Below are 144179 nucleotides of genomic sequence, written 5' to 3'. Positions count from 1 at the left end.
TACATTTTCACATTATAGGGGTGGCTCAAGTAGAATTTTAGGTGATATATTTACTTCTTTTTTTTCTTTGGCAGCCCTCTATTGGTTTATTCACTCCCCTTTCCCTATGACAATAACCAATGCTACAATCTCCACCTTTCAACCTAAGACAACTCTCTTTGGATAAGTCACTCCTCTCTTTAATAATTGGAAGCACTAATGAACCTTCTATTTTCTTCCTCCGACTATCCCCTCCTGGATAATTCACTCCCCTCTTGCATCAAAGCTACATTTTTTGTACAGACTTGGCTTGTCTTATTTGGCAACTTTTGCCCGAATTGCACAAAATTCTACTAGGATCATAACCTACCCTAGGGTGAAATTTGGGACACTAATTCACTAATTTGAAATGATTTTTATTCAAAATAATGGTTTAGGGTTCGGTCAAAATTGGGTGTCTACAGGTAGCCGTAATTTCGAAGAACTTTTGTGAAGTTGCTTTTACGGAGAATCTTCGTGAGTATTACTTTTTATATCATAAGCTTTATGAAAAAAATTACCTTTACATGGGAAACTTTGTGGGTATTACTTTTTATATGATAGCCTTTATGAAAATTACTTTTTACAAGTAGATTTTGTGAAATTTACTTTATACTTAGTCACTTTGTGAGAATTATTTTTACACATTACCTTTGTTGAATAGTGTATTCCCTTCTAGACAGTGACACATCGCTATTATGTTTTACCTACACTCTAGCTCTATGAATATTAAGTCCTACACAGTAATTTTACATACCTACGAGCGTGAGCTTTAACGAAAATTACAGTCATGGCGATATTTTTTTAGTAAAGTGGTGTTATGTTGTAATGGGCTTGGATTTAGAATTTGGACCTAGAATCGCCTGGTCGATTGACCAATGGGGAGAGTTAGTCAACCGAGCAAGGGCTGCTATCCAAAGATATTTTAATCCAATTTAATACTGCGAACATTCTCTTGTACTCAGAATCGCGAACTCTATAAATATTTTTTTGAAATGGACGAACTCTATAAATATTAAGTCCTACATAGTAATTTTACATACCTAAGAGCGTGAACTTTAATGAAAATTACGGTCATGGCAATAATTTTTTTAGTAAAGTGGTGTTATGTTATAATGGGTTTGGATTTAGGATTTGGACCTAAAATCGCCCGGTCGATTGACCAATGGGGGGAGTTAGTCGACCGATCCAAGGCTGCTATCCAAAGATATTTTAATCCAATTTAATATTGCGAACATTCTCTTGTACCCAGAATTAACCCTTTTAAGTGTAATTCAATTATGATAACATTATTTGATAGGGTATTCGATTCCGATCATCGAGGGATATGAAAGAGTACTTTCTTAAAAGAACTATTTGGACTTTGTTTAGGCATCGAAGAAGGTAAGCGGTTATACCTCTTACTTAGTTGTTTTTCCTAAACTAATCGAAGAACTATTATTTAAATGAATTGTTTGACAATTGTAAATTGGTTTCAAAATGATTGTCTCTTTAAAAATCTATGTCTTTATGATAATTGAAAAATGTTTCCAAATAAAAAATCTATTGAGATTGCAGTATACCCATGTTTTAAATGATAAGAGACAAGCATGCAATATTGTAAAAATATGTGGATTGGGATTCCTCGTATTGTTATTTGATTTCTAAAAGTGTATAGTACATCAAATAACTTTTATTTCAATGTTTTGTTTTATGGATTCTCAGTTAGACTACATAAGACCCCGTCAGTGGGGGTTAATTACTGACACATGATCATGTTTTAGTGACCATATGTAGTGACTCTAAAGTGAAATTGAATTGTGATCGCCCAAAAGTGGGGACTTAGTGTAATCGTAGTTCCAATGATTGTAGATTTCAAGTTCTTTTCAAAATGTAGATAGAAGTGTTTAACCTATATATGATTGATATTTCAATGGTTAACTTGCTTTCTTAACTTGAGCACAATATTTTAACTGCTTATGTTGGTTATCAAATGTGCATAGTTTCCCAAGTGATTGAACTATTTGGTTTGTAGATTTCTAAGAGATTGCATATTTCTTCTAAAATTGTGAATTGATTTACTCAGAGATTTCCGTTTAATATTTTTACTGTGGCATACTTGTCTCGACCAAGTAAGGGATATAATCTCTTGCTAAGCATAATCTCACTCCTCACATTAATTTTTCAGATGATCAGGATGCTTAGGGCCGCTTGCGAGAGACTGGTGAACGTAGAAGACTAGTACGAAGATATAGATTGTAATAAATGATTTAGTTATTTTATGAGTTAGAAGAACCTTTATTTATTTCATTTCATACTGAACTATATGAAAGAATTAATTACGTCGTCGTTTTGGGATTATTCAATTATTAAGGAATGGAACTAGTGGAGTACCTGATGAAATTTAAATTTTTATTAACTGTGGGTTTTAATTAACTCCTTGTGTTAGTCACTGTAAATTGAAATCGACCTTGAGTGTTTCTGGGTCAACCATAGGCGCCTGGTCACTGTTTGCGCCTTTGCTTCCACGCTTCTGGGTTGGGGGCATGACAAGTACGGAGAACTGGTGGCATATTACCGGTGTCCCACCATAGGCGTGGTGCAAAGAAAATTTCAGAAGAGTTGGCGAGATATTAGGGAGTGTCGTGAACCTTGATGCTTTGTGTATGGCTGACAAAGGATACTCATCAGCCATGATTCTGATATCCAGAGCGGGGGGTACTGGTAAATAATCACAGACAAAAAGCCTAATCTGAAAGATTTAAGAAAACTGGACGTCTTGGTGGTAAAGCATGTATTAGTAGCTCAGATAGCGAACCTAAGGCTTCAACCTACCTTGATAGAGAGTATAAAGGTAGCCCATAGTGCAAATCAATAGTTGTAGAAAATTAGAGTAGGTGTTGACAGTGGAAGCAACAAGACTTTATAATTCACGAGGATAGAATTCTAAGGTTTGGGAGTCGATTGTGCGTACCCGACAATGCAGATCTAAAATGTGTAATTTTGGGAAAAACTCATAGCTCGGGCTATTCAATTCACCTGGGTAGTACAAAGATGTATAGAGATTTGAGGGAGAATTTCTGGAATGATAGATGCAACGGCCCTCTTTATGCAAGGGTTGGAGAAGGGCCCTTGAATAGATCCACGTCATTTTTAAAGTCGTTGAGAAACTGAATTTAGTTGCACTTAATGATGTAGATCTATTCAAGTGCCTTTTTTTAGCCCCTGCATAGAGAGGGCCCTTGCATCTATCATTCCTCAATTTTATTGTCATGGATAAGTTTTTGAAAGAAAAAGGTTAAAGCATAATTAGTAATTGGGGAGTGATATTCCCCCCCCCCCCCCTCACGGATAAAATCCCACCTTTAAAGTTTTTCGTGAGAATGGTTCACTGCTTGAAGATAAATTCACCCCCTTTAACGTTTTTGTCTTACCATTGAAGGTTAACGGATAATGTTAAAGGGGGATTTTATCACTCGGGGGTGGGAAAAATCATTTCCCTTCCTCTGTTTGGTTGCCGGGTTTTTTTTTTTCGTGGGACATGTGTGGAGTTTCCGCAAGAAACCCACGTTTGGTTGGTGGGTTTTTAGTGGGACCAAAATTTATCCCAAGGACCAAAATTTGCACGCATACAACTGTCGAGTTTATCCCACAAACAAAAAGCCCAATCGACAATAGGATCGAAATGAGAAAAAAAGGCCGAAAAACCCTACCCACTCGTCTCTCTTGAATAACCTGTCCCCTCCATGGTTTTAGCTTTTTCTCCACACGAAAATCAAACCCTACGCTCTCGTAAGGTGAAAATTGATTAACCTGTCCCTTCCACAACCTCCTCTCTTTCCCAGTCAAAACCCTAGCCTCAAAAAAGAAGAAAGCTGGAATGAAAGAGAACCAGAGCAGAGAACAAAATCCAGAAAAAATCCTGTAAAAAAAGGTCGGATCAAGAAATTCGTGGTGGTAGTTCGTCCTAGGGTTCTATAAGAAGAAAGAGTTGATGAAGGAAGGGTTATGGTGTATGGAAGGGAAAGGGAAGATATCTGCTCCTGCATCTGAGGAGGAGAGCACAGCTTCTAGCCCATTATATTTGACAAAATCGACCCACCGAAAAGGAAAGCGAGCTCGAGCAAATCTTCAACAGGTAGAACCCTTGCTTGAATCTATCATTTTCTACTTACAAATCCTACTGGAAAAATATTGTTGTTGGATAATAAGATGATTATCTCCTCAATTGGTAGAACCCGATGACAGATTCAAGCATTTTCTGCTTGAATCTGTCATTTTTTCTTCTCAATTGGTAGAACCCCATGTCATTTTCTCTTCTCATTATCTGCTTGAATCTGTCATTATCTGCTTGAATCTGTCAATTGGTAGAATCTGATGTCATTTTCTGCTTGAATATGTCATTATCTCTTCTCAATCTTATTAGATTCTAATTAAAGGCAACAGATGCATGGTTAACCAATGCTTAATGATTGTTTCTATATGTCCTGTTTTAAGAATGCATGAATTTCACGATAGAAGAGACAATTTCCTTCTATGGACAGGATGGTATGCATACAATTTTTTCTCCGGGAACAAAATAGGATTATTTGGGTGACCAGTGTTCAAAATGAATAAAAAATTTAGTCTCTAATTATTGGATATATACATGACACAGTCAGTAATCACTAACCCTCAATGGCTTCATTCAAGACTTAAATCAACTTTTCCCAATAGAGAAAAAATCAGTACTTAATATTGTTAAGTAACCCATGTTGGTAGTTAAAAATCACTTGATGGGGTTAGTGAGAGACATTTGAGTTTTGAATATTCTAGATTGTAATTATATCCTTGTGGAGTGAATCTTCCAGTCATAATACTTACCCATACTTACATCCTTCTTTCATGAATAGATACATTCATTTCTCATTTCTTGAGTATACTTATTCATTTACAATGAGCTTACTACCAACCGAAGATGATGGTAATGGAGATGATGGTGGAATGGATTTCGCGATACAGGGGTGCGCTTTGGTGGCAGCCGGTACCGCTGTAGCCTTGGCGGCAGTGATGGAAGAAGAACAAGCGTTCTTCGAATGTTCTCCTTATGAGAACACCTATCTCACCCAACGCACATTTCTCCCCTATGCTCTGCGAAGTGACGAGCGCTGCCATGATCTCCTTCAAATGAATGTGGAATGTTTCACAAGATTTGTCCATATATTAAAGGGTACCGAGTTGCTAACTGATACGCTCCACTGCTCAGTGGAAGAGCAGTTGGCGATTTTCTTACACATCATCTCACATGACCTGAGAAACCGCTGTATGAAAGCATATTTTAGAAGATCAGGGGAAACTGTAAGTCAATATTTCAGTAAGGTTCTTGACGCAATTATGAGTATGTCAGACTTACTCATAAAACCTCCATCACCGGATACACCGCCACAGATTAGAGCGAATCGAAGATTGTATCCTTACTTCAAGGTATTGACTTTGTAGTTTGTAGCCTTATAATTATTCCTTCCTTGTAGACTATGTCAGTAAAAGTTTTCCTTCCTATATGATAGAATTGCATTGGGGCGGTCGATGGGACACATATTCGGGCTAAAGTGCCATTTGATACGCGAGGCCGATTTTTAGGTCGTAAGGGGTGGACTAGCCAGAATGTACTAGCTGCATGTGATTTTGACTTAAAATTCACATTCGTCAAAGCTGGTTGGGAAGGATCTGAGTCTAACTCTAGAATATTGGGGGAAACGCTTGCTAACGAGAGGGGAATTATCTGCCACCCTGGGAAGTATTATCTTGTGGATGGCGGATTTCCCTTGCTAAGTCATTTCATCACCCCGTTCCGTAAGATGAGGTATCATCTGAATGAATTTCGAAGTAACATGCCATGGACCGCGGAGGAACTATTCAATCATAGGTATTCTTCAGCTCGAAATGTAATTGAACGTGCATTTGGTGTGCTTAAGAAGCGTTTCGCCGTCCTCTACGGCGAACCAATGTACCCCTTCCCCAAACAGGTTGATTTAGTCATAGCCTGTTGTTGTATTCACAACTTCATTAGAGGCGTAATGCCTCGGGATGGGCTTGTTGGTGCTGTCGATCGTGAATTAGCTGTTGTTGCCGATAGTGAATTAGCCTCCACAAGTAGGCAAAGTGGAAGAGCAGAAGATGAGGAGGAATTAGATGAGGAAGAACTGTGTAGGGAGCCATGGCTAAGTGGAGCTCAGGATGGGATTGAAGGAGATAGAATTAGGACTGAAATATGTTCAGCTATGTGGAGAGATTATAGACCCTCTGCTTGATATGGTTCTTATTTGCAAAATTTGTATGCTTCATGTATGGTGCTTTAGCTTGGATTGTATGGCACATATTTCGTATGCCACTTATAAGGTATACTAATTTTGGATTGTATGTCACTAATGCTTCATTTTAAGACCCTTCTATGTAACTTCTGTCACTTTTTGGATGGGAAAGCAAGGTCCTTGTTATCATTGTGGAGTTATAAGTGAGTGAGACTTTTGCAAAACCTATGTTCCGAGACTGCCTTTTTTGCCTTAACGGGCTTGGACCAATTCTCCTAAAAGAAAGGAAAATAATAGCGAAAACCCATCTTCTCAAACTGCCTTTTTTGCCTAAGGCCTTGAACCAATCTCCTAAAAAAACGGAGAAACTTGCCATTATAGCAAAAACCCATCTTCATAGACACGTTTTTGCTTTACACCCTAATCTCTTCATTCCTCAATTCTTGGTGTCTCTTCTTACTTTCCTATTGTATTCTAGCAAAAAAAATTATGTGTCTTGTATGGAAGAAAGAGTGTGTTGAGGGATATAGATGAGATTGTAAGTTTTTTGAGTTTTGGGCGGGTTGTGAAGAGGGTGTTGAGAGACAGATGAGATTGTATGTTTTTTAGCTTTGGGTTGGTTGGGAAGAGGCTGTTGATGAGATTGTAATTTTTTTTTTTTTTTTTTGAGTTTTGGGTTGGTTGGGAAAAGGGTGTTGAGGGATACATGAGGTTGGATGCTTTTTGAATTTTGGGTTGGTTGGGTAGATACATGTCTAGTGGTGGGTTGAGCATAGTTTGGTTTAGGAGAGATTTGAGGGTTGAGGACAACCCTGCACTTTCAGGTGCTGTAAGATCAGGAGCGATTCTTGCAGTTGTTATATGGCACCAGAGGAAGAGGAGTATTATCACCTAGGGAGAGTGTTAAGATGGTGGCTTAATCAAAGCCTAACATACCTTCATAGTTCCTTCAGGAGCCTTGGGACATGCCTTATCACCAAGAGGTCTACTGATAGTGTATCTTCTCTACTAATTTGCACACTATGTGAGGACTTGGTGGTAATGATGGGGACTTTTCTTTTTGGGCATACTGATTATTTTCTTTGGTGGTAATGATGGGGACTATCTTCTCAAACTGCCTTTTAAATGTCTAGTCATTTTTGCAACCTGGGACTTTTCTTTTTGGGCATACTGATTATTTTCTTTGGTGGTAATGATGGGGACTATCTTCTCAAACTGCCTTTTAAATGTCCAGTCATTTTTGCAACCTGAAACGCTAAGCCCCATTCTTCTTCATTATTGAAAACCAGTTCCCATTCCTGTCCTCACCTCATTTCATTTTTTTTAGGCTTGGAGATCTGTAACCCTCTAAATTTTCCATTTTTCATATAGTTGTGGCTGTTTTCATTTCATCTCTTAGTTGGTTAATGTTATCTTTAAGTCTTAGCCTTACCGCAACTTGTAGTATCAATAGAGTTAAGCATTTTTTTATGATTCTAGTAATGCTTTGCATTATGTGTGGGATAGTATCTAAATGACAATGGTGGCTAAGATGATTAGTGTAGAGTAAACTGAGGTTTCTCATTCACAAAGAAAAATAATGCCTTTGCCATTATCTCTTTTTGTGTTTTGACATGGTTTGTGTTCTGATAATAGCCTATACTATTTTTGCAGTGTATGATAGAAGAGTTGCATTGCTTCAGTCCTTTTGTCACCTAAATTTAAGATATTCAGCACCTGTTTCATGGTTATGTGATGACTATTGGTTCAAGTTCGGTTGTCATAAGACGCTCATACATTATTGCTTTGCTTAGTTATGTCCAGGAGATTGTTTGAATTCAATTGTTTTTCTTTTGTTGAATGACATGATTAGTTATGGCCATAGTCTGCTATAAGGGTTTATGTGGTCATGATTTCAAAAAATAGAGTTGCACTAAACTGGTTTACTTGTTTGTGCGGGATGATATTAGGTAGTTGATGTTTTGAGAATTGCACAAACTCATGCCTGCATGCCTAATTTGTATTCCTGTTGGATTGCATGGGTTGGTCAATCAATTGTTGTAATATAGAAGGACAAGATGAGCCACTGCAATTCTGAAAGCATGGTTATGAGAACATTCTGAAAGCATTGATAATATATTATTTCTTGCATTTTTTCCAACTGATATCTTTTCAGGTTATGGATGACGAAGCTGAGACCGAGAAAGGTAAGAATGCGAAATGGTCTACAGAGATGGATAGGGTATTACTTGCAGCATTTCGCCATCAATGTGCAGAGGGGCAGACATGCCTCAAAAGATTCAAAGAGAGTGCTTATGTAAACTGTACGACGGTTGTGAATGAGACTTTCGGCCTCCAACTGAGGCGCACACAAATCGAGAATCATGTGAAACAAATGAAGAAATTATTTAAGATCCTGCATGGATTAGTTAACAGGAGTGGGTTCGGCTGGGACTGTGAGTTGAAGAGGCTCACGGTTACAAATGACGTTGGTGAAAATTATGTTAGGGTAAGAAGTGGCTAACTATAGTACTTAAAGAATTATTGTCCCACCAGTCAATATTTTTTTCATTTATATAGTCTCCGTTATTGTGTAGGATAACCCCGATACAGCTAAATTCTTCAAGAAACCTTATGAGTTGTATGATGATTGGGTTGAAATATTTGGGAAGGACATCGCAGATGGGGGATTTCGGAGAAATAACAGGGATCTGCCACGGCCAGTTGTAGAGGAATTCTACACTCCCCAGATTCCACCTACCGAAGTTGATAGCTTCACAGAGTTCTCTCCCATGATGACTGTTTGGGTCAACATTCTCAGGATTTCAGTGCTCCTCAGATGCTGACCCCTATGACACACACTTCATCGAGTAGGCCAAATATTGGTAGGTCGACCTCTCGTGAGGCACCAAGTCCAATGGAAACGAGTATGGGCGGTGAGGGAAGTAGGGAAGGTGGTCCTAGTAGACGCAAGAGGCGAGGTTCTAGTGATTTGAATTCAACTATAAACACTTTCGCCGCCAGTGTGTCGGAGGTTGCGGTTGCTATTAAAGAGAATACCGCTGTTGTTAAAGAGAATAATGAGAAGGAGAACATTCTGTGTGACCAGATCATGGAGGCACTGGAAGAAATTGATGGTCTTGATTGTACAGTGCTCGCTGACATATATGACTATCTGAGCACACACCTGGCAGAGGGGCGATCGTTTGTTCGCCGTGTGAAGGACCTCCAAGAAATGTATGTCGCAAAGTTCTTTGGGAGCCGGTCAGTTGGGAGGGAGTGAGTAGAGTGACTTCTCTACTTCGGACATCAGCTGTGTTTTTATTGTCATGTTGTTGTGGTTGCTTCTATGTTTTTATTTGGATACTCTGCTTGAAGTTGGAGAATATGGTTGGATTTTATCATAAGTACTGTGATTTGTTGGCTTAGGTTCTTATAGGCGCATGTTTAGGTTCCTGTGGTTTGCTCAAGGTTTGTAATGTTAATTTGCAAAACAGTAGTTATTAAATGTCCTTGTACTGATCTAAGTTTTATCTACGCCTCCTGGTTTAATGAACATGCTTTATAAAACATTGTTGTGGATGTCAGCATGTATTTTAGAGAACAATCACATGGGGACACTTTTTTAGCAAACTAGTGACATTCATTTAATTCATATGATGTGGCTGTTCTGTCATGGAGAGTGAGCCGTGAAATGGCTTTCTGAGAAATTGCAGCAAAGGCGCACAAGCCATAATATTCTGTAGTAATATTTTCAGTGCCTTTTTTGGATGCCATTGTGTGAAGAGCTAAGTACCCTTGTTGGTAAGTATGATGTGAAGGAAAACAACGGGAGATCTTCTTCACAAAGATTATGTGAGTCTTCTCTATGCCTTTTAACTACTTATATAGTATATGTATTCATTTTTATTGATTGTTTCCTATAATAAAATTCCTCTTTAGGTGTGGATTTTTGTATAATATCTGCAAAGGGTGTGGATTTTGAATTACCTCGTACTTTGCTGAGAGTAAAGGAAAAACTGTACATTACCTCTATTCATTTATATTTTGTGCAATAACATGTTGAAGTGTGTAAGCTTGTGTACATGAGATGAGTATTTGATCAAGTCCCTAGAAATTCATATAGTAAGTGTAATTTTATTTTTTTTACTTCATAGCTTTTACTTCTCTTCTTTACTGTTTACTTGTAAGTTGAAATCTTCAAATAGCACAATTGGGAAGGTGGGAGTGTTGGGAGAACCAGCTACTGTTTCAGCTATATATATAGCACGTGAAGCCCCTTTTCATGCTCAATAACTATAAGGTCGATAACTTACTGGCGATCATCTAGGTGGTGCCTACTTAGATGACCAAAATGCCTATGAAGATTAATTGTGGTTCAAGTCTTTGAATATTCTTTTGATTTAGTTCTGTTTATGAAGCCTTTTTCTTTGGCATGTCTATGTGCTTTATTGTTTATTTCTAACCCTATTGTGCGTTCCTGTAGGTGAATGGCAAAACAGAAGTTCTACGTGGTTTTCAAGGGAAGGCAGATTGGCGTGTTTGACAATTGGCAGGACTGCCATCTTCAGGTGAACAAGTTTAGTGGAGCTTGTTACCAATCATATGGGACCAGGCAGGAGGCAGATGTTGCCCTTCATGGCTATTTACTTGGTAGTAGTGGGTGCACACAACATGGGAAAGAGGAGACCGGCGTTCAAGGGTGTCCACTAGCGTCAACAAGTTCTGCCGGCTCAACTTCCTCTTCTACTTAGATATGGTTCTTATGCGGGGTGGTGTACTTTCCTTTTTTGAGGACATGTGTAGTGGCAGTAAATATGCTTGGGATTGTACCTAATGATGAAAACCGTTTTTTTTTTTTTTTTTCTTTCCCTTCACTTCACTCTAGATATAAATAAACAACGTTCTTATGTTGTCATAAAATGTCTACCCTTCACATGTTGCAAAAAAAAAAAATTCTATAAGTTCGTAATTATTTTCCAAATGCAGTGGCCTCCACCTTGTTCTGAAATCCAAAAGATTCATATGTTGGGGCCCAATGTAAAGAGGCCATGGCCCGAAAATCCCGTGTTCTTATTTTATCCCAACCATCCAATATATCAAGATTCTTCCAGTTAAGATTAGTTAAGATGATTACGTGGCAATCTATTTATGTCGGGCCCATTGAACGTCCGGATTGGATCTTCAAATGCAGTGAACCCCACGAAAAAATAAATTAAACCGGACCGTTCGATTCAACCATGTAACGTGGGACCCATCTAAAAAGAGAATAGACTATACGGTGGCATTTTAGTAATAAGATACAGAGAGGGTTTTTTTCCCACCATAGTCCGGCCAACCAAACATGGGTATTTTAATTTACCGGGATACTTCTAGGACTTTTTTTTTTCCCACCATAGTCAGGTCAACCAAACATGGGTTTTTTATTTTGCCGGATACTTTTAGGACTTTTTTTTCCCACCTATCTCCCAGGATTATTTTTTTCTCCCACATAAATCCCGGGAAAAAAAAAACCCGGCAACTTAGTAGTTTTGCAACTGTAGTTTTTGTTTTTTGGACTCCAATTCTTGTATCGCGCTTCCAACGGTTCAACCCGAGGAAAGCCTTCGACCTACTTCCCTTTTTTTTTTCCATACCTGATTTTGGGTGTTCGAAATGCTAGGATTAGGGTTTGTGAGGCATTTGAAATCACCTCCTGCATTCCTCTTCCCCTCTCTCGTCTCTTTTATTTCCGTCTCCCTCTCCCAATTCTCCCTTGCCATGGTTCCCTTCTTCTTCGCTTCCTCTTCTCTTCTTTCTATGCTTGCAATTTCAGGTTCCTCTCTCTCTCTCTCTCTCTCTCTCAAAGCTCCACCTTCAAAGAACGCATATTCTATTCTGATTTTGAAATTTCCGTGCTGGTTTTTGCAGCTCTACTTTTCCTTTCTGCTGCGGTTTTTGGAAGATGTTTCCGGCAACTTCTCGGAATTTCAGCATCGGCGCCAGCTTTCGTTTTCTTCAATGTCTTGTTTATTTGGGGAGTTTATCTTTCTGTGATTCGACAAGCTCGTTTAGTGAAATTGGGATTTTATGGCGCTAGTCAAAGTTCATCAGACACGTTATTCCTCCATAAATATAAATCTAGTTAGTCTTGGGATCTAATGCTGATTTTCTGCTAATATAGTGGATTGTGCACTAATCTCAGTTCACCAGGCACATTATTTGCTCCATAAATATCAATTTAGTTAGTGTTGTGATCTATTGTGGTTTTGTTTTGAATGGTAATGGAATATATTAAGCAAGGAAAAGCGAGGGGGAAACCCCGCGACCGAGATGGTCAATACAAAGAGAAAGGGAGAACAAGATATACAAGAGTACAAACAAGACCCTCAACGGGGGAAGAAAGTCAACAATCTCCAAGCTAGCCCCATCAACACCATCTTTGACAAGCCTATCTACCTCACTATTCGTTGATCTTCTAACATGGTGAAATGAAATCGATGATCCAGTAATATGGTTCTTAATCTCATCCTTCCAATGCGCAAACCGCCAAGGTTGCGTAGTAGTACCGTTGAGCCGACAAATAGCATCAAGGGAGTTGTCTTCCACTAGGATCTGGTCTAGAATGGTAGGCCCCAATATCGTGTCTGCTGCCACCCGATGTTTTTTGATCAAGATGCACATGAAAATTAAATAATTGCATGTGGATTCAATGAATATGCCAAGGTTCCAGTGGAATTCCAGGCCCATTTATATTTTTGTAAATACTATTTTCTAATCATGTATTTATGTATCGATATACAAGAGAGTGAGACATGCTATGCACAAAAAATGATTCATGCAAAGAATATATGCTTTTACTGTTGAGAAAATCCGAAAATCAGCGGGGCAAATTCAATCCAATCGTGCACAAATAAACGAAAAAGTAAAATACGAAAAAAAGCAACAAGATGAACATCGAGATTTTACGTGGTTCCGCCAAGATTCCTACATCCACGGGCGAGAACATGATCTTCCACTATGAGAAAACAATATATGGATTACATGGATTTAACCTGAAACCCATAAACCCGCAACCCTTCCCTTTATTCTCAAGTAAGACCGCACCCAAACCTAGGAAAAACCCCAAGAAAAAAACCCAAGAAGAAGCACTCTCTCTCTCTCTCTCGTCTTCTCTTTGCAGCCGCCACACAAAGAGCCTCCTACCCCCAGTCCTCATCAAGGGAAAACATATCTTTTATACCTAGTTTTTTCTAAAACCAAAAAAATTCTTTCCATTTTCCCCTTCCCACTGTACCATGGGAAACAAGGCAACTTTCCCAACATTTACAACTAATATTTTTGCGGGATCCAATACTCCAACCTTGGGTCCCAGATAGCACATGTCTCCCTACGAGTTGACGTACACGATCTTGGTCGCAAGACACCTCATATCTAACATTAATACCTTCAAAAATCAATGGTTTTTATTTTCTTAGCAAGCCCTCAAAGACACCTTATTGATCAAGATTCTAGGATTTTCCAATCTAGGTGCAACCAACTGCAACATGCCAGGCTTGTGTTTGCCCACCATATCAATGAATCCGATTATGTACACATGGCATGCATGGGGCCTAGAGCCGCTTTGTTTTTTAGTATTTAAATCACATTGCAGTATAGTTTATAATAATCTATAGATTCCCTTAATTTAATTTTAATGTAAGGTATTTACCAGCTATAGAGAAATTTACAGTTATATGAATAATCCATAGATTCCCTTAATTTAAGTTTTGTATAAGGTATTTACTATCGATGGAGAAATTTATATTTATATGGTTTAAAATTAACTAATTTTATAATGAAAATGTTTATAAGCAGGTTTTAAATAGCCTAGGGGCATGCTATGACACCCCATGTTTTCCCATTTATTTGATTTTGTTTTAAATAGCCTAGGGGCATGCTATGACACTCCATTTTTTCCCGTTTATTTGATTTGCATTCGAATTAAATGTTCCGGGTTGCTCATGGTTTCCCATTTATTTGAATTGCATTCGAATCAAATGTTCCAGGGTTGCTCATGGCATCCCCAATTTTATTTATTTATATGTAGTCTATATAATGAAATGTACATTTATAAGGTACTCAATAGCTTTAGAGAAGTTTACATTTATAAGATATTTAATAGCTATAAAGTAATTTAGGTCATGGGTTATTTAATAGCTAAAGGGAAGTTTACGTTTATAAGGCTTTAATAACCTCAGAGGCCACCCAAGTTTCCCCATTATCTATCGTATGTATGTTTATATGCGTTATGCATCTTTATATTATATACATTTATATCTCAATCATGATAGCATATGCATTCCCTATGTAAATTTTATTGAGAGCGCTCAATTGTTGATGACAGGGTGAGGCAATTCTAGTGTATACTTGTATGTGACATCTGAATCTTGTCAGATATTTCGAGGATATTGTTTATTCTGTCTTTCCAGATATTTAAAGGATATTGAAGTGCATACTAACTTTTGCAGCCTTCTATTCAAAATTTATTGTCTTGCAGGCATTCCATCTTTAGAGGATATTGTGTTCAATGGAGAGTGTGCCCTGCTTGTGATTGGCCTCTACAGGTTAGCTTCTTCTTGTTTAGGATTTATCAATTTTTGGCCACTAATTGTCTTTCTTATAGTTCTAGATTTGAAGTTGATGAAAATGGTCAACTTTCATTTTTTTTTTATTATTTAGCTGTCTTGGGGGGTTTGTCTACTTTGTATTCCCAGTGTTACAAGGTAGTGGGAAGTTTCACTTAGGATTCTTGTCATTCATGTCCAAAAATTTCTGGTATGAGGTTTGGGTTTACATTATTCATGCACTTGTGAGATCATTGTTCTGAAATGTTTATGATATGTCAAAATTACAAAATTCACTCTTGCTATGGGTTATGAGCATTTTGGATTTTCATAGCATTTTGGATTTACCAACCCCACTAATCATAGTTTTATATTAGTATGTTCATCTATTACAATGAGCATTATACTTCCTAAATTTATTTTAATGGAATCTACTTGTTTCTTTGTATGCTTGCAAGATTAATGTGACTCTTATACGGCTTTGTTATCTCGATTGGCTAAATGGTCTTATCTTCAAGTCTTGATCTAATTATTTTAGCAAACAATTTATACAGCCTTAATGTAACCAGTTACTTATGAGGGTGACTACTTTTGGATTCTAAAAGTAAAATTATAAAAATTGTTAATGAAGTTTCTGATGGTTCATCATTTACATTTATTTGTTGTTTTTCGCTTCCCGCATGAGGTGAGTGTACATGCACATCATATAGTTTCAGCAGTCGCACGTGTTCGGCAGATAATGCATTTTGGCCAAATTTAGTTTTACCTGAAAAACATGGTCTTTTTTTTTGCAGTATTCTTTCTAGTGATCCTGGCTTGGTTGCAGATGGCTATTATTGTTTGGATAGATATGACCGATGTTCATTTTCAGAAGACAATCCTCATTTCGAGGTTGTAAATTTTGTATATTGATCTGTATGCATTTTTCCATTTATTTATTTTTCATCTGTTATGATATTTAAATACTTCTCTCCACTTACTCACTTGCACAGGATGAAGAGCTTTCAACGAATTCTGCATTTTGTGAACAGCTCAATGTAATGATTGAAGAAGTACCATAAAATATTGGGAATATAACGGCAAAATCTGACATGGATGCAGACTTGGCATGGGTATTGTATCAAGAATGGTACAATATTCCTTTTGTTGAAATATATGAGAAGGATATCAATACACATATATCATTCTACATGCCTATATACCATGAGAACTTTTTAGGTTTAGAAAATAATGAACCTTGTACAATAATAATTTTTTTGATCAGTAACCTGCTACAATAAGCTGTATCTAAATTATAGCCTATTATACAGTGGTCAATACCAACATTGATAACATATCTTGTTAATAGCTTAATATCGGTACCGTAAGCATGTACTAGTGTCTAGGCGTCCTAGGAGAGTAATCTTAGCTTCCTGGTTCTTCAGAATTTTGACTGCTTTGTTGGTACTTACATCTACCATCAGCCTACCATTCTTTGTGTGCTCTTAGTGGAATGTCTTTTTGTCAACCAAGAAGACATTGCTTATTATTGGTCTTTCACCCCTTTTTTGCATATCTTTATTGTTTTTTTATTAATTTTGATTAAAGGGCACATCAACAAATGGATTAATTTCGGATCTAGAATCTCTTCAGTTACAAGAGGTCTTTGACAACTCCCTTGACTAATAAAAACATGTTTTACACTCGAAAGTAATTTGCTGGGCCACACTGGAGTACATATCTTCGCCATCTAGGTGGATTGCTGTGACACAGCCAAGTTAGAATAGAATGGTCACAATTGATGAAAATGTTTATTGACGTCAGAGGAAGTTGGATAAATAAATGGCAAAGAATAAATCAAGAAAACGATCTATCATGAGAGATGGGATGTGGAGAATCTGATCGTGATGCTGTGGCTTTTTCATTTATTGTAGTAACAAAGAAGTCGAGGGTTATTGTTTTAAGTGTTGACGAATTTGGGCTGTTGCACAGATTTTTACCAATGTGAAGATATTGTGTATATGAATTGCAACTCGAGATTAGTTGATGCCTAAAAAGGGACTGTCCTACACGGCATGTGGGAGGACCTTAGTTAATAGGAATCAATTGTTCTATGTGGTATGAAAAATGCTGAAGCTTTGACAAAACAAGTTGAGAAGAAAGAGAATATTATAATTTTTTTCTGGAACTTAATCTTGATTACGAGCCACAATGGTCGTTGTCCTTGGTTGATATGTTCTACCACTGCTTAACGAGGTTTGTTATGGTTTATAAATTATAACTATGTTCGATGTGAGAAGGGCCGAATAAATGCTAAACAACAGCTTCATAATGTTATTGTTGGAGATTGGTCAAGACTTCTGTGAGATACTAGATCAGGAAGTAGAGGGGGTAGAAGTGGAGTTGGAGGATCATGAGGTACAAGTAAAGGAAAGGTCATATGACTTCTACAAAAAAAGATGAATTAAGGTGCTTCGGTTGTGTCAAGAGAAGACATACAGTAATATATGTTGAGACCTTTATCCTTATTTGAATGCTGAGACTGTTATCCTTATTCGATGCTCAAATTCACATCTGCTAATGCACATATCGCTACCAATGAAGAACATGTGACTAGGTGACAAACTCAAATTCTTCGCCTACCGTATTGACTGGGTTTTAGGCATGGTCTGTTTTTTCTACTCTGTAGGCTCAGCTTCTCCTGTACATATCTACTATGTAAGTTCATTTGTTAGTTTTTATGTTAGATTTAAATATCATGTTCAAATTGTAATCCCGATTCTCAGGATAGCATGGTCATTCAAGGAATAAACTTGTCCATAATAACTTGGTTCTTATGCTCGCAAAATACCTGTTGTACTTTGTTCCCCTAGATCTATTTCTTTTAGTGATGGTTTAATGTTTTCTGTTTTCCTTTTTTAGCTTATACTTTCATCTCTTCTTTTTTAGTAGAATGCACCTTTGTCCAAGCGTGTGAGATATTGTAATATCTGTAAAGCATACATAAGGGGATTCGACCACCATTGCCCTGCCTTTGGTAATTGTATAGGTACTGCATACTTTGTATAAGGCGTCCTTGTTGCAACTTGTAATGAAACTTGTAAAAATAGTGAAAATGAAACCTTGTACTTTTTATTCGATCTTCTGCATTACATGGTATACCTCGTAACTGATCATGAGGTTGATTTTATTGTGTGTAGGTCAAAATAATTATCTTCTCTTTATGGCTCTTCTAGTTGGATTTGTTATTACTGAGGTTTCCTATGTAGTGTACTCAGCTCAATGTAAGTGATGAGTTCGGTGGCATATTGTGGTCACCTTTTAATATTTGTTCTTCTATTCAATTTTTCAAGTTGATATATGCGTATGTTTGTATCAGATAAAAAAATTATAAAATAAACAAAAATGAATTTTCATTGATAAGAAAGTGTAGATAGTCTTTATTTTTTTGAACAATAAATGGTAGAAAGAAGGCATCTAATATATAACTGAATAATATTTTCCTTTATATGGTTTCTAGTTAGATTTGTTGTTACCTATGAAGCACGGATACGGGTACGGGGTGCGAGTATGACACGATATGCGTACGTGATTTAAAAAAAAAGAAGGATACGGGTAGGGTACGCTGAATATAATATATTTTTATATTTTATTATATATTTATAAAAATTAAAAAATTAAATATTTTGTTAAAGAATTCAAACAATTTAATTGGATAACAATCAAATAACAATAACATCACCAATATGGGTGCATGGGCCTCCGGAGAGTACTCGCTACGCACTCAGTGCAGATGATGAGTGCCTCCAGAGAGTCCGGGGGCACCCGGGTATGACCTCATCGTCCCGATGATGTTTGGGTGCGTACTCGGTATGCACCCAGGGTGTACCTGGGCGCACCCGCACCCAATACACACACGATACGGTTGTTTGGGCCTCCAGAGAGTACCCGTGCTTCATAGGTTGTTACTAAGGCTTTCTATGTAGTGTGTTTAGTTAGATGCAAGTGATGATTTTTGTTGCATGCTTTGATTATCTCTTCCTTTCAAATTTTCATGTTGATAAAGCATATGTTCTTATCAGACAAATAATTTTTTTGAAACAAACCAAATTGATTTTATCATTAAAAATAACCAAATTGATTTTTTATGGATGAGAAATATTCGATACAAGATATTTCAAGGTATATGAATAACCCTGAAATAAAATTTGCTCTCACGAATAAAAATGTTTCTAAATATTATGTTTCTAGTACTACGACACCCCACCCCCCCCTACAGTTATTCTTTTTTCTTTTTTTTTTTTGAATGGCAAAGAGATTTTATTAAGAGAAAATGGGCCGAGGAGGTCTAAATAGAAATACAAGATGATGGCGCAACAAACGCCTAGCCCCGATTAAGGAGGAAGAAAGTCAAACATTTCAATAGACTCTCTGGAAACCCCATCTCTAGGGAACCTATCCGCCTCACCATTAGCGGAACATATTACATTGTGAATAGATAAGGTAGCATCGCCCACCCAATTGTGGATTTCATCAAAGAGAGTAGCAAATCTCCAAGGTATTGGATGAGTTCCTCTAAGCCACCTGATAACATTCAATGAATCCCCCTCTATCTCGACCTTTTCTATTTATGTATTTTGTAGAAGTTTTATTCCATGGTGCACAGCTCACTTCTGCCTCATTTGTACCTGTGACCCCTATGGGGCTCGAGTAGGCCATATCACCATCCCTTGGTCGTCTCTTAAGACTCCCCCAATCCCAGATGGACCCAGATTTCCCATACTTGATCTGTCAAAATTTAGTTTGAGCAACCCTAGGGCAGGTGCCTTCCAATCTTGGATGGCTCTCTGTTCTTCACTTGCCTCATTGCATATTACTTTCCATCCATACCATAGGTCATACGCCGAAACAAAGGTGAAGCTTGGTAGCGTTTTTACCCATGAAATTGTGAGTGCTATGATTTTGTTGAATAGAGAGAGCAACCTTTGCGAATTTCCCTTAAACACCTGTGCATTTCGCTCCTTCCATAATACCGATATAGTTGCAAGAAAGGAGACATGCCACATGATTTTTCCTTTTTGCTTCCAATGATCCATGGCCCAATTTTCCAAGAGCTCCAATAGCTTGGCCGGGAATAGCCAAGCTATTCCAAATCTTGATAATAATCTACCGCACACCTCTCTTGCCACCTTACAATGCATCAACATATGATCTACCATTTCACCCACCTCTATGCATAGAGCGTAGTGATCTATAATCAAAATGTTCCGTTCCCTCAGGAAATTAACTGTCTGTATCGTTCCTAATGTCGCCGTCCATCCAAAGGCACAAACTCGCCGTGGTGCATGAATGCTCCAAACCTTAGCGACTTTAGAAGATACAGGGCATGTCACTAAGTGAAGATAGAAAGTTTTGACTGTGAAATTGCCTTCCAAGTTCGAGATCCAAATTCATTTGTCTGGGCCAGAACATTTGATATAGCATCTTTCCAATGTTGCCATTGGTCTGCCCACTGACTCAAATTCTCTATCAAAAAAGTCCCCTCTAAATTTGGGAGTCCACACCACCCTATTCTCCCTACGGTTGAAATAGTCCTTCACCAACACCTCTTTTGATTCTTCAACCGCAAACAAATCCGGGAAGACATCCTTCAATAGGCGTGTCTCACACCACGCATCACACCAAATTCTTATTTGATCCCCTGCATAAACTCAACCTTCTTCCTTCTGCAAACTTGGCCTTAAATTTCATCACATCACGCCACATAGTAGTTCCCATTTTCCTGAATTTATCCTCTGATTCCCATAGCCCTGGTGCTGTTTTCTTCCTATGACTTTGACCCATAGTTGTGATTTCTAGGGAAATGGTTATGGAAATTTGGGACAATTACTTTTACTGCTTGCTAGTAAAAAGATTGTCTCTTTGCTCACTCATTTTGTCATGTTGCTGGCAACTTGATATTGCCATGTTGTTTGTTTGTTTGTTCGCATGTAATAGTTTGATTTCTTTGACAAACTTATTTTGTCAGATGGAATGATAGAAAACTTAGATGTGGTCTGCCCTTGCAGAAAACTAGATTTGGGGACATGTAAAACATAATGTTATTGTTTGAGTACATTGTGTTAAAGTATAACAGATTAAATACTGCCCTTCTCCAACAGCTTAAGCTTTTGAAGAAGTCTGTAAGTTTCTAACATGGTATCAGAGCCAAAGGTCTTGAGTTCAAACCTCCCCGATGTCAAAAAAAATAAAATCCACATGCAATGGTCGGCCGAAGGTGGGACCACATGTGCCACGTGTTTGCCATGTGGGCCACACGAGAGGGGGAGTGTTAAAGTATAAAAGATAAAATACTGCCCTTCTCCAACAGCTTAAGCTTTTGGAGAAGTCGGTAAGTTTCTAACATTGTATCAGAGTCAAAGGTCTCGAGTTCAAACCTCCCCGATGTCATAAAAATCCACATGCAATGGTCGGCCCAAGGTGGGACCGCATGTGCCACGTGCTTGCCAAGTGGGCCACACATGAGGGGGAGTGTTAAAGTATAAAAGATTAAATACTGCCCTTCTCCAACAGCTTATCTTCACATTTGAATCATAAATGCCTTTTATCATAGAGTACTTTTGTCATAGACAACTTGATTCAGTTTCCAATGCTGTTGGTGCCTAGTACTCTACTCCAACCTCAACATTTTTGCATCTTCCTATTAATGCCTAATCAACTCAGGGCTTGAGGCAAGGAGATCCGCTATCCCCTTTCCTGTTCATGATAGTCATTGAAGCCCCGAGTAAAATGGTTGAGAAAGATCGTAGATGTGGTCTTATAGAAGGCTTTCATATTGGTAATCCGAGTTTGGAAGTTGCTTATCTTCAGTTAGCTGATGATACCCTTATTTTTAGACTGACAGATGAAGACAGAGTGTCTAAGATAAAAGTCGTCCTTCACTATTATGAAGTTGTTACAGGGCAAAGGTCTAATTTTCAAAAGTCCAAGATGCTTGGTATCAACCTTTCAAATGCTGTGAGAGATAGGTATGCGGATTTCCTTGGGCATTCTGTGGATCATTTTCCGACTAGCTATCTTGGTCTTCGTATGTGAGGGGAGTCCCAAGAAGAGGATGCAGAATTCGATAGTCGAAAGGGTGGAGAAACGGTAATTGTCTTGAAAGCGGGGCCTTATCTCTCTTGGAGACCGGATCACCCTCATTAAGGTGGTGCTAGCGAATTTACCTATCTATTTTTTTCTCTATTCAGATGCCTGATTGGAGTGAGAAATCACTTTGAGCAGATCTAGAAGAATTTTCAATGTGGTGATTCAGAGGAGAAGAGGAAGTTTCACCATGTTGCTTGGGAGGTGGTTTGTAAACCTCTGAAAGTTGGCCGATTAGGCAATCGAAATCTTTGGGGAATGAATAAAGATCTTCTTGGGAAATGGCTGTGGAGGCTTAGGGAGCATAGGCTAACCTTTTTGACTCAGATCATAGAGAGCGAGTATGTGGTGTGTCAACGGAATTGGGCCTTTTATGATAATTGAAGGAGCAAACGATTGACATTGTTGAGGGTTATTCTTAGACAATAACATAATTCTCAGAAGGGATTAGATACATATTATATAAAGGGGATAGGATTAAGTTCTTGCAGGATAGATGGTGTAAAGAAAGATATCTAAGGGAGATATTTCATGAACTTGATGCTGTGACCACTGATAAAGATGCTAATGTGCAAGATTCTTTCAAGTGGGTTGACGAATGGAGTTCTTGTATCAACTTTTGGCGAAATTTTTTTGACAGAGATTGAGAGAATCGACGGATTCTGTAGTCTCTAGAAGTAGTGGCCCTCTATTAATAACAATGATATGACCGTGAGGTTCTTAGATTCCCATTTTTCATAGTTGGGGTCTTCCTCATTTGATTCTTTAATTCGTACATTAAAATATCCTTGCATGAATATGCCACCAAAGAACATTTTATTGACTGGGGCCGTTCAAGATAGTTCGTTCCATCTAGCTTGATGATCACGATATGAACTTGTTAGAATAAGCTTATGTAGCCTAATATTATAGTCTTTTCATAATAAATATATATGTGTGTGTTAGGGCAAGGAGGCTAACACACAATATTTCATTCTCAAATCTCTCTGTTAACATGGTATCAGAGCCCTAGGGTTTCTCGATGCCCTAGGGACCTCCATTGAAGACCTCTTGTCTTCCTCCATTGAAGCTCATGCCCATGCCCATGTCCATGCCCTAACTTCTTCTTCTTCTTTTTTTTTTTTCTCTTTCTTCCTCCATCTTCACTGGTTGCCCCCCTGCGCGCCCTCCCTGGGAAACCCAACTTTTCCTATTTGACCCCCCTGGAAAACCCAACTCTTTACTGGTTGCCCCCCTGCGCGCCCCCCTGGAAACCCAACTTTCCCCGTTTGCCCCCTCTGGAAAACCCAACACTTCACTGGTTGTCCCCCTTGGAAACCCAACTTTCCCTGTTTGCCCCTGCGCGCCCCCCCTGGAAAACCCTACTGTTCCCTGTTTGCCCCCCTGCGCGTTCTCCCTTCTTCTTTTGTAACATCTTTCCCCATCTTTTTTGACCTATAAGGATAGTGTTCTTCTCTTCTAGCCGTCGGGTGTTTATGCCCTAAATCTTCCCGTTACATTTCTCACCTTTTTGGTTGCGACTCTGCTTTGTTACATTTTTCTTTGCTTCCTATTTGATGACTTAAGCTTTGTCTCTATGTTTCATTGTAGTTCCACAAGTATGAGGCTTCGTGCTTGTTTTTTTCGGGGTCCTTCCGGCGGATGTTTGTGGATTTTTCTTCTGATTGTTTATTTTTCGTGGTGATAAGCTTGCCTATATTTGGCTGCTCTTTTCTGTGGGTGTCTGTGATTGTTGTGGTGTGTCTTGTCAGGTCTACTTCACCCACATCCCATTTGAGTTTTGGTGTTTATTATGGCCTTGCCATCAGCTTCTTCCTCCGGTTCATTTCCGGTGTCGGTGACCTCTATGACATCCATTAAATTGGATGGTGCTAATTACCCTGCCTGGAGTCGCTCTGTTCATCTTTATTTGCGAGGTCAGGGCAAGTTACGTTTCATCACGATAGATCCTCCGGATCCGAAAGATGCTGGGTATGATAAGTGGAGTCAGGAGGATGCCCAGCTTCAGTCTCTTCTCTGTCAGAGTATGGAACCAAAGATTGCGAGCCACATGCTATTTCTGGATACATCACGGGCAGTCTGGTTGCGTACTGAGACACTCTATTCCGGCAGCAACAATCTCACGCTGATTACTGATGTTTACATTGACTTCTTTCGTATCTCGCGTGGAGATAAGACTGTCGCTGAGTACTATTCGGATTTTGTTGGTCTTTGTGAGCAGATTGATATTTATCATCCCCCATCCACCGACCTTAAGGTCTTGGCTCAACAGAAGAATGAGCTCCGTATTATTCGGTTTTTGGATGGCTTAGGACCTGAGTTTGTCCCTCTTCGGCAGCAGATCCTTGGGTTAGGCACGCTCCCATCTTTGGATGAGATCTTTTCTCTCGTTCAACGCGCTCTACGTCTCGATCCGGCTATCTCTGTTGCTGGTGACCAGTCTGCCTTTGCTGCCCAATCTGGTTCCTTTCGGGGCACTCGTGCTAGGGGTCGTGGTCGCAGTCGTCGCGGACAAGGCCGTGGCTTTGGCCGAGATTCAGGGGGAGGCCGTACTTATGGGGGTCGTGGCTCACGTTATTGCAGTCATTGTGACATGGAGGGTCACACCATTGATTTCTGTTACGATCTCCATCCCGAGCTGCGTCCCGCTCGAGCCGCCCACTTCGCTTCTGAGACACCTGCTGCACCTACTCCTGCTCCCTCAGACACCATGCTCGTCTCTCGGACTGAATATGAGTCACTTTTGCGCCTACAAGAGAAAGGGAAATAACCGGCTGCTCAACTTGCCACAGAAGGTAGCAACCCATCTTGCTCCCTTAGCCACTCCGCTTCCTAGCTTATTGATTCTAGTGCCTCTCATCGTATGACCGGTAACAGTACACTTCTTAGTTCCTTTACTTCTTGTGCTCCTACTAAGATGGTCACCTTGGCCAATGGGACTCGATGTCCTATTTCAGGCACTGGGACTGTTATAGCCACATCGCACTTATCCTTATCATCTGTACTCTGTGTTCCTACTTTTCCCTGCAATCTTCTTTCTGCTAGTCAGCTTACTAATTGCCTTAATTGTTTAGTAACATTCTTTCCGTCTTATTGTGTTTTTCAGGACCTTGCAACTGGGAAGGCGATTGGCTCAGAGCATGAGACAGATGGCCTATACTACCTGGATGATGCTATCACTCCCACGGCGTTTAGTACCTCAGCAGATTCCTTTATGTGGCACTGCCGGCTCGGTCATCCTTCTCCTGCTCGTCTGCAACATTCTTCAGTTGTTTCTGGTGTTATTAGTCTTTTTCATTGTGAGTCCTTTCAGTATGGAAAACACCATCGTGTTTCCTACCCGTCTCGTTCTGTTAGTCGTGTCAGTAGTCCTTTTGAGTTAGTGAATTCTGATGTTTGGGGTCCATGTCGTACTCCAATGTTTGGTGGGAAGTACTTTGTTATTTTTGTTGATGATTTTCCAGGATGACCTTGCTTTATATAATAAAGGATCGTTCTTAGGTGTTTTCTACATTTTGTTTATTTTATGCTGAAATTACAAATCAATACTCATGTTCCCTTAAATGTTTACTTACTGATAATGCCCGTGAGTATTTTTCTGATCGGCACGGTTTTAAGGAGTTCCTTTCTAGTCGTGAAATTATTCATCAGTCGTCTTGTGCCCACACTTCACAACAGAATGGTCTTGCCGAGCGGAAAATACGGTATCTTGTAGATATAGCTCGCACCATTCTGTATCAGATGCATGTTCCCAAATCTTTTTGGGCTGACGCTATGCTTACAGCTTGCTTTCTGGCTAATCGTCTACCATCTTCAGTTCTTAGCAATCGGTCCCCTTTTTCGGTGTTATACCCTTCTGGGGATCCGTTTCCGTTACCTCCCAAGGTGTTTGGGTGTGTTTGCTTTGTTCAGGATCTCACCCTAGGACTTGATAAATTGGCCCCAAGGGCAATCAAGTGTGTTTTCCTGAGTTATTCACGAACCCAGAAGGGTTATCGATGCTACAATCCTCAACTTCGCCTTAAATTTATTAGTGCTGATGTCTCATTTTGTGAGGATACTCCCTACTTTCCTGCTTCTTCTTCTTTACCGGTATCTCCTCCTCCGTTGCCATTGCCGGTTCCGGTTCCCAGTTTGCCACCGGATCCGGTTCAACGTCCCTTCCAGGTATATACTCGCAAGCGTTTTACTACTTCAGTTGAGCCTTCATGCCCTGCCATCTCTTCTCAGCAAGCGGGTCCTTTACCCTCATCCTCTGATGATGCTACTCAGGTTGATGAATCTCTTGATACCCCCATTGCGAGACGTACTCGTTCTCGTACCACTCATCCCCCTATTTCTGATGCGGTAAGTTATGCTCGGTTATCTCCTTCGTATACCGCATTTATATCATCTTTGTCATCGATGTCTATTCCCTGCTCTGCTCAAGAGGCTATGCTTGATTCGGAATGGCGAGCAGCTATGGAGGCTGAGATGGATGCTTTGGCCAAAAACCAGACATGGCAGTTGGCTTCCCTTCCTCCTGGTGCTCAGGTAGTTGGCTGTAAGTGGGTGTTCACCGTCAAATACCTACCTGATGGCTCTGTTGAGAGGTTAAAAGCCCGTCTTGTTGCCAAGGGCTTTACTCAGACTTATGAGATTGATTATGTTGAGACATTCTCTCCAGTGGCAAAGATTCCATCCATCCGTATATTGATTTCTTTGGCCGTGAATCGGTCTTGGCCACTATATCAGTTGGATATCAAGAATGCGTTCCTCCATGGTGATTTGCAGGAGGAGGTGTATATGGAGCAACCACCAGGGTTTGTTGCTCAGGGGGAGTTGCAGCATACCGTCTGTAAGCTTATAAAGGCGATTTATGGTCTTAAACAGTCTCCCCGTCCTTGGTTTGGGAGATTCAGTGAGGCCATCCTATGATTTGGTATGAAACAATGTGCTGTAGACCATTCTGTGTTCAGCTCTCGAAGCAAGGATGGTTTGATTCTCCTGGTTGTATATGTTGATGATATTGTTATTACAGGGAATGACAAAGCAGGAATACAATGCCTTAAAGATTTCCTTCAGAATGAATTCAGCACAAAAGACCTTGGTGTTCTGAGATACTTCTTAGGCAGTGAAGTGGCACATTCACAAAGGGGGCTATCTTTGTCCCAAAGGAAGTGTGCTCTTGATATTTTGGAAGAAACAGGTCTTCTGGGGGCAAAACCTGCACAGACTCCTATGAATCCGAATGGCAAGCTTTCACCTGATCAGGGGGAGCCACTAGAAGATCCTGGTCGATACAGACGGTTAGTAGGACTGTTGATCTATCTCACAGACGGTTAGTAGGACTGTTGATCTGTTGGTGTGGTTAGCCAGTATATGAGTGCGCCTCGGACATCACATTGGTCAGCTGTGATTCAGATAGTGAAGTATCTGAAGAAAGCTCCCGGGAAAGGTCTTCTCTTTAGGAAGCATAACCATTTGAGGATTGAGGGAAGCATAACCATTTGAGGATTGAGGGATACTTTGATGCAGATTGGGTCGGATCTCCTGCTGATCGGCAATCTACTAATGGCTATTGTACCTTCATAGTGGAAATCTAGTATCTTGGAAGAGTAAGAAGCAGGACGTTGTGTCACGATCCAGTGCAGAAGCAGAATACAGGGCCATGGCTTACACAAGCTGTGAATTAATTTGGCCACGGTTGTTTATGTCAGAGATTGGATTCTCATACTCCTCACCTGCATCCCTCTACTGTGACAACAAGTCAACCATTCACACAGCTATGAATCCGGTATTTCACGAACGAACTAAGCATATAGAAGTGGATTGTCACTTTATTCGTCACAGGATTCAGACAGGCCAAATTCAAACCGAGTTCACTCGAACGAATGATCAGATTGCAGACATGTTTACCAAGCCGTTGAATGGAGTTCGATTGAGTGATTTATGTAACAAGCTGGGCATGTATGACATTCATACTCCAGCTTGAGGGGGAGTGTTAGAATAAGCTTATGTAGCCTAAGGGCATTATAGTCTTTTCATAATAAATTTATATGTGTGTGTTAGGGCAAGGAGGCTAACACACAATATTTCATTCTCAATTCTCTCTGTTAACGGTGGTCCATGTGATGACTGGCCTGATCTTATTATTGATTTGAATTTGTCACAAAACTGTCAAAAGACTGACATGGGTTTAATCTTCACTTGAATTCCCATTTTAATGTTCACTTGAATTCCTATTTTTCATAATTGGGATTCCTTTTTGGTTCTTTGATTCATCCTTTAAAATAAATGGTGTTGGTCCGTGAGTCAAAACTGGTATTCAAATAAAGGCCTATTCCAGAAGTCTTAACCAAGAGAAGAGGTCCGTCCCTATTCTTTGGAGAGTTGCTCCACTCTAGACCCAGATCTATTGAAGAGCTCCATCAGCTCCTGCAGATGATACCTTTCAAAGGTCGCTTCTGCAGATGATACCTTTCAAAGGCCCACTCCGAGAGATTTAATGTCCCGTGTTTCCAAAAAGACGAGCTCCAAGCCTTCGTAAGGTGTTTTCTGGATGGACTGCGTAAGAATTTCGTACCTACAAAAGGTCAAAGGACATCTATCAAGTTCGTCTGGGAGAACGAGTGCAGTGGACAATTCACAATAGTTCGTTCGATCTGGCTTGATGACCGTGATATGAACTCTAGTGTGGTCCATGTGACGACTTACCCGAGCTTAACATTGACTTGAATTGGTCACAAAACGGCTAGATGACATGTTTGTGGACATGATCCAAACATAAATCATAAAATAATATCATTGTATTAAACAGATTTCATAAAAAACGGGAATAAAGAGGGCACTTACGTGGTCAAAATAGCCTCAAAGATTTGTCTACATCACATCCAAATCACATCCAAACGATACAAGATTAGTTCCATCTCTTTTCCTATTAGAAAAATGATGCCATGCACTCTAATCAGAGAGAGGACAAATTGGAACACCAGATCTGGACCCTTGAATATCAGATTCCTTAAATCTCTAAATCTTCATAAAGTCCTCCCAAAATCAATAAAAACTAAAAAATGATTAAAATTCATCTGAAATACCTGAAAGATATGAGCTATTCAAACTAATCATTTGCATATGATCAATTAGAGATTATGCGTACAACTGATGAAGAGTTCAGACTGAGATAGGTTTTTCTAAGATCTCTTGATGTTGTTTGGTTGTAGGATCAAGAGATCTTGACTCATTTGGATCTAGGTTCGCTCTGATACCATTTAGATAGTGAAAAAGTAAGAATGCAAGCAGGAAGAAGAAAGTGAAGAACAAAAAGGAGAGGAATTTCGTAGGAATGGAAGTCAGCCTAGTTGAGCAGGCTCCTTTCTTTCGTTAACTTAAGAAGTTATATAAACTTCCAAAATACCATCGTCCATACGTTTAATCTCTAATAAACTATTTCTCTTTGAAAGTTGATTTCAATAAAACTCTAATAAACTATTAGCATCACTAAAATGAGTACCTATATTTCAATAAGAAAAATTCTTAGATAGCCATATTATTTTCTACGGTGTTAAATAGATAGATTTAGTAAATCTATTATCTATTAGTCTCTTATGACAAAAGGCTTTTGCAGGCAATTGGTGAAGACATCATTTGAAGGACCATTTCTTTGAGTCTCTCCAGATTAGGCTTCATTGTGGCTAGCTGAATCCCACAAGCCATTTAGGCTCTCATTGCCCAGAGCTGGCAGTGTGTTTAGGAATGCTATGGGGGGAATTGTCTGATTGCGATCGATTGTCATTTAGACTCGAACACGGTTTCGGCACAAACCGAAACGAAATTCACATGAAGTCGTTTCTTTACAAGATTTCGAGAAAATTTTACCGAAATTCCTAAATTTCAGTTGAAGTTTCTTTTTTGGACGTTTTTTTACAAAATATCTACCGAAATTTAAAAAATGTACACCAAAATGTTATAATTTCTACCCAAATTTATGAAATTTCACCGAAATAACCGAAATTTCAACCTAAATCGTTGAAATTGACACCTAAATTTTAGACATTTCGGTCGAAATTTAAAAAAATAAATGAAATTATAATCATATTTTTACATGATTTCGGTCGAAATTTCGGCCCGAAACCAAAACATTTCGGTTTCAGTGGTGGCCGAAACTGACACCGAAACCGAAATTTAAAACCTTGGACTCGAACTAAGCTACATTTTCAAGGAGTTGTTGGTTCCTTAATTGGTGGAGGAAGATTCTACCATGAGGATTGCTTGACCATGTAGTTTGAGTCCATCAATAGGTTTTTCTAAGATCGCTTGATGTTGTTTGATTGTTGGATCAATAGATCTAGACTCATTTGGATCTAGATTCGCTCTGATACTATGTAGATACGGAAAGTAAGCAAGCAAAAAGGAAGAAAGAGAAGAAAAACAAGGAGGAATTTCGTGGGGATGTAATCAGCGGAGTTGAGCAGGCTCCTTTCTTTTATTAACTTAAGAAGTTATATAAGCTTCCAAAATACCATTGTCTATGTGTATAATCTCTAATAAACTAAAAACACCACTAAAACGAGTAGCCATATTTCAACAAAAAAAAATCTGTGATAGCCATATTATTTTCTATGTTGGTAAGTAGAGAGATTTAGCAATCTACTATCCATTAGGCTTTTATCAGAATAGGATTTTGCTTTTGCAGCCTATAGGTGAAGACATCCTTAGGGGGACCATTTCTTTGAGTCACTCCAGATTAGGCTTCTTTGTGGCTAGCTGAATACCACTAGCCATTTAGGTTATCATCGCTCAGAACTGGTAGTGTTTTTAGGAATGCTTTGGGGGAAATTGTCTGATTGTGATCGATTGTTATCAAGACTCGAATGAAGCTACATTTCAAGGAGTTGTTGGGTCCTTAATTGGTGGAGGAAGATTCTACCAACAGGATTGCTTGAGCATCTAGTTTGAGCCCATCCTATGGCGGTCAAATGTTATTTTGGAAGTATTTGAGCTGAGTAGAGTTATCATCTACTCTCAATTTTCATTGAGGATCATTATTGGAGTGGTAGGCACCTTAGCTGTGGTCTTTGTGGATTGAAGTTTAGAGCTTCTTTTTTTGTAGTTATTCCTTGTGCCTCCTTGCTATTTCTTTATGGCTATGTTCACTTGCGTTCTCAGGAAATGAAAAGAAAGGAAAAGGCCCCAAATTTTCTCGGGAAACATGAAATTCCACCGTTCTCTTTGTTTCCCTAGAAAGTATTGTTAATGACTTGGAAAAGAAAAAATATACTTCGAAATTGTCTTTTCTCGCAGATGCTTTCCACTCCTTTCCTCCCAAATCGATAGGAAAATCGTTTTCTAGCGTCGCGAGAAAACAGGTTTCCGTCACAGTTTCTTTTCCCTCGGTTTGTGGGCAAGTGAACAGCGAGAAGACAAGTTTCCCATCACAGTTTCTTTTCCTTTCTTTTCCATTATTCCACGGCAGATTCCTTTCCTTTCCTTTCTTTTCTTTTCCAGTAGCAAGAAAACAAGTGAACGGTGGAATTTCATTATGTGATTTTGCAGGCTCATCTCATTCCACATATTTTGAAGTTTGTGGCATATTTGTTTTGTTCTTTTTAAGAGAATTTTTCACTGCTATCCGATTTTGCAGGCTCATCTCGTTCCACATATTTTGAAGTTTGGGGCATATTTGTTGTGTTCTTTTTAAGAGAATTTTTCACGGAGTCTAACCACTATGGAGAATAACAAACATCATGGAGGAGAGTATTGGTAGATGAGATGATGAATAGGTTTCTCTCTATTATGTTCAGATAAAAGCAATGCTTGAGGTTCCTCTTTAACTAAGAGGAGATTTTGAGAGAGGAGCTTCCTATTGTTCTCAGTTTTCCTTTACATAAGTGCATACTTTTTTCTTGCTTGGGCGTCAAGCTTTTGCCCGTCAATTGTTGCCTTCGTTCTTTCTTGTTAAACTTTAGTATCATTCAAAGATGGGGAGACTTAAGATTGCCCCAAATCGGTTTGATCTACATTTTTCTCCATTGAAAGAGGTCTATCATTGTTTCCATTTTCTTTTTGAGTGGCATTGTTTGAATTTCAAGATCTGTTTGGAATACTCAGTAAGCAACAAGCTCCTTTTTTTCTAAACTCGAAAAGAGCAGAAGAAAATTGGAAAAAATGAACTGCACATGAAGTCCGTCTGGCCTAATTCATGCCTTAGTTACTGTAGACACCCCATTTTGACCTGACCCAATTTTCGAAATCGAATAAATCCCGAAATCGATCCCTGAAATCAAATTCAAAATTCCCAAACTCAATTTTCAAGTCCCTGAAACCGATTCCCGAAATCTCTAAAAAAAAAACCCCTTTCAATCAAAAGGGATAAAAATACATAAAAATCAAATAACAAAAATCCAAAAAACATCAAAAAAGCACTCAAAAGCGTTTTTCGAAAAGCTGTTTCGAACTACGTTGGCTTGATCCCTTTTCACAGGGTACGTAGGCAGCTTGGGATCGTCATCCCAAGTTCAGTTAAACTTTTCAATAAAACCATTTAAATCCTTCAAAAAATCATTCAAGTATCCAAAAATATCTTTCAAGCTTTTCTCAAAAATACAAAAACCAAAATGGGCAAGGATGGTGATTGCCAGGTCACTCGGAGCCTTCTTTTCATTTCATTTCCGATTTTGATTGTGGTTTGCCGGTCTTATCGGTTTTCCGACATTTTATCGGGTTTTGGGACGGGCGACGACGTAGCGTGGCCCCTTCACAGGGATTGTCCTCGCTGAGCCCAACGATAGGCTATGACGATCGTGAGACTTATCCGATCTTCAGCGGATCAGGATCGCTGAGCTCGATTCCTTTAGAATCGCTCCCTGAGTCTATCGTATGTCCCATTTTCTTTTCCCTGGCATTTTGGGTTTGCGCATACCGTCTATTTTCTGATTCGTTTCTTCCCTCGCATCTTTTAGCTTATCGTGTGTTTGTCTTTGGTTTCTTGTGTGTTTACTTTCAGCTTGCTTATTCCTTGTGCGTTTAGTTTCACATGCTTAGCCGTAGATATTTACCGCTTTCCTGCTTATCATATCTGCTAGTACTTGCTTAGCTATAGCTGTGCATGCGGATGTTATTGCTTTCCTAGATGTGATGGGTTAGGAGTAGATGCGGTGAGTTAGGGTTTGGATGTTTATTTCCTTTTGCCCATCCCCGGGTCATGCATGCTTAGATAGACGTTTTCTCGGGGATACTCGTTCCCATTTCACATGATTTTAGCCCAAAATTCTTCAAAATTAATTAAAAATGGCATAAGAGACCAGGTGCTTGCACTTGGGCGAATTGGGGGCGCTTAACACCTTCCCCATTCGTCATCAGGCACGGACTTTTGTATCTCTGGTTATCCGTTGCAACAGAGTATTTCATGGGATCCAGGGCCTACTTCCTTGGATGGCGACTCTTATTTGTTGTAGGTACATCTTGGTTCCGGGCTAGTCCTTGAATCGAGAGGTATCTCATTTATATCGCCACCCATGCTTTGAGTGGCACCATTTCGAGAGTTCCTTGGTAGAGCTCTCATTCACATTGTGGAGATCTTAGAGGATCGGCGTGGGATCTCGTGTCCCTCGCCAACCGTCCTCGGGATCGGGGTCCACAGGCTGGCGACTCTGCTGGGGAGTTCTTGGAACATTGCCTAACTCTGTAAAAATGCCATTTTTACTAATTTTGAAGAAATTTAGACTAAAATCATTTTAAATGGGAACCTTTTCCGTTAGAATGCCAGGGGCACCAAATAGATACAAAGTAAAACAAGGGCTCACACACTCACTTTCATCCATTGCATATATTATCTGTTTTGTGGTTACTTTTCTGCTGTGGATATGCTATCAGGCTACTCTCGGAGAGATACTATAAGTAGGAGCCGTGAGGGCTATACCCGCCTTCTAGTGCCACCGCACCAGTAGTATCTCAACACCTGGACACCTTGTGTGTAAAACGGACATAGTTCGTATGCTGGGCGATAAGTCACTGCATACAAGTAACTATGCACCCGGCCAGGTGGACCTCGCGACATTATTCTCTCTATATATTGCATGGTCCTTTTGTTTGCATTTATGGATGAACATATGTGTTGCTTACACATGTGGAGCCTAGAGTTAGCGACCTTATCCTATTTTTTAGACTAGGGTAGCTCACTTTATGTGGCTACAGGCGCCGTCCTAGTACACTCAAATGTCTGTCTTGAGTCAAGACTTCCTTGACTCCTCTAGATTAGACTAGGGTTGGTGCCCCTGGTTAGGATGTATATATATATATATATATATATATATATATATATTTATTACTAGAGTAGGGCTTGCTTCATAGTTAGGTTTTCTTTCCTAATCTAATCCTTTTTCCCATCCATCCATCTTTTGGATAATGATCAGATCATTCGTTTCACATCACTATCTTTATAGCCATGATCTATCTTGCCTGACCTTGATCCTTTGATCGATCCTAATCAGATCGCTCTGCATGTCGATTATGAGTCTACTTTGCCATTATCACTACCAGAGTGTGTGTTCTTGCTGAGAGCCCTGTTTCATCTTGACCTTGTCGGCGTATTCTTTATGCTTGGTGGCCGAGATCCTCCTTTTACAGTCGTTATGCTGCCGGATTTTCTCCAAAAACCTTAAGCGTAACCATTATCCTTTAGGGTTATTGATAAACCATGTGCTTACCGTACCACATCTCCTTGTACAGCCGTTTCGCTGCCAGATTTTATCTAAGGGAAGGATGTGTTTGTGCTACCTTTTGTTTCAACTTGCGCATTACATTGTCATGTAAATTACTTCTCATTGAGCCTAGTGTTTATTGTGTCGATGACAGGAGTCTCACCCAATTGCTCATCATACCTCCTAAAAAGAGCCTTCATCTCTGGACTCGCTCACTCTCGTCAGTCCAACCCCACCCAGATGGCTGAGTCTCTTGAAAGTTTTGTTATGGCCGAAATGAGGGACATGACGATGAAATCCAGGACTTGATAGACGGGGATCCCCTCATTCTTCTCAAACTCAAAAGCTTCCGAGATCCCTACACCAAATCATATTGCACCCTTTTCATCCACTGTGGGAACCATTCAGCCCTTCACCGGTCCCATCACCTTTACCTGTACCACCCCAGGGCCGGAAAATGAATAGGAAGGAAAATGAAAGATGTTAGAGCTTGAGCTCCTTGAAAACATCATGCCAGAGAAAGCCTTGCCATTATCAGGTGTTGAAAATCAGTTGCAGCCAGGTCTACAGAAACCAAAGAGGCCGCCCCTTCCGAGATTCCTATTCCAGAGTCAAACTCCATAGTCATCACCATCGTGGAGGAAGGCACGATATCATGAACTTTCAGCGCTAGTCCATTGCTCCCAAAAAGTGTAATTTCTTGAAAATTCGTCCTTGTCGTGTGTGTAACCACTCTCTTGTCCAAGTTGGTAGGTCAAATAATCATGTTAGTGTCAAGTCCAAGTATTTTGTATTTGCTCGCCTTTCTTATGGTGAGTCAGCATTCAACCCATTATTATGTCTGATGTAAAGCCCAATGTTGCGTGTCGAGTATCATCAATGTACATAAACTTCTCAATGAAAGGAACATGTGTTTTCAATGTCGATTTTCCTCAGTGTTTCCTCTTGGATCTAATGTTGAACAAACTAAGACACCCTCCTCGGACGAGGATGGCGACGAAATTCCCCTCGAGATCTGAAAGATGGTCAAATGAGAGGAAGAGCGTCGAGCAAAGCCACTTGAAGACAAAATCGAAACTGTCGATGGTGGTATCAAAATCTGAAACTCGGGAAATACGGATTGGCAAAACTTTATCTCCCGAAGAGCGCGAAGAATCGATAAGCCTACTAAGAGGGTTCAAAGTAGTTCTGCTTGGCCATATGAGGATAAACCGGGAGCATGCTCTAGTGCTATTCAATGAAAGAGTCCCTCAGCTTTAGACACCAGGTCGAAAAGGCGAAAACTTCAGAAAGGGAAGAACATTAGACATCAAGCGAAGATAATGAAAAGATTGAGAGAAAACTCTCGGACAACAAAGTCACAATCATAGAACATGAGCCTCAAAAGAACACTTGGGCTATACATTGCGATGGAATTTCAAGTTAAAGCATTCAAAGTGTAGGGGCATTCCCCACATCCAAAAAAAATCAGAAGAAAACGAACATCCAAAAGAAAAAAAGATAGAATCCAGAACAAAAAAGGAGAAGGGAACATACCCCTACATCAACTCCTTGGAAATATCTGAATCCCAAGAAGTGAAGTCAGTCCCAAATCATCTTTAGCATTCAAAGAAGACCCCGAGTCTTAGAATACTGAGCATCAATTCAAGATCCCAGAGACAAGTGAGAACTCTTTCAGACAAGCTTGTGCAGTACAGATGAAGTCTTGACAGGAAATGCCGCCAGACTCCTCAAAAAAAAAGAAGGAAAGATTCAAAGCCGTTGAACCTCAATCACTTCAGAAGCATGTACACCAGAAGGCCATCCTTGGCCATTTGAACCTTCAAAATCAAAAATCCCAAATTTGAAAAAACCTTTTGCAAACTCCTTTGGGCCTTAACAAATCAACATTCTTTTCAAGCGCCCACAAACCAGGGGCATTTTAACTCTGAACTACGCAGACCTGATCCCCAGTTCTTCAAGGGTACGTAGGCAACCTGGTCTTCCAGGTTCGGTCAACCTTTGAGTTAAAAGCTAAATCATTCTTTTTCAAACCCCAAGCGAACTATGCGGACCTGATCCTCCATTTTTGGGTATGTAAGCAATCTGGTTAGACCAAATTCGGTCGAAATCGTTTGAACCAAAGAAATATCCAACCCTTTTGAACCCGCGCCCACCTAGAAAGTCCTTCTGGTGAACAAGGAAAGGTTCGAGGCAAAAGCAGAAAGAAAAGAAAAAAAAAACGATGGAGTCTGAAGACCCGCTAGGTTGAAAACCCGAAAGGGCGGCCTAGGCAAAATTTAGGGTCATTCACCCGCTAAGTTGACAACCAAAAAGTCGGCTTAGGCAAAAGTCAGGGTACTCAAGCCCGCTAGACCGAAAACCCGAAAGGGCGATCCAGGCAAAAGATAGGGCAAGCGGTCCGTCGGATTGAAAACCTGGAAAGGCAATCTGGTCAATGGCAGTGACTTCTCACAAGGAGCGCATCAATGAGGTGCAGAAATAACCTTTAACCGGAGCAAAATCTCGAAGTCCAAGTAATGCCGACAAGCTTACTTTGAAACTCCTCTAAACTAGGGGCATTGAAACTGAGTAATCTGAAAGGAGATAATAATCATGACAGAAATACCGAAAGAGGAGATTAATGCCTCTTGACGCGGAATTCGAAATACTCTGAAAGTGGCTAGGCCATACCCTTAAGAAATAACGCATAAGATCCAAGGGTGAGTCAAAAGTGAGTCGAGTCCCTAGAGCAATAGGAGTTTTCTTTGGTTGAGTCATTTGAAATCTATTCTCCCTTTTGTTCGTTTTCCCTTCCTTCGAAGTCAAAGTCATTGGCGTTGAAAGAGTGGCAGCATGCCCTCCAAAAAAAATTTTCAGAGTAAATCTTGGTTTAGGTATCAGAAGGGGCAAGAGTCATTTTATTCAAACCTACCAGAGACCTTAAGCCTCCAGAGGTGAGCAATGCAAGAAAGAGATTCTTAGACTCAGCCGTCACGGTGATAGTCCTACTCTCTCCATCCAAAAAAAAAAATAACCATGCGACTTAAAGCCTTCACAGAAAGAAGCATCTTTTCTTCAACCGCCATTGTTTTACCTCCCTAAGACTCTTGTCATGGAAGCACAAGTACACTAGGGGCATCTTTTATGACTTGCGTCATAAAAGATGTCAAGCACACAAAGGCAATCAGTGCCAATGTCTCCAACAAGTTGAGATGAGAGAAACTCTAGCACATCTCGAGTCAAACCTCCAAATTCCTCGTCTAAGCCTACTCCATAGTCAACTCATCAGCAAAGCTAGTCCCCAATGAAGTCTAACATCTATCTCCCAGAGAGTCCGCTGGCAATTGCTCAAAGCGTTTAATTTCCAGCAAAAATCTAATTCTTTCAAAAATGGGTCAGTACCCAAAATCCCGCCAGATCATGTGAGTCTGGTCCTCAGCAAAGAACTCGCACTCCCATTTTCTCGGCAAGAGACAAAGCAATTTTCAAAGGAATCTATCTGAATCAATAAATCAATCAATCAAAATCAAAAGATTATCAATCTCTTCAAAAAAAAATTCACTCAATCAAGTTTCCTGTTAGTTAGCGTGTGAAGGTTCCACCTAGCTAATTTTCCCCTTTAATTAGCGCGTGAAGGTTTCGCCTAATTGAAATCCAAGCCCGTTTCTACTCAGAACCAAAGGCAGTTTCTGCACGGTATCAAAGCCCGTTCCTACATGGCATCAAAGCCCGTTTCTACACGGCATCCACGTCAGTTTCTACACAGCTTCCGCCTTCCACAGCACCTCGCCTTCTGCGGCATTCTGCCATTCTCAGTATCCCTTCTTTCTAAAGACCCCTGAGGCATCCAATCCGAGTGAGACCCCTGAGGCATCCCATCTGTGTAAGACCCCTGAGGCATCCCTTCTGTGTAAGACCCCTGAGGCATCCCTTCTGTGTAAGACCCCTGAGGCATCCCATCCGTGTAAGACTCCTGAGGCATCCCTTCTGTGTAAGACCCCTGAGGCATCTCTTTTGTGTAAGACCCCTGAGGCATTCCATCTGTGTAAGACCCCTGAGGAATCACTTCTGTGTAAGACCCCTGAGGCATCCCTTCTGTGTAAGACCCCTGAGGCATCCCTTCTGTGTAAGACCCCTGAGGCATCCCATCTGGGTAAGACCCCTGAGGCATCCAATCCGAGTGAGACCCCTGAGGCATCCCATCTGTGTAAGACCCCTGAGGCATCCCTTCTGTGTAAGACCCCTGAGGCATCCCTTCTGTGTAAGACCCCTGAGGCATCCCATCCGTGTAAGACCCCTGAGGCATCCCATCTGTGTAAGACCCCTGAGGCATCCCTTCTGTGTAAGACCCCTGAGGCATCCCTTCTGTATAAGACCCCTGAGGCATCCCTTCCGTGTAAGACCCCTGAGGCATCCCTTCTGTGTAAGACCCCTGAGGCATCCCTTCCGTGTAAGACCCCTGAGGCATCCCTTCTGTGTAAGACCCCTGAGGCATCCCATCCGTGTAAGACCCCTGAGGCATCCCATCTGTGTAAGACCCCTGAGGCATCCCTTCTGTGTAAGATCCCTGAGGCATCCCATCCGTGTAAGACCCCTGAGGCATCCCATCCATGTAAGACCCCTGAGGTATCCCATCCGTGTAAGTCCCCTGTGGCATCCTTTCCAAAGTCCCCTGCGGCATTCTTTCCAAAGTCCCCTGAGGAATCCTTTCTAAAGACCCCCGAGGCATCCCTTCTTTCTAAAGACCCCCGAGGCATCCATCCTTTCCAAAGTCCCCCGAGGCATCCCATTTGTGTAAGACCCCATAGGCATCTGATCCTTCCCAGAGTTCAATCTTCACAAAATCATTTTCTTTACGTTTTCCTCCTTTAACCAAGTTTTCGGGCCAGGTCAAAATGCGTCGTCCTTTTGGCTTTAGCATTCGTGCGACAAGCACCCTCTGCCAAAGAGGGGCATCTGTAGACACCCCATTTTGACCTGACCCAATTTTCGAAATCGAATAAATCCCGAAATCGATCCCTGAAATCAAATTCAAAATTCCCAAACTCAATTTTCAAGACCCTGAAACCGATTCCCGAAATCTCTAAAAAAAAACCCCTTTCAATCAAAAGGGATAAAAATACATAAAAATCAAATAACAAAAATCCAAAAAACATCAAAAAAGCACTCAAAAGCGTTTTTCGAAAAGCTATTTCGAACTACGTTGGCTTGATCCCTTTTCACAGGGTACGTAGGCAGCTTGGGATCGTCATCCCAAGTTCAGTCAAACTTTTCAATAAAACCATTTAAATCCTTCAAAAAATCATTCAAGTATCCAAAAATATCTTTCAAGCTTTTCTCAAAAATACAAAAACCAAAATGGGCAAGGATGGTGATTGCCAGGTCACTCGGAGCCTTCTTTTCATTTCATTTCCGATTTTGATTGTGGTTTGCCGGTTTTATCGGTTTTCCGACATTTTATCGGGTTTTGGGACGGGCGACGACGTAGCGTGGCCCCTTCACAGGGATTGTCCTCGCTGAGCCCAACGATAGGCTATGACGATCGTGAGACTTATCCGATCTTCAGCGGATCAGGATCGCTGAGCTCGATTCCTTTAGAATCGCTCCCTGAGTCTATCGTATGTCCCATTTTCTTTTCCCTGGCATTTTGGGTTTGCGCATACCGTCTATTTTCTGATTCGTTTCTTCCCTCGCATCTTTTAGCTTATCGTGTGTTTGTCTTTGGTTTCTTGTGTGTTTACTTTCAGCTTGCTTATTCCTTGTGCGTTTAGTTTCACATGCTTAGCCGTAGATATTTACCGCTTTCCTGCTTATCATATCTGCTAGTACTTGCTTAGCTATAGCTGTGCATGCGGATGTTATTGCTTTCCTAGATGTGATGGGTTAGGAGTAGATGCGGTGAGTTAGGGTTTGGATGTTTATTTCCTTTTGCCCATCCCCGGGTCATGCATGCTTAGATAGACGTTTTCTCGGGGATACTCGTTCCCATTTCACATGATTTTAGCCCAAAATTCTTCAAAATTAATTAAAAATGGCATAAGAGACCAGGTGCTTGCACTTGGGCGAATTGGGGGCGCTTAACACCTTCCCCATTCGTCATCAGGCACGGACTTTTGTATCTCTGGTTATCCGTTGCAACAGAGTATTTCATGGGATCCAGGGCCTACTTCCTTGGATGGCGACTCTTATTTGTTGTAGGTACATCTTGGTTCCGGGCTAGTCCTTGAATCGAGAGGTATCTCATTTATATCGCCACCCACCATTTCGAGAGTTCCTTGGTAGAGCTCTCATTCACATTGTGGAGATCTTAGAGGATCGGCGTGGGATCTCGTGTCCCTCGCCAACCGTCCTCGGGATCGGGGTCCACAGTTACATACATAAGGGACATGGTATGTCTTGACCAAGTCGATGTCATTTTGGTAGAGTCCTACAGACCTTTTGCTCGCCGAGGCTGCTACAGGAGATAGCCTAAAATAGGGGGAGTACTCCGGATATCATGGAAGATATTTTGAGTACTCCGCCCAGTAGGAGCGAGAATCGAAGAATTCAAATTGGACCTAATCCAACAGATTTAGGATGCAGTCAAAGAGACCTCAAAACCAGCCAGCCCTTGATTCTCAAAGTTGGAGTCTTTCCATTGGTTTGACTAGATACCTGTTTTTTCTACTCTATTTCTTGGAAAACCACGTCGCAACCAGCAATGAAATTAGATCTATTTCCCTGCCCCCTCCTGAATGCTTTCAGCTCAATCTCAAGCCAAGATAAGGAAAAAAATGCCTCGACTCTAGTGTCTAGTACTACCTCCTAGATTAGGTGCCTAGGAGTGTAGCAGTAGGAGTTTCAGACTTCAGTAAACAGTCATTTTAGAATTACTTGATCCAGTGTGATGACATTGTGAGATGACTAATCAATCTTTTAATTTACATCATTTGGTTTCATGGAGCAACCACATTGTATACTATAGGGGTTGTTTTTCATGTTATAGATGCTAACTTTTTTTCTGTGAGCATCTGGAAATATTTGATCTGTGGTAAAGCATTTTATTGGTTAATTTTAGGCAATCGATTTGTCCATTTTCTTTTCAATTACATCTTTAAAGTCATCTACAAGTTGTTTCATATTGGGTTGTTACTATAGAAAATGAATGACTTAGTTTTACACCTTACATAATTTGTAAATATTTCTTCTTGTTTCCTATTTTTCATTTGAATACCGTAAGGCTTATGCCCCGATAACGTTTCCATAGTACAGTTGGTGGTAGACTTGAACAAGCCAGTTTCATGTTGCTTTCCATTTTGTAATTTATGATTATTATCTTTTTCTGGATTACAGTTATCATGAAATCCCAGAACATGCAATATATCAGCTTGGAGGTACATCCTGCATTATGCTTGTGTCAATTCATGGATGAAGGAGCTAAATGTTTCTACTATTAGAGGTTTTCTGCGATTTGTAGCATCTGATACTTTTACTCTGTCTGCAAGTATTGTCATGTGAAAAACTTTTGTTTATAATATGTGTGATAGTATTTATATTCGCTATTATTTGGAAAATAGTTCTGTTATTGCACTCTTTCAAAATTACCTGGTGTTAGCGGATGCATGATCAGTGTGCTGCCTTCCGTTGCTTCTGTTCTTGTTGACGTTACATCTTGAATATCTGCTTTTGATCTACCTTATATATTAATGTCTGTGCCTCTCTCCTCTCTAGATTTGACTATTGGTTAGATCTTTCATAGTACCAACTACCTGACAGTGTCAATGTTGCTTAATATTGATTACTTTTGATTTAGCTGTTATGCCCAGTGCTAATGTACTGTCTTGAATTACTCTCAATGCTAATTGAATCTCATTCCCTAAATGCATTCATGTAAATAACATATAGGTGTCTTCGCCATGTATGGTATGAGACTAATTATTTGCTTCTTTCAGTGTCTTTAAAATCATATAATCTTCCTTAGTTCGTATGTATCCATGTGAATAATGTGTTGTCCACATACATTTTAAATAAGATTGTCACATTCCACTTGCGGAAGAATGTTCTAGTTTTTTGTCATAAATATATTAGATATTGGTTTTATAGATGCAACTTTGAACCTGTTTTATTCTCAATTTCTTCTGTACTTTGTTTTATATAATATGGCTAATCTAGCCATGTGTTAAATATTTCGCATTGTTATTTTGGAAACATGACCAGTCAAGCTTGGAAATGTACAAGACAGTTTGATTCGGCAAACTGGACAATCAATGATTCAAGAGGTTCTCGAGATCCACAATAGCAAGTTAAACCCCTACCAAGAAGGGCATTGTTCTGTGAACATAATTTTCCAACTCGAGCTCTCTATTCTTTTTGGATTTACATACCACTTCCTACTTGACAAGTTGTTTGATTTTTAGCTTCTTCTCTACCTTCCTACGAAATTTTATGCTGGAACTTCTTAGTCTTCATTCCCCCCTATATCAGAATTCGGGTCTTTGCTATTTTCTTCTTTTGATGGCCTTTCTTTTCAGAAATGTTATTGCTATGCTGAGTTCAGTTTACTTGCTATAACTCTTGTTAATTTTTTTTTTCTTTTTTTAGTTTGGACTGTCATCCAACTGATCGCTTGAAGTATCATGCTTAAGTTAATTCGAAAATTACGACCACTTATCCATGCAACGATTTTCGTTTTCTTTTTCCCATAAACCATAATTTTGCCTTTCTTTTTCTATAAACAATAATTTCGCTCTGCTAAACTCTACAACCTATTTCTTGTTCTCATATCTGGCTTCTAGATATGCATTTTATTTAGATTTGCTTTATTCCTTTCTGTTGATTCAAGTGCCTTATGATTGGATATTGGTACATATTTCTGTAGTTTGAACTTTTCAGTTTCATGACTTGCGAATTCTTTTATTGTTCAGAATAGCCTCTCAGGAAACTTGGCTATCAGCACGATGCTTTTCTCTCTTCTCCAAGTTCTGTGGCAGGTATTCTTGATTATGTGACTTCCAAAGAGATTTTTTACATTGAATTTCTGCATTTTTGTGGGACATTAGTATATATGTCGCTGCAAGGATGAGATGTGAAAGGCACACTGAATCCGTGGAATATGCAACCACATTAAAAGTTGGAATATCTAGACTGTTGCCAAAAAATTGAACCACTTTTTAGAGTTAGAGACCTTAGTGTTATATTCATAAGCACCTAAAAAGTTTTACTAGACTGTCGTATTGTTACCTCCGAACATTTATAGTAAAAATTTAGTTTTTCTGGTATTGTATTTTGGGCTTTTTAGCTTATAGGATCATATGCAGTAGGAAAGGAACAAATACAGTGCATTGTTGAATTTAAATAAAATTGTAAGAGAGTATCAATATCCAGATCTGCGTTTTTATCAGAAATTGGATTAGGCAAATCAAACCGAATATCAAAGTCAGGAACCAAGTATATAACCAACCTGGTACCCTAAAATTATTTTCCTTCACATTGTAAAGTAGAAAATTAGAGAATTGTGTGGTCCAGTTCTGTCTAACCAAATCTTTGAAGTACCTTTCTGTTTTCTCAAAAAAGATTTAAGTATCTTTTCTGCGTCTCCTTCGAGTTGGGGTTTGAAGCAGCGAGCGGTTCGTTCGCCCGGTACGCAGCAAGTTACTTGCAATGAGAGAGAGAGAGACCTTTCTGTTCTGTCAAAATGATTAAAGTGCCTTTTTTTTTCTGGTTCTCTTTTGATTTTGGGTTTCGAGCAGCAAGAGGTACTACCAGTAAGCGGCAAGTTACTTGCAATGAGAGAGACCTTTATGTTCTGTCAAAATGATTAAAGTGTTTTTTTATGGTTCTCCTTTGAGTTTGGGCTTCGAGCAGCAATAGGTACTAACAGTAAGCGGCTAGTGGTCAGCATTTAGAGAGAGAGAGAGAGAGGGGCTACCAATTGCGTTGTGCGACCAAGAGTTGTAATGGTGTGTCATGGTGGGAGCAAGTGAGTGGGAGGAAGGTAGGGGAGAGAGGTGGATGGGCGGTGAGAAATTATGTTGTGGGACTGAGAGTTGCAATGCCACGTGGTGATGGGAACAAGCGACGGTGGTGTCTGGTAGTGGCTGTTTCTGTATGCGATATGGGAAGTGGTGATGTTGAAAGTCTCTTGAGAAGTTGAGTGTTTGAAAAGATTTGTAAGCCTGTACGAAACCTGCCTGTTTGATCTGTTTCTAGTTCAATTGGAACTGGAAAAACCAGTTTTGGTCTATTCAGACTATATCTCAAGCTTGGTGGGGAGCTCGATTCCCACCCGGTCCATGCTTGGTTCTGGTACGTAATTTTGAATTCTGCTAGTTTCAATTGAACAATAAGGACAATTTTCGAAAATGAGGAGTTCCAACCCTGCAGTGCTTCTGGAGCTTCTCAGAGAGAGAGAGAGAGAGAGAGAGAGAGAGAGTTGGGGGGGGGGGGGGGGGGAGGGTGTTTAAATTTCTGTTTCGGATGCCACCGAAATGGATATGTCAGTTCCTGTTGGAAATTTCAGTGGAAATCCTGTAAAATCACGGAAATTTATTGAAACATATGCAAATGATAGTATTTTAAGATGAAACTTCAGAAATTGCTAGAATAAGCACAAATGCACACTTAAAAACCATCACATAAGTAAGACAACCATCCATAATAGTATAACAACAACGGACAACGATACATGCACAATGGCACGTGTCTGATTATTCAACACACACCCATTTTTCCCATTTAGTATTCATATAAATATTTATGCATAATGCATGCACCACTATCATTAAAAAATATAATGCATATAATGCATTTCACACGCAATTAATATAGATATATTTACTCATACTGATGTTATATAGTATATACTACCAATACACTTGCAGTTTTGATTTCGGTGGGGATGGAAATGGAAACATGTAAGTCATTTCATGTCGGTTTTTGTGAAAATTTAAAACCATGGGACCGATAGCCAATGGTGTTGTGTGACTAAGAGTTGTGTTAGTGTGTGGTGGTGGCCGCAACGGTAGTGGCGGGAGAGAGGTCGTGGCGGCGGCGACAACGTTTGTTGTGCGGCTGAGATTTCTAGTGACGAAACAAGTGACGTTGGCACGCGGTGGTGGCAGCTTATATGGTGTGCATTGTTTTTGTGGCTTGGGGTGGTCATTGCACGTAACAATGCAAAATGTTATGGGAAGTGGTGATGATGCTACTCTCTTGAGAAGTTGAGTTCTGGAGGAGATGTATGAACCTGTACAAAACCGACCTGTTTGGTTATGATAGCATTAAAATAATATCCAAGCTGATGCACATAATTTTAAATTCTGCTAGCATCAATTGAATGATAAAGGTAATTTCTGAAAATAAGTTGTTCCAACCCTGCAGTTCTTCTGGAGCATCTCAATTAGTGCTCGTGTACTTACTATGAGCAGCTTATATCTCGTTAAGAAGTGAACAATAGCTGTAACTTAACAAAGACATCTCTCAAAACTGGGTCATTATTTTCTTACCAAGAGGCCAAAGGCTAAATGTTTTACAAGGCCATCCCCATGTATGTCCATGGCCATGCATCATGCTTTCCGTGTGTTTTAATCATGTTGAGAAGTGAAGGAATATAAGAAGGATAAAAAAAACAAACCGTCTATTCTAAGGCTCAAACATCTTATTAAGACTAACAATGCTGTCTTTGCAGTTATCTCAAAGCCTTTGACCGGAAATCTGATATCAGTTCTATTCCCCGTAGTGTGGGGATGGACCAATTTTTAGTAGAAGATACCTGAGTTAAAACATGGATCGGGTAGAAAGGAAGCATCTCCTTTTCTATTGTAAGCTTTATGCAACATGCAGTTTCTGCTTTCTATAATGGAGATATGATGTTTGCTGTGTTTACTTTTGTTTATGCAAATTGGTTCATTATAGAACGTAGAGCTCTTTAGGAATATCTAATTGAATCCCGCAACACTATAAAATCTAAATGGTTAGTAGGGGATACTTTAATGCCTTCCTTAACATTGAAGAGAAGGCTGGTGGGAGAGCCCCAGTTCTTAAGATCTATGCATGACTTTCAAGCTGTAATCAATGCGGGAATAGATTCACCAGATGTAGCAATCAAGTGGGAGGGGGCAGAGTTAAAGCAAGACTTGACCGTCTTAATTAATGTCTTTTGGAATGATGAGATTATTCAATTAAAGGTTAGGCATTTAGCAAGAAAACGCTCTGACCATACTCCGCTATTCTATTTTTTCTAACTAAACCTTATTGTGAAAAGACCTTTATGGTTTTAGAATATATGGATAATCGATGATAGATTCATAGTTGTTGTGGGTGAGGACTAGCAAAAACTTATGTATGGAAGCAGCTTATATGCTCGAAGCTAAACCGAAGATGCTAAAAAAAGCTGAAAATTTGGAATAAGTCTTGGGAGATGTATTTCAGACTTAAGAGATGCTGAATATATGGTTACTTTGGCTGATAACTTGTACGATGAGAATCCCTCTTCTCAAATGCCGAATATTTGGCTCTTGCTATCAGAACCTTGCTTCAATCTTTGCTAAAAGAAGCGATATTTATGAGGCAAAACTCAAGGAAAAAGTGGCTGAAAGAAAGTGACAAAAACTTTTTTTATGCATCGGTAATGCATTGGAATTCTTATAATATCTTAAATAGATTGTGGCCTACTGATGAATGGGTGGAAGGTCAGACATCTATTCAGGAATTGGTGTGTGGATATTATAAAGATTTGTGAACTAATAAAGGACCATCCTCTAATGTTAATTTGTTAGATATCATTCCTTAATGTATCTTTGATGAGGGCAATGAAAAACTGATGAACTGTTGGAAACTGAAATTAAAAGTGCAGTTTTCGGGATGTGAGTTGATAGTGCGCTGTGACCTGATGATTACAACAGTAAATTCTTCACTCGTTGTTGGAAAATATTTAAAGGGGATGATCAAGACTATTAGAGAGTTCTTCCTGGGCCAACCATTTCCGAAATCATACAGTTCCAACTTTCATCACCATTACACCAAAGCACGAATCTCCAAGAGGCATGTCAGATCACTAATTACTCTATGCAACTTCAGTTACAAAATAATTTCTAAGGTGATTATTAATCGCATGATGGATATTATTCAAAATATTTTTTTTTTCTGGAACAAAATGCTTTCTTGAAAGGTAAGAACATCATTGAAATTATACCATATTACAAGAAATGATTCAGAACATCATCTTGAGGCTTGATATGACCAAAGCATACAATCGTGTTAAATTAGATATTTTTTGGTGGTTCTTGCTAAATTCGGATTTTGCAGCCTGTTTATAAATCTGATTAATGGAGATCCACTCTCTCAATAGCTCTTCGTCGTTACAGAAGAGATAATGAGCAGAGGGTTGAGGAAGTTATTTCAACTAGCTGAATATTATTTTTGTTGAAGAGGGAATATTCCTATCTACTATTGCCATTTTGTATACGATACTATAATATTCTCCAATGGTAGCAAGAGATCGATTAACAACATTACGAAATTTTTGGCTCTGTATGAAGCTGTGTCTGGTCAACTTATTAATAAAGGAAGAAGTTTCTTTTCCTGCTCTGAAAAATTTCCCTTGGCCAGAAGGAAGATAATAAGCGGGGCTACAATTTTTCAATTGAAAAGTCTTTCTATAGATTATCTGGGAGCTCTACTATACAATGGTACACTTGAGATTATATAATTTTGAGAAGTTGATTTAGAAAGTGCGATGGCGGGTGGTGGGATGAAAATAGAAGTGTCTAACGGAGGGAGTAAGCTCATCTTACTCAATCATGTGATGTCATCTATCCCCATTCATATTATTTCTGCTATTAAGCTCGCTATAGGCATTCAAAAACGGTTTGAAAGTATATTTGCAAACTTTTGATGGGACACCATAAAGTTTGGCAAGAGACTTTGGGCGGCTTAAGACAAGTTGAATAAGCCAAAGGATAAAGGAGTTCTGAATGCAGAGTCGTTAATGGACTTTTGCAGTGTTTCAAAATCAAAAGTATCCACAACTTGCACCAAAAATCAAACTCATGGAGTGCATTTCTGAAGTCGCGATACTTGAAAGGTGAGAGCTTGTATTTGACGGTTCCAAAATTGGGTGACTCAAAACAATGGAGAGACATGCTCTGGTTTGAAGAGGAATGGTTAGATAGTATCAGATGAATTGTTGAGAAAGGAAACATCTACTTGTGGACTGATACGACAATTGTCCTCTTACAGACCTTGGCTCCAACTTCTTTGGCGTAGATTTGAAACTCAGGGTGAAAGGCGTCTTGAAATAGGAATTATAGGATAGTGCTTAGAATCTTTCTGACGTGGAAAATAATCTCTCTCGAGAGGTTATTGATAGTATGAAAGCCACAATGTTGAAGATATCTTCCAAGAGTGACAAGCTGGTTTGAATTCCTAATACCTTTGGCCATATCTTAACTAGATCTGCTTGAAATGTAGAGAAGACAATCAAGTAGCAGATTCTCTTGCTAATTTCATCTGTGATATGAAATATAATCCAGTCTTTTAGGAATGGAAAGGTCTTCCTAGTCAAGGGGGGCTTTAAGGTTTGTTGTATTGGGAATTTCTAATATTCTGTCCAAGTGATTTCTTTCTTGCATTTTTGGGTTTTGAGGGAAGGCGACATGTTCTTGTCTTACCTTTCTTTAATATCAATAACATTTAAGGTATCGGCATGGGTTCCTACATTCCAGATCATAGTTGCCGGAAACTCGTTGGCGGTGGGAAACTTGTTTCCCTTGAAATGCGTTTCTCACGGGTGGGAAACTCATTTCTCCTAAAACATGGGAAACGCGTTTTGGAAACATTTCCGAAACGTGATAAAAAAATTGGAGAAATGTTTCCGAAACACATGGGAAACATACGAGAAACTTACGTAAATAACATGTGAAACGTGTGATAAACGTATGCAGCACTCGTAGAAAACGCATGTGAAGCGTGTAGGAAACATGTGTGGAACTTACAAAAATCATTTTGGAAAAAACACAACAAAAATTGTGGAACATATATTAAAAAAGAAAACAATAGCGTACATTGTAATTGTTGAATAAAGTTGTGTATGTGCGCACCCCTCTAGGGGCACTCATGTCATTCTCACACATACATATATATTAATATATAGGGTGCGTTGGAGAGAACTAATTAACTCTCTCTCCACTGTTTTCTATACTCTGTTCTTCTCTTCCTCTTCTCTAAATCTCTTCACTCATACGTACAACATGGTCTCAGAGCTGAAGGTTGACGATGAGTTCCCTCCGTGAAGACGAAGAGAAGATTGCGACGACTTCATCAACCCTATCTGAATCTATCGAAACAAGAAACCCTAACCCTAATCGATTCTTTTCAAACCCTAACCTTCATTCAACCCTAACCAAATCATTCATTCATTCAATCCTAACCCTAGTCGTACCCTAACCCTAATCGAAGTCAATCTTTTGCAACCCTAGCCTTAGCCACCACTTTGGGTTTCCTTCCCAATCCAACTGGACGCACCCTCCAATCCCTAAACCCTATTTTTTCCCATCCTTTTGTCATTCCCAAGCCAACCGCCCCAACATATTTCCTTTATTTTGTGGTGTTTCCATCACCACCAGTTCATTCCACCCATTATATTGAGGCATGTTATCGGCAGTCATGTTGTGGACTGCTCGTTGTGATTTGTGTTGATCATTTTTTATGATCGAAAGGCATCAGTTGGGATTGTTTGTTGATGCTAATCAGTTGTTGATGTTGTCGGTGTTGCTCTTGATTGTCGTTGGTGTTGTTCTTGATTGTAGGGCATTGGTTGTAGGTGTTGTTCTTGATTGTAATTGTGGCTGCGGACCTTCTTGTTATTCGGTGGCAATCGGAGCTGTAGTTGTTATTGGTATATGATTACTGGTGTTGGATTGTTAATGTTGTGGTAGTTGATTTTGTGTTGCTGATGTTGTGTTGTTAATTGTTGATGTGGTTTTGGACATTGTGATTTGGTTGGTGTGGTTGGTGTTGTCCGTGGTTGTTCGTTGTGTGTTGGTGGAGATTCTTAGTTTATTGCCTGTTGGTGGATCCTTCTTGTTGTCACTTGGAGTAGGTATTCGCAATGACTTCGTCTACCTCCTCTACCATTTCAGGCGCGTTTCCTGTTGTATCTATGACATCCGTCAAGCTTGACGGATCAAACTATCCTGCCTGGAGTCGATCAGTTCAGCTTTATCTTCGTGGGCAGGGGAAGTTGAGTTTTATCACAGCGGATCCACCGAAAACTAAGGATTCCTCCTACGACAAGTGGAGTCAAGAGGATGCCCTTCTTCAGTCACTCTTGTGTCAGAGTATGGAGTCTAAGATTGCAAGTCATATGTTATTTCTAGCTACGTCTCGTGCAGTTTGGTTACGAGCAGAGACTCTCTATTCGAGGACTAACAACCTCACTCGGATCTGTGATGTTTACACTGATTTCTTCAGTGTGAAGCGGGGCGAGAGATCTGTTTCTTAGTACTATTCTGACTTTGTTGGTCTATGTGAGCAGCTGGATGTCTATCATCGTCCATCTACCGATCTTGCCGTTTTAGCAAAGCAGAAAAATGAGCTACGTGTTACTCGGTTTTTAGATGGACTAGGCCGTGAGTTTTTGCCTATTCGTCAGCAGATCTTAGGTCTTGGTACTTTACCAGACATGGATGAGGTATTCTCTCGTATTCAGCGAGCGTTGCGGGTTGATGCTCACGCTGATTCTATGGGTGAGCAGTCTGCCCTGATTGTTCAGTCTGGGTACAGTAGAGGATCACGGAGTCGTGGTCGTGGTCGTAGAGGTACTAGTCGTGGTTTTGGCTGTGATTCAGAGGGAGGCCAGTGCGCGTAGCACTGGTGGTCGTGGAGTCCGTTATTGTTCCCATTATGATATGGAGGGTCATACCGTTGATTTCTGTTATGATTTACATCCAAAGTTGCTACCCTCTCGAGCTGCACATCATGTTTCAGGGACTACCTCAGCGACTCCTACTTCTGTTCCTACTGATTCTTCAGACACCTTAGTGGTCTCTCGCACTGAATACGAGGCTCTTCTACGACTACAAGACAAAGGGAAACAACCAACTACCACTCTTGCGAAGGAAGATAGCAACCCATCCTGCTCCCTCAGTCATTCCATTTCATGGCTATTGACTCTTGAGCCTCTCATCACATGACTGGTAACAGTAGCCTACTTAGCCTCTTTAAGCCTAATTCTTCTTCTACACTGGTTACTTTGGCTAATGGGGCAAAGTGCCCTATTTCTGGTACAGGGGACACATCTGTCAGTTCTCATTTATCTCTTTCGTTTGTTTTATGTGTTCCTAGTTTCCCCTGTAATCGACTTTCTGTTAGCCAACTAACTCGTCGTCTTAATTGTTCGATGACATTCTTTCCATCTTATTGTTCTTTTCAGGATCTAGCGACTGGGAGGAGGATTGGTTATGGTCATGAAGTGGATGGATTCTACTACCTTGACGGTGATACTGCACCTACTGCGCTGAGTACTTCGGTTGATTCATTCATGTGGCACTGCCGTCTTGGTCACCCTCCAGCTGATCGTATGCGGTATTCTTCAGTTGTGTCTGGTCCAATTAGTCAGTTTCAGTGTGAATCTTGTCAGTATGAAAAACACCATCGTGTTTCCTATTAGTCACGTTCAGTTAGTCGTGTCCTACGTCTGTTTGAGCTGGTTCATTCTGACGTGTGGGGTCCATGTAGGACTACTCTATTTGGAGGTCGATATTTCATTATTTTTGTCGACGATTATTCAAGGATGACTTGATTATATGTAATAAAAGATCGTTCTGAAGTTTTTAATATATTTCGCTCATTTTATGTTGAAATATCTAATCAGTATTCATGTAAATACCCGAATTATACCTCCCATCAAAATTCGTCCCCCTCATTGAGGGGCGTTTCTGTCTTTTCAAGATTAGAGTTAGATTTGGTTTAGGGCTTCTTTAGATAAGCCTATAAATACATCATTATGAGAGATTAAGAAATCCTAAACCATCTTTGCAGCCCTAAGAGGAGATCTTCAAGGAGAAAGAGAAGAAGATCGCAATTTGGGAAGTGAGATCACGAACTGAGGTAAGAGTAATGATCTTTAATGGTTAAACGAATAAAAAGAACCATAAACTAGGATTTTGATGTGAAAAGATAGATGATTGTGGCCTTGGTTTTAATCTATGGTAAATTCAGTATTAGATCTTAGTTTTCTTGGGATTCGTTTCATGATGAATCCCCAAAGAATTTAAGAGCAATCGTTTGTATCCATAGAAACCTTGGATGTTGCCTAGAGTTGGGTTTAAAACCTTAATAAGTAATCATGGTGATTCATAGTGTGACATTGAATCTGTTGGATTCCTCTGGCTTATACGATCTCAACGGTTTTGACCTCGTGTAATTTGAAGCTCGGATGGAAAAGTTATGAATCATTAAAGATATGAGAAAATCGGAGAAGGCAAGTTTCCCCAGGGGCAGTCGACTGGCATGGATCTCCTCGGGTTTGGCTTCTGTTTTGAAACAGTTGTCTCGGGGCAGTCGACTGGCTCCGACCGGTCTACCCCAAACTTTGGTACTGTTTTGGGACAGTAGTCTTGGCCAGCCGACTGGGGTATCCCAGTCAACTGGTCAAGGATCCGCCGAAAAATTTGTCGTTGCGGCCCAGTCGGCTGATGATACCAGTCGACTGAAGCGCCAATGAGAATTAATTCCAGAGAATCAGTAACCTTTGGCCAGCCGACTGGTGGGGTCCCAGTCGACTGCCAATGACTTGGAATTTGTGATTTTATTTGGGATTTCCCCAATCAGTTTGTGTGTGTTTTGCCTTAATTTTAGGCCCTTATGTGATGTGAATGAACCATTTGGAATAGGTATTTGATCACTAAGGAAAGGAATAAAGAAAGTGATTCGGTATTGAGGTACGTAATTTCGTACTACTTCAGAGTTGTGATTTACCTTTTGAATACTATACCATCATTGGATTGTGAACCCTAAACTTTCTGACTTGTGAAGCCATTAGTAAATTTTGATCTCTGTTTGGATCTTGCATGCTCAATTCCTTTTGTATTATCAAATATATGAACCCTTGGAATATTGACTTGTATTTATTGTGAAACTACACTTTCTTTGAACTTTGAACACCTTTTGAACTGTGTGAACTTTGAACACCTATTGAGAGGCTTAGATTATATGAACTCAGAAAAAGACCCCGTCAGAGGGGGCACAGGCTTTGGCCTATATATATGAACATAAGAACTATGATCCCGCCAATGGAGGATAAACGTTGGCCCTGTCGACAGGTATGTGAACCTAGGAACTAGTTCCGACACCGTGGGCAGTCGGTGTAAGCAATAACTCGCTTTTTGGACCCGTTAGCAGTCGGGGTTACAATAGCTTGCTTTTTGAACTAAGCCGATGATCTTAGGGTGGTTACGAACCCATATTGATCCCTTCAGTGACCTTTTGAACAATGTGACCTGTGATGTGACATTTGATATATGCTTCTATGAACATTTTTGTTCCCTATTGAACTTGTGAAAATTGCTTCATTTGTGACTGATACCTTTCATCCTATTGTGAACTTTTCTTTGTAGCATGCAATGATCCCGCTCTTGTAGTGCGTTATTATGTACTGAGCTTTTCAGCTGACAGTGGTTTATTATTTTTAGAGTTTAATCCTCGTGGAACCGACGAGGAGGTGCAGGAGTGATCCCAATTTTCGACCATCATTTTAGTGCTTTTACTTTTATTAGACAGTGAGTATTGTTTAGGACTTATTGAGACTATGTTATTTGATTAACTACTTGATTTATTATGGGATTATGGGTTAGATGAGCGGATATGAGATTTAATAATGATTTGATGTAAGACATTTGAATTTAGTTATTTAGATTGTGGCAGATGGTTTTCATTATTGCTATGCTAGCCTTGTATGCTTGTGTACGGCGCTGTCACACCCCTAAGCCTTGTGTTTTGAACATGTACATGAATGTGTGTGAGTGGCTTGGGGGCGTGACAATTCATGTTCTATTAAATGTCTACGCACAGATAATGCACGTGAATATTTCTCTGTTTCTAATGGTTTTCAGGAGTTTTTATCTAGTCGTGGTATTATTCATCAATCATCGTGTGCCCATACCTCTCAGCAAAATGGTGTTGCGGAGAGGAAAATTCGATATCTTGTGGACATAGCTAGGACACTTCTGTATCAGATGCAGGTTCCTAAATCATATTGGGCTGAAGCCACTCTCACAGCCTGTTTTCTGGCAAACCGTCTTCCATCCTCGGCTCTTGATAATCGGTCACCTTTCTTTGTCTTGCATCCCTCTGGGAATCCATTTCTCTTACTTCCCAGAGTGTTTGGTTGCACGTGCTTTGTTCACAATCTTACGCCTGGATTAGATAAATTGGACCCTAGAGCGATTAAATGTGTTTTTTGGGCTATTCTCGCACTCAAAAGGGCTAGAGATGTTCTAGTCCTCAGCTTTGTCGTGCTTTTGTGTCTGCTGATGTTTCATTCTTTGAGGATAAGCCCTATTTTAATGGACCTACTTCTACCTAGGTTCCTGACTCTGAGGTTCCGCAGCCATTACCTGTCTTAGTATCGATTTCATCTGCTGTCGATCAACCCAAACCTTTGCAGGTTTATTCTCGTCGTTGTCAACAGCCTGTCTGTCAAGATGCCACTTCATGTCCTCCAGCCCCCTCACAGCTCGCTGGACCGCCCACTGCTCCTGAGGTAAGTGATTCCCCTGGTGAAGCCCCGATTGCATCTTGTACGTGATCTCGTATCACTCATCATCCTATCTCTGATGTGGTTTCTTATGCTCGTGTGTCACCCTCTTACAGTTCATTTTTGTCATCTATGTCTTCAGTATCTATTCCTTACTCTGTTGTCAAGGCTTTGGCTAATCCAGGTTGGCAAGCAGCGATGGATGCAGAAAAGGGTGCTATGAAAGAGAATCACACATGACAGTTGGTCCCTCTTCCACCAGGAGCTCAAGTGGTTGGCTGTAAGTGGGTATTCACAGTGAAATATCTACCAAATGGGACATTAGAAAGACTGAAGGCTCGATTGGTCGCAAAGGGGTATTGATTACACAGACAAATTCTCTCAAGTGGCCAAGATTCCCTCCATCAGAGTTCTGGTATCCCTTGCAGTCAACATGTCGTGGCCTCTTTACCAGTTAGATGTCAAGAATGCCTTCTTGCATGGTGATCTGCAAGAACAGGTGTATATGGAGCAACCTCCTGGGTTCGTTGCTCAGGGGGAGTTGAAAAATGTTGTCTGCAACTTACAAAAGGCAATATATGGTCTTAAGCAATCCCCTCGTGCTTGGTTTGAAAGATTTAGTGAAGCAGTGATACGATTTGGAATGAAACAGTGTGCAGTAGACCACTCAGTGTTTAGCTCTCAGGGCGAAGATGGGAGGATCTTCCTGATTGTTTATGTTGATGATATCATAATCACAGGGTGTGACAGCCTAGGTATACAAAGGCTGAAGGACTTTCTTCAGAAGGAATTTTATACCAAGGATCTTGGTCGTCTGAGATATTTTCTAGGGATAGAGGTAGTATATTCACGTGGAGGGTTATCTCTATCACAAAGAAAGTATTCACTGGATATATTGGAGGAGACTGGTTTTCTGGGAGCAAAGCCTGTTGAGACTCCCATGGACCCAAACGTCAAGCTTTCACCTGATCAAGGGGAGTTACTAGAGGATCCAGGCAGATATAGAGGTTTAGTTGGGAGGTTGATTTACCTCACTGTTACACGTCCAGAAATCGCTTATGCAGTGGGCGTGGTTAGTCAATATATGAGTACTCTACGAACATCTCATTGGTCGGCAGTTATTCAAATAGTGAAATATCTGAAGAAAGCTCCCGATAAAGGTCTTCTCTTCAGAAAACATAATCACATGAGGATTGAGGGATATTCAGATGCAGACTGGGCAAGATCTCCTGCAGACAGGAGGTCTACAAATGGCTATTGTACTTTTGTTTGACGTAACCTAGTGTCGTGGAAAAGCAAGAAACAGGAAGTTGTATCAAGGTCAAGTGCAGAAGCTGAGTACAGAGCTATGGCCTATACCGGTTGCGAGTTGATCTGGTTAAGGTCTCCCCTACTCTTCTCCCGCGTCGCTTTACTGTGACAACAAGTCTGCCATCCATATAGCCATGAATCCAGTCTTTCATGAGCGAACAAAAGATATAGAGGTGAATTGTCACTTTATTCGTCATCGAATTAAAAAAGGAGAGATATGCATTGTGTTTACAAGGTCGAATGATCAAATAGCAGACATATTTACAAAACCATTGAGTAGAGCTCGATTGGGCGATTTATGTAACAAGCTGGGAATGTATGATATACATACTCCAGCTTGAGGGGGAGTGTTGAATAAAGTTGTGTATGTGCGCACCCCTCTAGAGGCAGTCATGTCATTCTCACACATACATATATATTAATATATAGGGTGTGTTGGAGAAAACTAATTAATTCTCTCTCCACTGTTTTCTATACTATGTTCTTCTCTTCCTTTTCTCTAAATCTCTTCTTCATCTCCACTCATACGTACAACAGTAATATAAATAAAAATAAGAAAAAATCAAATAGAAATTTGAAATTAATAAAATTTAAATCTACAAAACCACGTATTTCGGGTTTCTCTTGTATTTCATGTGTTTTTTCTATCGTTTCTGAAATGCTTCTAATTCGTTTCCAAAGACGTTTCTCATACGATTTTCTATCATTTTCTCATTTCTCGTTTCCCGTTTCCCGTTTCCCCTATATTTTTTTTCACGCGTTTTCCATTTCCGTTTCATGTTTCGTTTCCCACCCTGGTAACTATGTTCCAGATAAAAACCGATCACATATTTGCAGTGAATTTAAATCCGGACAACCATGATTCGATATTGTGATCACTCACTTTGGTTTACAGTTCTCTGATTGGCTGCTGAGAGCATTTTGGCAATGGTAATAGCCTTTGACAGCTGGTTAAAATGTGTTTTACAAGGTGACTTGTCCCATTATCAAAACATGGTCACGCAGATATCAGTATCCTAAGTCTTTTCTGGGTATCATGTGAGTTGGAAGTGGATTTAGTTATACAACATGGTTATTTCTGTTAGATGCTTCTTGAATCCTGTTCACTTTGTTTAATTTTTTCTGCTTATGCTTTAAACTTTGTTTAATTTTTCCTGCTTATGTTTATTTGAGAATGAAACATTGCCAAACATGTGATAGCCATACTTCATCATATTATCTAACAGAATAATTTATAATGGCTTGCTAGGTTGTGTTCTTGATATGGCATATTTATTGTGTCTGTTTCAACATAAAAACCGATGAGTGGGTAGGTTCTTAAAGCAATTATTTTACTGATTTTCGTAGCTGTGTTTGGTTCTCTTTATCTTGCTCCCAACATTTATATGAGTATAACCCATGTGATTATTCAGATAAACTGGAAGAAATATCCAGAGTTCCACCTCATTCTTCAGCCTCAACCAGGTAAGATACATATATCAGCACAAGAACTATTGAACCTAAGATGTCGATTGATTTCTGCCCAATATGTTTCTGACGATATTCATGAGTCTTGCCAATGAACTTTTTCAGGGCAACCTATTCCGGAAATGAGATTTAGAAACCCATATCATAAGGGTATTATACTCAACATTAAGGAGTTCCTAAAAGTGGAGGCATAGACCCATTCTACGCATGAGTTTTCAGAGCTCAAAAGACTTGGGTTCAATGCACGGTCCCTTTCTACTAACAACAATCTGAGCTCAATTCAACCTAGGCTTTGGTCACCGGTTTATCCACTAAGATGTGGGTTAAGGAGATAGGCTAGTAATTATTGGCAATATTTGGCTAGCAGCTCGGAGAGTGTTTTGGAGTCTACAGCTTTCACCATTCCTAGAAAAGAATGGAGTGTTGACAGGGCAGATAGGTACGAGTTCTTCAACGACACAATCATTGGATTCTCAGAAGCCACAAGACGGAACTCCTGGTTACCAAATGGAAAGTGACTCAAACCATGTGGTAACTGTCTCCTAATTCTCAATATATGTACATATAACCAAATGGAAAACTCAAGTGACTCAAACCATGGGTGCGATCATACTAGCACAAATGCACTGGATACCATCAGAACTCCGAAGTTAAGCGTGCTCCGAAGTTAAGCGTGCTTGGGCGAGAGTAGTACTATGATGGGTTACCTCCTAGGAAGTCCTCGTGTTGCACCCCTCTAATTTTTGTCAATTTTCAAACAAAAAAGGTGACTCAAAGCATGTGCTAACTGTTTCTTAATTCACAATGTATTTGTATGTATACGTGTGTGTGTGTGTGTGTGTGTGTATTGCTGATGAAAATTTCATATTTCTCAGTTTGATGAACCACACCTCTGGTGTGAACATTTGATGTCTTTTCTAGTCAACAATCTTCATCTGATATTGAAATTTTCATAGTTTTGAATCTGTGAAAATCATCTGTATGTGAACTGTAGACTTTTTTTCTGAACCCAAAGGAAGATCCTTGTGAAGAAACATAATTATATATTCGTTCCCAAAATCCAATCTTTCCAGGCATAAAGTTCCCCAAAGCCTCCCCCTTTCAGCTCCAAATCCACCCTTTGTACATATCCACACAATCTTGCCTTGATCATCTACGCGTAGTATCAAAAGCATAAATTATACATTTCCTAGTTTCCATAGGTATTTGCTTGAAAGATTTCTCATTCGCAAAATTCAGATTCTGTTTTTCGACATAAAGCGACAATTCAAATAAGGACTTCCTTTCCTAACATTTCAGAGGCCGTTTATTCTTAAATCTTTTCAATTTAAAACATTCCTATATTCAAAACTCGTCACTCCATATTTTTTTAATCTTTTGTGGTGATTAAATCTTTTCAATTTAAAAAATTTCCATATGCAAAACTCATCACTCCATATTTTTTTTATCGTTTATGGTGTTCAACACTTGTTTGATTGATGATACCTGCATCTCCAATAAGACCGTTCTTTGTCATTAAAAACAGACCCTTTAAAAATACCTCTTGCAACTCAAAATTCCTTGATTTTTAACCTCCATTTCCCATATCCCTTTTGTATATCTTGATCCTCAATTTCATTTTGTATTTAAGCTCAAAAGCTCCACCAAAGTATCTTGGACTCAAAATCTTCAGTGTCTTCCCCTCCAAAAATTTATCACCTCCATAAAACAACCTGCATTGGAACTCCATAACAACCTGCATTGGAACTCCATAACACCATCTCAATTATTAGATGCCTCTTAGGGCATTTAAATTTGTACCATATATAATAATAGGAAACCTTAAGTGTCAACGAACAGGCCAGAAGTTTATAATTACCAAAAGTATATAATAATAAATGGACGATGATATTTTCACTCCCCCAGCATTATGCATGTGTGCCCCTTATAACGTGATTAGACGTCAAAAAGCGTTAATGTTGCCCACTTTTCATGTAAAATCACGTTATAAGAGGCTAAACATTGCAATTGACATTGCTTCAGCACTGGAATATCTTCGCCATCATTGCCATATAGCAATCACTCATTGTGATATAAAGCCAAGTAACATTCTTCTTGATGAAGACATGAATGCTCACTTAGGAGATTTTGGGTTAGCCAGGTTTCTTCCAAGAATTATTGGCAACTCTGAAGATCGAAGCAGCAAGATTCGGTTAAAGGGAACTATTATTGGGTACATTGCTCCAGGTAAAAATTTTATTGCCTGTCTTCATTTTTTTTTTATTTGGTCAGTTTTATGGAATATTTGAAACTTAAAATCGCTTATGTAGCACGAGAAAGCCTAAGGGCTCTTTGGATACCACTAAAAACCATTTGCATATAATATTGTATGAAAATGATTATAGAGAGTATTATATCTCCCTTAGTTGTGGCTTCCAAAGTGAACTTAATGTCTCATTTACAAATAGGATTAACTTTAAGCAATCTTATATGTATATAACGCGCAATTTTGGTGGTATCCAAAGAGGCCCTTAATCAGAAACTCTCAACCAAAATACTAAGTTTATAACTAGCTGTCCTTTTTTCGTCAAAGTGAATATAATTCCAAATGGCCAAAAATATAAGCATTCCATCCATGTGTGAAATGTAGACATGCATATAAAACCAGCAAGTCACATGAAAAATGAGTTACTCTTGTAGTGCTTATGCCTCAAAAAGATGGTTGGGATTGAGGAAAATCCTACCAGATAATTACTCAATAAAAAAAGACAAGTTTTATCAAAATAATTGGAAAATCCTAAACATTAAAAACAAAATGTTCAAATAATCAGAACATTCACTAACCAAAGCTTCTCGAAAAAAAAACAGAAATTTGCCAGATCAATTAATGATGGACCCATTTTCCACAAAGGTTCACATGTAAAAGGGAGTTGACATTGCAACAAACATTGCCATATGCTTTCTGTTGTTCAATCGTTATTTATTCCTATATTTGTCTTTGACGCTGCTTAATTAAGTAGAAGGTAAAATGGGTAAAATAATCTTTAAATTATTTTTAGATAATCGATTGGTGATTTTTATAACTATTCATAAATTAATGCCTTTTAAGCTTTATGATAATTTTCCCTAAGATATAGGCCTTTTGGATTGTGGGCCATCAATATAAGAAATATGAGAGGTCCACTTTCTCATTCTTTACTTTCATGACGATTGACTACACATCTCTCTCTCTCTCTCTCTCTCTCTCTCTCTCTCTCTCTCTCTCTCTCTCCATTGAACCACTCTTTCAATGCAGACTAGGATCGGATGTGTTAAAAATTGTGCACTAGAAGAAATTCTTGACAATAATAAGTTAAATGTTTGAAATTTCAATAGAAAAACATTTATAAGTGGAATTCCATTCGGAAAATCAAACTGGAGTGAAAATGACCGACGATTTGTTCATTTCACAGTATTTTTTAGCATTCGTGGGGATTCGAGCGCTCCACTACAAGAAACTTATTTGTTTTCTTGCATGTACACGTTTCATGATATAGGATCTCTTGCTTTTTTGTTCAAAACGGATTTCTGTTTTGTTAGTAGTCCTCTTTCTATTATAATGCTATGATTAAAATGTTTTTCTTGAATTGATTTTAACATGTATGAAATTGTACTCTTCATGTCGGCCATCTACTCATTGATTGGAAATAAATATTACCTTTTCTTACACTGAGATAAGTCATTATTCCTGTTTAGCCTATAGTTTGTGATGCCTTATGGAATGTATTTCTTTTAACACTAAAGTCCTTCTTTGATAGTAAGGGTTCTAATGTGAAGATTTCATTCTATTGTCTCTCACTTCTTTGAGAAAATTTTTTCCATTTTGTTTCTCATAATCAGATCTCTTATTATTATTTTTTTTGTTTCTAATTAGCATATTGCTTCCTTTGTCATAAAAAAGCATAACATATGTGTAAAATTGCAAAATATGGAACCGGTTGCCATGTCTCCATGGCCGGAGATGTGTATAGTTATGGGATTCTTCTATTAGAGATATTCACTGGAAAGAGCCCCATGAGTGACATGTTTAAGGATGGCCTAACCCTTCGAAAATTTGTCGAGATGGCTTTTCCTGAAGAAGTGATGGATATTATAGATCCATTACTTCTTTTAGAAGATGAAGAAGTTAGAGCTACCAATAATATTGGGAATGACAGAGATAAGAAACGTCGATTGCAAGAGTGCTTGGCGTCACTAATGAGGATTGGAATTGTATGTTCTGCAGAATCACCAAGAGAACGAATGGAGGTGGGAGATGTTGCGAAGGAAATAAATGTGATCAGAGAGCGATATCTTGGTGATGGAATCCACGGACAGAGACAAAATAGGGCCTTACTACTGGGTGAAGGTTCATCTTACCTCAGCAACTACTAAGAAACTTGATGAAAATGTTTTTTTCTAATAACATGCCAATCTCATTCTTGGCAAATTATGCTTGTGACACCAGCATAAATTTGGTCTCTTGGGCTTGAGACTGCCTACCGAACAATTCCAGAGGAGCTGATAGATGCGACCATCTATGTAGTCCTTATATACGTAATAATTGTTTCGTTTTACTATTACTTTTCTTGTATTATGATCGGTTAGAGGCAAGAATTTATTTCCTCCTCTTGTATCTTTTATTCTTATTAATAAAATATAAGGTGTTGCTAAGGTTCCTAGATATATTTTAGGCTAAAAACAGGCTCATTCTTGGTGTCGATTCCTCTAGCTGCGAGGCTCCTCTGTTCATGAACCCATTGTTATATCGCTAGTTTCCTCTGTGCGTTAGGCCTCCTGCATGTCATCCATCCTTGACCTTCAAGATAGTCAACACTCATCCACCTCAGCAAATGACGTAGAAGGTGCTTTCCATCGTGACTTAGCTAATACAGGGTAGTAAGTAAAATTAAGCATACAAGTGTGCTAATTGCCAAGATTACTCCTCTGCGAGCAACGACTTTTATCTTTCACTAAGGTCATGGAAAGGACATTATTGTAATTATAGTTCGGGGATCCCCACATACACACAGCATATTTTTCCCAAGGATTGAAGTTACAATTGCAATTTTTTTTGTTGGAGTAATTGCATTTCAAAAGAACCTCTCTTTTTGTAATTCAGCCTCTAGGAATTGAAAGACAAATTCAAATATGACAAAAAACAAAAATTCTCACAGTATTCTAAGGTTAAACTAGAAAAATTATTGTATAGGCAAATAAAAACCCGTGCTAATAAAAACCTCTAGAACGCCCTTTGTATAGGCAAATAGTGCAAAACTAGTCATTTGGGACAACCCAACGCCTCTCTAATGGCTAGTTTTACTAGTCGTTAGGATTTTTTGTTTATTTTGGAACAGATTTCCTGACAGACGTTGGTCAACTCCCATGGACGTCCGTGGACAATTCTGCCCGGTTTAACTGGTTTGCACTATGAACTCCATAAATACTAGTAGCAGACCCGTGCGATGCACGGGCGTTCTAAAAAAGGAAAGCTTTATAACAATTTTTTTTTAAAAAAAGAAGAAGAAACATTCATAAGGAAAATATAGAGAAAGTTTCAATAGAAAAGGATATAAGAAATCCATCTAGAGAAGCAAACATATATCTTAAACAAACAAATAATAATAATTGAAACCTCTTCCACTTAGCTTTTCCTTGAAATTCTACCATTTATATAGGTCTTCGATTCCTCTCTTTCTGAAAAGGAACCTTTTTTGAGAAAGTTTTTTCCCATATTTCTTTGGTTCCCGGGGACGAATGCCCAATAAAAAAATTGTCATTTTTGTACGGAAAATGGAATTAACAGAACAAAGAAGAAGTGTATAAATTAAAACCCACCAATTTCTTTTTCTTCTAGACTCAAGTAGATCTTCAAAAATAGTCTAATTTCAGTTGAGGAAGATTCCACCTTTTTACTAAAATAACAAATACCCAGAGAACAAAATCTTAGAGAATCGAGCATGCTACTCTCACAGGTAGTGTTGGTGACGACCTTCCCAGACCTGGGTTGAGAAGGCTCGTTCAAGAAAACAGCCATGGGAAAATGCGAACAAAATGCCAATTAGAGAAGCAGAAAACAAAACAGAAAAAGGAAAAACAAAAGGTACTTATAACCTTTAGGTGGGAAAAAATAAGTCTCCCCACTGCATTATAATTTGTCCATAAATAATTCAACGCAAAAGCACTGTTTGGAGCATATCTCCCTCTTTCTAATTTGTCCATAGAAACAGTGCTTTAACCAATGATATTATAAATACAATACTCGAATGATGTAAAATTTGTATTCTTCTGTTTTTGTTTCTAGTAAGGTTTATTCATCGTTTGACATAAAGAGAATATGACATAAAAGGAAATACTTTTTTACCTTTGCAATGGCATCCTTGTCTCCCTCTTTCTCAAATTTTATAATATCTGGTGTCTCCAAATTGATAATTATCTGTTGCATTCCTTGTCTCAGCAAAATACATGCAAAGCTGCAAAATTTAACATGTAAATAAATCAAAGGATAAGCAATCATATAAAGCATATGGAAATATGTATTTTCAAGGGATATCATAGAAACATACCCAATATTGATGGCCGTCTCCATCTTATCTCCAGTTAAAACCCATATTTTTATCCCAGCTTGTGCAAGTAGAAACATACCCAATATTGATGGCCGTCTCCATCTTATCTCCAGTTAAACCCCATATTTTATCCCAGCTTGTTCAAGCTTGTCAATGCATTCAGGAACCTTCTTCTTCTTCAGCATCATCCTTCCGCACCCTTCACTGCCTTCACAACGAATAGTGATCCTTCGGCACCCTTGCAACCTGCAAAAGATGAAAATTAAATTAGAATTAGATTCATAAAAAAAAAAAACAGAAAATGGAGCGCAACCTTGCAAAAGATGAAAAATAAATTAGAATTAGATTCGTAAAAAAACAGAAAATAGAGCAAAGGAGAGATCAGAAATGGAGAACGAACCCATTAATTGGGCTCTGTGGTTTGTGGGGGGAGAGAGAGAGAGACCCTTTTAGAAACTGCCGAATTTGGCGAAAATTCTTGGAAGTAAATCGATGGGATTTTTGGACATGGAGAAGCCGAGTTTGGAAGTGCAAGAGTTAAAATAGCAGCTAGCTGTCACACATCCGTTTTCCAAAATAACAGGGATTGTTGCACATAAACAACTGCCTTGAGAGAGTCCAAGATAAAGGAATTTAGAAAATTTAGGGAAGTGACTTTTAGAATTCCGTTTTAAAGAGTGCGTTATTAAAGGATGGTAAAGACGGAAAATATTTTTAAGTGTTTTTTAACAACCAAAAAAATTCCACCAACATGAAATCCTAAAAATATTCTGATTCTACAGACCGAAAAACATTCCCTTTGCATAATCTCTTTTTGGAAACGATAAGATCAATTACTTATTTGAAATAAATTCAAATAGGAGAAATTGGAGGAAACGTGGAGTTGAAGAGATTTAGGCATATTTTTTAAAACAGGATAAAAAATGGTTCGATTCTAATCTAATCTAAAGGCTGTTACGATAAATATGGTAGGCCACATAAATATTGTATGATCTTTTTTTTGCAAAAGACTTTTCAAATGATTTTTTAGAATTCCGACTTTTGCAAAGAGGAGGGGACACGTGGCAGCACCACGGCGTAGAGTATATATATATACCGTAAGAGAACGGTTCCTACACATTTGTGTAGAGAGTTCTGTAAACACTAGCTTAAAATATAGAGGGGGCCCACATTGTTTAGGTGATCCAAGCCATCCATTTTAAAGGCCCTCACATAGATAGGGTGTCTACAAACAATCAGATCCATAGGATCATCCCAACCCTACGATTTGTGGAGGTAAAATGGATGTCTTTAAAATTCACAAATTAGTCCAATTTTTTGCCTCCACGGTTCGAATGGTTAGGATGATCCTATGGATCTGATTTTTTGTGGACACCCTATCTATGTGAGGGCCTTAAATATGAATGGTTTGGATTGCCCAAATAATGTGGCCCCCACTGTATTTTAAGCTAGTGTGTAGATAACTTATCTACACATGTGTGTCGGAACCGTTTTCTCATATACTATATAGCGGAAGAGAAATTAGAGAAATTTTTCCATTTTTCTGAAAATTCTGTGGATTTAACACATCACCCCAAACAGGTAAATACCTCTTATGCCCTCAAATTCTAACACATCTAATTGAAAAATACCTCCAATGCCCTCAAATTCCCACGACATGTCTCTCTGCTCACGTCTTCTTCTTCTCTTCTATGAAGATTTTTTCGATCTTAGTTTCCAGTTTCTTTCGTTACTTTCGCACCCTCTCCTCCACACATCGGTCTCTCTCTCTCTCTCTCTCTCTCTCTCTCTCTCTCAGGGACGTAAGAGATTTTTTAGACTTTCATCATTTGTTTCCAGATACCGCCTTCCCCTCTGTGAACCCTAAACGGCAAAAGCCCCTTCTCTACACACGCCCTTTTCATAGAAGGGTAAAACCTTTTCTTTCTTAATCTATGTTTTTTGATTTGATGTAATCACTTCCTAATCTTTTTTTTCTACCATTTTCTTCGTACTGATTGCTTAAGTTCTCCATGTAAAGTTTTTGGGCTTTCCTTTTTTCTCGATCACCATGCTTTTTAGGTTTAATCACAATCCTCTGATTATAATTTCTTCTTTTTTTTATAGGCTTCAACTGCTGATTTTACATGCTCTTTAAAGGTGCAAATTTCTTTCATTTCACAATTTCACAATCATCCGGTGGTAATTTCTTTTTCTTTTTTACAGGTTTCAGTTGCTTATTTTACCATCGTCTTTAAAAGGTAATGTGCTTCCTTTTTCTCCACCAACGTGCTCTTTTGGTTTAATTAAAGCTTCTTTCATTTCACAATACTCTGATTATAATTTCTTCTTTTTCTTACAGATTTCAGTTGTTGATTTTACCATCCTAAATGTTTTATTTTTTCTCCACCAACGTGCTCTTTAGGTTTAATTAAAGCTCCTTTCATTTCCAAGTTTCTCTCATTTTACAATCCTTTGATTATTATATTCTCTCTTTTTTACAGTTTTCAGCTGCTGCTTTTACCATCCTCTTTACAGGTAAATGTTTTCTTCTTCTGCCACTACACTCTTTAGGTGTAATTAAAGCTTCTTTAATTTCAAATTTTCTTTCATTTCACAATTTGAGCAACTTCCTTTGTGACCTTATGAGTCTTTTAACATAAATTTTGCATCTAATGTTGTAGACCCAGTTCATCCTACACAGTTATTTTTGTGATTGCCTGTTGTCATATTTCTTTGCCAATCTAAATATTAATTCTTTAATAGTTCTTAAACTTCTATACATGAAAATTTACTAGAAAGTATTCTTAATGCTGATTTTTTCTGTAGAATTTGTAGTTCCCAATTTATGTTTTTTGTCAGCCATTTAGTTATTATTTCTACAGTGTGACTGTTAGCTCTAGATAATTAGGTTAAATTGTCAAAACGCCCATGGCATGTTCGATAAAATGTCTGAACGACGATGAATTGTGAATTTTTACTTTCTACATGGACAAACTTATTTGACTCAAATGTGCATGGTGGTGCGTGAATACCTTACCGGTGTCACATGAGTTGAGTTCTTGGATCTGTGGAGATGCCAAAAATGGGTATGTATTTTCAATTTTTTATGCTACCATTTCGCTTACTAAAGCTTTTGGTTTTTATACTTCTACTTGCATTAGGATTCAGGGTTTAGGATTTTAGGGTTTTGGTGGTATTTTACTAATTTGTTCTTACCAATTTATTGAAAGTTGTATGGAATTGGGTATGTTTTATTCAAGAATATGAATAACTTTTTAGTTTGGTTGTGGGTTTTGAATCCATATATCATATTGCTGAATCAATGTTCTTTTCATTTAAATTATTTGCTGCTCAAAATAAACTGGGATGTTTTTGTCTTGCGTTTTTGTAATTAATTTTTTATAATGTTTTTTTTTTGCTGCTCAAAATAAACTTGGATTTTTTGTATTGCATTTTTGTAATTGATTTTTTATAATTTTTTTTAAATTACAGATTCAGTGAGAATGAGTAAAGAAAGGATGTTTCGTGTAGGTCATGTTTGGAATATTTTCGTGTAGATCACTGATTGAGTATGCATTGTTGGAATCTGCCACAAACAATTTCTGTATTAGTAATACAGAAATTTGAGGGTCCAAATGACATTTTTATCAACTCTCTATTCCTCTCCTAGCTATTCCTTTTCCAGACATGTACTGTACCCTACATATGTTACATTGGTCGTGATGTTTACTCTATTCTGCAATATAAAATTCTGTTTTGCAGTTTTGTTTTTCACAAATTGGCTAATCATAACACGGTTTCTGCTAAATTGCAGGTTCCAATTACAATTGGTTTTATTTTGATCTCTAGATTAAGCTTCTAAATGAGGTGTGTATTCCATTCTTTTACATCTATCTATAAGTCTGTTCATATCATTTCTGTTTTCTTTTTCTCTTCTGTTGAATTCATTGAACGGCAGGCCAAATGTGTGGACGTTAGTTTTCAGGACGTATGCAATGGAAATACCTCTTTTGTTCACAGGAACTTTACCATGAGTTGCATGCCTTGGACAGATTTAAACAAGACTGGGAGAATTCAAATTCAGCTGAAAGATGTGAGCTGGTTTATCACTACATCAAAATTTTTGTGCTTTCAGTATGTTTACTGATTCCATTGTGTGAATCATCTCTGCCTCATCTCACTTTTTTAATTATATAAATCAGTTTATGGTAGATGCTAGCTTCTATATCTCAAGTGTACTAATTTGGCACAATATATTCTTTTAGAAAAAAAAATTATATTTCTACTTCTACTATTGCTTTTGTTATCATATTTAGGTGCCACACTAATTTTTTTTTTTTTAATCTTTTTACGCTTTCATCACTTTTTTTTATCATATTTAGGCATTTAGTTACATCTTTGGTGTGGCATAACGGACGATGGTACTTTCAGTGGGAAGGTGATGGTGAGGTTTACAGCTTTGGTGTAGGCTTTTGGTGAGAAGGTGATGGTCAGAGATTCTCTTAATTTTTTACTACTAAACGAATGCTATTTTTGAGGATTTTATCTATTTTGATCCTTAATCTGAGTCTTTTTTATTATTTCAGGTGTAAAAAATGTTATCAATGTTCTATAGCTTATTAAGAGCATCCCCGCTGTCAGTGAAGGACAGTGAGTGAGTAGTTTGTATTGCTTTTGTTAGATTCTAATGATTGTTTTACAGTCGGGGTTTGCTTAGTAGAGTTTTTGGATCAAAAGGAAATTTCTCAGTAGAGGATGGATACCCAAATTTTGTTACTAAGTTTGAAATCTATTATGGCGTTTTGAATTTTGTTGTCTTGAGGTTTTAACATGTTTCTAGAATTCTAGCCAGTTTTAAATTCAATTTTCTCAAGGTTTCATCCATTGAATTATGGGCTGATAATCTACACAAAACACATAAAACATCCACTGGGTTTCAATTTGTTATTAGCAAGCTTCAAATTCAATCTTATTGACATTTTAAACCTATTAGTAGGATGTCTTAAATATAGCTTTTTATGACCATATTACTGTTTTCATGGATGTAAAGAATCTCTAGGCTTTTTATCACAGATTTAAACAGTCACTTTCCCAATTTCCAACCATGTTGATCAAAATGCCATACATCATCTTATGTACAGTTGCTCAATATTTGTAAAGTTTCATGCTATGTTTTAGCTTTGCTATATGTAATGTTTTTTGTAGTTTCAAATTTGAAGATAATGTATTACTCCTTTTCAAGTACTTTGAATCGAAACCTCATGGAAAAACATGAGGTTTGTTCTTTCTCTTCACTCATTTTTCGTTTTCCTGTTAGGTAGGGACTGGTTGGTTTTGTGTGCGGATTTGAAGGTAGGCCTCTATGAAAATTTTCTATCCTTTCTTTTGGCGTACCTCTTTCTCTCCCTTTGTTGCAGGGGCTTCGAAGCTGTAGATCTTCTTTGATCTTTCTTATTTTTCTTTATGTAGAATTGGAGAAGCCAGGGTTAATGATGCCTATTTCTTCCATTTCCAAAAGCATGTCTTTTTATTTCTAAAGTTTATATCTTTTTGCCCTTTTAATGATTTTTCCCTTTTTGTTTGATACCTTCTCTGTTTCTTCCATTTCCAAAAGCAAGTCTGACACCTTCCTCACATTTTTCTTGCTGGATAAGCTTCAGAAATAAAGGCTCCCTCCATTCATATCACATTTGTCTTTCTCTGCTTACTAGGCTTCACATGTGCCCTAGGGTAACACTCTGACCTCTTTAACCATTTGTTTTTATCTTTCAAAGCTTCCCATAGTTCTTAGAATCAATGGATGTATAGGATTTTTTCTGTTATGACTTTCTACGTTAATATCTCTCAAGGCATTATCCATCCCTCCATCACCAACTTGTGATTGCCCTCCTAGGCTATTGGCTTTTTCTTGGTCAGCTCCAAGGAACATATCCTTGATTCCAACCAACTATTGAGATGAGGTTGTTAAAGATTTTTCAAAATCAAGTGTTTTTTGGCCAAAACAATTTTTTGGAAAATATTTTCTTTAAGTGTGTTTTGGAAAAAGAAAAACTTTCTTTGGAAATAGTTACTTTTTGCAAGAGAAAGAGAAGAGTGTAAAGTAGAGGGAAAAGATAGTCCCGTACCGACTCGTAAGAAAGAAAGAGTTGAGCTTATAAAGCTTCACTCTTTCTTCTTATTTGTTTATGTGCACATGGGGTCTTAGCCGTGGGTCGAACCGCGGGACGGTGCAACGCACCGTCCGCGCACGCGCGGCGTGGGCAATGGGCTATAGGGTGCTTTATTGGCGCTTTTTTAGGCGCACTTTGCACTTCGCACGCCGCATCGTAGCGAGGAGCGATTGGAGCCTTTAATTTTTCCAGATTTGATCTGGACCGTTGGATCTAGACGATTGTGGATCGGTCTAGTGGGTGGGCCGAATAGTTCATAGGCCCATCAAGCCCAAGCCCAGTGTCGAATAGTTCGATTGGGTTGGGCTTTGATTCGAGCACAACGGTCAGCCCAGCGGGCCCAGTGCTCCAACGGTCAGTGGGTGCGATCCATTGGGTTGTGTCCCTTCCCCAACGGTCAAGGATCTAAGGGGTGCGATCTGTACCATAGATGGATCATCTAACGGTTAGATGGGAGGACGGGAATTTAAATATCCCATCAGTCTCTCTAGGATTGATCTGGTTCATTGAATCGCGTATGGGCGCGATCTAACGGCCAGAATTCAAACCGATCTGGCAAGACTCTATACAGGGGTGCTTTTCACACTGAAAAGTCACCAGAGGCTCTATAAAAGTTGCAGAACCCAGCCATTTCAAGAAGGGATCGAATTTACCCATTTCTGGAAAAATTCTTAAGACTTCCAGTGCATTATACTCTCTTTCTTGCTCCCACCAATCTTCGTTTTACTAAACTATTTTCTTATTGTTTATCTAATTACTGTTATACTGCAGTAACATAAATTAGACTGATTCTCTCAGGCTTGTAAGTTTCTAAGGGCATTTCGAATTTGACTCCGCTTGTGCATAGCGTCGTCAAATTAGTAGGACATTCCTACTGGCTTCATTGTATCTTGGAGGCAGTTCGCGGATCCCCTTTGCACACTTCTAGTGGGGGCGAAATCTGTCTTAAAGAAAGCGATTTCGCGCCTTGAAGCAAACTGGTTACTGTTTTTTCTTTCCAACAGATACAACTTATTTCTCCAACAGAGGTTTCCCCACCCTGAAGTGTATTGGTGGAGAAAATTGACTCATTGGTTGAGTTATTTTAGTTCGGTATATATAATGCTTTATTCAACTGGCCAAGATATTGGAAACAGGTAATTCCTTTTCACTTGAGCTGCAAATCCATCATGTCATAAGTTGAACTTGAGAACCATAATTCATTAAGAAAAGTACAAGCTTGGATTAAAATAATGCATAATGAAAAAACTGTTTTGCGGGTGGAATGCGCTAGATTTGTTTTGAGTATCATTAGTTTCAGGATAGAAATGGTGTTTAGTGATCTGTACCTAAATCAGGGGCCTTGGAACTGTGGTTATCTTTTTTGGTTGATCTGCAAAGAAGCTAAATTAGTGAGGGTGGGATTTTCTTTTTACTATTACCATTTTGAGTTGATGTAGAATTTGATTGGTTATTGCTTTCTACAAATAACCTCACTTCAATTGATGTTTGGTTGCTTCTGTTTGTTTGCCAAGGAATTGCATTGATGGGCGGGCCATGGCAGAAATTTTGCTACCATTGTAAGATAACAGGGCATGGCAATTTGTTGTCTCCATGGTCGAAATCATGAGCACTCTGGTCATTGAGTCTTGCAGGCGCGGACTTACTGTCTTCTTTCCCTATAAGCATTGTAAAGAAACATGTTGCTTCTGTAAAGTATTTATAGATTGATGTATTTTCGTGGCCACTGTATTGCTGATTGTACCATAAAAAAAGCTTAAAGAATCATATTTTAATAAATAATTTATGATGATTGCTTATAGCACAATAATTATGACTGTATGGATCCATTTTCCATTTTAGATTATGTCTACAAAGGGGCTTCGTAGCCATCAAAAGGTATATAAAGAGCTTCACTGTTTATATCATTATTGTTATTACCTGGTTAATGCAGAAAAAAAATATTGTTTATATCATTATTGTTATTGTAAGAAGACCTTCACATTGAGAAAAGACACACTGCCAATTTTTTGATCTTTTTTGCACGTCTGGCACATTGTTTGCTACAAATTCGATTGAATTATCTTTCTCTAGAGATTATTTTTCTTTCTTAGTGTTTAATTTCTCTCTATTGCTTTATCAGATATTCATATTTGCTTTCACAGGTCTATCGAGAACACAAACTTCGTGCCGTCTGGCATCAACAGTACACTCCATTAGAAGTACGTTCCGCATATATATGGTTCAAATATTACGGAAATTAGCAACTAAATCATCCGAAAGGCGATAGGAATTGGATGGAGATAATGAAAGGTTGTGTTCGAGTGCACTCTTTGCGATTAATTAATCTATTGTTAAGCTTTTTCTTTCTTTTCTCTTTATCCTTTATTCTGCTAAAAAGAGATATTTCCTTATGGATTATTTTCTTTATAGGAGGGTAAAATCGTACCTCCACTCTCTTTAATTTGTGTCCTCCGTTTCTCTCTCTCTGGAAAGTCAGAGATATTTTCTCCTCAGCAACTTATGTGCTTAACCCAACATGTGTCCTTTTCTCTCTTCCATCTGTCCCCAAGAACCCTAATATCCCCACTGTCCTATATCATCAGCTTCTTCTCCATTTCCTGCGAAGAGACGTTTTGGTTGTGCTATCACTCACAATTGTAATTTCCAAAAATCTATTGACCTGGCACTTATGGCAAGCAATTTCTTGGAGAATGGGAGCATCAGGACTGATTCGAGTTGCAGTACTGATGCTACTCGGTTTTATTGATCTTACTCATCTAGCCAACCAAAATTTGGTCGGTACTATTTTCTAGGCACTTTCTTCTTTTATGAGTTTTTGGATTAATATGTGAATTATTTATATTTCTATTTTGTGGATTTGATTTTACATTTCAGTTGTGTTTTGAGTATAGACATTTTATTTTCACCTGTGTGGATTTATCTCTGTTGCTTTTGTCTTTGCTCTGTGTATAACAAAGAGATCCATGGGTTATGAACCACTTATACAAAGTCCAGTTATGGATTTGCTTGCATTTTATAAGTTTGTTGGGTCGTTGATGCTTCTTCTTGGATATCAAGAAAAATGCTCAGGCTTTAGCATCTGCTTCTTTGACAAAAAATTGCAAATTGGTCATTAGACATTTTAGTATGGATTTATTAGATGCACGCCACCTATTTGATGGAATGCCTCAAAAAAGATATTGGTACACCGGATTCGATTATTATAGCAAATTTATTCATGCTTTGATCCATTACTTTCTTTCTTTTTTCTTTGTCATGTTTTACAAATTAATTTTTTTATTTGTTTGGTTAAATTTAGCCCATTTTAGGGACAAGTTGATTTTACAAATTACTTTTTCTTTATTTTCTTTGCTTTGATTTTGTCCATCTTAGGGACTGTTGAGGATAATTACTTTCAAGAAAGGGATCATCTTATGGAAATGATTTTTGGGGCACAACCGTTGTGGCCCATCAAATGGATGGTTTGGATCATCCTTTGGTTTGCCATATAGTACTTTTTGAAAAATACAGAACTATGCAAGGTTACACCAGATAAAAGCTCTAAAATAAGGGGGTTTAGGAGTATCATAATCCTACCCCTAAAATTCTTGGGGCACAACATATTTACATTTGGACCATCAAATGATCCTCCATAGGATGATCCTAACCATCCTTTCTATAGTGGTTTCCATAACACCCAGTTACTTTTTAGATTGAAAGGCTAGGATCATCTTATGGAAATGATTTCTGGGGCGCAACCTATTTATATTGTGTCCTATCAAATGGATGGTTTCGACCATCCTATGGTGTTCAATACAATACTTTTTGAAAAATACTGAGCTGCAAGCTTACACCATATAAAAACTCTAAAAATAATGGGTGTGGGAATATCATAATCCCACCCCTAAAATTCTTATATAAAGGGTAAATTTGTCATTTTAAAATTTAAAATCAAATGTGGAAAGTAGGTTACTGTTTTTAGTGGTAGGTTACTGTTTTTAGCCAAAACTCCTACTTTTTTTTTATTTCTTTGGTTAAATTGAGCCCATTTTAGGGTCATTAATTTCAATCCTACCCCCCTCCTTTATGCTTTTTTAATAAAAAAAATCTATAGGGTGATCTTAACCATCCGATTTAAGAGGAACAACATAATATGGAAACCTCTATAGATTGAAGGGCTAGGATCAGCCTATGGAAATGATTTTTGGGGCACAACCTATTTATGTTGTGTTCCATCACATGGACGGTTTGGATCAACCCGTGATGTGGTCCGTACAATTCTTTGTCGGCCCGTGCATCGCACGGGGTTTTTTACTAGTATATATATATATATATATATATATATATATATAGAAAACGGTTCCTACACATATGTGTAGAGAGTTCTCTACACACTAGCTTAAAATACAGTGGGGGCCCACATTGTTTGGGTGATCCAAGCCATCCATATTAAAGGCCCTCACATAGATAGGGTGTCTACAAAAAATCAGATCCATAGGATCATCCCAACCCTACGATTTGTGGAGGTAAAATGGATGTCTTTAAACCTTCACAAATTAGTCCATTTTTTGCCTCCACAGTTCGAATGGTTAGGATGATCCTATGGATCTGATTTTTTATGAACACCCTATCTATGAGAGGGCCTTAAAAATGAAGGGTTTGGATTACCCAAATAATGTGGCCCCCACTGTATTTTAAGCTAGTGTGTAGATAACATATCTACACATGTGTGTAGGAACCGTTCTCTCATATATATATATATGAGAGAACGGTTCCTCTCAGAGCGATCCTCTCAGAGCCTTGAGCTCATGGAACCATACTCTTCATTTCTGCCAGTGGGAGGGAGTCACATGTGGTCGCCGGCATCAAAGGGTCACTGTATTGGACCTTCGTGGGAACAGTTTGGCTGGTTCCATATCTCCAGCCATATCTAACCTCACCTTCCTTAAGCGAATCTATCTCCAAGAAAACAGCTTCAATGGCCAAATACCTCAAGAAATTGGCCGTCTATTCAGACTGCGATATCTTAATTTGAGCAACAATTTCTTTGAAGGGGAAATTGTAGCCAATCTCACCAGCTGTACTCACCTCCGATTCATCGATTTAGAGTACAACAAACTGACTGGGAAAATTCCTGCTGAGCTTAGCACTCTGTCAAAGCTCCTCCTGCTTAATCTAGGTGAAAATGACCTGACAGGAAGCATTCTACCTTCACTAGGAAACCTGTCATCCCTAATCAGTATTTATCTAGTTCAAAATCATTTGAAAGGAAGCATCCCGGATGAAATTTCCCGAATTGAGAGCCTAAAAGACTTGGGAGTTTCTTCAAATCAACTATCTGGCACTGTTCCTTCCTCTATTTATAATCTCTCGTCTATAGAGATCATTGCCGTGACGTCAAACCAACTCAACGGGAGCATTCCACCCGACCTAGGGCTTTCTCTTCCTAATCTCAAAACTCTACTTTTAGGAGGTAACCAATTTACCGGACGTTTTCCAATGTCAATATCTAATGCTTCAAGGCTTGAAGAGCTTGAATTATCACAGAACTACTTCCACGGACCGGTGTCTGAAAATCTTGGAAGCCTAAAGAATCTGAACTATCTCTCGTTGTGGGGTAATCATCTGGGAACTGGCAGATATGATGACTTGAGTTTTATCTCTTCTTTGACCAACTGTAGTCATCTAAATACTTTGATCGTACAAAATAACAATTTTGGGGGCATCATTCCTAGTTCCATAGTCAATCTCTCCACTGACATGCGTTGGATAACATTAGGCCCAAACCAAATTTTTGGCAGCATCCCTAGTCAGATTGGGAATCTCTTCAACTTACAGTTTTTATCTATCTACGGAACCTTCCTCACTGGTATTATTCCCACTTCAATCGGGAAGCTTCAAAGCCTTCAAACATTGGCCTTGTCAGTAAATAGTTTGTCGGGGCAAATTCCATCGTCCATAGGCAACATTACTGGATTAAACCAACTCTTTCTACAAGAAAACCACCTGCAAGGAATCATACCTTCAACTCTTGGTAACTGTCAAAGTCTACAAATACTGTCAATTGGTCAAAATAATCTTCATGGTACCATACCAAAACAAGTTATCAACATTTCCTCTGTATCAATAGAAGTTAACTTATCTCAAAATTTTTTGACTGGCTCCCTCCCATTGGAAGTGGGTAGCTTGAAGAATCTAGGGCTATTGGATATTTCTTGGAACAAACTGTCGGGTGAGATCCCAAGTACTCTTGCAAATTGTAGGAGCTTAGTAGAACTTTATATAGAGGGTAACTCCTTTCAAGGAACCATTCACCCTTTTTTGAATGCTTTAACTGCGATTGAAGTGCTTGATCTTTCATCCAATAATTTCTCTGGAAATATTCCAAAGTATCTTGAGGGGTTTCAATTTTTGCAATATATAAACTTGTCTTTTAATACCCTCGAGGGTGAAGTACCAAACCAAGGGATCTTTAGAAATGCAAGTGCAATTTCAATCATCGGAAACCACAATCTTTGTGGTGGCATCCTAGAATTGAAGTTGCCTGCATGCCCCATCCTGTCTAATGAGAAACGAGGAAAATCTTTTGTTTCCAGAGTAATCATCCCAATCATAAGTTCGGTTTTATGTTTGGTTTGCTTACTATGTGTCATTGCTGCTCTCTGCTGGACAAGAAAGTCAAGGAGGAAACCCTCTTCCACTTCTGCAAAGGAGGGCCAATATTTACAGGTTTCTTACTTAGATCTCTTTAAAGCAACAGATGGGTTCTCTTCGGCCAATTTGATAGGCGTGGGAAGTTACGGATCAGTGTATAAGGGAATTCTTGGGCGAGATGAAAATGTTGTTGCTGTGAAGGTACTCAACCTTCAATTACATGGAGCTTCAAAGAGTTTCATGGATGAATGTGAAGCACTGAGAAACATTCGCCATCGAAATCTTATTAAGATCATAACTTCTTGCTCGAGTATTGATTTTGAAGGTAATGATTTCAAAGCTCTCGTGTTTGAGTTCATGCCAAATGGTAGTCTAGAAAAGTGGCTGCACCCAAAAGTAGATGGGAATCATCAATTGAGAAGTCTAAACTTCTCTAAGAGGCTAAACATTACAATTGACATAGCTTCAGCACTGGAATATCTTCACCACCATTGCGATATACCAATCACTCATTGTGATATAAAGCCAAGTAACATTCTTCTTGATGAAGACATGAATGCCCACGTAGGAGATTTTGGGTTAGCGAGGTTCCTTCCAAGAATTATTGGCAACTATGAAGATCGAAGCAGCAAGATTCGGTTGAAGAGAACTATTGGGTACATTGCTCCAGGTAAAAGTTTCATTTCCTTTATTCATTTTTTTTCTTATTTGGTGAGCTTTATGGAATATTTGCAATTTAAAATCGCTTATGTAGCACGAGAAAGCCTAAGGGCCTCTTTTGATACCACTAAAAACCATTTGCATATAATCATGTATGCAAATGATTATAAAGAGTATTATATCTCCCTTTGTTATGGCTTCCAAAGTGAACTTAATGTCGCATTTACAAATAAGATAACTTTAAGCAATCTTATTTGCATATAACGCGCAATTTTTGTGGTATCCAAAGAGGCCCTTAATCAGAAACTCTCAACCAAAATAGTAAGTTTATAACTAGCTGTCCTTTTTTCGTCAAAGTGAACATAATTTCAAATATCTAAAATATAAGTATTCCATCCACCTGTGAAATGTAGACATGCATCTAAGACCAGCAAGTCACATGAAAAATGAGTCACTCTTGTGGTACCTGTGCATCAAAACGATGGTTGGGATTGAGGAAAATCCCACGACATAATTACTCAAAATAAAATAAAATAAATCAAGTTTTATCAAAAGAATTGGGAAATTCTAAACATAAAAAAACAAAATGTTCAAATAACCAAAACATTCATTAACTAAAGTTTCTCAAAAAAAAAATAAAAATAAAAATTGTCAGATCAATATATTGATATGATGGATCCATTTTCCACAAAGGTTCACATGTAAAAGGGACTTCACATTGCTACAAAAACAATAGTAACATTGCCGTATGCTTTCTATTGTTCAATCTTTACTTGTTCCTATATTTGTCTTTGACACTGCTTCATTAAGTAGAAGGTATAATGGGTAAAATATCTTTAAATTATTTTTAGATAGTCGATTGGTATTTTTATAACTGTTCATAAATTAGTGCCTTTTAAGATTTATGATAATTTTCCCTAAGAATATATGGCTTTTGGATTGTGAGCCATCAATATAAGAAATATGAGAGGTGTTATCCACTTTCTCATTGTTTACTTCCATGACGATTGACTACACATCTCTCTCTCTCTCTCTCTCTCTCTCTCTCTCTCTCTCTCTCTCTCTCTCTCCCCACCATTGAACCACTCTTTCAATGCCGACCAGGATCAGATGTGTTAAAAAATGTGCACTAGAAGAAATTCTTGACAATAATAAGTTAAATGTTTGAAATTTCAATAGGAAAACATTTATAAGTGGAATTCCATTCGAAAATAAAACTGGAGTGAAAATGACCGACGATTTGTTCATTTTCACAGTATTTTTTAGCATTCATGGGGATTTGAGCGCTCCACTACAAGAAACTTATTTGTTTTCTTGCATGTACACGTTTCATGATATAGGATCTCTTGCTTTTTTTTTCAAAATGGATTTCTGTTTAGCTAGTAGTCCTCTTTCTATTATAATGCTATGATTAAAATGTTTTTCTTGAATTGATTTTAACATGTATGAAATTGTACTCTTCATGTCGGTCATCTACTCATTGATTGGAAATAAATATTACCTTTTCTTACATTGAGATAAGTCATTATTCCCGTTTAGCCTATAGTTTGTGATGCCTTATGGCATGTATTTCTTTTAACACTAAAGTCCTTCTTTAATAGTAAGGGTTCTAATGTGAAGATTTCATTCTATTGTCTCTCACTTCTTTGAGAAAAAAGTTTCCATTTTGTTTCTCATAATCAGATCTCTTATTTTTTTTTTTAGTTTTTAATTAGCATATTGCTTCCTTTGTCATAAAAAAGCATAACATATGTGTAAAATTACAGAATATGGAACCGGTAGCCATGTCTCCATGGCCGGAGATGTGTATAGTTATGGGATTCTTCTATTAGAGATATTCACTGGAAAGAGCCCCACGAGTGACATGTTTAAGGATGGCCTAACCCTTCTAAAATTTGTCGAGATGGCTTTCCCTGAACAAGTGATGGATATTATAGATCCATTACTTCTTTTAGAAGATGAAGAAGTTAGAGCTACCAATAATATTGGGAATGACAGAGATAAGAAACGTCGATTGCAAGAGTGCTTGGCGTCACTAGTGAGGATTGGAATTGTATGTTCTGCAGAATCGCCAAGAGAACGAATGGAGGTGGGAGATGTTGCGAAGGAAATGAATGTGATCAGAGAGCGATATCTTGGTGTTGGAATCCACGGACAGAGACAGAATAGGGCCTTACTACTGGGTGAAGGTTCATCTTACCTCAGCAACGACTAAGAAACTTGATGAAAATGTTTTTTTCTAATAACATGCCAATCTCATTCTTGGCAAATTATGTTTGTGACACCAGCATAAATTTGGTCCTTTGGGCTTGAGACAGCCTACCGAACAATTCCAGACGAGCTGATAGATGCGACCATCTATGTAGTCCTTATATATGTAATAATTGTTTCATTTTACTATTACTTTTCTTGTATTATGATCGGTTAGAGGCAATGATTTCTTTCCTCCTCTTGTATCTTTTATTCTTATTAATAAAATATAAGGTGTTGCCCAGGTTCCTAGATATACTTCAGGCTAAAAAAAGGCTCATTCTTGGTGTTGATTCCTCTAGCTGCGAGGCTCCTCTGTTCATGAACCCATTGTTATATCTCTAGTTTCCTCTGTGTGTTAGGCCTCCTGCATGTCATCCATCCTTGACCTTCAAGATAGCCAACACTCATCCACCTCAGCAAATGACGTAGAAGGTGCTTTCCATCTTGACTTAGCTAATACAGGATAGTAAGTAAAATTAAGCATACAAGTGTGCTAATTGCAAAGATTACTCCTCTGCGAGCAACGACTTTTATCTTTCACTAAGCTCATGGAAAGGACATGATTGTAATTATAGTTCAGGGATCCCCACATACACACAGCATATTGTTCCCAAGGATTGAAGTTACAATTGCAATTTTTTTTGTTGGAGTAATTGCATTTCAAAAGAACCTCTCTTTTTGTACTTCAGCCTCTAGGAATTGAAAGGCAAATTCAAATATGACAAAAAACAAAAATTCTCACAGTATTCTAAGGTTAAACTAGAAAAATTATTGCACATAAGATCTATTTCTTTAATATCTTCTAAATTGCTTCTCACCCAAGAAGAAAGAAATGTAATACTCAAAGGATGAGGAATGAAGTTCCCCTCCATATCAATGTATTCCTCTTCACAGTATGTTTATCTAGGAAGGCTAAGAGATCGGTCCAAAGCACCCTAGTCTCAAACATAATTGGAAAATCCAATGGAACAGTGACATATTGTACCAATTTCAAGGTTGAAAATAGTCAATATATCTTCAACCAATTAAAAACTAATCAGATCTTCTCAATTTTTTGGTAGTCAACAGATCTTCTCTACCACATTATAAGGGACCATTGATTTGTAGAGATAGCTTCAATGCTCTTAACGGCAACGTAGGTCTGTAAGTATGGTGAAAATTAGAAATACACCATGTGTTCAATCTCAAAATGGTGCTTTGATCAATGTTTTTCAACTACATTCTTAATTTGAGTTTCCTCTACATCAGATTACAGGCAATAAAAAATCAGCCTCTTTATGTAGTGTCGGTAAATCCTTTATCGGTGGATATATTGTATGGCAATTATGACCACCGCTATCAAACTTTTTAAATTGTAGGAGTCATATGAGTAAGCTTATCTTTTCTTTTTCTCATTTGTATGAAGTTGGTACTAACTTGCAGGCCAAAACATGAATTTTTTTCTCCCAGGAACATTAGTTTCTCAATTGTTGAGAGATGAGGGGAGGGTGAGAAATGTAAAAAAAACATGGAAAAAATAAATTGCATTTTTCAACAGTTTTTATTTTCTTGTTTTTCATCCTTTTCTCACCCTCTCCTCACTCGGTCCCTCTCAAGACTCTGTCTCACATCATCTCTCACCCCTGGGTAAGCTAATATTCTATGGTTTATGGCTGGTGAACATGGCCTAAGGCTATGATTGGAATGATTACTCCAGGAAGGAGTCGCCATGGTATATAAGGATCTCGTTACGAAAATTAAGATCAAGCTGAGGTTTACTTACCAATATAAAGAAGACAATCAAGTAGTGGATTCTCTTGCTAATTTCGGCTGTGATATGAAATATAATCAAGTCTTTTAGGAATGGAAAGGTCTTCCTGGTCCTACAAAGGGGGCTTTAAGGTTTGTTGTATTGGGAATTTCTAATATTCTGTCCAACTGATTTCTTTCTTGACATGTTCTCGTCTATCTTTCCTTAGTATCAATAAAATTTAAGGTGTCAGAATAGGTTCCTTGTTACATTCCAGATTAAAAAACAATCACATATTTGCAGTGAAGTTAAATCCGCACAACCATGATTTGATATTGTGATTATTCACTTTGGTTTACAGTTCTCTGATTGGCTGCTGAGAGCAATTTGGGAATGGTAATAGCCTTTGACGGCTGGTTAAAATGTGTTTTACAAGGTGACTTGTCCCATTATCGGTACATGGTCGTGCAGATATCAGTCTCCTAAATCTTTCCTGGGTATCAAGTGGGTTGGAAGTTGATTTAGTTATACAACAAGGTTATTTCTTTTAGATGCTTCTTGAATCCTGTTCACTTTGTTTAATTTCTCCTGCTTATGTTTATTTGAGAATGAAACATTTCCAAACAAGTGATAGCCATGATACTTCATCAGATTATCTAATAGAGTAATTTATAATGGCTTGCTAGGTTGTGTTCTTGATATGGCATATTTATTGTGTCCGTTTCAACATAAAAACCGATGAGTGGGTAGGTTCTTAAAGCAATTATTTTACTGATTTTCGTAGCTGTGCTTGGTTCTCTTTATCTTGCTCCCAACATTTATATGAGTATAACCCATGTGATTATTCAGATAAACTGGAAGAAATCTCCAGAGTTCCACCTCATTGTTCAGCCTCAACCAGGTAAAATACATATATCAGCACAAGAACTATTGAACCTAAGATGTCGTTTGAGTTTCTTTCCGATATGTTTCTAACAATATTCATGAGTCCTTCCAATGTACTTTTTCAGGGCAACCTATACCAGAAATGAGATATAGAAACCCATATCATAAGGGTATCATACGCAACACTAAGGAGTTCTTAAAAATGGAGGAATAGGCCCATTCTACGATTGAGTTTTCAGAGCTTAGAAGACTTGGGTTCAATGCACGGTCCCTTTCTACCAACAACAATCTGTTCAGGTCAAGGCCTGAGCTCAATTCAAAGTAGGGTTTGGTCACTGGTTTATCCACTAAGATGTGGGCTAAGGAGATAGGCCAGTAATTATTCTCAGAAGCCACGAGACGGAACTCCAGGTTACCAAATGTAAAGTGACTCAAACCATGTGGTTACTGTCTCCTAATTCACGATATATGTATATATAGCCAAATGGAAAACTCTAGTGACTCAACCATGTGGTAACTCTTTCTTAATTCACAATATATTTGTATGTATACGTGTGCGTGCATGCATGCGTATTTCTCAGCTTGATTAACCACACCTCTGGTGTGAAATTTTTTTGTCTTTTCTAGTCAACAGTCTTCATTTGATATTGAAATTTTCCTAGTTTTGAATCTGTGGAGATCATCTGTACCCGAACTGTAAATTTTGTTTCTTAGAAACATAATTATATAGTCGTTCACAAAATCCAATCTTTCCCGGCAGAAAGTTCCCCTTTCGGCTCCAAATGCCTTTGTTCATATCCTCACAATCTTGCCTTGATCCTCTAATCTCTTCAGCATAGTATCAAAAGCATAAATTATACATTTCCTAGTTTCCATTGGTATTTGCTTGTAAGATTTCTCATTGGCAGAATTCAGATTCTGTTTTCCTACATAAAGCGTTTGACAATTCAAAATAAAGACTTGCTTTCGTAACATTTCAGAAGCCGTTTATTCTTAAATCTTTTCAATTTAGAACATTCCTATATTCAAAACTCATCACTCCATATTTTTTTTATCATTTGTGGTGATTAAATCTTTTCAATTTAAAACATTTCCATATGCAAAACTCATCACTCCATTTTTTTTTTATTGTTCACGGTGTTTAACACTTATTTGATTGATGGCACCCTGCATCTCCAATAAGACCGTCCTTTGTCATTAAAAAGACACTTTAAAAATTCCTTATTTCACGGTGTTTAACACCTACCTCTTGCAACTCAAAATTCCTTGATTTTTAACCTCCATTTCCCATATCCTTTTTTCATATCTTGATCTTCAATTTCATTTAGTATTTAAGCTCAAAAGCTCCACCATCTTCCCTCCAAAATTTTATCTTGGACTCAAAAGCTTCACTATCTTACCCTCCAAAAATTTATCACCTCCATAAAACAACCTGAATTGGAACTCCATAACACCATCTTCTCCCCAAATTCCATGTCTCAACCTCTGTAGCCATGCTTAATTATTAGATGCCTCCTTATCTCTCAATCTCCGTAGTCATGCTCGATTTTTAGATCCCTTCTTGTTTCTTTTATATTTTTTGGACATTGAACATGGGACCTGGACAGTAGGTGGCTTGACGATTTCACTGTTGGCTGGGATTTGTGTCTCAAAGGTTGTTGAGAATGGTAATGAACTTAAAGCCAGTTCATGGTGATGTAGCTGAAAGTCTGTCTTACAAGATCATGGATGTGATATTATCCATGATCTTGTACCGGTGACTAAAGGCGATGATCACACATTTTAGCCGATTCATCACTAGTCAATTAGTTTTAGACCAACAAGTAGATGATCAAGGTAAGGAAGAAATACAATATGACAGATTCAAAGCAAGAGGATAGGTGACCAACAAGCAGATGATCAAGGTAAGGACGAAATACAAGATGACAGATTCAAAGCCAGAGGATAGGCCCTCATCAGACTTGAGAGTTTTAAGTATATGGACGTTTCACGACAGCTCACACTAATGTTTCAGCAAATGGTCACTGTCCGAGTGACGGGAACTCAATGCTTAGGTTCGGCTGGACTGGGATCACTTTCAATTATATAAAGAGAGAAGAGTACAATGCCCACGATGCCCTTAGGCATCAACACACACAAACTTCTAACACTCAACCCGTTGAGATCTTTTACCCATTGGATCGTATATTATTGTATGTAATAAAAGTCTTTTGATACTTATAATTTGTTTATTTTGCTCTAATTTTGTCATGTTCTCAGCAAATTTATCGGACTTGGCCTTTTCTTGGAAGAACTCTATACCAGGTTTGATGCTTCATAGTATCATCAGTTCACGGTGGAGTAAACGGCAGTAAGCTAGACTTGTGGCCGCCGGTTGAATCAATGAATTTGATCATTTCCTCATCGCACATGTGGGGTCTGAAAAATGGTGATTTGGAAAGAATTTAACAGCCATTTCTCTTGAGGAAATTCACTACAAACCTACATGTAACTTATTCATCATCTTGACCAACATCTGTCTAACCTTTTATGTTTTCTTTGCAGTTTCTTGTTCAACCTTCTACTATTTATTACTATTCTCTGTTAAAGGGCAAACAAATGTCCCCAGCTTAAGGCTTTGGACTTTGCAGTTTGATGAAAATTTTGGTTGGAAGATGAGGAGAGAAATATTAGCACCACAAGGGCACCGCCTAAGAAAAAGAAAGTAATGATGTTCCAAATGTGTCTGGGAGTCAGTGGAGTTTGAATACAATGTTGGCAACCAAATATGGAATCGGCATTCATTGGTATTTGAAATTCCAATGAGTGCAGAGCATTTCTGCACCCAAACGGGGCAAACATGACTTCAAGTATATACCAAGCTTCTATATATTGATAACTAGTGGGACCCGTACGATGCACGGGGCAATACTATGAAAAATAAGGCATAATTTACCCAAGCGTAACATCAAATGTAGACAACTCAGTCAAGATCATAAGCCAATCACCTGAAAGGATTAGGAAACATCAAAGGAGAGGATTAATTAATGGTTAACAAAATCAAAGAAAATTACACCCATTCAGTGGAAATTCCATTGTTGATCCACACAATGGACAGTCCACATACTGGAGTTCTCATGCAATAATACAAAGACACTCAACATACCAACAGATAGGATGATAGGATGACTGAATTCAAAAAACAAAGCTTCCAAAGCAACAAAAAACCCTTCATCTTTCACAAAAAATTCTGAGAAGAACCCCAGGTCCATATTCATAACAATGTTAGAGGAAAAAAGAAGCAAACATTAACAAACAGAGTAGAGGGAATAAAAAACACGATGAAAATTTATAACGGCTAACCATTTGTCCGCCACATGAAGGGTGTGGGGAAATACCATATGTATATTTGTAAATACAAGAATATTTTCATAAAAAACTAAATGAAAATATGTAAATTTGCAAATATACCTGAAAAGAACCAAATGTACTAATTTTTATTCAACATAAATCACATCATAATATGTAAACCCGTGCTAATAAAAACCTCTAGAACACCCTTTGTATAGGCAAACAGTGAAAAACTAGTCATTTGGGACAGCCCAACGGCTCTCTAATGGCTAGTTTTACTAGTCGTTAGGGTTTTTTGTTTATTTTGGAACAGATTTCCTGACAGACGTTGATCAACTCCCACGGACGTCCATGGACAGTTCTGCCCGGTTTAACTGGTTTGCACTGTGAACTCTATAAATATATCTCTCATTTCATTTCCGATTTTGATGATCTTGTGCTCTCCGGAAAGCTAAGGGAGTCTACTATCTGTTAAAAACAATTTTAAAATTATTTGAAAATCTATTAGAGCCATTGTCTATAAGATAAAGGCCAATTTGGCTCTTTTTCATTTTAAGCCCTCTTTGGCACTTGGGCTTTTGTCCACTTGATTTACCTTATTATATCAACTTGTTTGGACCCTATGGGGTGACCTTGAATGCCTCATAATGGGATTTTTTAGGGGTTTATATTTATACAATCTAACCGTAAATGACTTGACTTTGAATCTTCCATTTGATCTTCAATCTTCAAGTCATCCTCTTCTTCATGGATCTATTCTTCCCCTTGGCTTCCTTGATCCTCATGACTGCGTCAAGCCTTGATCCATGTTCCTTGACTTTAGATTAATTTTGATCTTCAACTTGAACACAAAATTCATTAGTATAATGAATCAAGTTATGTTTGGAATCATCAAAACAAGATTAGAAGATTTGCCAATAAGCTCCCCCTAAATTTATGTTTTAAAGCAATCAAAGCATGTTATTTAAAAACCTTATTTAAAAAACATGACTACCAACTTCTCACCCCCTTCGTCATCAACAAAAAGAAGGGGATAAAGAGAATTTCAAAATTTATGGGGTTTAAGATATGCAAATTGAAACTCCCCCTTAGTCAAGGAATTATTTAAAAATAAAACTGTCCCTTTTAATTTAAAAATGCAATTTAGAGGGGTTAAAATGCAAGTGTGACAACCCAAGAGGGCGGGGGGGGGGGGGGGGGGTGTGAATTGGCTCTTTAAAAAAATCTTGGCTTAATTAGGTGGATTATTAAAATTAATTTACTAATTAAGCAACTATTAGTCTAACCCTTGTTCGAATAAGCATGGTGATAAAAGCTAGGGTTTAGATATTACTTTAATCTTTATATGCCCTAACCCTTGTTCAATAAAACATAGACATAAGTGAGGTTAGAGATTACCAATCACCACAAGTGCAAGAGAAGAAGGAGAGAAAGCACACTACAAGAACACACAATTTTTATAGTGTTTCGGTCTATCACAAAACATACTCCACTCTTCCAAGTTTTCCTCATTGGGGACTCCACTAAAAGATGAGATTCTTCAATGGCGAATCTCCAAGCCGTAAACCACTTTCTCCAACTCCAAAAGGGACACACCCTTTTTGCACGAAGCCTTGCGAGGGGACACTCTCTCTTACAATGGATTCTCCTTTCTTAACGGGCCGAATCGGAGACCCTCAAATACAAATGAAGAAAATAAAAAATAGAACTCTCTCTTTGCCTCTTTATAGGCGGATTACAAACAATGTAGCTCACAAACTCTCCAAAGATAGAAAATGTAAAAGCCTAATGGAGATCCTCTTGATAGAATGTAAAAATATAGGTTCAAAGAGGTTAAACTTTTGATATGAAAGTTTTTGCTCAAAAGGATGGGATTTAATCTTTCAAAAGGTTCAAAAGCTTGGTTAGAAAGGTTTGGATAGTGCATATATAGCCCATAAGGAAATATGACCGTTTGGGGGTAAAATTGTAAAAAAACTAGGTTAAAAAAGTCAAGCTCTGCAAGCCCCAACGGCTAGTTTTTCAGGCCACAGCGGTCGACCGAGGTACAACGGTCACCCGCCCTTATCAGGCTCTCTTTTTTATTTTCAAAAATCAAACCGTCGCAGTCGACCGGCCCATGGCGGTCGCCCGGCGAGGGCAATATGTTTGAATTAAATTTCCGCTCAAAACACTATCCGCGGTCGACCGACCCATGGTAGTTGCCCGCCCCAAACTATGTCAGAATGATTCTATTTCAACAGAACCATTTCCGTGGTCACCAGGCTCATCCCGGTCGACCGGCCCACTATTGAAAGACAAGTGCTGGATTTCCATCCTTGCTTCCGCGGTCACCCGGTACACCCCGGTCGACCAACCCTGTTTGAAAATCTTTTTTAACATTAAAATTTCAAGGGCTTTGGGCTATGGTCTTTGGGCTTTAGTCCTAGGTTTTCAAACACATTTTTGGGTATGTTAATGGTTTCCAAAGATATAAAAAGTTAAGTATGAAAACCATTTGAACCTATTGAAAGTGCATTTAACATAAAATAAAGAGGACTACAAATACATTCTGAAAGTGTATACCATTGAGTCTTCTTGGAATGTATTTGCTCGTTAGCACTTCCTTGAACTTCTTCACTTGTGAACGAACTTCTTGAACTTGATTAGGCTCTTGTGACTTCTTCCAATCTTCATGCATGTTGAAATGTACATGAGGTGTCACCAATGGCTAGTTCATCTCCAAGCTTCTACTTGACACTTGATAGGGGACTTGTGGGGTCTTTATCTCGAGCTTCTTGAGTTGAACATCCTCCAAATGATGATGTCTTCACTGTGAGTGCAAGCTCTTTGATCGTTGTGTGTGTGGATCTGCAAGCCATGTGTTGTGTTGAGTTGTGTAATGGTGATATAACATATCAAATTTCTGTATAGAGCACAACATCTCAAAGCAACACATTAGTCCATTAATGCTAATCAATTTGGGTTTGCTAGCATCAAAACAAGAAGGTAAGGTGAATGATTGAACCCATGGGAAACCTTGGGCTTACAGGGGTTTTCAAAATATATTTGCTAAGGTCATAGGATATCACGTTGAGGTTGAATCTTAGGCTAAAATCAAAACTATTGAAATGATTTTAAAAATTCATTCCAATCTTATTTCCAAAAGATATATATCCACTCAAGCACAAGGCCCTAAAACTATTTTGAAGAACAAAAAACAAGATCAAGTTGGGGAATATGGATCCCACAAGGTCCTGAGTCCAAGAGATTTTGTTTTACATAATAATTCCTTTTCTATACAAATTGGGCTTGTTATTATGTAAAAATATAAATTTACAACTAAATTTATAATGTCATAACATACGACAATAATTACATTTAACTAAGCATGTAGGAGGACCATTGTGACAATCACTACAAGAATAATTAAGTTTGCAAAGATTGTTATTTTCTTGTAACTTTTGGTTTTTCAAAACTAATTTTTCATACCCTGTTTTCATCTCAACAATTTTTTCTTTCAAACATTTTATTTTATGAGATGAATCAATTTCCCATTTTTTTATTTTCTTTTACCAAAACTTTACATTTTTTAATCATGTTTATACTTTCCTTTGTCAAGTTTTCATTAACTTGAATCAAATCATTGTTTTCGGACCAGATAAACTCAATCTCTTTTTTCAAAATTTTTACTTCATTTGTCAGATTAGAAATTCAATTTTTGAGGTTCTTATGTTTCATTAAAAGGTTTTTTGAAACATCATACAATCCATCATAAGAAATCTAACTCTGTGCATTTGACTTATCATAGTCAACAACCCGCCATTTGTCTAGCTAAAGACTCTTGTGAAGCAAGAAGATTCTCAAACTCCACCAAAGAAGGTTGCCGATCCCACCCTTGAATCGATGTAACATATGGAATGTACTCTCTTTTCAACCCACGAATAATATGCCACTTCATTCGTGCCTCCGAAATAGGCTCTTTCGGATCCAATAGAGAAATCTTCGAACAAAGATTCTTAATCTTCAAAAAGAATTGAGAAATAGAGAGACTACCTTGTGTAGTATTTGCCAACTCATTCTCCAACATTTGTAAACGAGCCATATTTTTCTTGTTTAGCAATTCATTAAGGGTGATCCAAATCTCACTCGCTGATTTACACTCAATGACGTGCTCAAACAAGCCATGTGAAATAGACCTCTTCAAAAGAAATTCGGCCTTGGCATTCTTCATCCTCCACGCCTTCAATACATCGCCATTTTCTTGTGTATCTTCCGGAACTACAACGGCATTTCCACAAACAACCTCCCATAAATCTTCTCCCACAAGATAAGACTCCATACATGTTCTCCATATCTTGTAGTTCGATTGATTTAGTAACTCAATGCCGAGTGCACTAACCCTTCCACTCATATCCATCTTCAAAGCACCGATTGAACTTCTTCACCAAGGATATCTAGACAAGCATCAACTACCACCCTTGTGGCTTTGATACCATATAGAGAAAGATGGATTTCACAACACCGGAAAACCTCTTCTCAAATAGTGAAACCAAAGTTTACACTAGCCCAAGAACAATAACCAAAAGAGAAGAAGAACAATCACCACAAGATGTAATCCAACATATATAATGGAAGAACACAATACAAGACATGACAAAAAGAGAGAAGAAAGCTTCAAAACCAAGCTTGCACACAAGAGAGCTTCAATGGAGCTTCAATGGAGGTCTAGGTAGTGGAGAATCTCTACAAAAGTGAAGTAAAGAGAAAATAGCTTAGGTAAGTGGTAGTGGGTATGGGAAAGTGGTGTCTTAAATGCTTAGGGAAGTAGTGGGTTTGGAGTTCCAAGTAAATGTTTGAATTTGAAATAGGTAGGTAGTGGGAAAAGACGGAGCAAACATGTGTGGCTCACACATGTGCAATCTAGGCAAAAAGACCAACATGCCCATGGACACAAAAGTACATATTTGCCCTCACTACATTTCTCAAAATAAAAATAAAATAGAGCTTGAGAGTGATCCCTCAAACCCTAATCCTTTGCTTCTTCTCCGGCCATTTTTCGGTGAGTTCACCGGCCGGCAATTTCTTCACTCCATTTTTGCCCTAAACTTTTACCCCTATTTTCCCCATCGAGCCAGCCATCTCCTCATCTATAAATAGAGGTTTTCACCTTCATTTTTTAGGATTCATGGATCTAAGGCTTTCTAAAAAAAACCTAGTGGAGAACATTCGAGAGAGAGAGAATTCTCAAATACCAAAGCCTAACCATTTGTGTCTTCTTCCTCGGCCAAATCTGCAAGATTTCGGCCAATTTTCCAGCCAACTCCGGCCAATTTTTCCAGCCAGATCTGTTGCCATTACCATGCTGGAATCCTAATCTTTACCTAAACGACTGTTAATACCTCTCTTTATATACTTTTCTTGCTGATTTCTTTGTTTACTCCATTGAAACCCTACTTTATTTCTGTAAACCCTAACTCTGGCAAGCTTCAAAGATTCTGACCGAGCTCTTTCTATTTCACGAAATTGGAGATCAAAAATCATTTTCAATGAGGATCTGAATATTCTCTTGCGCAGTTAAGTAGAGCAGGGCTAGTAGAAAAGGTAATTGCTCATTTATTTATTTTTAATCTCTAGATATAATCAGTTTTGTTATTCTTTTATGATTTATGGTGATTTCCTTATGATAATTATTTCACGTCATAAGGCAGTGATTGTGTCTAAGGTGTTTGAGATCTGTGGTCATATCTTCTTTGATGCTCTGTTTGATAGTATATTATTATGTTTTTATTTGAGATCAAGAGATATATATTTTTTTATAGATTATGGTGATTTATGGTAGAGATTTATTTGATGACCTGTAGTAATAATTGTGCTTATAATTATAGAGATTTTCTGAAATTAATAAGGATGCTCTTTTGTGAGTATCATATATGATGTATTCTGCTATGGCTGGAAGTAGATCTATTAAGTTGTGTGTTTACTTGGTCACATATGATGATATTTCTTTAGAACTGGAAGAAGCTTTATTATGATTAAAACGATTTATGCACTCTAGCTAGTTTTTTTTATGGATCTAAAGTTCAGGAGGTAAAGTTCAAGCTCTCAACCAAGAAATCAGACTTTCTGGAAAAATTTGAAGATTTGAAGGATTTTGCATAGATTTTTACTGATCTTTAACCCTAGCTCAAGCTTAGAGACTCCAAATCCTATCCTAAAAATTTCAGATCTAAGTCATTTCCATCTTAGCGTTAGATTTCACTAAGAAATCATAGATTAAAGAAGGATTAAGCCTGTGCTCTTCATTTTTCCACAACCAGATTTGTTCCTGTTCATTTAAAAATTTTAGATTTTCGTGGTTTCTAAGGTTTCAATAGCTCAATTCATGAGCAGAGATAGGATTTTAGGGGATTGTTGAGAGGTAGATTGGATCGAAATTTTTTTTTGGCATGAGAAGCTTGAACAAGAATTGAGGTAGTGATAAAGGAGATCATGGTGGAAAAGTTGAACAAGAAGCTTCAAGAGATTTTAATGTCAGAGGTTTTGATCTTGAAGAGGATCAATTGTCTTTATAATAAACACTTGTGGTTACAAATTCAAGAAAAAGAGGTTCCAAAGACAGAAATTGATGAGAATTGTATTAAAAGGTGTTTGAAATTGGACCCTATACTTAGTCTTGTGGTGGTTGCGTACTTCGCACAGATTAGCAGAGTTGTTTCAACAACTTGTTTTAGCAAAGACTTCGGCTTGGTTATTCATGTTTGGTATCATTGCTTGTGAAACGAGTCTTCAAAGCAAGTCATTAGCAGCTGGACTGTAGGAGTTTTCTGCACATTCTACTGTGGAGTCTATAAAGTTTGGAGCTACATCTACAGTTACAAGGACTTGTTCTGCACTCTTGTGGACAGTTGTTGAGGCTCCGAACCTGGGAGTAATGCCCCAATTATACCACCTGTAATTGAGATTGGGTTGGAGCATTGACAAGGTGCATTCGAGCTAGCCCAAGTGAATGATATCACTTTGATCTTCCCACATTGAGTACTTGATCGCAAATGAACAACCTGCCATTACTTTGTGCATTATTACTTTCAATGCTTTAATATATTTAAATTGGGCAGATTTGGTAAGGCTAATTTTGACATAGAAGTGGACAGAAGTTGGTTCAGCTGTGGTAACTATATTGGAAGAAATTGAGCATGCTAGAGCAAACAATCTTTCATAGTATTTGATCTCTTGTGCTCATGACCGGTTAAACCAACTGTCATCACTTGAAGAAATAACAAGGAAAGGCTCTAAGGAAGTATTGCTCAGAACTATAATTTGGAAATATTTTCGGACCTCTTGAGAATATGGAGCAGCCAGTGACCAGTTGAACTTACCAAATCCAGCAAGCTCATTTGAGGAACTCTTGACACTTACCAAGCTCTTCACGCCCAAATTGTCACAGGTTTCTGTACTTGGCTATCAGACATCCTTCCGGATCAAGAACCAGGCCAAATCAGTGCTTAAATATGATTTCTGTTGCTCCTAAAAACTAGCACAGGACTGAAGATCCATTTGAATCAAAATGTTTTACCCAACTGAGGTTGTAACCTGCTGAAGTATATGAATTACTGGAGACTTGTTGATGCTCATTTCCATTGAACTACAGTTAAAACTAGATTCTTGCAATCATCTACTCTTCCCTGTTGCCTCTTTCGTGTGAAATAGAAGGCGAAGAGAATTTGTAGAGAGGAGAAGAAAATTGCAATTTGCAGCCCTTGTTCCATGGCCACCATTACTCGCCGTTCGCCATCACATCAACTACAGCAAACTCCATTAAATTTAGCCGAGCATCCACGCAACTCATTTTAGTTTGGAGCAGGGCATCAATAATAGTTTTGGGCTGCTAAATGGAGACTAGTGATATTCAAGCGGTCAGTAGTAGCATACACCAAAATGGCTCTTCAATATGGAGGAATAACCCAGGAGATGTTTTCTCTAGATCTTCACGTGATGAAGACGATGAAGAAGCTCTGAAATGGGCTTCATTTGAGAAACTGCCAACATACGATCGTATAAGGAAAAGGATATTGAGTGGTGTTGAAGGTGGGCTCAGGCAAATTGATATTGATAGTCTTGGGCATCAAGAGAAGAAAATTTTGCTAGATAGATTAATTAGAGCAGCGTAGGAGGCTAAATATTGCTGTTGAGCTTGTCGCCAACCCCTCTATAATATTCATGGATGAGCCAACCTCCGGGCTCGATGCCAGGACAGCAGCTATTGTGATGAGAATAGTGAGGAACACCGTGGACACAGGAAGAACAGTGGTGTGCACAATTCATCAGCCCAGCATTGACATATTTGAGGCTTTTGATGAGTTCTTCTTATTAGGGCGATGAAGGCGTTAGCCCAAGCCCATCATTAGGGGACTTGCTCAGTCTAAGTAACACTCCCCTCTTTTGTTTGAAAGACTTGCCTAGTCTTCTAGATGTTCATTCCTTAAATCTTAGGTCCCCATTCATTGCAAGGGCAATGAAAGAGCTATCTAGAGCCTTCTTAGGAGACAGGCCGTGTCTCATTTATTTGAGTGATTATCATCCTTTTAGAGAGACAAGCTATGTTTCAACAGAAAAATCAAACCCTTTTAGGGAGACAAGCTATGTCTCAACATGAATGTCTTACCCTATTAGGAGACAAGCTATGTCGCGTGCAGAAATGTCTTATCTTGTTAGGAGACATGCTTTGTCTCATAGAAAGTACATGCTTTGTCTCATAGAAAGTCACACCCTTTTAGAGAGACATGCTTTGTCTCGTAGAAAAGCTTACCCTCAGGGAGACAGGCTATGTCTCATGCAAAGAAAGTTATATCCTTTAGAGATAAGCTTTGTCTCATTAGTAAGTCCATCCCTAGGAGACATGCCATGTCTCTTTAGCACCTCTCTTAGAGTCACCAGTTTGAGAGTCAGTCCTTTAGCATAGGAGTTTGTCCTTAGTTAGAGAGTCAGTCTTTCAGGAGTCAGTCCTATCATCATAGGGGTTAGGATTCTTTCCAACCTCTCATCAAATCATGTGATTTTTATCCACTCTTGCAAGGTATAGGATGCTGTCCAACCCTTGCAGAGTCGTGATTCTGTTCAATTCCCCCGCAAAGCATAGAATGCTGTCCAACCTTTGCGGGATATTAGGAGTCTGTCCTACCCTTATGATGATAGGAATTTGTCCTCTTGAGTAAAAAACATTTGAAAATTCAGCAAACAAAATCTGAAAAAATCAAAAAAATCTCAAAAGTCTTGAGTCTTAGAGTAGTTAGGAAATTCTGTTTCGAACTACGTTGGCTTGATCCCTTTTTACAGGGTACGTAGTGCAGCTTGGGATCTACATCCCAGGTCCAGCCAAACCTTTAAAAATAAACATTTCAAACTTTCCAAAAATCCAAAACTTCTTCAAAATCTTTTCAAAAAGATCTTCCCCTAGAGTTGGGAATCTGTCCTAGATATTCAGGGTGTTTTAGAGTTAGGAGTCTGTCCTGATTTGTATTGATATGGTGTGTCCTGTCGTGTGAGTGTCCCTAGAGTTAGGAGGCCTCAGGTTGATCGGTTAGACATTTAGTCGAATTGATGGCTAGACTAGGAAGCATATAGTCAGCCCATGGTTTTTATTAGGTTGCACAGCCTAGATACACATAGGATGTAGGGCCCACTTGCATTAGCTTAAGGCTAATCAACTTGCATTAGTTAGGGCATATAGAGAGTCTTAAAAATTACAATTCACATGAACTTAAGCAATTATACAATAAACTTTAAAAATCAGTCGAGTCTAGTGGATCGAGTTTAGGATAGCGGTTTTAGATGGTTAGGCATCGTAGTTTAAAATAGGTCATCGAACTACGTCGACTCTGATTCTTCCCGAGGTCGGGATACGTAGAGCAGCCAAGGTGGATGGCCATTCTGGTCCAAGTCAAGTCATGCATTAGAGTTTTAGGATTCGTCTTGTCCAGTCGTGTATAGAATTGATTTGTGTTGTGTGTTTTGCTATGTTTTCTTACTTTCATGTACAGATCCTATACCTTTAGCTGTAGCATGCATGTGTTTGTACACCAGAACTCAGACACCAATTAGGTATGACACTCATAACTTAGATATTCTTAGGCGACACTTCTTTCATTTATTTTGTGTGTGTTTATTATTCATCTCTGAGACATGCATGATTAAGTAGACGTCTTCTCGGAGATATATGTTCCTATTTCATATGACTTTCGCTCAAAACTCTTCAAAATCAATAATAGCATAAGAGACCAGGTGCTTGCACTTGGGCGGACGAGGTGCTCTTCGAACCTTCCAAATTCGTAACCAGGCACAAACCTTCTTCTTATATCTCTAGTTATCCGTTGCAACAGAGCATAGTATGGGATCCATGGCCCACTTCCTTGGATGACGACTCTTCTTTGTTTAAGGTACGTCTCGAATCTGGGCTAGTCCCCGAATCGAGAGGTATCTCCCTTTGTATGGCCACTCATGCTGTGAAAGGCACATTCTTTCGAGAGTTCCTTGGTAGAGCTCTCCATTCACGTGGATGATCCTGAGACTGTTCGTGGGGGCTCGTCCCCAACCTCTCTCGGATCGGGGTCACACCTGTCCGGAGTAACGACTCCGGGTTGGTCTTCTGACCTCGTTCCCTCTTGTGCAGGACTCAGCTCTTTCACTTTGATTCCTCAGAACTCAGCTCCTCGGGTCATTCAGCTCAGCTCTTACGTCACTGCTGTATCTGTTACCGATTTTAGGACTAACAGTTAGCATCGAGAACTTTTCTTCCAGCCACCTTAACCTCTCCGATGTTGCATCAGCTTATGGTGTTCCTTGCCATTGAACCAAGACTTCTGTGTCAGCTGCATTCCCTCTTCTAACCATTCTTCTTGCAAGGATTGACTCTGGATAAGGCTGAAGATTTCCATCTTCAGATAATGGTGGTAAAGTGGTACTTGGCTGAATTTGCTCCCCAATCTTTTTCTTCAGCTGTGACACGTGGAAAACTGGAAATATTTTACTTCCTTGAGGTAATTCCAATTTGTATGCTACGGGTCCCACCTTTTGGAGGATTTGGAAGGGTCCAAAATACCTAGCTGCCAGCTTCATTGATCTTCTTGCTGCCACAGAAACCTATCTATATGGCTGCAATCTTAGATACACCCAATCACCAACATTGAAAGATCTCTCAGTCCTATGTTTATCTGCAAAAATTTTCATCCTCTCTTGAGCCATCCGAAGATTCTCTTTTATCAATTGTAGAGCCTTGTCTCTGTCTTTTAATTCTTCTTCAATAGCCTGTACCTTTGTAGATCCTGGTACATATGATAATAGTGTAGGTGGTGCTACACCATATAAAGCTTCATATGGAGTCGTTTTGATGGCTGAATGGTATGTGGTGTTATACCACCACTCGGCCAGAGTAATCCACCTAGCCCATGTTTTCGGTTGAGCACAAGCAAAGCTCCTCAAATAATTCTCCAAGCATCTGTTGAGAACTTCGGTCTGCCCATCGGATTGTGGGTGATATGCTGAGCTCATTTGGAGTTGGGTTCCTTGTAATTTAAACAATTCTTTCCAAAAGCTACTTGTAAATAGTGAATCTCTATCAGAAACAATGGTGGACCACATACCATGCAACTTGAATATGTTATCGAAAAATAACTTTGCTACTGTTTGGGCTGTGTAAGGGTGAGAGAGAGGAATAAAATGCCCATATTTTGAGAGTCTGTCAATTACCACCAATATAGCTGATTTTGAAGTGGAAACCGGCAAGCCATCAATGAAATCAAGGGAAATATCTCTCCATACTTTCTCTGGGATAGGGAGAGGTTGCAAAAGTCCAGGAAGGGCCACATTTTCTGACTTGACTTGTTGACAAATGCCGCACTCTTGGACCCACCTTTTGATGTCTTTTCTTAACCCTGGCCAATAGAAAGAAGTGGTTATTCTCCTTACCGTATTTTGAAACCCAGAATGTCCAGCGGTAGGTGAGGCATGATGCTCCAAAAAAATTTCCTTCCTTAGTGGTGAAGCGGGTCCCAACAAGATCCTTCCCTTGCTCCATAGAATTCCATCAACTTCCTTATATTTAGACACATCCAATTCTTCTTCTTCAATTTTGTTTCTGATTTGTTGGAGACAAGCATCTCGAATGATTTCTTCTTTCACCCTTTCTAACCATGTTGGCACAGGATTGGAAATTGCAAAAATTTCTCCATCTTGGATGCGGGAAAGGGCATCAGCCACCTTATTTTTAGCTCCCTTTTTGTATTCAATTTGATAATCATATCTCATAAGCTTTGATAACCACTTCTGCTGGATAGGTGTTGCAATCTTTTGTTCCAAGAGAAATTTAAGACTTCGTTGATCCGTTCGAATCACAAACTTTCTTCCAAGTAAATAAGGCCTCCATTTTTTTACAGCCATGATTATGGCAAGTAATTCTTTCTCATATGTAGAGAGAGAAAGATTACGACCATGTAAAGCTTGACTAAAATATGCAAGGGGCCGGCCCATCTGCATTAAAACTGCTCCAACTCCTAGCCCACTGGCCTCACATGCAATGATAAATGGGAGAGAAAAGTTAGGAAGAGCCAAGACGGGAGATTTTGTCATTGCCTCCTTTCACATTCAATGATAAATGGGAGAGGAAAGTTAGGAAGAGCCAAGACGGGAGATTTATTCATTGCCTCCTTTAAATTCTGAAATGCCTGTTCTGCGCCTGCATTCCATCCCCATGCATGCTTCTTCAATAGAGCTGTTAAGGGTGCTGCAATTTCACCGTAACCTTGTATAAACTTTCTGTAGTACCCTGTCAGTCCCAAAAATCCTCTCAATGCTTTCACTGAAGTAGGTCTAGGCCAATTAATCATGCTTATCACCTTTTCCTGGTCAACTGCAACTCCCTGCTTAGAGATATTGTGCCCCAAATAACTGACTTCATTGCACCCAAACGAGCATTTAGAAACCTTTGCATATAATTTGTGCTTGCGTAAGACTTTCAAGGTGGCTTTCAAATGTTGCAAATGCTCATCAGCAGATCGACTATAGACTAATATATCATCAAAAAATACCAACACAAATTTTCTTAAATAAGGCCTAAATACATCATTCATGAGAGCCTGGAATGTGGAGGGAGCATTGGTTAAACCAAAAGGCATCACTAGAAATTCGTAGTGACCCTCATGTGTTCTAAAAGCGGTTTTGGGGATATCTTCCTCCTTCACCCGTATCTGGTGATAACCAGACCTCAAATCAAGCTTGCTAAAGATCTCAGATCCATGCAATTCATCCAACAATTCATCAATTACAGGAATAGGAAATTTGTCTTTAATTGTAAGCTTATTTAATGCCCTGTAATCCACACACATCCTCCAGGATCCATCGTGTTTTCGTACCAATAGAACTGGAGATGAGAATGGGGATACACTAGGCCTGATAACCCCAGAAGATAATAATTCTTTAACTATTCAGATTTCTGGAAATAGGGGTACCTGTACGGCCGTACTGATACTGGATGTGCCCCATCAATGAGAGGTATACCATGGTCTTGCGATCTAGGAGGAGGCAGTTCACTAGGTTCTTTAAACACATCTGAAAATTGATCTAATACTTGCTGCACATGTGGATCAATGTCTGCTTGCTTGGCCACCATTGCCATGTTGCAAAGTTGCAACACATACGCCTTTTCAGTTCCCCTTAACTGCTTAACAATCTTCTCAGGTCCCACCAGCTCAGAATTAGTAGAAGGAATGCCTTATAATGTATACTCTCTCTCATTATCTTTAAACTTCATGGATAAGAATGAGAAATCCCACAAAATAGGGCCCAACGTGTGCAACCAGGCTGCTCCAAGAACCGCATCACATCCTCCCAGAGATAATAAATAAAAATCAGCTTTTATTGGTACACCTTGAGCTTGCATGAAAACTCCTCTACAGCGTCCATTTCCCTTCAGTCTCTCACCATTAGCCACCATAACTTCAAAGGTTGCATCGGATTGAGTTGGAATGTTGGTACGCCGGATGACAATCGGATCAATAAAGTTATGAGTTGATCCACTGTCAATAAGAATAGTGGTTTGGCAATGCCTTAACATACCCATTACCCTCATTGTTTGTGGTGCTCGGGTTCCAGCAATGGCATGTACAGAGATCTCAGGTGCCACATCATCCTCATTTTCTTTAAATTCATTGTCTTGCTCAATTGCTACAGCCAGAATATCTTCATCTTCGTCTTCCTCCAAGAGTCGTCCTACCCAAAATAATTTTTGGGTTCTACACCTGTGATTGGGAGTATACTTTTCATCACAGTGATAGCATAGACCCTTCTCCCTTCTATCTCTAGCTTCCGCAGGTGTCAGTTTTGTAATCATTGGAACTGGACTCGTTTGTTGATTGGTGGTTGCAACAGCTCTAGGCCGAGGAGCTTCGGACCTCATAAACCGGCGTCTCACATTCACTTCTTCCTCTTGCAACCGAGCTAAACTGAATGCTTCGGGAAGGGAGGTGGGATTCATCTTTTGAACTCCTACCCTTATTTCATCCTTTAAACCACTTAGGTACACCTCAATTAAGTATTCTTCAGAGAGTCCTTTAACTTTATTTGAAAGTCTTTGAAACTCCCTTTGATAATCCATGACAGAAGACATTTGTTGAAGTTTAGACAATCGACCTGCATAATTCTCACTTCTTGTGGGTCCAAAGCGAGCATCCATGGCTTTGATGAATTGGTCCCATGTTGCTTGTGGTTTATATTCCGTATACCATTGGTACCATTCCAAAGCTTCTCCTTCCACATTGAAAGAGGCAATTGTTAACCATTGCTCTTGAGGTACTTGGTGATAGCTGAAATATTGCTTCGCTTTGAAAAGCCATCCACTCGGATTTTTCCCATCAAAGCGTGGAAAATCCAACTTCATAGTGTGTGTCTGTATGACGCCATTACTGCCAAATGATTGTCCCGTGCCTTGGCGAATTTGAGAACGCCCGATTGATCCTTCTGGGTTTCCTCCATCTGCCCTCTACTCGTCCAAACGATGCAGTATCTCTGCAAGCAATTCACCATGGCGTTCAGTCGTTTCCTTCAACTCCTCTTGCGAGTGTTGTAAGCTACACATTCTTTCTTCCATTTGGGCTCCACGTGTACCATCAGCCATCCCAGAGCCCTGCTCTGATACCAAATTGTTATGATCTGAAATTAAATTCCTCAAAAAGGAATTTTGCTGAGATTTCTTCCTGCCACCCCGAGCTATGGTGTTCGTTTGAACACTGCTCAAAGAGATAAACAATTGGAAAATTTCTGCAAAAGATTACAGCAGAGAGATATTTTTCTGGAAAACATAGATATGTCTTTCATTAACACAATACAGAATTTAAGTACAAGGAGAATTTGCCCCGTAACTGTCTGTAACCTCTCCCACTAACTAGACACATACACCCACTACCTTTACATCACACTAATAACTCCTTCAACCAACCAATGAAAATAAAGTAAACAACAACAGACAATACAACCTAATAACCCATGTAGCATACAAAGACAAATTAACCCATATCAGGTAGCCTGTAACATGTGTGTGATTTTAAAAAATGTTGTTTCATTCAATATTGAACATAAAATAGTTCATATAAAGATCCAATGTTAAAATGAATTTTCCCCAATAAATCCCTAATACTCAAAATGCTTCCCATTTAGTCATTGGAAATGGTGAAATGGCCTAGAACTTCAACTTTAGAATAAAAATTCTAGAAAGTTCCAAAATTCACATTTCAAAAAAAAAAAAAAAAAATTTCAGTTTTATGGCGGTACAGAATAGAAGGTCAAAAAGTCATGAAGCGATTTTGTTTCTAAAAAAAAAAAAAACTTTAGCACGTGATTTATGTTTGTTTTTTTTAAAAGAATTCAAAATGAAGTGTACTACCCACGCCATAGGATAATCCGGACCATTCCATTGATTACCCAATTATTTTATGAAAATCTTTGAGCAAACTGGGTCCCACCCATATTTTCAAAAATAAAATGTACAGCCCCCACTATAGAGTGATATAGAGTGATCTGAATCATCCGTTGGGTGGGCTTAACATTCTCTCTCTCTCTCTCTCTCTCTCTCTCTCTCTCTCTCTCTCTCCAACATGTGCAACAACCAGATCTCTCTATCTATCCGAATGGTGGATAGTTGGGATGAGATTAGATCTTATCAACCTAACTACTAGCTTATCCTTATTTCTCCACCTCACCCTTCTATCTTATCCCATTAAACCAACCTAGGAATCCAAATGACAAAGGGAACTTGGCTCCCCACCCTATAAAGAGACCACATTCGGTCATTCCCAGGGGGAGAGCATCCCCATCAATCTGGCCATCCATCTCGATTTTCACTGATATCCGACCACCACCCATTTTCAGCCCTTGTTCCCATCATTTCCATTGTTAGAAACCACCAAGTTTCTCTCCCATTTTTCTATAACAGCAGGCCTCTCTCCCATTTCTTCTATAACAGCAACATATCCCCCATCTTTATTTATAGCAGCCCATCCCTCTAATCTCTACCTTCCATCACTCCTCATTTTCTACACAACAGCAGACCCTACCCTTCTTCATTAACCAGCTGATCGCACCCTGTCATTTTCTCTCGGCTTAACAGCCCACTCTCCTTTTCTTTCACCCTGTTCGGTCACCATTGGAGCTTACACTCTTCAACTGCATGCTGTGTGTGTTGGTTTTTGATTTAATGATCAATTGGCTTGGCTAAGATTTTTGGGATGATATCAATGCTCTAGGTAAAATGCTATCATAAGATTTTTGTTCGAAATATGTTTCATATGATGCAAACAGCAGCCATAGGTATTATTCGAATCAAATGATTGATGCAAATAACAACTCTATGTTCGTATTTGACTCAAATGTAAAACAAGTAGTAATCAAATGATGTTAATACTGACGGTTGTTTTATAGAAATAGAAGCTTTATTTGTTGGGCAAGATGAACGTACATGATTGAGTAACACAAAGCATAACAGTAACTTCTCATGGAGAAGATAAAAACAGATGTATCCGATCCTATGGTCCGCCTGGCCTAAGGAAGACCCATCCACATCCTCCAGTCCATGTGGCCGCCCCCCTAAGCCTCACTTTCATGCAGCTAACCTTAGAACCCGTTCAGCCTTGCTACCTCTAACCGTTGGGCCCACACGACCCAAAGGACCCAAGGACCAAGCCCGGTCCGACCCGAGTCCAACTCCGACCCGAACAGCGACTCGAGTCCAACTCGTATCCGAACCAACCATAACCTGAGTCCAACTCGGACCCGAACCTCGACTCGAGTCCAACTCGTATCCAAACCATAACTTGAGTCCAACTTGGACCCGAACCGCGACTCGAGTCCAACTCGTATTCGAACCATAACCCGAGTCCAACTCGGACCCAAACCGCAACTAGATTCCAACTCGGACCCGAACCGCAACCCAACCCGAATTGGTTTAATCCAACCCAAACCGGTTCAGTCCCGGCGCAACTCCACCTACACCCAACCCAAACTTGCGCCCCCTACTTGAACCCCAAATCCTGACACCACTCCTAATCGAACCTCACCCGACCCTTACATTAACCCAACCTCACCCAATCCTTACACTAACCCCTTGCCCCAACTCTGCCCCACTCTATTCCAAGCCCTACCCAAAACCCACCCCAATTTACACCCCCACCCCACGCCCAACCCGCACCCCAAACCCATAGCCAACTCGGCCTTGACCCTAACCCGCACCCCAAGACACACCCCTAGTCCGCGCATCTAGTGCCTGAGGCGCACACCCAATGCCTAAATCGCAGGCACTGAGCGCCTAAATCGCGGGCACTCAGCACTTAAATTGCAGGCACCTAGTGCTTGAGATGCAGACCCAGTGCCTAAATCATAGGCACTCAGTGCCCGAGACGTGCGTCCAGTGCCTAATAGGGTATGCACCTGATATGTACTTAGCTCAAATTAGATGCCTAAGATGGCATATTTCAAACCCCAACCCAAGTCCAACTCGGACCTGCACCTTAACCCGAGTCGAACTCGAAACCAACCTCACCTGAGCCGCACTCAAACCCAACCCTAGCCGCAACCCAACCTCCCCTAACCCGCAACCTGATGTCAACCCCAACCCGACCTCCCCTAACCCGCAACCTGATCTCAACCCCAACCCAAGCTGTACCCCATGTCCAATCCCATCCACCCCACACCCAACCTGAGGTGGACCCAAACGCAACCTCACTCAACACCACCCTAACCTGAGATCAACTCTAACCCAACCCAAGCCAACTCGGTCCAGCCCGAGCCCACTTGGCTCACCCATAAGGTCCAACTCCTTTAGTAACTCACCTGATCTAACCCAACTTACCCAACTCAGTTAGCAGACTCTAACTCGCCTAATCTAGTTAGCCTCTCTAACCTAATAGGGCCCATTCGGCATAGTGGACTCGCCTAACCCGGACTCAAACCACAACTCGAGTCCAACTCAGACCCGAATTGCAACAGCCGAATCCAATCCGAATTGCAACCTGAGTCCAACCTGATTTCAACCTAAGTACAAAATGAGTCTAACTTGGACCTGAAATACTACCCGTGACCAACCCGAGTCAACCCAAATTGGACCCGAGTCCAATCCGAGTCAACCCGAACCAACTCAACCCGAGTTGAACCCGAACCCAACCCAAGTCAACCGAGTCATATAGTTGATATGACTTTCGCGGTCCCACGAGTGGGAGAATTTTCCCATTTCTTTCTTTACGACTTTTGAGTTAATCGTACTCTTTTGCGGTCCCACAAGAGGAAGAAATGTAGACAGGTGTTTTTCTCATTTCTTTCTTTGTGACTTTTTGAGTTACTCGTACTCTTTTGTGGTCCCACAATGGGAAGAAATGTAGACTCTCGTTTTTCACATCTCTTTCTTTACGACCTGACTTGAGTTATTCGGTCCCACAAATCTAGATTCTATGTTTTTCTCATTTCTTTCTTTATGTTTTCTTTATGAAATGGAGACTCCTGTTTTTCTTATCTCTTTCTTTATGACTTGACTTGACTTTTGAGTGAGATGAAATGAAATTGCGACAATAACACGTCCAAACACAGAGGTACGAGTCTCTCTGTGTTTTGTTTGTTTACCCTCTCTGCGTATCTATTCTTTTTCATTAACGTATTACCAATGGAATCTGCCTCCTTACTTAGAAATGAGACAGATTTGATAGCTTTACTCACCTTCAAGGATGGGATAAGCAGCGATCCTCTCAGAGCCTTGAGCTCATGGAACCATACTCTTCATTTCTGCCAGTGGGAAGGAGTCACATGTGGTCGCCGGCATCAAAGGGTCACTGTATTGGACCTTGGTGGGAACAAATTGGGTGGTTCCATATCTTCAGCCATATCCAACCTCACCTTCCTTAAGGAAATCAACCTCCAAGAAAACAACTTGAAGGGCCAAATACCCCAAGAAATTGGCCGTCTATTCAGACTGCGATATCTTAATTTGAGCAACAATTTCTTTGAAGGGGAAATTGTAGCCAATCTCACCAGCTGTACTCACCTCCGATTCATCGATTTAGAGAACAACGAACTGACTGGGAAAATTCCTGCTGAACTTAGCACTCTGTCAAAGCTCCTCCTACTTAATCTAGGTGAAAATGACCTGACAGGAAGCATTCTACCTTCACTAGGAAACCTTTCATCCCTAACCCATTTTTCTCTAGTTCGAAATCATTTGAAAGGAAGCATCCCTGATGAAATTGTCCAAATTGAGAACCTAAAATCCTTTCTAGTTTCTGCAGATGAACTATCCGGCACTATTCCTTCCTCTCTTTATAATCACTCATCTATAGAGACAATTATCGTGGCGGGAAACCAACTCTCCGGGAGCATTCCACCCGACACAGGGCTTTCTCTTCCTAATCTCATTGCTCTACTTTTTGGAGGCAACCAATTTACCGGACGCTTTCCAATGTCAATATCTAATGCTTCAAGGCTTGAAGAGCTTGAATTAGCACAGAACTACTTCCACGGACCGGTGTCTGAAAATCTTGGAAGCCTAAAGAATCTGACCTATCTCTTGTTGTCGGATAATCATCTTGGAACTGGCAAATATGATGATCTGGGTTTTATCTCTTCTTTGACCAACTGCAGTCATCTAAATACTTTGAGCGTACAAAATAACAATTTTGGGGGCAGCAATCCTAGTTCCATAGTCAATCTCTCCACTGACATGTTTTGGATATCATTGGGCACAAACCAAATATTTGGCAGCATCCCTAGCCAGATTGGGAATCTCTTCAACTTACAGCTTTTATCTATCCGTGAAACCTTCGTCACAGGTATTATTCCCACTTCAATTGGGAAGCTTCAAAGCCTTCATGGATTGGAATTGTCAGTAAATAGTTTTTCAGGGCAAATCCCGTCCTCTATAGGCAACCTCACTGGATTAAACGGACTTTTTCTACAAGAAAATCACCTACAAGGAATCATACCTTCAACTCTTGGAAACTGTCAAAGTATAATAATACTGTCACTTGCTCAAAATAATCTTCATGGTACCGTACCAAGACAAGTAACCAGCATTTCCTCTCTGTCAAGAGGCCTTAACTTGTCTCGAAATTTTTTGACTGGCTCCCTCCCATTGGAAGTGGGTAGCTTGAAAAATCTAGGGGAATTGGATATTTCTTGGAACAAACTGTCAGGCGAGATCCCAAGTACTCTTGCGAATTGTAAGAGCTTAATACATCTTTTTTTGGAGGGTAACTCCTTTCAAGGAACCATTCATCCATTTTTGAATACTTTAACAGCCATTGAAGTGCTTGATCTTTCATCCAATAATTTCTCTGGAAATATTCCAAAGTATCTTGAGGGGTTTCAATTTTTGCAATATATATACTTGTCTTTTAATAACCTCGAGGGTGAAGTACCAAACCAAGGGATCTTTAGAAATGCAAGTGCTATTTCAGTCATCGGAAACCACAATCTTTGTGGTGGCATACTAGAATTGACGTTGCCTGCATGCCCCATCCTGTCTAATGAGAAACGAGGCAAATCTTTTGTTTCCAGAGTAATCATCCCAATCATAAGTTCAGTTTTATGTTTGGTTTGCTTACTATGTGTCATTGCTGCTCTCTACTGGACAAGAAAGTCAAGGAGGAAACCCTCTTCCACTTCTTCAAAGGAGGGTCAATATTTACAGGTTTCTTACTTAGATCTCTTTAAAGCAACAGATGGGTTCTCTTTGGCCAATTTGATAGGCGTGAGAAGTTACGGATCAGTGTATAAGGGAATTCTTGGGCGAGATGAAAATTTTATTGCTGTGAAGGTACTCAACCTTCAATTACGTGGAGCTTCAAAGAGTTTCATGGATGAATGCGAAGCACTGAGAAACATTCGCCATCGAAATCTTATTAAGATCTTAACTTCTTGCTCGAGTATTGATTTTGAAGGTAATGATTTCAAAGCTCTCGTGCTTGAGTTCATGCCAAATGGTAGTCTAGAAAAGTGGGTGCACCAAAAAGTAGATGGGAACCATCAATTGAGAAGTCTTAACTTCTCTAAGACGCTAAACATTACAATTGACATAGCTTCAGCACTGGAATATCTTCACCACCATTGCGATATACCAATCACTCATTGTGATATAAAGCCAAGTAACATTCTTCTTGATGAAGACATGAATGCTCACTTGGGAGATTTTGGGTTAGCCAGGTTCCTTCCAAGAATTATTGACAACTCCTTTGACGATCGAAGCAGCACGATTGGGTTAAAGGGAACTATTGGGTACATTGCTCCAGGTAAAAATTTTATTACTTTTCTTCATTTTTTTTTTCTTATTTGGTGAGCTTTACGGAATATTTGCAATTTAAAATTGCTTATGTTGCACGAGAATGCGTAAGGGCCTCTATCGTTACCACTAAAAACCATTTGCATATAATCATGTATGCAAATGATTATAAAGAGTATTATATCTCCCTTTGTTATGGCTTCCAAAGTGAACTTAATGTCGTATTTACAAATAAGATAACTTTAAGCAATCTTATTTGCATATAACGCGCAATTTTGGTGGTTTCCAAAGAGGCCCTTAATCAGAAACTCTCAACCAAAATATTAAGTTTATAACTAGCTGTCCTATTTCGTCAAAGTGAACATAATTCCAAATATCTAAAATATAAGTATTCCATCCACCTGTGAAATGTAGACATGCATCTAAGACCAGCAAGTCCCGTGAAAAATGAGTTACTCTTGTGGCAGCTGTGCATCAAAACGATGGCTGGGATTGAGGAAAATCCTACCAGATAATTACTCAAAATAAAATAAAATAAATCAAGTTTTATCAAATGAATTGGGAAATTCTAAACATAAAAAAACAAAATGTTCAAATAACCATAGCATTCATTAACTAAAGTTTCTCAAAAAATTAAAAAAAAATAAAACAATTGCCAGATCAATATATTGATTTAATGGACCCATTTTCGACAAAGGTTCACATGTAAAAGGGATTTCACATTGCTACAAAAACAATAGTAACATTGCCGTATGCTTTCTATTGTTCAATCTTTATTTATTCCTATATTTGTCTTTGACGCTGCTTCATTAAGTAGAAGGTATAATGGGTAAAATATCTTTAAATTATTTTTAGATAATCGATTGGTATTTTTAAAACTGTTCATAAATTAGTGCCTTTTAAGGTTTATGATAATTTTCCCTACGAATATAAGGCTTTTGGATTGTGAGCCATCAATATAAGAAATATGAGAGGTGTTATCCACTTTCTCATTGTTTACTTCCACGACGATTGACTACACATCTCTCTCTCTCTCTCTCTCTCTCTCTCTCTCTCTCTCTCTCTCTCCATTAGAATCACTTTTCAATGCAGACCAAGATTAGATGTGTTAAAAAATGTTGACTAGAATAAATTCTTTACAATAATAAGTTAAATGTTTGAAATTTCTATAGGAAAACACTTATAAAATGGAATTCCATTATGAAAATAAAACGGGAGTGAAAATGACCGACGATTTGTTCATTTTGACAGTTTTTTTAGCATTCGTGGGGATTCGAGCGCTCCAGTACAAGAAACTTATTTGTTTTCTTGCATGTACATGTTTCATGGTATAGGATCTCTTGCTTTTTTTTCAAAACGGATTTCTGTTTTGCTAGTAGTCCCCTTTCTATTATAATGCTATGATTAAAATGTTTTTTGTTGTATTGATTTTTAACATGTATGAAATTGTACTCTTTATGCTGGCCATCTACTCATTAATTGGAAATAAATATTACCTTTTCTTTCATTGAGGTAAGTCCTTATTCCCGTTTAGCCCATAGTTTGTGATGCCTTATGGAATGTATTTCTTTTAATACTAAAGTCCTTTGATGCTAAGGGTTCTAATGTGAAGAGGTCATTCTATTGTCTCTCACTGCTTTGAGAAATTTTTTTCCATTTTGTTCACATAATCAGATCTCTTATTTTTTAATTTTCTAATTAGCTTACTTTGTCATAAAAAAGTACAACATATGTTTAAAATTGTAGAATATGGAACCGGTGGCCATGTCTCCATAGCCGGAGATGTTTATAGTTATGGGATTCTTCTATTAGAGATATTCACTGGAAAGAGCCCCACGAGTGACATGTTTAAGTATGGCCTAACCCTTCGAAAATTTGTCGAGTTGGTTTTTCCTGAACAAGTGATGGATATTATAGATCCATTACTTCTTTTAGAAGATGAAGAAGTCAAAGCTACCAATAATATTGGGAATGACAGAGATAAGAAACGTCGATTGCAGGAGTGCTTGGTGTCACTAGTGAGGATTGGAATTGTATGTTCTGCAGAATCGCCAAGAGAACGAATGGAGGTCGGAGATGTTGCAAAGGAAATGAATGTGATCAGACAACGATATCTTGGTGTTGGGATCCACAGAGAGAGACAAAATAGGGCCTTACAATTGGGTGAAGGTTCATCTCACCTCAGTAACTACTAAGAAACTTGATGAAAATGTTTTTTTCTAATATCTATATCTGTGTTTCCTAATAACATGCCAAGCTCATTCTTGGCAAATTATGTTTGTGACACCAGCATAAATTCGGTCTTTTGGGCTTGAGACAACCTACCAAACAATTCCAGAGGAGCTGATAGATGCGACCATCTATGTATTCCTTATATACGTAGTTTTACCATTACTTTTCTTGTATTATGATTGGTTAGAGGCAAGGATTTATGACCTCCTCTTGTATCTTTTATTCTTGTTAATAAAATTTAAGGTGTTGCCCATGTTCCTAGATAAATTTCAGGCTAAAAAAAAAGGCTCATTCTTGGTGTCGACTCCTCTAGATGCGAGGCTCCTCTGTTCATGAACCCATTGTTATATCTCTAGCTTCCTCTGTGTGTTAGGCCTCCCGCATGTCATCCGTCCTTGGACCTCCAAGATAGCCAACACTCATCCACCTCAACAAATGACATAGAATGTGCTTTCCATCTTAACTTAACTAAACTAATACAGGGTGGTAAGTAAAATTAAGCATAAAAGTGTCCCAATTTCCAAGATTCCTCCTCTGCGAGCAACGAATTTTATCTTTCACTAAGTTCATGGAAAGGAATTGTTGTAATTATAGTTCTGGGATCCCCCACATGCACACAGAGCCTATTTTTCCCAATGATTGAAGTTACAATTGCAATATTTTTGTTGGAGAAATTGCATTTCAAAAGAACCCCTCTTTTTGTAATTCACCCCCTAGGAATTGAAAGACAAATTCAAATATGACAAAAAACAAAAATTCTCACGGTATTCTAAGATTAAACTAAAAAAATTATTTAACAAAAGCTCTATTTCTTTAATACCTTTAAATTTCTTGTCACCTAAGAAGAAAAAAATGTAATATTCGAAGGATGACGAATGAAGTTCCCCTCCATATAAATGTATTTCTCTTCACAGTATGTTTATCTAGGAAGTCTAAGAGATTGGTCCAAAACGCTCCAGTCTCAAACATAATTGGAAAATCCAATGGAACAGTGACATATTGTACCAATTTCAACGTTGAAAATAGTAAATATATCTTCAACCAATTAAACTTAATCAGATCTTCTCATTTTTTTTGGTAGTTAAATGATCTTCTCTATCACATTATAGGGACCATTGATTTGTGGAGATAGCTTCAATGCCCCGTCTTAATCAGATCTTCTCATTTTTTTTGGTAGTTAAATGATCTTCTCTATCACATTATAGGGACCATTGATTGGTAGTTAAATTCCTGTTGAGCTTAGCACTCTATCGAAGCTCCACCACCTGAATCTAGGTGTAAACGATCTGACAGGAAGCATTCCACCTTCACTGGGAAATCTTTCATCCCTAATTGGTATTTCTCTAGTTCAAAATCATTTGAAAGGAAGCATGCCGGATGAAATTGCCCGAATTGAGAGCTTAAAATCCTTTCAAGCTTCTTTAAATGAACTATCCGGCACTGTTCCTCCCTCTCTTTCTAATCACTCGTCCATAGAGATAATTGTTGTGACGGCAAACCAACTTTACGGGAGCATTCCACCTGACATAGGGCTCTCTCTTCCTAATCTCAAAGTTCTACTTTTAGGAGGCAACCAATTTAGAGGACGCTTTCCAATGTCATTATCTAAAGCTTCACAACTTGAATGGCTTGAATTACCAAAGAACTACTTCCACGGACCGGTGCCTGAAAATCTTGGAAGCCTAAAGTATCTGCTCATGCTCTCGTTGTGGGGTAATCATCTTGGAACTAGCAGATATGATGACTTGGGTTTTATCTCTTCTTTGACCAACTGTAGTCATCTAAATTCTTTGAGGGTACACAATAACAATTTTGGGGGCAGCATTCCTAGTTCCATGGTCAATCTCTCGATTGACATGCTTTGGATATCATTAGGCACAAACCAAATTTTTGGCAGCATCCCTAGTCAGATTGGTAATCTGTCCAAATTACAATTTTTATCTATCCGTGAAACCTTCCTCACTGGTATTATTCCCACTTCAATTGGGAAGCTTCGAAGCCTTCAAGCATTGGAATTGTCAGCAAATAGTTTATCAGGGCAAATCTCATCCTCCATAGGCAACGTTACTGGATTAAACAAACACTATCTACAAGAAAACTACCAGGAAGGAATCATACCTTCAACTATTGGAAACTGTCAAAGTCTAGAATCACTGTCAATTGGTCAAAATAACCTTCATGGTACCATACCAAAACAATTTATCAACATTGCCTCTCTATCAATATCAGTAACTTGTCTCAAAATTTTTTGACTGGCTCCCTCCCGCTGGAAGTGGGTAGCTTGAAGAATCTAGCTAAATTGGATATTTCTTGGAACAAACTCTCGGGAGAGACCCCTAGTACTCTTTCAAATTCTAAGGGCATAATATATCTTTATATGGAGGGTAACTTCTTTCAAGGAACCATTCACCCGTTTTTTATTACTTTAACAGCCATTGAAGCGCTTGATCTTTCATCCAATAATTTCTCTGGAAATATTCTGAAGTATCTTGAGGGGTTTCAATTTTTTCAATATATGAACCTGTTTTTTAATAGCCTCGAGGGTGAAGTACCAAAACAAGGGATCTTTAGAAATGCAAGTGCTATTTCAGTCATCAGAAACCACAATCTTTGTGGTGGCATTCCAGAATTGAAGCTGTCGGCATGCCCCTTCATGGCTAATGAGAAACGAGGCAAATCTTTTGTTTCCGGAGTAATCATCCCAATCATAAGTTCGGTTTTATGTTTGGTTTGCTTACTATGTGTCATTGCTACTCTGTACTGGACAAGAAAGTCAGAGAAGAAACCCTCTACCACTTCTGCAAAGGAGGGTCAATATTTACAGGTTTCTTACTTAGATCTCTTTAAAGCAACAGATGGGTTCTCTTTGGCCAATTTGATAGGCATGGGAAGTTACGGATCGGTGTATAGGGGAGTTCTTGAGCAAGATGAAAATGTTGTTGCTGTGAAGGTACTCAAACATCAATTACGTGGAGCTTCAAAGAGTTTCATGGATGAATGCGAAGCACTGAGAAACATTTGCCATCGAAATCTTATTAAGATCTTAACTTCTTGCTCGAGTATTGATTTTGACGGTAATGATTTCAAAGCTCTCGTGTTTGAGCTCATGCCAAATGGTAGTCTAGAAAAGTGGTTACACCCAAAAGTAGATGGGAACCATCAATTAAGAAGTCTAAACTCTCTAGAAGGCTAAACATTACAATTGACATAGCTTCAGCACTGGAATATCTTCACCATCATTGTGATAGACCAATCACTCATTGTGATATAAAGCCAAGTAACATTCTTCTTGATTAAGACATGAATACTCACTTGTTTGGCATATTGCAAATGAAAAGAAGAGACATCTGTAGGTCATCATTCCATTGCAACCAAATTCAAGAGTTGCCATTAGGGTTGGTCATACTTTTCATAGCTTTTTGGTAGCAAAGCTATATCTTAGATTTCTGATTCTGATTAGTTTAAGAAAGGTTCGACGAGGACAGCTAACTTGTGTTGAGAATATGGGTCAAGGACTTGAGCCTTCATCTGTGGCTGTTTGGTATCAGACACTCCTAACGTTCCATATGATACCACTGATATAAGACATCTGAAGTATTGTGAAATCATATTTCTTTCTTATTGAGCATTTTACATGAGTTATGTCAGCTAATTAGATGACCCACACAATTTTTCACAAAACTCTTATTAGTTTCAACATTGTATTAACATTTATTAGGGTAGAGTTTTTGACAAGATTAAGCTTGGTTTGCTTAAGATTTAAGAACTAAATAAGTTCAGGACTTTGTCAATAATTCCTTACTTTTTGTTTTGGCGTAGGGGGTTTATATGTCCTCCCAATAAGTTACACACAATCGCTCAATTTAATTTGTTGTATACGCATTTGAGTTTTTCTTTTTCAAAATACTTTTCTAACTCAAGAACAAATTGATATGTGGGTGGAAGTCCGAATTTCAAAGTATGGTAGAAGTGTTTGTTGAAGACGAGATCAAGGCACGAAGAAGCAAAAACCAACTAACTCAAAAACAAGAGAGAGAAAACTGTTCTCTTTAATATTATAATAGAAAGCATTACACCACTCTCAACAGGGTTCTTACTGTACCGAGCAAAAAAAACAAGGGTTCTTACTGTACTCTTTTGTGGTCCCACAAGGGGAAGTAATCTAGACTTATGTTTTTCTCGTTTCGTTCTTTATGACTTTTGAGTCAGCCATAATCTTCTGCGGTTCCACAAGGGGAAGAAAGACTCAAAGTTTTCCTCATTTCCTTCTTTATTCACTTCTTTATGACTTGAGTCAGTCAAGTCAGGACAAGAAAAAAAAAAGGGTAAGTCACTGTTACGTGTCAAAATTACCTGAACTAGTTGTTTTAAAAACTCGTATGAATGTTATTTTTGCAAAAGAGAAGAATTCGAGGATGAAAATGCCCCTGCTTCGACTCATTTTGGCTGTGTGATTCTTTTTTTTTTTTTTTTGTTTCGAGTACCTATTTTGGCTTTGAATGACTCATTTTTCGCTTCAAATACCTATTTTTGCTTCGACTAACTTTTTTCTAGCTTCTAGTAACCTATTTTGGATTCGAGTAAACTGTTTTTTGCTTCGATTAAGCATTTTTTACTTCGACTAACATATTTTTTGGCTTGGAAAATGATATTGAGACCGCGAGTACCACCTAGCAAAGGACCTGCCATGAGAACATGGTTTTAAATTTTGACCGAAATCCGAAATCCGAAATTTCAGATTTCGGTGGAGACCGACACCAAAATGACATAAACTCGAAACGATATTTTATTTCGTCCCAAATTTCAGAATTTCGGTCGAAATTTAGGAATATCGGTCGAAATTTTGGTTTTTTTCGAAATTTCACCCAAAAAACCTATTTTTTCTTAATTAATTTAATATTTTACCGAAATTTAGGTAATTTTGGCCGAAATTTTATATTGAATAAGATATTGTTTTCCTGGTCTAAGTAATTTTGGTTTCGACTAGCCTATTTTGATTATGACTAGCAATTGTGGCTTTGACTAAACTCTTTTGGCTTCAACTAAGTAATTTTGGCTTCGACTAAGCTAGTTTAGGCTTCGAATAAGCAGTTTTTGGCTTCGACTAAGCATTTTTTGCTCCGACTAGCAGCTTTAGCCAAAGGCAAAATTGATTAGTCGAAGCCAAAATTGCTTAATCAACAGCAAAATAGATTAGTCGAAGCTAAAAATAGCTTAGTCAACGCAAACAAAAACTTAGTCGAAGCCAAAAATGCTTAGTCGAAGCAACAATAGGTTAGTCAAAGCCAAAAATACTTAGTTAATGCCAAAATATGCTAGTCGAAGCCAAAAAAAGCTTAGTTGAAGCCGAAATAGGTAGTCGAAGCCAAAAATGAGTTACTCGAAGCCAAAATTGAGTTACTCGAAGCCAAAAAAAGTTAGTCGAATAAAAAATATGTTAGTCGAAGTAAAAAATGCTTAGTCAAAGCCAAAAATAGTTTACTCAAATCCAAAATAGATTACTCAAAGCTAAAAAGGTTAGTCGAAGCCAAAAAATGCTTAGTCAGAGCCAAAATAGGTTACTTCAAACAAAAAATGCTTAGTCGAAGCGAAAAATATGTTAGTGGAAGTCAAAAATCCTTACTCGAAGCCAAAAATAGGTTAGTCGAAGTTAAAAATGTTACTTGAAGCCAAAACTGAGTTAGTTGAAGCCAAAAAAAGTTAGTCGAAGCAAAAAATGTTAGCCAATCCAAAAATAGGTTAGTCGAAGCTAAAAAAGAAGTTACTTGAAGCCAAAATAGATACTAGAAGGCAAAACAGGTTACTCGAAGCCAAAATAATTACTTGAAGCAAAAATTAGTCGAAGGCAAGGGCATTTTCGTCCTTGAATTCTGTTTTTCCTCCAAAAATGACATTTAAACTAGTTTTTAAGACAACTAGCATTTTCAGATAAATTTTCAAACTCTTTAGCATGTTACAGTGATTTACCCAAAAAAAAACTAGGACAGGTGTTCTTATTCGATAGAGAGAAGGATGCAATGCATGTACATTCCTTATATTACATGATCGTATACAACACTCTATGAGGTCGGTCATCTCAAGTCAAGAAAAAAATGTAGGACTAGTGATTGTTCGATAGAGAGAAGGATGTATGATGGTAAGTGAGTCATTAAGAAAGCCACAAGGGTAAAGGACCAAGTATTTCTAAGCCTACCCAAGAAACTATCACTTTTTCACTATACAACGGTCATCTCAGAAGTCTTCGGAAGCAGTTCGGGTGCCGGACCAAGTGACCGTTATATAATAAAAAATTTTGAATTATTGGCTTCGGGCGTCCCTGAGATTTTTCTTTCTCGGGCTCATTTTTGGGCTTCATCTTCAGATGCGCGAACGAAGTCTTCGGGCTCCTGAGTTCGGATGCCCGAATGTACAGTTTCCTGCACACTTTGATTTTTCGTTTAGCTTTTAAAATTCATAACTTTCTCATTTCTTATCTGTATTTGACGTTCTTGTACTCTACGGATATGAGAAGAATGAGAGCTATCTGTTAAAAATATTTTCAAAAATATTTAAATATATTTTGGACTAATTATGATAGGATTTATGTTCAATGGTCAATGCAAATGCCAAATTGATGCTATTTCATTTTGGAGCTCACTTTGGCACTTGGGCTTTGGATCCACTTGGTTTTTGGTCTATTATAAGTATGCCTTGACTTGAAAGAACCAAAAGAGAAGGATGTACATTCTAAGTTAAAAATGACACTTCTCTTGGTCTTGGCCTTCAATGATCTTCCTTTGCACGTCCACTTTGCTTGGGATGTTTGAATTTGAGCTCCACCTTGATTGTACTACCAAAGCATGATGATCCAAGAATGTTCCAGCTCCTTTGACCTTTGAATGATTCATCCTCAAGCTTTTGGCCATATGTGGTGATGTACTAGAATGGATTGACCTGTGAAATTCCTATCTATTGACAACACTCCAAGGCAACTCATTAGTCCTTAAAACACTATCCAATCTGGCCCAAATGCAAGCACCATTGACTTAGTTATTGCATTGAGTAAATCTACCACCTAAGCAACTGGCACCCACCACAGAGCGCCTTGTGTATGACAAGGTGCAGAAAACTTGTTTGGCATATTGCAAATGAAAAGAAGAGACATCTGTAGATCATCATTCCATTGCAACCAAATTCAAGAGTTGCCTTTATGGTTGGTCATACTATTTTACAGCTTTTTAGTAGCAAAGCTAGATCTTGGATTTCTGATTAGTTTAATAAAGGTTCGATGAGGACAGCTAGCTTGTGTTGCGAATATGGGTCAAGGACTAAAGCCTTCTTCTGTGGTTGTTTTGTACCAGATACCCCTAACATCCATATGATACCACTGATATAAGACATCTGAAGATTCTGAAAGCCTATTTCTTTCTTATTGAGCATTTTACATGAGTTATGTCAGCTAATTAGATGACCTACACAACTTTTCTCAAAACTCCTATTAGTTTCTTGAAGTGCTTGAATTATCACATAACTACTTCCATGGACAAGTGTCTGAAAATCTTGGAAGCCTAAAGAATCTGACCTATCTCTCGTTGTGGGGTAATCATCTTGGAACTGGCAAATATGATGACTTGAGTTTTATCTCTTCTTTGACCAACTGTAATCATCTAAACATGTTGTTGCTACACAAAAACAATTTTAGGAGTACCTTTCCTAGTTCCATAGTCAATCTCTCGACTGACATGCTTTGGATAACATAGGCACAAACCAAATTTCTGGCAGCATCCATAGTCAGATTGGGAATCTCTTCAACTTACAGGTTTTATCTATCCGTGAAACCTTCCTCACTGGTATTATTCCCACTTCAATTGGGAAGCTTCGAAGCCTTCAAGGATTGGATTTGTCAGCAAATAGTTTATCAGGGCAAATTCCACCTCCATAGGCAACATTACTGGGTATAACAAACTCTTTCTAGAAGAAAACAACCTACAAGGAATCATACCCTCAACTATTGGAAACTGTCAAAGTCTACAAATACTGTCAATGGGTCAAAATAATCTTCATGGTACCATACCAAAACAACTTATCAACATTTCCTCTCTATCAATAGAAGTTAACTTGTCTCAAAATTTTTTTACTAGCTCCCTCCCATTGGAAGTCGGTAGCTTGAAGAATCTAGGGCTGTTGGATATTTCTTGGAACAAACTGTCGGATGAGATCCCAAATACTCTTGCTTGTAAGAGCTTAATTAATCTTTTTATGGAGGGTAACTCCTTTCAAGGAAACATTCATCCCTTTTTGAATGCTTTAACTGCGATTGAAGTGCTTGATCTTTCATCCAATAATTTCTCTGGAAATATTCCAAAGTATCTTGATGGGTTTCAATTTTTGCAATATATAAACTTGTCTTTTAATACCCTCGAGGGTGAAGTACCAAACCAAGGGATCTTTAGAAATGCAACTGCAATTTCAGTCATCGGAAACCACAATCTTTGTGGTGGCATCCCAGAATTGAAGTTGCCTGCATGCCCCAACCTGGCTAATGAGAAACGAGGCAAATCTTTTGTTTCCAGAGTAATCATCCTAATCATAAGTTCGGTTTTATGTTTGGTTTGCTTACTATGTGTCATTGTTGCTCTCTGCTGGACAAGAAAGTCAAGGAGGAAACCCTCTTCCACTTCTTCAATGGAGGGTCAATATTTACAGGTTTCTTACTTAGATCTCTTTAAAGCAACATATGGGTTCTCTTCGGCCAATTTGATAGGCGTGGGAAGTTACGGATCGGTGTATAAGGGAATTCTTGGGCGAGATGAAAATGTTGTTGCTGTGAAGGTACTCAACCTTCAATTACGTGGAGCTTCAAAGAGTTTCATGGATGAATGAGAAGCACTGAGAAACATTCGCCATCGAAATCTTATTAAGATCTTAACTTCTTGCTCGAGATTTTGAAGATAATGATTTCAAAGCTATCGTGTTTGAGTTCATGCCAAATGGTAGTCTAGATTCTAGAAAAGTGGCTGCACCCAAAAGAAGATGGGAACCATCAATTGAGAAGTCTTAACTTCTCTAAGAGGCTAAACATTACAATTGACATAGCTTCAGCACTGGAATATCTTCACCACCATTGCGATATACCAATCACTCATTGTGATATAAAGCCAAGTAACATTCTTCTTGATGAAGACATGAATGCTCACTTGGGAGATTTTGGGTTAGCCAGGTTCCTTCCAAGAATTATTGGCAACTCTGAAGATCGAAGCAGCAAGATTCGGTTGAAGGGAACTATTGGGTACATTGCTCCAGGTAAAAACTTCATTACCTTTCTTCATTTTTTTTCTTATTTGGTGAGCTTTACGGAATATTTGCAATTTAAAATCGCTTATGTAGCACGAGAATGCCTAAGGGACTCTTTCGATACCGCTAAAAACCATTTGCATATAATCATGTATGTAAATGATTATAAAGAGTATTATATCTCCCTTAGTTATGGCTTCCAAAGTGAACTTAATGTCGCATTTACAAATAAGATAACTTTAAGCACTCTTATTTGCATATAACGCGCAATTTTTGTGGTATCCAAAGAGGCCCTTAATCAGAAACTCTCAACCAAAATAGTAAGTTTATAACTAGCTGTCCTTTTTTCGTCAAAGTGAACATAATTCCAAATATCTAAAATATAAGTATTCCATCCACCCGTGAAATGTAGACATGCATCTAAGACCAGCAAGTCACATGAACAATGAGTTACTCTTGTGGTACCTGTGCATCAAAACGATGGCTGGGATTGAGGAAAATCCTACCAGATAATTACTCAAAATAAAATAAAATAAATTAAGTTTTATCAAAAGAATTGGGAAATTCTAAACATAAAAAAACAAAATGTTCAAATAACCAAAACATTTATTAACTAAAGTTTCTCAAAAACAAAAATAAATAAATAAAAATTGCCAGATCAATATATTGATATGATGGATCCATTTTCCACAAAGGTTCACATGTAAAAGGGCCTTCACATTGCTACAAAAACAATAATAACATTGCCGTATGCTTTCTATTGTTCAATCTTTATTTGTTCCTATATTTGTCTTTGACGCTGCTTCATTAAGTAGAAGGTATAACGGGTAAAATATCTTTAAATTATTTTTAGATAATCGATTGGTATTTTTAAAACTGTTCATAAATTAGTGCCTTTTAAGATTTATGATAATTTTCCCTAAGAATATAAGGCTTTTGGATTGTGAGCCATCAATATAAGAAATATGAGAGGTGTTATCCACTTTCTCATTGTTTACTTCCACGACCATTGACTACACATCTCTCTCTCTCTCTCTCTCTCTCTCTCTCTCTCTCTCTCTCTCCATTAGAATCACTTTTCAATGCAGACCAAGATTAGATGTGTTAAAAAATGTTGACTAGAATAAATTCTTTACAATAATAAGTTAAATGTTTGAAATTTCTATTAGGAAAACACTTATAAAATGGAATTCCATTATGAAAATAAAACGGGAGTGAAAATGACCGACAATTTGTTCATTTTGACAGTATTTTTTAGCATTCATGGGAATTCGAGCACTCCACTACAAGAAACTTATTTGTTTTCTTGCATGTACATGTTTCATGGTATAGGATCTCTTGCTTTTTTTTTTCAAAACCGATTTCCGTTTTGATAGTAGTCCCCTTTCTATTATAATGCTATGATTAAAATGTTTTTTCTTGTATTGATTTTTAACATGTATGAAATTGTACTCTTCATGCTGGCCATCTACTCAGTAATTGGAAACAAATATTACCTTTTCTTTCATTGAGGTAAGTCCTTATTCCCGTTTAGCCCATAGTTTGTGATGCCTTATGCAATGTATTTCTTTTAATACTAAAGTCCTTTGATGCTAAGCGTTCTAATGTGAAGAGGTCATTCTATTGTCTCTCACTGCTTTGAGAAAATTTTTTCCATTTTGTTCACATAATCAGATTTCTTATTTTTTAATTTTCTAATTAGCATACTTTGTCATAAAAAAGTACAACATATGTTTAAAATTGCAGAATATGGAACCGGTGGCCATGTCTCCATAGCCGGAGATGTGTATAGTTATGGGATTCTTCTATTAGAGATATTCACTGGAAAGAGCCCCACGAGTGACATGTTTAAGTATGGCCTAACCCTTCGAAAATTTGTCGAGTTGGTTTTTCCTGATGGATATTATAGATCCATTACTTCTTTTAGAAGATGAAGAAGTCAAAGCTACCAATAATATTGGGAATGACAGAGATGAGAAACGTCGATTGCAGGAGTGCTTGGTGTCACTAGTGAGGATTGGAATTGTATGTTCTGCAGAATCGCCAAGAGAACGAATGGAGGCGGAGATGTTGCAAAGGAAATGAATGTGATCAGACAACGATATCTTGGTGTTGGGATCCACAGAGAGAGACAAAATAGGGCCTTACGATTGGGTGAAGGTTCATCTCACCTCAGTAACTACTAAGAAACTTGATGAAAATGTTTTTTTCTAATATCTATATCTTTGTTTCCTAATAACATGCCAAACTCATTCTTGGCAAATTATGTTTGTGACACCAGCATAAATTCGGTCTTTTGGGCTTGAGACAACCTACCAAACAATTCCAGAGGAGCTGATAGATGCGACCATCTATGTACCCTTATATACGTAGTTTTACCATTACTTTCCTTGTATTATGATCGGTTTGAGGCAAGGATTTATGACCTCCTCTTGTATCTTTTATTCTTATTAATAAAATTTAAGGTGTTGCCCTTGTTCCTAGATAAATTTCAGGCTAAAAAAAAGGCTCATTCTTGGTGTCGACTCCTCTAGATGCGAGTCTCCTCTGTTCATGAACCCATTGTTATATCTCTAGCTTCCTCTGTGTGTTAGGCCTCCTGCATGTCATCCGTCCTTGGACCTCCAAGATAGCCAACCCTCATCCACCTCAACAAATGACATAGAAGGTGCTTTCCATCTTAACTTAGCTAATACAGGGTGATAAGTAAAATTAAGCATAAAAGTGTCCCAATTTCCAAGATTACTACTCTGCGAGCAACGAATTTTATCTTTCACTAAGCTCATGGAAAGGAATTGATTGTAATTATAGTTCAGGGATCCCCCACATGCACACAGAGCAATTCCTCTTCACGGTTTGTTTATCTAGGAAGGCTAAGAGATTGGTCCAAAATGCTCCAGTCTTAAACATAATTGGAAAATCCAATGGAACAGTGACATATTGTACCAATTTCAACGTTGAAAATAGTAAATATATCTTCAACCAATTAAACTTAATCAGATCTTCTCATTTTTTTTGGTAGTTAAATGGTCTTCTCTATCACATTATAGGGACCATTGATTTGTCGAGATAGCTTCAATGCCCCGTTAACATAGGTCTGTAAGTATGGTGGAAATTAGAAATACACCATGTGTTCAATCTCAAAATGGTGCTTTGCTCAATGTTTTTCAACTACATTCTTAATTTGAGTTTCATCTACATCAGATTATAGGCAATAAAAAATCAGCGTCTTTATGTATTGTCGGTAAATCGTTTATCGGTGGATATATTGTATGGCGGTAATGACCACCGCTAAAATTATTAGCGATAAAAATTTGCCTTTTACTGGTGATTATGACCGCCGCTAAAATTATTATTAGTGGAGGTCATAACTACTTATTTAATTATTTATCTCTACCGAGGGTTATGACCATCAGTAAAAGTAAAAATATTTTTTAAATAAACATATAACGACAATTTTGATTTCTATAAACCACTTTTTACTAAAATTGTTAAAGCATAAACGATTAAATAATACCATCTCTAACAGCGTAAGCTTTTGGAGTAATTGGTTTTTCACATGGTATCAGAGCTATTGCCTCACAGCAGGTCCCAGGCTCAAAATCCAACAACTCCCTGATATTAAAAATCCATGTGTAGGCCAAACCCAAAAAAGAGGGGCCAGAATTTTGAAGTATAAATGATTAAATAACACCATCTCTAAACTGCTTATGATTTTGGAGTAATTGGTTGTTTCACATGGTATCAATTTTTTTTTAAAAAAAAATCAGACAGTGGGAACAACCTGTAATCTATGTCATTCGCCATAGTTATAATACAAGCTACCCCCTTCAATGGTGTAACTTTATTGTAAGACTACAATAAAATTATTTTGAACTACATAACTAAGTCTAAACCAACCATATCACACTCACAAGCCTAACGCATTCTATGATGTGCAGCCATTGATTTGCAAAAAAGATTTGATTATCAATAGGAATTTGGAAACTAGAAGAATCTTGTAGCAAGTTTCATGTTCCTCCTATGTTATTTTCATGCGTGAAAAAGAACAAATATAGCATTTGGAAAGGAGAAGAAGCAGGCAATAATCATACATTCACAACTTAAGACAGATCTAAACTTTGAGTCAAAAGTTTCGATTGACAAGAAGAATTCAAGTCCATTAGCAAGCTTCCTTAACGTGTACTTGTTGTGCATGGGCACTCAATCGATGTTCAATCATTCCATGAAAATTACAACCAAAATATAATTTATGTTAGAAAATTCATGAGTACATTCCTATTTTAGTTAGTCCCGTCACTTCACCCCCATGGTGGATTTGATAACAATAGGAATGTGATGCACGGATACATACATAAGAATCTAAAACCGTGAATCATGATTCATAAAAACAAACGATGTAGCTTAAGGAAAGCAAGTCCACATAATATACACACTGAAAGCCTGCCTTCCTGAGCTCCATAAAGAATGGTGACCCGGTAAGATTGGAATTTCATTGAATTCGAGGCTTTTATTGAAGGTAGGACATTGCTAAAGTATAAAAAAGATTAAATAACACCGTCTCCAACAGCTTAAACTTTTGAAGTTACTGATAGTTTCACATGGTAACAGAACCAGCGGTCCTGAGTTCAAACCTCCCTGTACGTGTGGCCCCTCTTTCTTTGGGTTGGCCTACACATGGCACATGTGGCCCCACTTTTGCTTGACTGATTGTTCAAACCCGTGTATAGAAAATTGATTAATCAATACCATTCTTCTTTGTTCTTTTCATGTGGTCAAGGCCCAACCCATTTGATATTAAGTTCTGGTTACATCACAGATCAAGTATCTCTCTCACAACAAGTTTTTCTGGGTAAACTCCACTACGTTCCAAATTGATTCTCTGGATAATTTCTTAGGTAAAAAAACTAAACCAGATTCAATACCTGGATAAAGGTAGATAGAAATAAGAAGAAAGTGATTAACTGGGTAAATTTCACTTACACCGCCGAACTAAATGGTAAGCCAGCGTTAAGATTGGGTATGCCACCGTAATATATATGGTATGCTGGCGTTTCTTGTATTGCGCCGACATTAATTTAGATACGCCGGCGTAAATAATGGGTACACGAACGTTAATATTAGGTATGCCAGCATGAATAGTATGTAGGCTGGCGTAAAGGCTCTGGAGACCTCACCAAAATGGTTTGTTCATCACTATGTAAGAGTTGAGACATTGTCTCTGTATTTAGGGACATAACGACACCGGAAATTGAAGGCAGGGTTTAACAGACAGTAGAAATGAAGTAAAGATATGGCGGTATTAGAAAAGGACACCACCGTTCCATGTAGATGTCCATGTGTCATGAATCCGACCGTCTGTGCATATTGGCGACGGCCAAGATTTGAACGAACTTAAGAGACTCTGGGTTCAAAGGAAATTTCGAATCCAAACCAAACCAACTGTCAACAAAGGCGCCACCGTTCGGAAAAGTTTATTTATGATGTGTCAAGCATCCTTTCGTCTGCAGTTATTTCCGACGGCCAGGATCCAAATGAACCCAAACTTTTGTCGGTTCAAATACACATTCAGATGAGCCCAACGAAACCTCGTGCAGTGCGCCAAACGCAAATGGGTCTGAGATGCATTAAATACCGGGGGGGGGGGGGGGGGGTTCCCGCTGAAGAAAATAGTAAAATAATGAAAAAATGAATGATGAGGACCAACAAATTACCAAATATTTATTGCTATTCTAAGAAAAATGTAAATCTCTCATTTATTACTAAATATTCATTATCTACTCTCTCTCCCTCTCTCTGATTGGCATCGAATATAAGTTTTTCCTTGATTTTTGCCGATTGATTTCCTTCTTATATTGGACGTTCCCCATTCCAACGTCCTTTTTGGTATTCCAAACGTTTCATCTTTTATCTTTTTGGGCTTTTACTCTGCTCACCTTTTTTGAGAGAAAGATAGGATTTTTAGGTATTTTAAAATTTTAATATAGGGTCTTGGTCTGATTTAGGCCCTCTTTGTTATAAAGAAATTAGGATTTTAGGACCTTTTGACTTCCTAAATTGCTATTCTTTTATGCATATAGTTCATCAAGACGTCGCATGTGCGGTGCATGTGCCTTTTTACTAGTCACAAACAAAAAGCCTAATATGGAAGATTTAAGAAAACTGGACGTCTTGGTGGTAAAACATGTATTAGTAGCTCAGATAGCGAACCTAAGGGTTCAACCTACCTTGATAGAGAGTATGAAGGCAGCCTAGAGTGCAAATCAACAGTTATAGAAAATTAGAGTAGGTGTTGACAGTGGAAGCAACCAGACATTAGAATTCATGAGGATAGATTTCTAAGGTTTGGGAGTTGATTGTGTGTACCTGACAATGCAAATCTAAAAGGTGAAATTTTCGGAGAAGCTCATAGCTCAGGCTATTCAATTCACTCTGGTAGTACAAAGATGAATATAGATTGGAGAGAGCATTTCTAGAATGATAGATGCAAGAGCCCTCTTTATGCAAGGGTCGGAGAAGTGCCCTTGAATAGATCCACATCGTTTTTAAAGTCGGTTGAGAAACTGAATTCAGTTACACTTAATGATGTGGATCTATCCAAGGGCCCTTCTTTAGCCCTTGCATAAAGAGGGCCCTTGCATCAATCATTCCTCAAGTTATTGACATGCCTTAACAGTGGACGAATGCGTACTGCAGTGGGGCAAAAATATCATCGCCCTTCGCTTTTTTTAGGCTCCAATTCTTGTATCTCGCTTCCAACGGTTCAACCCGAGGAAGGCCTTCGCCCTACTTCCCACTTTTTTCCATATATTTGAGTTTGGATGTTCGAAATGCTAGGGTTAGGGTTTATGAGGCATTTGAAATCTCCTCCTCTATTCCTCTTTCCCTCTTGTTACGAACCCGATTTGGTTCATAACGTGATTGATATTCTTAGAGGGAAGATCGGCCTCTTGATCCACTTCGAGGGAAGGATCAATCCTCCTTTGCGCAAAAAGACACAATTTCTAATAAGATTTCTTCTTCCTTTCATTAATAGTAGTATGTGTTTATATAAAGCACTTACAACTAAACATAGAAAACGATAAACATAGTGATAATAATAGAAATAGCCAAATAAAGATACCCTAATCTAAGTAGGAATCCTAATCTAAAATAACTACTAAATATATATGATATTATTCACTAAAATATCTAATAAATTTATTCCAGCCTACGTGGGACCCATCTAGGCACGTAATCATGTATCATTCCACCCCTCTTGGAATCAACCTTGTCCTCAAGGTTGGAGGTTGCGGCCCAACTAGTGAGAAATCCGATCTTGAGCATTTCCCTAAAGCCTTCTTCTGACTCCCCCCTTTCCTTCTTTTCTTTATCTTGCGGTATGTCGTCATCAATGGTTGAGACAACTCCATTTTCATATCGATCTGATCGTGTTTTTCATTAAAGCTCCATCGTCGTGCTTGTTTGGAACAATTGGGATTTTGACGCACGAATGGTCGCGGATGAGGATCTTCCTGATGGCGTGCTGGCTGAAACGAATGATGAATTTTTGGCCAACGACTTTGTCGAGATTGACAACGCTTCTTTTTTGCATTTTTCTTTTTTTCTATTTGCTTTCTTTCTCCTTTCTTCTTTTCCCTTCTTTTTCCATTTCGCTATCTCTTTTTCATTGTGCAAGGCTTCTCGATCATTATGTTGATTTTTTAAAGCCTTCTACTAATTGTTGTTGTCCTTCCATCATCTTCGAAACCAGTGCTTTAATCTCCTGCAGATCTTCACCTATGGATTTCCAAAGCTCCAAAGACGCGGCCATGACGAAGGATCTACCGCTCTAATACCAATTGTTACGAACCCGATTTGGTTCGTAACGTTATTGATCTCCTTAGAGGGAAGATCGGCCTCTTGATCCACTTTGAGGGAAGGATCAATCCTCCTTTGTGCAAAAAGACACAATTTCTAATAAGATTTATTCTTCCTTTCATTAACAGTAGCATGTGCTTATATAAAGCACTTACAAATAAACATAGAAAATGATAAACATAGAAAGATCTAGAAAGATCTTATGATAATAATAGAAATAGCCAAATAAAGATATCCTAATCTAAGTAGGAATTCTAATCTAAAATAACTACTAAATATATCTGATATTATTCACTAAAATATCTAATTAATTTATTCCAGCCTACGTGAGGCCCATCTAGGCACGTAATCACGTATCACCTCTCTTATCTCTTTCATTTTCGTCTGCCTCTCCCAATTCTCCCTTGCCATGGTTCCCTTCTTCTTCCCTTCCTCTTCTCTTCTTTCTATGCTTGTAATTTCAGGTTCCTCTCTCTCTCTCTCTCTCTCTCTCTCTCTCTCAAAGCTCCACCTTCAAAGAACGCATGTTCTATTCTGATTTTGATATTTCCGTGCTGGTTTTTGCAGCTCTACTTTTTGTTGCTGCGGCGGGTTTTGGAAGATGTTTCCGGCGACTTCTCGGAATTTCAGCATCGGCGCCAGCTTTCGCTTTCTTCAATGTCATGTTTATTTGGTGAGTTTATATTTCTGTGATTCGACAAGGTACGGATATCTATTAATTTTTTTTATTTGCAAGCATTTATTTTCCTCCATAAACATCAAGCTCGTTTAGTGAAATTGGGATTTTATGGCGGACCTAATTGTCAGCTAGTCTAAGTTCATCAGACACGTTATTCCTCCATAAATATCAATCTAGTTAGTCTTGGGATCTAATGCTGATTTTCTGCTAATATAGTGGATTGTGCGTGAATCTCAGTTCACCAGGCACATTATTTCCTCCATAAATATCAATTTAGTTAGTGTTGTGATCTTCTAAAATGGTGAAATGAAATCGATGATCCAGTAATACGGTACTTAATCTCATCCTTCCAATGCGTAAACCGCCAAGGTTGCGTACTAGTACCCTTGAGCTGACAAATAGCATCAAGGGAGTTGTCTTCCACTAAGATCTGGTCTAGAATAGTAGGCCCTAATATTGTGTCTGCTGCCACCAGATGTTTTTTGATCAAAATGCACATGAAAATTAAATAATTCCATGTGGATTCAATGGATATGCCAAGGTTCCAGTGGAATTCCAGGCCCATTTATTTTTTGTAAATACTATTTTCTAATCATGTATTTATGTATCTATATAGAAGAGAGTGAGACATGTTATGCGCAAAAATGATTCATGAAAAGAATATATGCTTTTACTGTTGAGAAAATCCGAAAATCCGCCGGGCAAATCCAATCCAATCTTGCACAAATAAACGAAAAAGTAAAATACGAAAGCAAGGCACAAGATGAACCTCGAGATGTTACGGGGTTCGGCCAAGATGCCTACATCCACGGGCGAGAACATGATCTTCCATAACATGATCTTCCACTATGAGAAAATAATATACGTGGATTACAATGGATTTAAATGTTCAAATGTATAATGGACCCATTCACCACAAAGGTTCAAATGTAAATGGGAGTTGACAACATTACCAAAACAATGGTAACATTTCCAAATGCTTATCTATCGTTCAATCTTTATTTGTTTCTATATTTTGGGTTTTTGATGTTGCTTACGTACATAGAATGTAAAATGGGTAAAATAATTCTTTAAATTATGTTTAGACAATCGATTGGTGATTTTTATAGATATTCATAAATTACTGTTCTTTTGTTTATGATAATTTTTCCTATGAGTATAGGGCACTTGGGTTGTGGGCCATCCATATAAGAAATAGGGAAAATTACATATACACCCCCTGTGGTTTGGCCATTTCCACTTTAAACCCTGTGGTTTGGAAGTTACCAATGACACCCCCTCAACTTTCCGTGGGTTTTTTTAACGTGACATAGTGGACGGAAGGGGGGAATGACTGTTATGCCCTCGTCTTCCCCAACTAAAATTAGGGTTTTCATACTTTAAAACTGAAAATTAGGGTTTGATTCAAACCCTTGTTTATTTATCAACAAAAACCCCTGATTTAGGAGTTTTATTTGTCTTCATTCACATCATTATCATGATTTGCACATAAACCCTAATATTTTAGGGATTCTCTTTGTTTTTATCGATGTTTTTTTTTCTTGAAATGTGGGTTTGATGTAGCAATGGGGCGGGGTTTCATTGGCTGTGGTGGAGGTGACGGCGGTGGCCGGAGATGGCGACGGCGGCGGTGGCCGGACGTGGCGGGGATGGGGCGATGGGAAATTGCGTAACCCTAATCCCATTGCAAATGGCTTAAAACGAGTGATAAAGTGTATCTTTGTCCTCAAAATATTAACCATGGTTAGTTTTAGTCATTCCGTCAGGTTAAACTAAGTGACCGTCAATGGAGGGGGTCTACTTAAAAATATTAGGAAGTTGACGGGGTGTCTTTGGTAATTTCCAAACCACAGGGTTTAAAGCGGAAAATGGCCAAACCACAGGGGGTCTATCTATAATTTCCCCTAAGAAATATGAGAGGGCTTATCCACTTTCTCATTGTTTTTACTTACATGATGATTGACTACACATATCTTTCTTGCTCGCTTTACATTAGAAACACTTTCTCAATGCATGCTAGGATAGATTTCGTACAAAATGCTCACTGGAAGAAATTCTTGGCAATAACAAGTTAAATGCTTGAAATTTCTATAAGGAAAACACTTCTATAATGGAATTCCTTTCACAAAATAAAGACGTGAGTGATAATGACCTACGACTTGTTCATTTTCACAGTATTTTTTGCATTCGTGGGGATTCAAGCACTCTTCACTACAAGAAGCTAGCTTATTTGTTGTCTTGTGTGTACAAGTGTCACGATATAGGATCTATTGCATTTTTCAAAATGGATTTTTGTTTTGATAGCAATCCTCTTTCTATAATAATGCTATGATTAGAATATTTTTCTTGAATTGAGTTTTACATGTAGTAAATTGTACTCGAACGACATTTAACTTTGGCCATCTACTCATTGATTGGAAATAAATATTACCATTTCTTTCATTGAGGTAAGTCAATAGTCCCCTTTAGCCTATAGTTTGTGATTGGTTAAGCCATGTATTTCTTTTAACTCCTTTGATACTAAGGGTTCTAATGTGAAGAGGCCATTCTATTGTATCTCATTGCTTTGAAAAAAAAAATTATCCTTTTTTCTCATAATCAGGTCTACTATTTTCTTTTAGTTTCTATTAGCTTCTTGCTTCCTTTGTCATAAAAAAGCATAAGATATGTGTAAAATTGCAGAATATGGGACTGGTGGCAATGTCTCCATGGCCAGAGATGTGTATAGTTATGGCATTCTTCTATTGGAGATATTCACTGGAAAGAGCCCCACGGGTGACACGTTTAAGGATGGCTTAAGCCTTCGAAAATTTGTTGAGTTGGCTTTTCCTGAACAAGTGATGGGTAATATAGATCCATTACTTCTTTTAGAAGATGAAGAAGTCAGTGCTACCAACAATGACCGAGTTAAGAAATGTAACGACCCGATTTCCGTCGTGTCGCTACGAGCAAAAGAAAGTAAAAATCATGGAAATATTTTTTTTTTTTATACAAGCATCAACGACGATCCCGATAGAATCTTATTACAACTTAAAAATGATACATGACGTAAGACGTCAAAATGCAAGGACTCCAGGAACGAACTCTCTGATCACACAGTCCCTTATCCCATGGTTCCTTCATTTGCAAATGCTCCGCCATCTAATGCCTCAACCCCTGTGGTGGAGGAATCAACGTCAAAGCAGGGTCATCCAAAGACCGAGCAGAGTAAAAGAGACAATAATAACAGTTCATACAATATAATCCACATCTTCAATAATGTCTAGAAGCAATATAATAAAGATTACAATGCCCATGGCAATATAAATCAAAGGAGTGACAAATAATTTCAATGTATGCTATGTATGCATGTATGCAACAATTTTATAAAATGAGACAGCACATTCCCCAGGTACATCCGGCTTTTCCCCCATTTATTTTTCTGTCAGTTCTTTTCTGACTTTTTCATTTTCTTTTATTTTTTTTCTGCCGGTGTCCTTGCCGCACGGCTAACCACTACCCCTGTCTGAAGGTAGTGACGTTATGGACTTGGATTACGGTCTCGCATTTGCCGAGCCGGGGATACTATCCCTCGGGGATACTTTCCCTTTTTGGTTGGTTTGCCAACGAAAGGCAGTACACGCTTCTCGCGTTGGCCTTTGGACCTTAGGTCCCAGGATGATTCCACCACACCCTTATGTTCCCCTTCACTCTCCCCCATGTATGCAACATGTATGCAATTACTTACCTTTGCCTTTCTTCCTGCATTCATTTCAATTCATTTGATTCCAGCATTCATTTCAATTCATTTGATTCCAGGCAAGCGAGTATAAATTCACTAAGCAGGTATTTATCAGGCAATTTATAAGCAGAGCTACATTGCATAGACAATTATATTGAACACCATTACAAGACAAGGTCTAGCTGTCACCTGCCTTTTCTTATAGTCGCAGTAGGACGAGATGGCTCCTGTAGGCAAATAAGTGAAATAGGTCAACTTATTTTAGTCTAGGTCCTTTTAATATCACACAGACAACACTTGTCCTTTCTGTGTCCATTTATGTCCTAAAATAAGGTTCCCTGTGTTCACTATTCATGTGGGCCCCACATGCTACTATTCATGTGGGCCCCATCATGTCACTATTTATGTGGGCCCCGCATGTCACTATTTATGTGGGCCCCATCATGTCACTATTTATGTGGGCCCCATCATGTCACTATTCATTTCACCATAAGTTGATAAAGTTTACTTTACGGTTACTATGCTAGTATTTCACCGTTAAGTATATAGGTGGTAGAACCAACCATTACTTTATCCATATAGGTGGTAAAACCAACCATTACTTCAAATAAAATATAGGTAGGTGGTAGAACCAACCATGAAAGAGATCATTAAATAATTTAGGTGGTAGAACCAACCATTGAAAGAGATCATTAAATAATTTAGGTGGTAGAACCAACCATGAAAGAGAGACTATTATAAAAGACTTACTTGGTAGTGGATTTTCTTTTTCCTTCTTCTCTCTCTCTCTTCCTCTTTCTCTTTCTTCTCTTCTCTTCCTCTCTCTCTCTCTCTCTTCTCTTCTCTTCTCTTCTCTTCTCCTTTTCTTCTCCTCCTCCTCCTCTATTTATAGACATTTTTTTGCATAGTACTTTTTGCATAGTAAAGACTATTTACTATTTTAAATTATTATTTCTGTCGGTCAATAGTATTTTTGCATAGTACTTTTGCATAGTAAAAACTATTTACTATTTTAAATTATTATTTTCGTCGGTTAACAGTATTTTGCATAGTTAATAATATTTTTTTATTATTAATTTTGTCGGTCAATAGTATTTTTGCATTTTTTTATTATTATTTTCGTCGGTGCGATGATATTTTCGTTTCCACTAGGGATGGGTCCCGCTGGTGGTAGGACCCGCTGGTCGTGGGGCCCGCTTGTGTGGGACCTACTTGTGTGAGACCTACTTGTGTGGGACCTACTTGTGTGGGGCCCGCTGATGTGGGGCCTGCTTGTATGGGGCCCGCTGATGTGGGACCCGCTTATGAATAGTACTCGGTGGGTCCTACTGTGAATAATACTTTTAAATAGTGTATCTCAATAGTGAACTTGCATAGTATTTCTGCATAGTAATCTCGCATAGTGACTATTGTGAATAGTAATTGTGAATAGTGACTATTGGAAATTTTTAACATATATATATATCTATTCCGTTTTTGTTGACATCTGGGGCGGTGGCTTAGTGGTAGGAAGCCGTTCAATCTTAGCTTAGACTTAGGTTCGAATCGTGTACGCCCCATTATGCCAGATGTCCTCATGCCCGATTAACTTGGGGAAAATGAGTAATGGCCGATGATTACCCACCTATGAGGCCATTTTTATATTTATATATATATATATATATATATATATATATATATCTATTTTACCGGTTCTTACATTCTACCCCTCTTAAAAAAAATTTCGTCCCCGAAATTCCTCTCTATCACTAAGTAACTAAAGGCGTACCTCCAAATAATTCTGGAAAATTTTTCTGTATATCGGATTCTCGTTCCCAAGTAGTCTCATCGACGCCATGGTGACGCCAAAGTACTCTGACAAGGGGAATCGACTTGTTCCGCAAAACTCTGTCCTTGCGCTCCAGAATGCGCACAGGTCCTTCCGAAAAGGACCAATCACCCTGAAGCTCCACCTCGTCCTCTTCTAGCACGTGAGAAGGGTCGGGATGATATAGACGAAGCATGGATACATGAAATACATTATGCATCTGATCAAGGTTTGGAGGTAATTCCAACTCATAAGCTCGAGATCCAATTTGCTTAGAGATGCGATAAGGCCCGATGTAACGAGGGCTCAACTTACCTTTCCTGCCGAACCGCATAACTGCTTTGAAAGGCGAGATTTTAACAAAAACCATATCTCCTTCAGCGAACTCGAGCTCTCTACGCCGCTGATCGGCATAGCTCTTCTGCCTACTCTGAGCTGCCTTTAACCTTTCCCTGATCAAGGTTACTTTCTCAGAAGTTTCTTCCACCAATTTCGGCCCAAGCAACTGCCTTTCACCAACTTCAACCCAACACAATGGTGATCTACAAGCACGACCATAAAGAGCCTCGAAGGGAGCCATCTGAATACTTTGCTGATAACTGTTATTATAAGCAAATTCGACTAGGGGCAAATGACGCTCCCAGTCTCCCCCAAAATCGAGAATACAGGCTCTCAATAGGTCCTCCACAATCTGGTTAACCCTCTCGGTCTGACCATCCGTTTGAGGATGATAGGCAGTGCTAAAATTTAGCTTTGACCCCAAAGCTTCATGCAACCCATGCCAAAACCTAGAAGTGAATCTGGTGTCCCTGTCTGTTACTATAGAAGCAGGTACTCCATGCAATCTGATAATTTGAGCCACATACACCTCAGCCAACTTATTCAAAGTCCAAGTCTTTTTCATGGCAATAAAATGTGCAGATTTGGTGAGACGATCAACAATTACCCAGATGCTAAGGGTTCTCCTTCTCCATTAAATTCAGAGGGATGGTAGTCCCTGAACTGTCTATGGACTTGAGTGGTATCCTCATGATATCTTGGCTCCTGACGAGTCCCAATGCTCGCTGCAATGGCCTGAAGAGCTGCTTGATTTGCCTCTTGATTTGTCCTGAGGATTTCAGCCAGTAATTGTAGGCCATCTTGATTCTGATTCTGAGTTGGGCCCTGGGTATTGTTGTCAGGCGCAGGAGCTTGGTTAGTATTGCCATTACTACCAGTTTGCTTCCTTCTTGAATACATCTATAAGATACAAGAATACATGGAATGAGGAGAAAACTATGGGTCAGAACGAAATCTCTTTATTTCACAACTAAATTTCGAGGTACCATGAAGTCTCTAATCAATTGTTTACTTACTAAGGTTTTTAGGGTAGTTCTCCTATCTCGTTCGAATTCTCGGTTGACCTTAAAGGTGTGACATATCATATGTCACCTATTACCTATCTAACCCAAATTAACGACTCAACCCACAAGCACCAGGGTTTCCGTAAACCCGGGCTCTGATACCACAACTGTAACGACCCGATTTCCGTCGTGTCGCTACGAGCAAAAGAAAGTAAAAATCATGGAAATATTTTTTTTTTTTATACAAGCATCAACGACGATCCCGATAGAATCTTATTACAACTTAAAAATGATACATGACGTAAGACGTCAAAATGCAAGGACTCCAGGAACGAACTCTCTGATCACACAGTCCCTTATCCCATGGTTCCTTCATTTGCAAATGCTCCGCCATCTAATGCCTCAACCCCTGTGGTGGAGGAATCAACGTCAAAGCAGGGTCATCCAAAGACCGAGCAGAGTAAAAGAGACAATAATAACAGTTCATACAATATAATCCACATCTTCAATAATGTCTAGAAGCAATATAATAAAGATTACAATGCCCATGGCAATATAAATCAAAGGAGTGACAAATAATTTCAATGTATGCTATGTATGCATGTATGCAACAATTTTATAAAATGAGACAGCACATTCCCCAGGTACATCCGGCTTTTCCCCCATTTATTTTTCTGTCAGTTCTTTTCTGACTTTTTCATTTTCTTTTATTTTTTTTCTGCCGGTGTCCTTGCCGCACGGCTAACCACTACCCCTGTCTGAAGGTAGTGACGTTATGGACTTGGATTACGGTCTCGCATTTGCCGAGCCGGGGATACTATCCCTCGGGGATACTTTCCCTTTTTGGTTGGTTTGCCAACGAAAGGCAGTACACGCTTCTCGCGTTGGCCTTTGGACCTTAGGTCCCAGGATGATTCCACCACACCCTTATGTTCCCCTTCACTCTCCCCCATGTATGCAACATGTATGCAATTACTTACCTTTGCCTTTCTTCCTGCATTCATTTCAATTCATTTGATTCCAGCATTCATTTCAATTCATTTGATTCCAGGCAAGCGAGTATAAATTCACTAAGCAGGTATTTATCAGGCAATTTATAAGCAGAGCTACATTGCATAGACAATTATATTGAACACCATTACAAGACAAGGTCTAGCTGTCACCTGCCTTTTCTTATAGTCGCAGTAGGACGAGATGGCTCCTGTAGGCAAATAAGTGAAATAGGTCAACTTATTTTAGTCTAGGTCCTTTTAATATCACACAGACAACACTTGTCCTTTCTGTGTCCATTTATGTCCTAAAATAAGGTTCCCTGTGTTCACTATTCATGTGGGCCCCACATACTACTATTCATGTGGGCCCCATCATGTCACTATTTATGTGGGCCCCGCATGTCACTATTTATGTGGGCCCCATCATGTCACTATTTATGTGGGCCCCATCATGTCACTATTCATTTCACCATAAGTTGATAAAGTTTACTTTACGGTTACTATGCTAGTATTTCACCGTTAAGTATATAGGTGGTAGAACCAACCATTACTTTATCCATATAGGTGGTAAAACCAACCATTACTTCAAATAAAATATAGGTAGGTGGTAGAACCAACCATGAAAGAGATCATTAAATAATTTAGGTGGTAGAACCAACCATTGAAAGAGATCATTAAATAATTTAGGTGGTAGAACCAACCATGAAAGAGAGACTATTATAAAAGACTTACTTGGTAGTGGATTTTCTTTTTCCTTCTTCTCTCTCTCTCTTCCTCTTTCTCTTTCTTCTCTTCTCTTCCTCTCTCTCTCTCTCTCTTCTCTTCTCTTCTCTTCTCTTCTCCTTTTCTTCTCCTCCTCCTCCTCTATTTATAGACATTTTTTTGCATAGTACTTTTTGCATAGTAAAGACTATTTACTATTTTAAATTATTATTTCTGTCGGTCAATAGTATTTTTGCATAGTACTTTTGCATAGTAAAAACTATTTACTATTTTAAATTATTATTTTCGTCGGTTAACAGTATTTTGCATAGTTAATAATATTTTTTTATTATTAATTTTGTCGGTCAATAGTATTTTTGCATTTTTTTATTATTATTTTCGTCGGTGCGATGATATTTTCGTTTCCACTAGGGATGGGTCCCGCTGGTGGTAGGACCCGCTGGTCGTGGGGCCCGCTTGTGTGGGACCTACTTGTGTGAGACCTACTTGTGTGGGACCTACTTGTGTGGGGCCCGCTGATGTGGGGCCTGCTTGTATGGGGCCCGCTGATGTGGGACCCGCTTATGAATAGTACTCGGTGGGTCCTACTGTGAATAATACTTTTAAATAGTGTATCTCAATAGTGAACTTGCATAGTATTTCTGCATAGTAATCTCGCATAGTGACTATTGTGAATAGTAATTGTGAATAGTGACTATTGGAAATTTTTAACATATATATATATCTATTCCGTTTTTGTTGACATCTGGGGCGGTGGCTTAGTGGTAGGAAGCCGTTCAATCTTAGCTTAGACTTGGGTTCGAATCGTGTACGCCCCATTATGCCAGATGTCCTCATGCCCGATTAACTTGGGGAAAATGAGTAATGGCCGATGATTACCCACCTATGAGGCCATTTTTATATTTATATATATATATATATATATATATATATATATATCTATTTTACCGGTTCTTACAAGAAACGTCGATTGCAGGAGTGCTTGGTGTCGCTAGTGAGGATTGGAATTGTGTGTTCTACAGAATCTCCAAGAGGAAGACTGGAGATGGTAGATGTTGCAAAAGAAATGAATGAGATCAGAGAGAGATATCTTGGTGTTGGGATCCATAAAGAGAGACAAAATAGGGCCTTAATACTGGGTTAAGGTTCATCTTACCTTGGTAACTACTAAGAAACTTGATTGAAATAATGTTCCCTAATATCAAAATCTTTGTTTCCTAATAACATGCCAAGATCATTCTTGGCAAATTATGTTTGCAACACCAGCATAAATTCAGTCTTTTGAAATTGCGATAGAGTAACAAAGGACAAAGGATTCCAGAGGAGCTGATAGATGTGACCAGCTATGTGTTCCTTATATATATATGTAATAATTAATGTTTCCTTTTACTATTATTTTTCTGGTATTTTCATAGGTTAGAGGCAAGGTTTTATGTCCTCCTCTTGTATCTTTTATTCTTATTAATAGGATTTAAGTTGCTGCCTCAGGTTCTAAGATAAATTTTGAGTTGAAAAAAGGCTAATTCTTGGTGTTGACTCCTCTAACCATGAGCCTCCTCTGTTCTTGGACCCTTTGTTATATCATGTCAAAATGGGAGATCGGATTTGATATTACTGGCCAAGAAAAAGACTATTCTTACGAAAAGTGTTGTTTCATAATCATGTCAAAATCAGTACGCTTATCTTTTGTTTATATCATTTAGTGGAATTTCGCTTATTGAGAACATTATATTAAGCCATAGAATTTGCCTCATGTTAGCTTCATGAATTTTTTCTCTGTTTAAATTATGTACTAATGGATTCGTAGAATATTGTTTCATTCGTGATTGGCAATATAAAAATAAGCTTCTACCATCATATGGAAGCTATACAAAATTATAATAAACTACATCATCCACCCTTGCACACATGAAGTTAAGATGTTAACAAGATTCGAGTGTAATATGGTTCTCAAGACTTCTAATTCAGCCGTGAATCTCTTGAAAGTACTTCATTGAAGGTTAAGTAGTAGAACCATTGTGCTTTTAAAATGATATTATCATTCATTCACGAAACCATAACTACCATCAAAGGTCAAATTAAGTAAAAAGAACTCTTCAATAGTTTTTAGCTACTCTACATAAGAATAATATATATATATATATATATATATATATATATATATATGAGAAAACGGTTCCTACACATATGTGTAGAGAGTTCTCTACACACTAGCTTAAAATACAGTGGGGGCCCACATTGTTTGGGTGATCCAAGCCATCCATTTTAAAGACCCTCACATAGATATGGTGTCTACAAAAAATCAGATCCATAGGATCATCCCAACCCTACGATTTGTGGAGGTAAAATGGATGTCTTTAAACCTTCACAAATTAGTCCATTTTTTGCCTCTACAGTTCGAATGGTTAGGATGATCCTATGGATCTGATTTTTTGTGGACACCCTATCTATGTGAGTGCCTTAAAAAATGAATGGTTTGGATCACCCAGATAATGTGGGCTCCCACTGTATTTTAAGCTAGTATGTAAATAACTTATCTACACAAGTGTGTAGGAACGGTTTTCTCACATATCTATCTATCTATACACTAAGCACGTAACATTCCATTTTCGTCATTCGTCTTTTCTAGGAAAGCAATTTGGGAAAGTATTTCCACCCATGGCCACTTGAGAATTACACATCACTTTTTTACTTTTTTTAACAAAGGCACCCATTCAACCCACATATTTTCAATCCTACGCCCTCCTTTATGCTTTGAAACAATGGCACCCATTAAAGCCACATAATTTCAATCCTACCCCCCTCCTGTATGAGTTTGTAGTTAACAAACAAGTGGCCACAGTCCACATAGTGACGTTTTTTCTTGGACAAATTACGGACTAAGGGTACCTACACATGACAATTACGGGACAAACTACAAAGAAGAGGTATAGCAATATGACAATTATGAAAAAGCTACTTTTCCTGAATATTTTTTTCAAGATATTACGAATGCTGGACAGCTTTAAAATTATTTACGAATTCAGGGGACCTTAAGAGGAACAACATATTATGGAAACCTCTATAGAATGGAGGGCTAGGATCAGCCTATAGAAATGATTTACGGCCACAACCTATTGATGCCACAACCTATTGATGTTGTGTTTCATCACATGAACGGTTTGGATCAACCTATGATGTGGTATGTACAGTTCATTGTCAGCCCGTGCATCGCACGGGTTTTTTACTAGTATATATATATATATATATATATATATATATATATATATATATATATATATATATATATATGGGATTTGCTAGCGTCCATCGTAGAAGGCATTTTGCGATGGTCTATTGCATGTGAGCGCATCCACCTCATGAATGATGACAAAATCTGCTGAAAAGTGAGCCTGTTGGTACTAACTTGCAGGCCAAAACTTGAACTTTTTTCTCCCAAGAATATTAGTTTCTCTAGTGTTGAGAGATGAGGGGAGGGTGAGAAATGTAAAAAAACATGGAAAAAATAAATTGCATTTTTCAACAGTTTTTATTTTCTTGTTTTTCATCCTTTTCTCACCCTCTCCTCACTCGGTCCCTCTCAAGACTCTGTCTCACATCCTCTCTCACCACTGGGTAAGCTAATATTCTATGGTTTATGGTTGGTGAACATGGCCTAAGGCTATGATTGAGATGATAACTCCAGGAAGGAGTCGCCATGGTATATAAGTTATTATTAGCAGGATTTAAAGGATCTCGTTACGAAGATTAAGATCAAGCTGAGGTTTACCTACCAATATAGAGAAGACAATCAAGTAGTGGATTCTCTTGCTAATTTCGGCTGTGATATGAAATATAATCAAGTCTTTTAGGAATGGAAGGGTCTTCCTAGTCCTACAAAAGGGGCTTTAAGGTTTGTTGCATTGGGAATTTCTAATATTCTGTCCAACTGATTTATTTCTTGCATTTTTGGGTTTTGAGGGAACGTGACATGTTCTCGTCTTTTCTTTCCTTAGTATCAATAAAATTTAAGGTGTCAGCATGGGTTCCTTGTTACATTCCAGATTAAAAAACAATCACATATTTGCAGTGAAGTTAAATCCGCACAACCATGATTTGATATTGTGATGATTCACTTTGGTTTACAGTTCTCTGATTGGCTGCTGAGAGCATTTTGGGAATGGTAATAGCCTTTGATGGCTGGTTAAAATGTGTTTTACAAGGTGACTTGTCCCATTATCGAAACATGGTCGTGCAGATATCAGTCTCCTAAATCTTTTATGGGTATCATGTGGGTTGGAAGTTGATTTAGATATACAACAAGGTTATTTCTTTTAGATGCTTCTTGAATCCTGTTCACTTTGTTTAATTTTTTCTGCTTATGCTATTAACTTCGTTTAATTTCTCTTGCTTATGTTTATTTGAGAATGAAACATTGCCAAACAAGTGATAGCCATGATACTTCATCAGATTATCTAACAGAATAATTTATAATGGCTTGCTAGGTTGTGTTCTTGACATGGCATATTTATTGTGTCTGTTTCAACGTAAAAACCGATGAGTGGGTAGGTTCTTAAAGCAATTATTTTACTGATTTTCGTAGCTGTGCTTGTTCTCTTTATCTTGTTCCCAACATTTATATGAGTATAACCCATGTGATTATTCAGATAAACTGGAAGAAATATCCAGAGTTCCACCTCATTGTTCAGCCTCAACCAGGTAAAATACATATATCAGCACAAGAACTATTGAACCTAAGATGTCGATTGAGTTTCTTTCTGATATGTTTCTAACGATATTCATGAGTCCTTCCAATGTACCTTTTCAGGGCAACCTATAGCAGAAATGAGATTTAGAAACCCATATCATAAGGGTATCATACGCAACACTAAGGAGTTCCTAAAAATGGAGGAATAGGCCCATTCTACGATTGCGTTTTCAGAGCTCATAAGACTTGGGTTCAATGCACGGTCCCTTTCTACTAACAACGATCTGTTCAGGTCAAGGGCTGAGCTCAATTCAAAGTAGGGTTTGGTCACTGGTTTATCCACTAAGAAATGGGTTAAGGAGAAAGGCCAGTAATTATTTGCAATATTAGGCTAGCAGCTCGGAGAGTGTTTTGGAGTCTCTAGCTTTCGCCATTCCTAAAAAAGAATGGAGTGCTTTGGAGTTGACAGGGCAGATTGGTACGAGTTCTTCAATGACAAAATCATTGGATTCTCAGAAGCCACGAGACGGAACTCTTGGTTACCAAATGTAAAGTGACTCAAACCATGTGGTTACTGTCTCCTAATTCATGATATATGTATATATAGCCAAATCGAAAACTCTAGTGACTCAACCATGTGGTAACTCTTTCTTAATTCACAATATATTTGTATGTATACGTGTGCGTGCGTGCATGTGTATTTCTCAGCTTGAAGAACCACACCTCTGTTGTGAAATTTTTTTGTCTTTTCTAGTCAACAGTCTTCATCTGATATTGAAATTTTCCTAGTTTTGAATCTGTGGAGATCATCTATACCCGAACTGTAAACTTTTTTCTGAACCCAAAGGAAGATCCTTATGAAGAAACATAATTATATAGTCGTTCACAAAATCCAATCTTTCCCGGCAGAAAGTTCCCCAAAGCCTCCCCCTTTCGGCTCCAAATGCCTTTGTTCATATCCTCACAATCTTGCCTTGATCCTCTAATCTCTTCAGCATAGTATCAAAAGCATAAATTATACATTTCCTAGTTTCCATTGGTATTTGCTTGTAAGATTTCTCATTGGCAGAATTCAGATTCTGTTTTCGGACAAAGCGTTTGACAATTGAAAATAAAGACTTGCTTTCGTAACATTTCAGAAGCCATTTATTCTTAAGTCTTTTCAATTTAGAACATTCCTATATTCAAAACTCATCACTCCATATTTTTTTTTATCATTTGTGGTGATTAAATCTTTTCAATCTAAAACATTTCCATATGCAAAACTCATCACTCCATATTTTTTTTAGCGTTCATGGTGTTTAACACCTATTTTATTGATGGCACCCTGCATCTCCAATAAGACCGTTCTTTGTCATTAAAAAAGACACTTTAAAAATTCCTTATTTCATTTTGAGAGACCTACCTCTTGCAACTCAAAATTCCTTGATTTTTAACCTCCATTTCCCATTTCCCTTTTTTATATCTTGATCCGCAATTTCATTTGGCATTTAAGCTCAAAAGCTCCATCTTTCCTCCAAAAAAGTATCTTGGACTCAAAAGCTTCACTATCTTCCCCTCCAAAAATTTATCACCTCCACAAAACAACCTGCATAGGAACTCCATAACACCCATCTTCTCCCCAAACTCCATGTCTCAATCTCTATAGTCATGCTCGGTTATTAGATGCCTCCTTGTCTCTCAATCTCTGTAGTCATGCTCGATTATTAGATTCCTCCTTGCCTCTTCTATATTTTTTGGTCATTGAACATGGGACCTGGACAATAGGTGACTTGATGATTTCAACTGGTAGCTGGGAACTGAGTCTCAAAGGTTGTTGAGAATGGTAATGAACTAAAAGCCAGTTCATGGTGATGTACCTGAAACTCCGTCTTACAAGATCATGGATATCTTTCCCGTTGAGATCTGTGACCCATTGGATCAGTATATGATTGTAGGTATGTAACAAAAATCTTTTGATACTTATAATTTGTTTATTTCTTTCCTCATGCAAAGAGGAATTTTGTTTATTTTGCTCTAATTTTGTCCTTTTATCAGCAAATTTATCGGCCTTCGCCTTTTCTTTTTTGATTGCTTGCAAAAATCAACAGTTTAGATTTTCTTGGAAGAACTCTATACCAGGTTTGATGGTTCATAGTTATCATCAGCTCATGGTGGAGTCAACAGCAGTAAGCTAGACTTGTGGCCGCCGGTTGAATCAATGAATTTGATCATTTCCTCATGGCACGTGTGGGGTCTGAAAAGTGGTGATTTGGAAAGAATTTAACAGCCACTGTCTTTTTAGCATTTCTCGAGGAAATTCACTACAAAGCTACATGTAACTTACATCTTGAGCAAGATCTTTCTAACCTTTTTTGTTTTCTTTGAAGTTTCTTGTTCAACCTTCTACTATTTACTATTCTCTGTTAAAGGGCAAACAAATGTCCCCAGCTCAAGGCTTTGGGCAATTTGATGAAAAATTTGGTTGGAAGATGAGAAGAGAGAACATTAGCACCACAAGGGCACCATGTACGAAAAAAGAAGAAGCAATGATGTTCCAATTATGTCTGAGAGTCAGTGGAGTTTGAATACAATATTGGCAACCAAACATGGAATCGGCATTAATTGGCATTTGAAATTCAATGAGTGCAGAGCGTTTGTGCACCCAAACAGGGCAAACATGACTTCAAGTAATACAAAGACACTCAACATACCAACATATAGGATGATAGGATGACCGAATT

The 144179-nt window shown here is 38.5% G+C and overlaps 7 protein-coding genes, 3 long non-coding RNA genes and 2 pseudogenes across 31 annotated transcripts; 10 read left to right on the top strand and 2 right to left on the bottom strand.

The window, feature by feature from the left end:
* Window positions 1-4932: 4932 nt before the first annotated feature.
* Window positions 4933-6287, top strand: LOC143878888 (protein ANTAGONIST OF LIKE HETEROCHROMATIN PROTEIN 1-like). Its single transcript, XM_077381103.1, has 2 exons — window positions 4933-5460; window positions 5544-6287. The coding sequence occupies exons 1-2, from the start codon at window positions 4933-4935 to the stop codon at window positions 6285-6287; spliced, it is 1272 nt and encodes a 423-aa protein (XP_077237218.1).
* A 751-nt stretch (window positions 6288-7038) lies between these two features.
* Window positions 7039-9549, top strand: LOC143878887 (uncharacterized). The gene is made up of 4 exons (XM_077381102.1): window positions 7039-7116; window positions 8443-8775; window positions 8864-8992; window positions 9088-9549. Exons 1-4 carry the CDS (start codon window positions 7039-7041, stop codon window positions 9547-9549), a joined length of 1002 nt encoding a protein of 333 aa, XP_077237217.1.
* Window positions 9550-15642: 6093 nt separating this feature from the next.
* LOC143880190 (uncharacterized) lies at window positions 15643-18117 on the top strand. Its single transcript, XR_013251542.1, has 4 exons — window positions 15643-15742; window positions 15844-15888; window positions 17783-17879; window positions 18031-18117. It is a non-coding gene; the product is annotated as an uncharacterized LOC143880190 (long non-coding RNA).
* Window positions 18118-23768: 5651 nt separating this feature from the next.
* On the top strand, window positions 23769-24746 carry LOC143878886 (uncharacterized). Its single transcript, XM_077381100.1, has one exon. It carries the CDS (start codon window positions 23769-23771, stop codon window positions 24744-24746), a length of 978 nt encoding a protein of 325 aa, XP_077237215.1.
* Window positions 24747-42011: 17265 nt separating this feature from the next.
* On the top strand, window positions 42012-58416 carry LOC143880188 (uncharacterized). Its single transcript, XR_013251539.1, has 5 exons — window positions 42012-42076; window positions 43542-43607; window positions 57933-57992; window positions 58096-58147; window positions 58256-58416. It is a non-coding gene; the product is annotated as an uncharacterized LOC143880188 (long non-coding RNA).
* On the bottom strand, window positions 45082-65523 carry LOC143880189 (uncharacterized). 2 transcript variants are annotated; one of them, XR_013251541.1, is made up of 4 exons: window positions 65114-65523; window positions 64714-64959; window positions 64512-64620; window positions 45082-45862 (listed from the first exon to the last, which is right to left on the bottom strand). It is a non-coding gene; the product is annotated as an uncharacterized LOC143880189 (long non-coding RNA). The 2 variants fall into 2 exon arrangements; XR_013251540.1 differs by lacking the exon at window positions 45082-45862 and having other exon boundaries at window positions 63752-64620.
* LOC143880522 (5S ribosomal RNA) lies at window positions 58750-58885 on the top strand (annotated as a pseudogene).
* An 826-nt stretch (window positions 65524-66349) lies between the features above and the next one.
* LOC143880186 (uncharacterized) lies at window positions 66350-77745 on the top strand. 20 transcript variants are annotated; one of them, XM_077382990.1, is made up of 10 exons: window positions 66350-66623; window positions 66820-66852; window positions 66919-66953; window positions 67197-67230; window positions 68654-68829; window positions 69127-69178; window positions 69282-69349; window positions 70013-70047; window positions 73010-73157; window positions 77608-77745. In XM_077382990.1, the coding sequence occupies exons 1-6, from the start codon at window positions 66405-66407 to the stop codon at window positions 69161-69163; spliced, it is 534 nt and encodes a 177-aa protein (XP_077239105.1). In that variant the 5' UTR covers window positions 66350-66404; the 3' UTR covers window positions 69164-69178; window positions 69282-69349; window positions 70013-70047; window positions 73010-73157; window positions 77608-77745. The 20 variants fall into 20 exon arrangements, with proteins under 20 accessions (XP_077239105.1, XP_077239095.1, XP_077239106.1 ...); XM_077382980.1 differs by having other exon boundaries at window positions 69078-69178; XM_077382991.1 differs by lacking the exon at window positions 70013-70047 and having other exon boundaries at window positions 69282-69345.
* Window positions 72711-80665, top strand: LOC143878885 (LRR receptor-like serine/threonine-protein kinase EFR). The gene is made up of 4 exons (XM_077381099.1): window positions 72711-72743; window positions 73010-73066; window positions 75615-78171; window positions 79928-80665. Exons 1-4 carry the CDS (start codon window positions 72711-72713, stop codon window positions 80374-80376), a joined length of 3096 nt encoding a protein of 1031 aa, XP_077237214.1. The 3' UTR covers window positions 80377-80665.
* Window positions 80666-90148: 9483 nt separating this feature from the next.
* Window positions 90149-90757, bottom strand: LOC143878884 (uncharacterized). Its single transcript, XM_077381098.1, has one exon. It carries the CDS (start codon window positions 90755-90757, stop codon window positions 90149-90151), a length of 609 nt encoding a protein of 202 aa, XP_077237213.1.
* A 575-nt stretch (window positions 90758-91332) lies between these two features.
* On the top strand, window positions 91333-122127 carry LOC143880185 (putative LRR receptor-like serine/threonine-protein kinase At3g47570; annotated as a pseudogene). Its single transcript, XR_013251538.1, has 4 exons — window positions 91333-91941; window positions 119002-119653; window positions 121391-121496; window positions 121637-122127. The product of XR_013251538.1 is annotated as a putative LRR receptor-like serine/threonine-protein kinase At3g47570 (transcript).
* LOC143880184 (receptor kinase-like protein Xa21) lies at window positions 96377-131095 on the top strand (the record flags this gene model as incomplete). Its single annotated transcript, XM_077382976.1, has 2 exons — window positions 96377-108149; window positions 130866-131095. Coding segments are annotated over exons 1-2 (2847 nt in total), but the record flags the coding sequence as incomplete, so codon positions are not given.
* Between the last annotated feature and the right edge of the window lie 13084 nt (window positions 131096-144179).

Source organism: Tasmannia lanceolata, unplaced genomic scaffold (genome assembly GCF_043159265.1).
Source record: "Tasmannia lanceolata isolate RefF3 unplaced genomic scaffold, GAP_Taslan_0.1 ptg000006l, whole genome shotgun sequence".
Lineage (NCBI taxonomy): Eukaryota > Viridiplantae > Streptophyta > Magnoliopsida > Canellales > Winteraceae > Tasmannia > Tasmannia lanceolata.
The sequence above is the reverse complement of the archived record's forward strand: the minus strand, read 5'-3'. Positions and strand labels throughout refer to the sequence as shown.

Coding starts and splice junctions, on each gene's coding strand:
- LOC143878884 (XM_077381098.1), bottom strand. CDS start 90,757: ATGGATATGAGTGGAAGGGTTAGTGCACTCGGCATTGAGTTACTAAAT.
- LOC143878886 (XM_077381100.1), top strand. CDS start 23,769: ATGGCCTTGCCATCAGCTTCTTCCTCCGGTTCATTTCCGGTGTCGGTG.
- LOC143878885 (XM_077381099.1), top strand. CDS start 72,711: ATGTCTACAAAGGGGCTTCGTAGCCATCAAAAG. Junction 72,744..73,009: donor GGCTTCGTAGCCATCAAAAG/GTATATAAAGAG, acceptor TTGCTTTCACAG/GTCTATCGAGAACACAAACT. Junction 73,067..75,614: donor AACAGTACACTCCATTAGAA/GTACGTTCCGCA, acceptor TATATATGAGAG/AACGGTTCCTCTCAGAGCGA.
- LOC143880186 (XM_077382983.1), top strand. CDS start 66,405: ATGAAGATTTTTTCGATCTTAGTTTCCAGTTTCTTTCGTTACTTTCGC. Junction 66,624..66,819: donor CACGCCCTTTTCATAGAAGG/GTAAAACCTTTT, acceptor TTTTTTTTATAG/GCTTCAACTGCTGATTTTAC. Junction 66,853..66,918: donor ATTTTACATGCTCTTTAAAG/GTGCAAATTTCT, acceptor TCTTTTTTACAG/GTTTCAGTTGCTTATTTTAC.
- LOC143878888 (XM_077381103.1), top strand. CDS start 4,933: ATGAGCTTACTACCAACCGAAGATGATGGTAATGGAGATGATGGTGGA. Junction 5,461..5,543: donor GATTGTATCCTTACTTCAAG/GTATTGACTTTG, acceptor CCTATATGATAG/AATTGCATTGGGGCGGTCGA.
- LOC143878887 (XM_077381102.1), top strand. CDS start 7,039: ATGTCTAGTGGTGGGTTGAGCATAGTTTGGTTTAGGAGAGATTTGAGG. Junction 8,776..8,863: donor TTGGTGAAAATTATGTTAGG/GTAAGAAGTGGC, acceptor GTTATTGTGTAG/GATAACCCCGATACAGCTAA. Junction 8,993..9,087: donor GGGATCTGCCACGGCCAGTT/GTAGAGGAATTC, acceptor CAACATTCTCAG/GATTTCAGTGCTCCTCAGAT.